Source organism: Salmo salar, unplaced genomic scaffold (assembly GCF_905237065.1).
Source record: "Salmo salar unplaced genomic scaffold, Ssal_v3.1, whole genome shotgun sequence".
NCBI classification, from domain to species: Eukaryota; Metazoa; Chordata; class Actinopteri; order Salmoniformes; family Salmonidae; genus Salmo; species Salmo salar.
In genome coordinates this window covers 261577-405755 of record NW_025548723.1, presented here as the reverse complement: position 1 = coordinate 405755, position 144179 = coordinate 261577, and positions in this window count along the sequence as shown.

Below are 144179 nucleotides of genomic sequence, written 5' to 3'. Positions count from 1 at the left end.
TAAGGATATTTCATATTTTCAAGTTCAGAACCCATCACCTGCTATGTAAAAGAGAGAAGAATGCACAATGGTCAATGCTATCTGGGATCCTTGGGACATCCCTATCCTAAACCCTAACCTTAACCCCTACCTTAACCATTTTAAATGTCAACTTCAATGGGCTATGGACGTCCCAAGGATGTATCTCTACCTGAAAATACATGATCTAAGTGATTGATAGTTGGTATTCAGCAGTCATAAAGCCTTATTTACTTTAATGAACTACTAAAATAGTGATTTTGTTAGACAGCAGCTCTACACTTTATTGACTGACTGATCCATTCATCCTTCCATCCCTCCTCAGCCTTCCTCTCCTCTGAAGACCCAGTGAGGGTGGAGCTCAGTCAGAGAGCTGTTGAGGGACTGGTTAGGAAGACCACTTCTACAGCCAGAGAGGTGAGAGGTCAGACATGGTTTAGATGGTAAATATTTATGTCCCCTTAGCGGTTCATCACGTCAGCAAAAGGGAATATGTTCCATCATCCATGTTTATTTACATTAGTGCAAATTGTTCACTGATATTGGTGTAATTTCTCACCCCTTTTGGCTGTATGAAGTTAATTTCCCCTCAGACACACATTTGTTCTTTGATATTATGAAGGTCATTTGTGTATAATGTACTTTTCCCAACATCTCTTTACATTGCTGATGCATATTCAGTGGCCTGACTGCGTCCAGACTATGTCAAAGGCCCATCCTGGTAGATCTGAACCTAATGCAGCTTGGAGTGATCAGATGACAGAAGTCACATGTAGGTGCCAGGTGTAACTGAGGCCATAGATGCTCCATATCCATTACTTTGAGTGTTTTATATAATATGACTAAATGTGTTTCTGTGTTGCAGGGGCAGTCAGAAATGGAACAGCAAGGCCACAGAACATGACATAAGCAGAGCTGTGGGAGACCACCTCAAGCCCCTGGTAGAGCCGGGGGTGGTGTTTACCACTCCACCACGCCTTCAGCAGGCTGGAAACGTGGGATTGATACAGTTTTTCATACTAAGGTGGACCAATAGTTTGTTGATTGGTCAGTCATTGGGTTCATTAGTTTTGCAATATGTTCAAATCAAATCAAGCTTTATTTATACAGCACATTTCAGACATGGATGCAACACAATGGCTTCACAGGAAAAAAAATAAAACAATGAAAATAAACAGAAATATTTACCACAACAAACATAACATTAACAACTGAAAGACAGATTAGCATTCTAAGGAAAATCCATTGATTAAAATATTAATTGGATGCAACATCCAACCCAAAATATAAGCTTGTTTTTTAGGAGGGGCTCTGAAAGACACTATGGGGGTGTCCACTGGAAGTTGACTAGTAACAACAACTGGGACCTAAAAGACACCCACCATGAGAACCACTAAATCTGCCCAAGAAGAGGCAAACAAAAGACATATCCACATCGAACTTAAAGACAGGAAGCAAACCAAAAAGGTGGAACAACTAAAGGTGTTGACTCTCCACATGTATCAAGACAACTGGAGCACTGGGCCAGACACTCTTAAATAGAACCTGGACCAGCTCAGGTGAAACACCTTCCCACTAACGAGATGGACAAGCCAGCACAGGTGTAACACATACTGACTAACGAGGTGACACCAATCAGTGCGTCCTACGTGCTAACGAGCTAGACGGGCTAACGAGCTAGACGTGCTAACGAGCTAGACGTGCTAAAGTCCAACCTCAAAACATAAATGGAAAAACCAAAGCCTGTAACACCTTAAGACAACAAATATATCCTATATTTTTGTTGGAAAAGTTTGCTCACCACCAACAGAAAAAAACTTCCATTTCACATTTTAATCAACTACAATGCTTCACCTTCTACAATATAAACATGGTGTCTACTGGCTGTCAACAATTAAAATCAAGAAAAAAACACGTATTTCTAAATACTAATATACAATAGGATTATTTGTTTCTCCTTTTTCTTTCTATAGAATCCTAAAACTCACTAGCTTCTAGAACTCTCGTCTTCCTAAAACTCACTAGCTTCTAGAACTCTCGTCTTCCTAAAACTCACTAGCTTCTAGAACTCTCGTCTTCCTAAAACTCACTAGCTTCTAGAACTCTCGTCTTCCTAAATCCCACTAGCTTCTAGAACTCTCGTCTTCCTAAATCCCACTAGCTTCTAGAACTCTCGTCTTCCTAAAACTCACTAGCTTCTAGAACTCTCGTCTTCCTAAAACTCACTAGCTTCTAGAACTCTCGTCTTCCTAAAACTCACTAGCTTCTAGAACTCTCGTCTTCCTAAAACTCACTAGCTTCTAGAACTCTCGTCTTCCTAAAACTCACTAGCTTCTAGAACTCTCGTCTTCCTAAAACTCACTAGCTTCTAGAACTCTCGTCTTCCTAAAACTCACTAGCTTCTAGAACTCTCGTCTTCCTAAAACTCACTAGCTTCTAGAACTCTCGTCTTCCTAAAACTCACTAGCTTCTAGAACTCTCGTCTTCCTAAATCCCACTAGCTTCTAGAACTCTCGTCTTCCTAAAACTCACTAGCTTCTAGAACTCTCGTCTTCCTAAAACTCACTAGCTTCTAGAACTCTCGTCTTCCTAAAACTCACTAGCTTCTAGAACTCTCGTCTTCCTAAAACTCACTAGCTTCTAGAACTCTCGTCTTCCTAAAACTCACTAGCTTCTAGAACTCTCGTCTTCCTAAAACTCACTAGCTTCTAGAACTCTCGTCTTCCTAAAACTCACTAGCTTCTAGAACTCTCGTCCCCTTGGAACGAGCCCAAACAAAACTCATCTCCAATACGGAAAAACGTGCAGTCAAAATACATTGTGATCCATGGCAACGCACTAGCTAAACACAAAACTTTTTAACTGCCCACCCTTGAGACAATCAGCAACCAAGTTGTCCTCACCACAGACATGTCTGATTTCAAGAGGAAACTCCTTAATATCCGTAGTAACTTTCCACCTCATTGCAGAGCTTCTCTCTCTTTTCAGTGTTCACTAGATAGGCATGTTGTTGGATCGGGGCCCAGTCCCCAATGTCATGTTCTAGTACATTTGGGTTGGCACATCTGAGAATGAACCCTGATATTTTAAAAGCAGGGCAACAATGTCAATATAATTGTACCAAAAATTGTCAGTTGGTTGCATGAATAAATATCATCAATAAATCGATTACTAAATCTGATCATGAAATGTAAATATGAAATATTTGTTTGCATAGTCATATTTTCAACGTCTTATCAATGACATGTTGCTAGGTGGGATATCCCCAATGTCAAAACACAGTTTTAACGTGTCCTAATCAATAACCAATAAGCAGAAACAGTTGGGATATATTGAAAACCTAAACATAACATGTGCTATATACACAAACATCTGCCACAATAATCATATTACTTAAACAAGCACCTTATAAACTGCACAAGCACCAAAAACACAGTTGTTTTGACAAGTAGCAATAAATCACTGATATCGATTAGGGGGGAAATCAGGTTGTTCGTGCTGTTGAAACTAACACAACTAAAAAAACACATGGAAATGGGAGATATATTTTACCTCACTGGTTAGAGGACAACCTGCAGAAGACAGTCAGCTACATTTTGGAGTGATGCATTTAAATGTAGGGGTCGCTAAACAAAGGAACACAACACTTATTTGTCATAACTCATCGATATCATGTTAAAATCATTTGTGTGACAGGAGGGCGATGAAGTTGCACGTCCTGTTAAAACGAACAGCTCAAAAAGCACACGGAATCTGGGAATAATGTGTACATCCCTGGTTAGAGGACAACTTGTAGAAAGCAGCTAGCTACATTTTGAAGTGTTGCATTTTGATTCAAGTGCGTCACCAACGTGGTAAGTGTAACACAGCTCTTTTTTGTTAGTCACTTTTTGTTAAATCACATAAATAGTACTCTTCCATTTCAGAGTCTGGATTTTCCCCCTGAAACTAAAATCAATAGAACAAATATAATATAATATTTAGGCAAATATTTAGGGTTCTACATTGTGACATCATTAAAATACTCCTACTACAATGTTAAAACATTCTACATTGTGACATAATTTCATTGATATCATGAAACAACTCCTTCATGTATTTTCTGATGTTTAATCAGAGATCTGTTATCAGAGTATCTCTTCCCACATTGATCACAGCTAGGAGATTTCTCTCCTGTGTGTGTTCTCTGATGTGATACTAGGCTGGTTAGCCAAGAAAATCTTGTCCCACATTGACTACAGCTATATTGTTTCTCTCCTGTGTGTGTTCTCTGGTGTATAGTGAGATAGCTAGACGTAGAAAAACTCTTCCCACATTGAGTACAGCTATAAGGTTTCTCTCCTGTGTGTGTTCTCTGGTGTATAGTGAGATAGCTAGACGTAGAAAAACTCTTCCCACATTGAGTACAGCTATATGGTTTCTCTCCTGTATGAGTTCTCTGGTGTTTAGTGAGATAGCTAGACGTAGAAAAACTCTTCCCACATTGAGTACAGCTATATGGTTTCTCTCCTGTGTGTGTTCTCTGGTGTATAGTGAGATCGCTAGACGTAGAAAAACTCTTCCCACATTGAGTACAGCTATATGGTTTCTCTCCTGTGTGTGTTCTCTGGTGTATAGTGAGATCGCTAGACGTAGAAAAACTCTTCCCACATTGAGTACAGCTATAAGGTTTCTCTCCTGTGTGTGTTCTCTGGTGTATAGTGAGATAGCTAGACGTAGAAAAACTCTTCCCACATTGAGTACAGCTATATGGTTTCTCTCCTGTATGAGTTCTCTGGTGTTTAGTGAGATAGCTAGACGTAGAAAAACTCTTCCCACATTGAGTACAGCTATATGGTTTCTCTCCTGTGTGTGTTCTCTGGTGTATAGTGAGATCGCTAGACGTAGAAAAACTCTTCCCACATTGAGTACAGCTATAAGATTTCTCTCCTGTGTGTGTTCTCTGGTGTAATATCAGGCTGTCTGACCGAGTAAAACTATTCCCACATTGATTACAGCTATAAGGTTTCTCTCCTGTGTGTGTTTTCTGGTGCTTCTTCATATTGTGTGAAGTTGAGAATATTTTTCCACAATCTGAACAGTGGAAAGATTTCTCTCCTGTGTGTGTTTTCTGGTGTAGAGTCAGAGAGCCAGATGCAGCAAAACTCTTCCCACATTGGTTACAGCTATAAGGTTTCTCTCCTGTGTGTGTTCTCTGGTGTAATATCAGGCCGTCTGACCGAGTAAAACTCTTCCCACATTGATTACAGCTATAAGGTTTCTCTCCTGTGTGTACTTGCTGGTGTTTAGTCAGATGGCAAGATGAAATATAAGTCTTCCCACATTGATCACAGCTATAAGGTTTCTCTCCTGTGTGTGTTCTCTGGTGTATTATCAGGCTGTCTGGCCGAGTAAAACTCTTCCCACATTGATTACAGCTATAAGGTTTCTCTCCTGTGTGTACTCGCTGGTGTCTACTCAGATGGCAAGATGAAATATAAGTCTTCCCACATTGATCACAGCTATAAGGTTTCTCTCCTGTGTGTGTTCTCTGGTGTGATAACAGGTTGCTTGACTGAGTAAAACTCTTACCACATTGATCACAGCTGTACGGTTTCTCTCCAGTGTGAATTCTCAGGTTTACTTTTAGTGCTTTTAAACTTGAGTAACTCTTCCCACAATCAAAACAGTGGTGAGATTTCTCTCCTGTGTGTGTTCGCTGGTGTATTTTAAGTTCTGATGAAGATTTGCAATGTTTTCCACAGTCAGAGCAGCAGATAGATTTCTTCCCTGTGGGTCTCTGCTGGTGTTTCTTGAGGTGATAGAATCTGGACAGACTCTTCTCTGACTCGTTAGCATCATGATGTTGAGGCTCCCCAGAGGATCCATGATAGTCACGTCTCTCTCCTGTGTGAACAAGTCAGACAGATAGTTAAAGGCTCACAACAGCAGAAATCCACTGAAAAAGGTGATGCCAACAGCGTAGCCATGATACTGTACAACAATTGACGTCTGTAATGAATGTTAAAATGACTTGACAATTGTCTTAAGACAGTCAAGTGAGCAACAATAGTCATATTTAGTCTTGTTTTCACATTAGTAGTAACTAGAAATAAGTAAAAGGTGTTGAACTCCTAAGCAGTGTGCCAGGTGACTTTTGTTCTCAAATATAGGCACCTTTCTGTGTTTGCTAAAATTGCGACAAGGGCGATGCACACACAATTTGATTGCAGAAACACCTCCCTGCTAATGCAGAAACCGGTAGTTATGGATGTAGTATATCTGCCTGGAGCAAAAATGGTGAGCAAGTGGCCTAAGCTGTGCCATTAGGCTCTCGACCTTCGCCTCTCCAGAGTCCGTATGGGAGTTGCAGCAATGAGACAAGACTATGTACCAATTGGGGAGAAAAAAGGGGTGAAAAAAAATATATATTTAACAAATGGTGAGCAAAGATTAGTTTTCACAATGTATTCTGAATATTACAGCACTAGATCAGGAGTGTTACTCAAGGAAACTCACATTAAGCTCTGTGTCTATTCACTAATTCACCACCGTGGGGGAAACTCAGGGGAGTTCTCATAGGCTGACAGCAAATAAAGCCTCCATTTCCAGGTTGATTATGATTATTATTATCATTTGACACTACTTTGGATTATAATTGTAAGGCTCGTTTGAATGTCCTGATTTAATATAATATTTGTGTTATTGTCAAATGTACTACTTTATATTTAAAAACGACTTCAACCAGTAAAATGCTCATTGGCTAGTTTTCCATCAGCCTGACATCAGCCTGACAATGAGGTTTTGTCCACTAAGTGTATGCCAAAATGGTCTATAATCTCACCTAACAATAACATAGACCTACTGTAGGACCCATAACTTCACCTAACAACAACATAGACCTACTGTAGGACCCATAACTTCACCTAACAACAACATAGACCTACTGCAGGACCCATAACTTCACCTAACAACAACAGACCTACTGTAGGACCCATAACTTCACCTAACAACAACATAGACCTAGGACTATAAATCATTTAATATTTTAGGTGAAACAAGGAGACTAAAATGTCTTTGTCATGACAATTCACAACCTGATCACCAGATAATTTTGTGAATAATCCCACTAGGCTACTCTGTAATGTGTTGTCATTCTAAATGTCCTGAATAAAGGAAAATATCTCTGTGTGTTGTACAATAGCCTATCCATCAAGGAACAGTTCTCTACACATTATGAGCTAAGTATCTCTGTGTGCAAACAGACTAATGAGACCCTACTGTAAATCAACCAGACAATAACACATTATAAATATCGATTTGTTTGGGATGATGGATCCAACGTGGAGCACGGCATAACTGTCTTTACCGGTGTAATGAATGAAGAACTACAATTGACTGGCATGCAGAAAATGATTTCCTGGATCAGCTGATAATAGTTGAACATGTGACTAACTAAACAGCTACAGTATTAATTATTATGAGTAATTATTTAAGAACCGCATTAATGACAGTATCCATTTGGGAGTTGTCAATAAACTTAAGGTGACTCTCGGTTAGAACCATTGGATTTAGTAAACTGAAATGATTTAGGATTTCTGTGCCCATGAAAACTGTTTTCCCAGCGTAATATAAGGAGACACTAAATGTTACGTAGGTAGAGAGCATTTCAGAGATCTGAATACAAAAAAACTGTCCGACAGCAAGATCCAGTATTTAAGTTAAAGTTCATCATATGACAAGCTTAACGTTATGACTATAACTACTGTTCCCTGAAGGAGGGAAACTAGGTACAACATACTATTAAATCCACACTTCGCTGGAAGCCCCGCATTCCACAGGTGATGAGCGTGAGACTCGGATATATTCCTTAAATGATTTAATCCTTACATTTAATACCTCACTTCACCGACCCAGGAAGTGGCGGAGCCAAACAGGTGTTGTAACTCGTTCATAACTGGCACGCAGATCGGTAGAAATGGTCAGATAAATTGGCACTTCAAACGGAAATGGAAAAAGTTTGCCTATTTTACCGTAAACTTCAGGAGCATAACGTCAGAATTAACGAAGGCCAGCAGCAGGTGGGGAATTGGTTATTTTCTTCTGGTTATATTGACCTCTGGCTTCCTCAAGTCATTTGTGTGTGTTAATTATTTAATCAAACGCTTGAAGCATCAGTTCAGTTCAAGTTCTGCACATACAGTTGATTTTATTAAACACATGGGGTGTGTCCATATGGAATAATACACGTCATAACATTTCAACCAATCAATTGGTAGAAAGAAAATACTATTTTTTTTAAATCTGCCCTACAACATACAACATACATGCATTCAGACCCCTTCCCTTTTTACACATTTGGTTATTATAAAAATGAATTTTTTTTCAATTATCAATTTTCAGATAATACCTCATAAAGACATCACAATACCCCATAAAAGTGAGAAAAAAAGTTTAGAAATGCTTGTGTATATATATATATATATATCTAGGTCATGCCAGTAGGCTACAGCAGGTTGTATCTCTCTAGATCATGCCAGGAGGTTACAGCAGGTTGTAACTCTCTAGGTCATGCCAGTAGGTTACAGTACGTTGTATCTCTCTAGGTCATGGCAGTAGGTTGTATCTCTCTAGGTCATGCCAGTAGGTTACAGTAGGTTGTATCTCTCTAGGTCATGCCAGTAGGTTACAGTAGGTTGTATCTCTCTAGGTCATGCCAGTAGGTTACAGTAGGTTGTATCTCTCTAGGTCATGCCAGTAAGCTACAGTAGGTTGTAACTCTCTAGGTCATGCCAGTAAGCTACAGTAGGTTGTATCTCTCTAGGTCATGCCAGTAGGTTACAGTAGGTTGTATCTCTCTAGGTCATGCCATTAGGTTACAGTAGGTTGTATCTCTCTAGGTCATGCCAGTAGGTTACAGTAGGTTGTATCTCTCTAGGTCATGCCAGTAGGTTACAGTAGGTTGTAACTCTCTAGGCCATGCCAGTAGGCTACAGTAGGTTGTATCTCTCTAGGTCATGCCAGTAGGTTACAGTAGGTTGTAACTCTCTAGGTCATGCCAGTAGACAACAGTAGGTTGTAACTCTCTAGGTCATGCCAGTAGGTTACAGTAGGTTGTAACTTTCTAGGTCATGCCAGTAGGTTGTATCTCTCTAGGCCATGCCAGTAGGCTACAGTAGGTTGTATCTCTCTAGGTCATGCCAGTAGGCTACAGTAGGTTGTATCTCTCTAGGTCATGCCAGTAGGTTACAGTAGGTTGTATCCAAGTGGAAACAATTATCAACCCAATGTGGAAAGTGTTGAATTTGGTCAACAACAAAATGAATGGCTTATTTGCTACGTGAGGTTTACTTGATCTAACAGAAGTTTCGTAATGATTAAGTTGTTACGTGGACACGTGACATACCGACAACTTTGATAAAAACACTATAGGAGTTGTCTCCAGATTGCTATGCATATTCATGCTAGTAGCTTAGCATCTCTCTCCATTGAATACAGGCGGTTGACGACAACAACCCTCATAGAATATAAACAATAGATTACAATAATAAGATGTATCCACCAATCCAAAGACAGGATAGGTGGGAGATAGACAACCCACAGTGCAGCTTTGTGGACAACGACTCCCCTTGTCAGGACGGAGAGACATCTTGTCAGTATATCCATAATCTTTGGTGTAGCCAACCCAACTCTCACATGGCTCTATTGGGGGTCACGATGTGTAGTAAAACATCACTACATTAAAATCACTACATGCCGTGGCCCCCCAGTCTGCGGTCAGCAGATAGACCCTCCTCAAATATATATGTTAAGTCACTTTTTGGAAACGGAACGGAGAAAACAATACTGATACATTAAAGCTTTGATTTCACACACAGAAAATAACAGATACTGATACTGATACATTAAAGCTTTGATTTCACACACAGAAAATAACAGACATACAAACGCAACGCATAGCTCTGACACAGTCAATGCATTGCTTGGGGGCTTGTCTCTACGCCGTCTGATTCTAGACATATCAGTCATCAACACAGGACCCTCCGTTGAAGAGGTATTGACGAGCCAACTCCGAATATCCAAAGTTAAAAACTAATTGAAGGCGGTACTTACTGGTGTTAATCAGATCTCCTTTCTCCTCCTCTTCATCTTCCAATGTGACAGTAATCTCTCCTTCCTTCTTCACTCCAAAAACAGCATCATCCTCTTCTTCCTCTTGTTTAACTGAAACGTCTTTCTCTTCTTCTTTCACTGTAACATCCTCACCCTCTACTTCTTGTTTTACTGTAACATCCTCCTCTTCCTCCTCCTCTTCTTTTACTGTAACGTCTTTCTCTTCTTCTTTCACGGTAACAGCTTCACCCTCTACTTGTTTTTGTATTGAAACAGCCTCCTCTTCCTCCTCCTCTTTGACGAGAGCTTCTTTCTCCGTCCAGCAGACCTCTTCTTTAACAGGAGGAGAGTAGCTCAGTGACCGCATGGTTGTGAATGTTAGCTAGCTAGGCTAATGCTAACTCAACCAGCCCGCTAGCTGAATAATAACAACAACACCGTAAATATGAAATTAAAGCGGATAACTAACTAGACGACAGAAGTGGGTTTAAAACACAGTGCCTAATATACACTAAAGCATCTAAAGAGCTTTATTGTTCGGCTATTTTGTCTAGCAAGCTACCGAGGTGGCTGATTAACTGTTGTTGCTGTTGAAAGAAGAGTTCCGTCCAATACATTATACGTCACACCAACAGCATTACCTTAAATTCCCAGACCCCCATCTGCTGACTGAAGTGGGTAACGCAGTTGAGTAAAATGTTTATTTTATTGTCAGACAAAAAGTTAAAGTGTAGGAAGCATGAGTTTTTACTCACCAGCGTAACAACACAGTGTGGTTAAAGACCTAGTAAGCTAGTTGTAGTCACGATATGGTTACCTATAAGTACAAACAGTTATGTTTTTGCATTATTACAAATGTATTAACTTATTTCGGGAAATCTTCTAAACTACCCACAATGCACTATTTCCCAACGTCATATGTATTATGAACTCTATGCTACCGAGTTTGTATGCCAGTGTAACGGTGTAATGAAGTTACATTTAAAAAATGTATTTAACCATTATTTAACCAGGCAAGCCAGCTAAGAACAAATTATTATTTACAATGACCGACCTACCCCTGCCAAACCCTAACCAAGACGATGCTGGGCCACTGTGCGCTGCCCTATGGGACTCCCTATCACGGCCTGTTATGATACAGCCTAGTTATGAACCAGGGTCTGTAGTGACGCCTCTAGCACTGAGATGCAGGACCTTAGACTGCTGCTCGTGTCTTTACATTACAGTCAGTGATAAAGGATGTGATTCTGGGTAACCCAATGTGATTCTGGGTAACCCAAAGCAGATTTCTGGAGAAATTGGAAATTGAGTGGTCCTGGGATACAAATGTATAAAGTTGACATTACATCATAAAATCCACCTTTTACATCATAAATTAGCAATTTATGTTTTAGTAACTTCTGTTGTTGGTTTGGCCTCTCTTTATATGTTATTTGCCGAATCTCAGTTTTCCATGTGGGTTTTATGCTGAAGTTCCCTCTTTCAAGTTGGTAGCAAACTGGAAAATGCATCTTCTTTAGGAGTGCTATTTATATCCTGATCATTCATCCACACTGCATCTTCTTTAGGAGTGCTATTTATATCCTGATCATTCATCCTCACTGCATCTTCTTTAGGAGTGCTATTTATATCCTGTCACTACTGATCATTCATCCACACCGCATCTTCTTTAGGAGTGCTATTTATATCCTGATCATTCATCCACACTGCATCTTCTTTAGGAGTGCTATTTATATCCTGTCACTACTGATCATTCATCCACACTGCATCTTCTTCAGGAGTGCTATTTATATCCTGATCATTCATCCTCACTGCATCTTCTTTAGGAGTGCTATTTATATCCTGATCATTCATCCACACTGCATCTTCTTTAGGAGTGCTATTTATATCCTGATCATTCATCCAGACTGCATCTTCTTTAGGAGTGCTATTTATATCGTGATCATTCATCCACACTGCATCTTCTTTAGGAGTGCTATTTATATCCTGATCATTCATCCACACTGCATCTTCTTTAGGAGTGCTATTTATATCCTGATCATTCATCCACACTGCATCTTCTTTAGGAGTGCTATTTATATCCTGATCATTCATCCACACTGCATCTTCTTTAGGAGTGCTATTTATATCCTGATCATTCATCCAGACTGCATCTTCTTTAGGAGTGCTATTTATATCCTGATCATTCATCCACACTGCATCTTCTTTAGGAGTGCTATTTATATCCTGATCATTCATCCACACTGCATCTTCTTTAGGAGTGCTATTTATATCCTGATCATTCATCCACACTGCATCTTCTTTAGGAGTGCTATTTATATCCTGATCATTCATCCACACTGCATCTTCTATAGGAGTGCTATTTAAATCCTGATCATTCATCCTCACTGCATCTTCTTTAGGAGTGCTATTTATATCCTGATCATTCATCCACACTGCATCTTCTTTAGGAGTGCTATTTATATCCTGATCATTCATCCACACTGCATCTTCTTTAGCAGTGCTATTTATATCCTGATAATTCATCCACACTGCATCTTCTTTAGGAGTGCTATTTATATCCTGTCACTACTGATCATTCATCCTCACTGCATCTTCTTTAGGAGTGCTATTTATATCCTGATCATTCATCCACACTGCATCTTCTTTAGGAGTGCTATTTCTATCCTGATCATTCATCCACACTGCATCTTCTTTAGGAGTGCTATTTATATCCTGATCATTCATCCACACTGCATCTTCTTTAGGAGTGCTATTTATATCCTGTCACTACTGATCATTCATCCTCACTGCATCTTCTTTAGGAGTGCTATTTATATCCTGATCATTCATCCACACTGCATCTTCTTTAGGAGTGCTATTTCTATCCTGATCATTCATCCACACTGCATCTTCTTTAGGAGTGCTATTTATATCCTGATCATTCATCCACACTGCATTTTCTTTAGGAGTGCTATTTATATCCTGATCATTCATCCACACTGCATCTTCTTTAGGAGTGCTATTTATATCCTGATCATTCATCCACACTGCATCTTCTTTAGGAGTGCTATTTATATCCTGATCATTCATCCACACTGCATCTTCTTTAGGAGTGCTATTTATATCCTGATCATTCATCCACACTGCATCTTCTATAGGAGTGCTATTTATATCCTGATCATTCATCCTCACTGCATCTTCTTTAGGAGTGCTATTTATATCCTGATCATTCATCCACACTGCATCTTCTTTAGGAGTGCTATTTATATCCTGATCATTCATCCACACTGCATCTTCTTTAGCAGTGCTATTTATATCCTGATCATTCATCCACACTGCATCTTCTTTAGGAGTGCTATTTATATCCTGTCACTACTGATCATTCATCCTCACTGCATCTTCTTTAGGAGTGCTATTTATATCCTGATCATTCATCCACACTGCATCTTCTTTAGGAGTGCTATTTATATCCTGATCATTCATCCACACTGCATCTTCTTTAGGAGTGCTATTTATATCCTGATCATTCATCCACACTGCATCTTCTTTAGGAGTGCTATTTATATCCTGATCATTCATCCACACTGCATCTTCTTTAGGAGTGCTATTTATATCCTGATCATTCATCCACACTGCATCTTCTTTAGCAGTGCTATTTATATCCTGATCATTCATCCACACTGCATCTTCTTTAGGAGTGCTATTTATATCCTGTCACTACTGATCATTCATCCTCACTGCATCTTCTTTAGGAGTGCTATTTATATCCTGATCATTCATCCACACTGCATCTTCTTTAGGAGTGCTATTTATATCCTGATCATTCATCCACACTGCATCTTCTTTAGGAGTGCTATTTATATCCTGATCATTCATCCACACTGCATCTTCTATAGGAGTGCTATTTATATCCTGATCATTCATCCTCACTGCATCTTCTTTAGGAGTGCTATTTATATCCTGATCATTCATCCACACTGCATCTTCTTTAGGAGTGCTATTTATATCCTGATCATTCATCCACACTGCATCTTCTTTAGCAGTGCTATTTATATCCTGATCATTCATCCACACTGCATCTTCTTTAGGAGTGCTATTTATATCCTGTCACTACTGATCATTCATCCTCACTGCATCTTCTTTAGGAGTGCTATTTATATCCTGATCATTCATCCACACTGCATCTTCTTTAGGAGTGCTATTTATATCCTGATCATTCATCCACACTGCATCTTCTTTAGGAGTGCTATTTATATCCTGATCATTCATCCACACTGCATCTTCTTTAGGAGTGCTATTTATATCCTGATCATTCATCCACACTGCATCTTCTTTAGGAGTGCTATTTATATCCTGATCATTCATCCACACTGCATCTTCTATAGGAGTGCTATTTATATCCTGATCATTCATCCTCACTGCATCTTCTTTAGGAGTGCTATTTATATCCTGATCATTCATCCACACTGCATCTTCTTTAGGAGTGCTATTTATATCCTGATCATTCATCAACACTGCATCTTCTTTAGCAGTGCTATTTATATCCTGATCATTCATCCACACTGCATCTTCTTTAGGAGTGCTATTTATATCCTGTCACTACTGATCATTCATCCTCACTGCATCTTCTTTAGGAGTGCTATTTATATCCTGATCATTCATCCACACTGCATCTTCTTTAGGAGTGCTATTTCTATCCTGATCATTCATCCACACTGCATCTTCTTTAGGAGTGCTATTTATATCCTGATCATTCATCCACACTGCATCTTCTTTAGGAGTGCTATTTATATCCTGATCATTCATCCACACTGCATCTTCTTTAGGAGTGCTATTTATATCCTGATCATTCATCCACACTGCATTTTCTTTAGGAGTGCTATTTATATCCTGATCATTCATCCACACTGCATCTTCTTTAGGAGTGCTATTTATATCCTGATCATTCATCCACACTGCATCTTCTTTAGGAGTGCTATTTATATCCTGATCATTCATCCACACTGCATCTTCTTTAGGAGTGCTATTTATATCCTGATCATTCATCCACACTGCATCTTCTATAGGAGTGCTATTTATATCCTGATCATTCATCCTCACTGCATCTTCTTTAGGAGTGCTATTTATATCCTGATCATTCATCCACACTGCATCTTCTTTAGGAGTGCTATTTATATCCTGATCATTCATCCACACTGCATCTTCTTTAGCAGTGCTATTTATATCCTGATCATTCATCCACACTGCATCTTCTTTAGGAGTGCTATTTATATCCTGTCACTACTGATCATTCATCCTCACTGCATCTTCTTTAGGAGTGCTATTTATATCCTGATCATTCATCCACACTGCATCTTCTTTAGGAGTGCTATTTATATCCTGATCATTCATCCACACTGCATCTTCTTTAGGAGTGCTATTTATATCCTGATCATTCATCCACACTGCATCTTCTTTAGGAGTGCTATTTATATCCTGATCATTCATCCACACTGCATCTTCTTTAGGAGTGCTATTTATATCCTGATCATTCATCCACACTGCATTTTCTTTAGGAGTGCTATTTATATCCTGATCATTCATCCACACTGCATCTTCTTTAGGAGTGCTATTTATATCCTGATCATTCATCCACACTGCATCTTCTTTAGGAGTGCTATTTATATCCTGATCATTCATCCACACTGCATCTTCTTTAGCAGTGCTATTTATATCCTGATCATTCATCCACACTGCATCTTCTTTAGGAGTGCTATTTATATCCTGTCACTACTGATCATTCATCCTCACTGCATCTTCTTTAGGAGTGCTATTTATATCCTGATCATTCATCCACACTGCATCTTCTTTAGGAGTGCTATTTCTATCCTGATCATTCATCCACACTGCATCTTCTTTAGGAGTGCTATTTATATCCTGATCATTCATCCACACTGCATCTTCTTTAGGAGTGCTATTTATATCCTGATCATTCATCCACACTGCATCTTCTTTAGGAGTGCTATTTATATCCTGATCATTCATCCACACTGCATTTTCTTTAGGAGTGCTATTTATATCCTGATCATTCATCCACACTGCATCTTCTTTAGGAGTGCTATTTATATCCTGATCATTCATCCACACTGCATCTTCTTTAGGAGTGCTATTTATATCCTGATCATTCATCCACACTGCATCTTCTTTAGGAGTGCTATTTATATCCTGATCATTCATCCACACTGCATCTTCTATAGGAGTGCTATTTATATCCTGATCATTCATCCTCACTGCATCTTCTTTAGGAGTGCTATTTATATCCTGATCATTCATCCACACTGCATCTTCTTTAGGAGTGCTATTTATATCCTGATCATTCATCCACACTGCATCTTCTTTAGCAGTGCTATTTATATCCTGATCATTCATCCACACTGCATCTTCTTTAGGAGTGCTATTTATATCCTGTCACTACTGATCATTCATCCTCACTGCATCTTCTTTAGGAGTGCTATTTATATCCTGATCATTCATCCACACTGCATCTTCTTTAGGAGTGCTATTTATATCCTGATCATTCATCCACACTGCATCTTCTTTAGGAGTGCTATTTATATCCTGATCATTCATCCACACTGCATCTTCTTTAGGAGTGCTATTTATATCCTGATCATTCATCCACACTGCATCTTCTTTAGGAGTGCTATTTATATCCTGATCATTCATCCACACTGCATTTTCTTTAGGAGTGCTATTTATATCCTGATCATTCATCCACACTGCATCTTCTTTAGGAGTGCTATTTATATCCTGATCATTCATCCACACTGCATCTTCTTTAGGAGTGCTATTTATATCCTGATCATTCATCCACACTGCATCTTCTTTAGGTGTGCTATTTATATCCTGATCATTCATCCACACTGCATCTTCTATAGGAGTGCTATTTATATCCTGATCATTCATCCACACTGCATCTTCTATAGGAGTGCTATTTATATCCTGATCATTCATCCTCACTGCATCTTCTTTAGGAGTGCTATTTATATCCTGATCATTCATCCTCACTGCATCTTCTTTAGGAGTGCTATTTATATCCTGATCATTCATCCACACTGCATCTTCTTTAGGAGTGCTATTTATATCCTGATCATTCATCCACACTGCATCTTCTTTAGGAGTGCTATTTATATCCTGATCATTCATCCACACTGCATCTTCTTTAGGAGTGCTATTTATATCCTGTCACTACTGATCATTCATCCACACTGCATCTTCTTTAGGAGTGCTATTTATATCCTGATCATTCATCCACACTGCATCTTCTTTAGGAGTGCTATTTATATCCTGATCATTCATCCACACTGTATCTTCTATAGGAGTGCTATTTATATCCTGATCATTCATCCTCACTGCATCTTCTTTAGGAGTGCTATTTATATCCTGATCATTCATCCACACTGCATCTTCTTTAGGAGTGCTATTTATATCCTGATCATTCATCCACACTGCATCTTCTTTAGGAGTGCTATTTATATCCTGATCATTCATCCACACTGCATCTTCTTTAGGAGTGCTATTTATATCCTGATCATTCATCCACACTGCATCTTCTTTAGGAGTGCTATTTATATCCTGATTATTCATCCACACTGCATTTTCTTTAGGAGTGCTATTTATATCCTGATCATTCATCCACACTGCATCTTCTTTAGGAGTGCTATTTATATCCTGATCATTCATCCACACTGCATCTTCTTTAGGAGTGCTATTTATATCCTGATCATTCATCCACACTGCATCTTCTTTAGGAGTGCTATTTATATCCTGATCATTCATCCACACTGCATCTTCTATAGGAGTGCTATTTATATCCTGATCATTCATCCTCACTGCATCTTCTTTAGGAGTGCTATTTATATCCTGATCATTCATCCTCACTGCATCTTCTTTAGGAATGCTATTTATATCCTGATCATTCATCCACACTGCATCTTCTTTAGGAGTGCTATTTATATCCTGATCATTCATCCACACTGCATCTTCTTTAGGAGTGCTATTTATATCCTGATGATTCATCCACACTGCATTTTCTTTAGGAATGCTATTTATATCCTGATCATTCATCCACACTGCATCTTCTTTAGGAGTGCTATTTATATCCTGATCATTCATCCACACTGCATCTTCTTTAGGAGTGCTATTTATATCCTGATCATTCATCCACACTGCATCTTCTTTAGGAGTGCTATTTATATCCTGATCATTCATCCACACTGCATCTTCTTTAGGAGTGCTATTTATATCCTGATCATTCATCCACACTGCATCTTCTTTAGGAGTGCTATTTATATCCTGTCACTACTGATCATTCATCCACACTGCATCTTCTTTAGGAGTGCTATTTATATCCTGATCATTCATCCACACTGCATCTTCTTTAGGAGTGCTATTTATATCCTGATCATTCATCCACACTGCATCTTCTTTAGGAGTGCTATTTATATCCTGATCATTCATCCACACTGCATCTTCTTTAGGAGTGCTATTTATATCCTGATCATTCATCCACACTGCATCTTCTTCCGGAGAGCTATTTATATCCTGATCATTCATCCACACTGCATCTTCTTTAGGAGAGCTATTTATATCCTGATCATTCATCCACACTGCATCTTCTATAGGAGTGCTATTTATATCCTGATCATTCATCCACACTGCATCTTCTTTAGGAGTGCTATTTATATCCTGTCGACTACTGATCATTCATCCACACTGTGTGTCTCATCAATGCAGGTAATTTATGACATGTATAAAGTATGTGTTTTATAAACTCATGAACACCAGCCAGTTTATCAGCCGGTTCTGTTAGTTTAGGTGGATTATACTTCTTCACCACCAGAGGGGGACATTGAGTAATATTTCAGGTTAATTTGATACATTTTGATACTAAAATGGATGATAGTTTATTCTGATGTTGTGAATATGAGATTACACATGGAAACAATGTATTTATTTTATTATAGTAAATTAGGAATTATTAGGAATTGTTAAATCCACTATATGATCATAATAACTTTGACAGACATCTTGATAGTTTTTTGTTAGTATATTATAGGGCAGATTTATGGAGAATTGCTGTGGGAGTGCTATTTATATCCCGTGACTACTGATCATTCATCCATACTGTGTGTGTCCCTTCATTGCAGCTTTGGAAATAAATGAACTATCCATTCATTGCTCCTTCCTGTGTTGACTCACTGACTTGAGGGACCAGGAAGGTCACACTAGGTTGATATCTAGCTCAAGCTTGCAAACGTTAGTCACACCTCATGCTTTTCATGAACTGTGTGGTTGTGTTATCTAGAGGGAACCCGTTAGCACAGTAGCTCTGGTGCCTCTTGCCGTGGGATATCAACCTGCTTGCTCGTTTTTTTGGTTTTTTTGTTGACACAACAGGCTGAAAAGCGTCAATGCTTCAGGAAGCTTTGTTTCCCCATCACTACTTTTCAGCATATTCTCTGTGAAGTCGACTACGGGAGTTTTGTCACTTTTTCCACCTTGGCTTACTGCTAGCGCACTAGCTGACTGACTTCTGGAATCTATCTATTTTGGATGTTGAGGATTTTCCCAGCCATCATTCTCTATGTCTCTGCTCTTTTGATCTGCAGTTATGTTTTAGTTGGGTTTTGTTAATCGGGTTCTAACTGGTCTCTTGTAGTTGGGCTCCAGCTCGCTGACCATAACTAGTTGGCTAAATAGCTAATGTTAGCTGGCTGGCTAAGATAACTGCATATAGCTAACATTCTTTGATATTTGGTTAGATAGCGTTATGTATTTCCAAAACGTTGGTTTAAACGATTGGTTTAATTTGAAGTTCTTTCTGTTGTTGTTTACATCACAGGGAATAGACCGGTCTTCCATATTACATCACACCTGCCTTTATCATTCTTCTGAATTCTGATTGGTTTTATGTAATAACTCCAAAAATAGAACAGTGAGGTGTAACTTTGCATTGGGACTTAAAACAATTTTTGGGAAAAATATTTTATTTGATCTTTTATAAACTTTACCATAACCTAACCATTTTATTTCTCTCCGTCTCACCCACTTTACATGTGTAGATAATAAAGCATTTGACCTTTCCACTGCGTTAACAATGGAGGATTGGTTGATTTCCAGTTTAAGTATTTAAGATGATTAACGAGAAAAGTATTGTCCAACCATCGGGTAACTTGTTTCATGCTTATCAAAGGTGAGGGTGAATTTCAGATGTTTACTGCTTGTATTGATGAATGAGTGGAATCGATGAAGTTCCTCTGCTCTCCCCTGGAATAGATTGAACACGTCATCAATGAAGACTTTTTCAGAGCCTGGTTAGGTGCTAGAATGGATTGTTAGGGCTGACAATCACATTCTTCTCTAACAACCCCACATACAGATTGGCATAATTTAGGGTGACCAAATTTTAGTTTTCCAAAAAGAGGACATGTCCGGGAAAAAGAGGACGTATGGTCACCCTACTGTAAATGCAATATATTTGGAAAAAATCCCATTATTTTCCAGTGTTTCTTTGATGTATTGCGCGATCGTATCAGCTGTCTCATTTGGAGTGTTTTTAACTTCGACTAATTTACTTTGCACGCCACCATTCTTCCAATCAAAATACTGAATAAGCAGAGGGAATATTTCCACAGCACCGTGATTGCTCCCATCAGTAGAAACACCACAGTAAGGTATGTCTTCTAGTGCTTTCTGAGCTATGTCGACAGAATGTGGTGCTATCACAGCGTTAACAATTGTTTCGGTCTTAGTACGAGCGCTTGAAAAAGGTCAAAGCAATGCAAAACCCCCAAAACGCACACAATGAATGGAGACTGTAGGAAGCAAAAGCCGAATCCCGGACATTTTAGGCGATTTAGAAATCCCGGCCGGAGGCATTTTTTTTGGTCCAAAAGAGGACATGTCCGGGAAAAAGAGGACCTATGGTCACCCTACATAATTAGATGCTATTTTTAAACTACAATGACCATAATGCACTGCGTGCCTACTTGTCTTGTCTGTGTTTATTTTACACCTGCTATGTAAAAGAGACAGAATAATGCACGATGGTCAATGCTATCTGGGATCCTTGGGACATCCCTACCCTAAACCCTAACCTTAACCCCTACCTTAACCATTTTAAATGTCAACTTCAACGGGCTAGGGACGTCCCAAGGATGTATCTCTACCTGAAAATACATGATCTAAGTGATTGATAGTTGGTATTCAGCAGTCATAAAGCCTTATTTACTTTAATGAACTACTAAATTAGTGATTTTGTCAGACAGCAGCTCTACACTTTATTGACTGACTGATCCATTCATCCTTCCATCCCTCCTCAGCCTTCCTCTCCTCTGAAGACCCAGTGAGGGTGGAGCTCAGTCAGAGAGCTGTTGAGGGACTGGTTAGGAAGAACACTTCTACAGCCAGAGAGGTGAGAGGTCACACATGGTTTAGATGGTAAATATTTATGTCCCCTTAGTGGTTCATCACGTCAGCAAAAGGGAATATGTTCCATCTATGTTCATTTACATTAGTGCAAATTGTCCACTGATATTGGTGTAATTTCTCACCCCTTTTGGCTGTATGAAAGTTAATTTCCCCTCAGACACACACATTATGAAGGTCATTTGTGTATAATGTACTTTTCCCAACATCTCTTTACATTGCTTATGCATAATCAGTGGCCTGACTATGTCCAGACTTTGTCAAAGGCCCATCCTGGTAGATCTGAACCGAATGCAGCTTGGAGTGATCAGATGACAGAAGTCACATTTAGGCCATAGAAGCTCCATATCCATTACTTTGAGTGTTTCATATATGACTAAATGTGTTTCTTTCTGTGTTACAGGGACAGTCAAGAAATGGAACAGCAAGGCCACAGAACATGACATAAGCAGAGCTGTTTGATAATTTTGTTTGTTTTTTAATAGTTGAATCCTTTGACGTATTGTTGATTTAAAAAAAAGGGATACTAAATATCATACATTTTGACAGTGGAAGATATGAATTTATACTGTTTTTCATACTAAGATGGACCAAGATATGTGTTGCTTTTGTACATATCTGTTAATTGGTTTCCCAAGAGTGTTGATTGGTCAGTCATTGGGTTCATTTGTTTTACAATATGTTCAAATCAAATCAAGCTTTATTTATACAGCACATTTCAGACATGGATGCAACACAAAGGCTCCACAGGAAAAAAACAAATATTTAGTACACAACAAACAGAATAATAACAACTGAAAGACTAATGAGCATTCTGATGAAATTGATTAAAAATCCTAAAATAGAAGAGGGGAACAAACAAAGAGTCACTGACAACAACCACAACTAAACAGGTGGGGTTTTAGGAGGGGCTCTGAAAGACACTATGGGGGTGTCCACTGAAAGTTGACTAGTAACAACAACTATGACCTAAAAGACACCCACCATGAGACCCACTAAATCTGCCCAAGAAGAGGCAAACAAAAGAAAAACCCACACCAAACTTAAAGACAGGAAGCAAACCAAAAAGGTGGAGCAACTAAAGGTGTTGACTCTCCACATGTATCAAGACAACTGGAGCACTGGGCCAGACACTCTTAAATAGAACCTGGACCAGCTCAGGTGAAACACCTTCCCACTAACGAGATGGACAAGCCAGCACAGGTGTAACACATACTGACTAACGAGGTGACACCAATCAGTGCGTCCTACGTGCTAACGAGCTAGACGGGCTAACGAGCTAGACGGGCTAGACGTGCTAACGAGCTAGACGTGCTAACGAGCTAGACGTGCTAACGAGCTAGACGTGCTAACGAGCTAGACGTGCTAACGAGCTAGACGTGCTAACGAGCTAGACGTGCTAAAGTCCAACCTCAAAACATAAATGGAAAAACCAAAGCCTGTAACACCTTCCCCCTTAAGACAACAAATATATCCTATATTTTTGTTGGACAAGTTTGCTCACCACCAACAGAAAACAACTTCCATTTCACATTATAATCAACTACAATGCTTCACCTTCTAGAATATAAATATGGTGTCTACTGGCTGTCAACAATTAAAAACAAGAAAAAAACACGTATTTCTAAATAATAATATACAATAATATTCTTTTTTTCGCCTTTTTCTTTCTATAGAATCCTAAAACTCACTAGCTTCTAGAACTCTCCTCTTCCTAAAACTCACTAGCTTCTAGAACTCTCGTCTTCCTAAAACTAACTAGCTTCTAGAACTCTCGTCTTCCTAAAACTCACTAGCTTCTAGAACACTCGTCTTCCTAAAACTCACTAGCTTCTAGAACTAGCTCCTTAATATCCATAGTAACTTTCCACCTCACTGCGGAGCTTCTCTCTCTTCTCAGGGTTCACTAGATAGGCATGTTGTTGGATCAGGGCCCAGTCCCCAATGTCATGCTCTAGTACATTTGGGTTGGCACATCTGAGAATGAACCCTGATATTCTAAAAGCAGGGTAACAATGTCAATATAATTGTACCCCAAAAATTGTCAGTTGGTTGCATAAATAATCATTGATTACTAAATGTTACATGAATATTAAACATGAAATATAAAAACCAAATGTACACCCGTTTGTTAATATGTATTAGCAATAATTCACTTAATGGTGAGGCATAAAATGTATCTTTTGTCAGGCTGAATGTTTGAGTCCTGCTTCTTCAGCAGTGGAATAAAGACAATTAGTACTTGAATGTTGTAAATAAATACTGGAGTGATGTAGGATTGTTCATATAATTGATTATTGTACTGTGACTATGTGTATAGGCTGTAAGTATGTTGAAATTAAATTGTTTTCTTTTCAACTTTCACTTTCAACTAAAACCAAACTTATATTGTATGTCGGGCAAAGTCTTATTTTCAACGACATTTTGCTAGGTGAGATATCCCCAATGTCACAGTTTAAACGTGTCCAAATCAATAGTCCAAATGCAGAAACAGTTTGTGATAAATTGAAAACCTAAACATAAAATGTAATACATACACAAACATCTGCCACAATAATCATATTACTTGTATTATTTAAAACAAGCACCTTATAAAACTGTACAAGCACCAAAAACGCTGTTGTTTTGACAAGTAGCAATAAATCACTGATATCGATTAGGGGGGAAATCAGGTTGTACATGCTGTTGAAACTAACACAACTAAAAAATAAACATATGGAAATGGGAGATATATTTTACCTCACTAGAGGACAACCTGAAGAAGACAGTCAGCTACATTTTGGAGTGATGCATTTAAATGTAGGGGTTGCTAAACAAAGGAACGCAACACTTATTTGTCATAACTCATCGATGTCATGTTGAAATCAATTGTGCCGAGAGGAGGTTGCGCGTCCTGTTAAAACTAACAGCTCAAAAATCACACGGAATCTGGGAATAATGTGTACATCCCTGGTTAGAGGACAATTTATAGAAAACAGCTAGCTACATTTTGAAGTGTTTTATTTTGATTCCAGTGGGTCACCAACATGGTAAGTGTAACACAACTCTTTTTTTGTTAGTACTTTTTGTTAAATCACATAAATAGTAACTCTTCCATTTCAGAGCCTGGATTTTCCCCCTGAGGCTAATATCCATATCATGTTGAAATCAATAGAACAGGGGACAAACGTTTAGGGTTCTACATTGTGACATCACTAAAATACTCCTTCTACAATGTTAAAACATTCCACATTGTGAGATTTCATTTCATTGATATCATGAAACAATTCCTTCATGTATTTTCTGATGTTTGATCAGAGATCTTTTACTAGAGTATCTCTGGTCACAGCTATAAGATTTCTCTCCTGTGTGTGTTCTCTGGTGTAAAGTCAGCTGGCCAGATGAAACAAAACTCTTCCCACATTGATCACAGCTATAAGATTTCTCTCCTGTGTGTGTTCTCTGATGTAGAGTCAGATTGCTAGATGTAGTAAAACTCTTGCCACATTGACCACAGCTGTAAGGTTTCTCTCCTGTGTGTGTTCTCTTGTGTAGAGTCAGAGAGCCAGATGTAGTAAAACTCTTCCCACATTGATCACAGCTAGAAGATTTCTCTCCTGAGTGTATTCTCTGGTGCACTGTCAGCACTCCAGATCCACCAAAAGTCTTCCCACATTGATCACAGTTATAAGGTTTCTCTCCTGTGTGTGTTCTCTGGTGTACAGTCAGAGAGCTAGATCTAGTAAAAATCTTCCCACATTGATCACAGCTATAAGGTTTCTCTCCTGTGTGTGTTCTCTGGTGTGATACCAGATGGCAAGATTGACCAAAACTCTTCCCACATTGATCACAGCTGTAAGGTTTCTCTCCTGTGTGTGTTCTCTGATGCATTTTAATGCCTGATGAGGTGAGTCTCTTCCCACAGTCAGAGAGGTTAATTATCTTCCCTGTGGGTCTCTGCAGGTGTTTCTTGAGGTGTTCTAATCTGGAGAGACTCTTCTCTGCCTCTTCAGCATCACGAGGTTGTTGAGGCTCCCCAGAGGATCCACGATAGTTAAGTATCTCTCCTGTGTGAACAACAAAGTCAGACAGATGGTTAAAGGCCCACAACAGCGGTAATCCACTGTAAAAGGTGATGCCAACAGCGCAGCCATGATGTTGGACAACAATTGACGTCTGTAATGAATGTTAAAATGATTTGACAATTGTCTTAAAATGAGCAAGAATAGTCATATTTTGTCTTGTTTTCACATTAGTAGTGACATAGATTATTGGAGGCTAGAAATAAGTTATTCATGTTGTTGAAACTCTAAGCAGTGTGCCAGGCGACTTTTGGTCTCCAATATAGGCCCCTTTCTGTGTTTGCTAAAATTGCGGCACGAGGGCAATTTGATTGCAGAAACTCCTCTTTGCTAATGAGGAAACCACTAGTTATGGATGTACGATATCTGCCTGGAGCAAAATGGTGAGCAAAGATTTTAGTTTTTCACAATGTATTCTGAATGTGAATGGGGGAGACTCAGGGGAGTAACCTCCATTTCTAGGTTGATGATGAGTTCATTTCACACTACTTTGGATTATAATTGTAAGGCTCGTTTGAATGTCCTGTTTAATATAATGTTTGCTACAGTATTATGAATTATGTGTAATTATTGAAGAACGGCGTTAATGACAGTATCCATTTGGGTGTTGTCAATAAAGTTAAGATTCAATTTTTTATTTTTTTATTTCACCTTTATTTAACCAGGTAGGCCAGTTGAGAACAAGTCCTTTATTTAACCAGGTAGGCCAGTTGAGAACAAGTCCTTTATTTAACCAGGTGGGCCAGTTGAGAACAAGTCCTTTATTTAACCAGGTAGGCTAGTTGAGAACAAGTCCTTTATTTAACCAGGTAGGCCAGTTGAGAACAAGTCCTTTATTTAACCAGGTAGGCTAGTTGAGAACAAGTCCTTTATTTAACCAGGTAGGCCAGTTGAGAACAAGTCCTTTATTTAACCAGGTGGGCCAGTTGAGAACAAGTCCTTTATTTAACCAGGTAGGCTAGTTGAGAACAAGTCCTTTATTTAACCAGGTAGGCCAGTTGAGAACAAGTCCTTTATTTAACCAGGTAGGCCAGTTGAGAACAAGTCCTTTATTTAACCAGGTAGGCTAGTAGAGAACAAGTCCTTTATTTAACCAGGTAGGCCAGTTGAGAACAAGTCCTTTATTTAACCAGGTAGGCCAGTTGAGAACAAGTCCTTTATTTAACCAGGTAGGCCAGTTGAGAACAAGTCCTTTATTTAACCAGGTAGGCCAGTTGAGAACAAGTCCTTTATTTAACCAGGTGGGCTAGTTGAGAACAAGTCCTTTATTTAACCAGGTGGGCCAGTTGAGAACAAGTTGAGAACATCACTGCTCTCGGTGATGCATTTTCTTCTTTGACGCACCTCATGTCTAAACTTCTTTACAGTGAAATGATTTTGATTCTCAACTGGTGTTGGTTAATGCCGGTGTCTGATGATTTAAAAATGTTTTGTAATTCTATGAATCTTACCCAGTTGATTAACTCACCCACTCACCCTAATCTAAAATGCCCAGATAAATCTACCCTGATTGATTTGATATTGACAAATGTTTCACATAAATATTCTGCGGTTGGTGTTTTTTGTAATGATTTAAGTGACCATTGTGCTGTTGTTGCTATTAGAAATACTAAGATTTCTAAGTCTAACCCGCGTTTTATTCGTAAGAGAAATCTGAAGTGTTTCATTGAGCAGGCTTTCTTTCATGATTGGTTTTATTTTGACTGGAACAAGATTGAGCTTATCCCTGATGTGGAAACTGCCTGGAAATTCTTTCATGATGGTTTTCTCCAAATAGTAAACAGACATGCTCCAATCTTTAATCTAACCCTGGAATGTAATGAAATTCCAAAGATCTGGAAATCAGCATTTGTCCTACCACATTTAAAGGGGGGAGATCCAACTCTTTTAAATAATTATAGGCCAATCTCAAAGCTGTCACCCCTGGTGAAAATACTTGAAACCCTTGTGAGTGACCAGCTAAAAGAGTTTTTATATACTAACTCTATTTTATCAATGTACCAATCGGGTTTCAGGAAGAAGCATAGCACAATTACAGCAGCCATGATGGTTTTAAATGATATCACTGAAGCTCTTGACAAAAAACAGCATTGTGTCTCACTTTTTATTGATCTCTCTAAGGCTTTTGATACAGTTGATCATGCTATACTAAGGCAGAGATTGTTGAGTGTAGGTCTTTCAGAGCATGCAGTTGCATGGTTTGTTAACTATCTGTCTGATAGAACTCAGTGCACTCAATTTGATGGGCTTAGGTCTGTTAAATTGTCTGTCTTGAATGGTGTGCCCCAAGGCTCTGTACTTGGTCCTCTCTTATTCACTATTTATATAAATAATTTAGACAAAAATGTCCAAAATGCACAACTTCATTTTTATGCTGATGATACTGTTATTTACTGTTGTGCTTCATCTCTCACAAAAGCTTTCCAGAACTTGCAAACTGCTTTTAATACTGTTCAACATACCTTGTCTCGATTGAAGCTTATCCTCAATACTGACAAAACTAAACTACTGGTGTTTTCTAAAGCCAGAAATAGACCTCTGAACCTTTCACCTATTACTACCTGTCAGGGCAAGGAGATTGAGGTTGTAACCTCATATAAATATCTTGGAATTTTGATTGATGATGGCCTCTCTTTTAAAATGCATATTCAACAACTTACAAAAAAATTGAAGCTGAAATTAGGATTTTATTTTAGGAATAAGGCTTGTTTTTCTTTTGAAGCCAGAAGGAGGCTAGTATCAGCTACATTTATGCCTTTACTAGACTATGGGGATATTTTATATATGAATGCTTCCGCTCAGTGTTTGAGATCAATTGACACCCTTTACCATGGCACTTTGAGATTTATTTTAAACTGCAAAACCCTTACGCACCACTGCACTTTATATACCAGGGTTGGCTGGCCTTCTCTAGTCACTCGTAGGCTCAGTCACTGGTATACTTTTATTTACAAAGCCATTTTGGGTTTACTACCTTTTTATTTGGGCATTTTTATTGTTCAGAAATGTGGTGGGTACTCTCTTCGTTCGCTGGACTTTATCCTGCTAACTGTTCCAAATGTCCGAACTGAATTTGGTAAAAGGGCTTTTATGTACTCTGCACCATCGTCTTGGAACGTCTTACAAAATACTTTTAAACTGGAAGAACTGGTCCTGATTGGTGTTTTTAAATCACTGATGAATGATCTGGAGACTGATTCCCTGACATGTCAATGTTTTTAATTTGCTGTTTTTGATTTTGTTATACTCTTGTGAATTCTATGGTTTTTACTAGATTACTTGTAGTTTTTCATGTTTGTCTGTAATTTTTGTAATGACTTGGCGCTGCCTATCTTGGCCAGGACGCTCTTGAATTTTAAATCTCAATGAGCCCTTCCTGGTTAAATAAAGGTTAAATAAATAAATAAATAAAACTGCATCTGGCATCAATGTCCTCCATGAAGATGAGATTGATGTTCTGGCCTCTCATCTCCTCCTTCATCTCTCAGCAGGTTCACTGCATCTGGCATCAATGTCCTCCATGAAGATGAGATTGATGTTCTGGCCTCTCATCCCCTTCATCTCTCAGCAGGTTCACTGCATCTGGCATCAATGTCCTCCATGAAGATGAGGTTGATGTTCTGTTCTCTCATCCCCTCCTTCATCTCTCAGCAGGTTCACTGCATCTGGCATCAATGTCCTCCATGAAGATGAGATTGATGTTCTGGCCTCTCATCCCCTCCATCTCTCAGCAGGTTCACTGCATCTGGCATCAATGTCCTCCATGAAGATGAGGTTGATGTTCTGGCCTCTCATCCCCTCCATCTCTCAGCAGGTTCACTGCATCTGGCATCAATGTCCTCCATGAAGATGAGACTGATGTTCTGGCCTCTCATCCCCTCCTTCATCTCTCAGCAGGTTCACTGCATCTGGCATCAATGTCCTCCATGAAGATGAGGTTGATGTTCTGGCCTCTCATCCCCTCCTTCATCTCTCAGCAGGTTCACTGCATTTGACAAACCACAGAAGAAGTACATCATTATCTGCACTAAATAACTAAATACAATTTACTAAATTAACTAAATTAATCAAGACTGAAATAAAATACTGAAAAAGAAACTGAAAAAAACTCCCTATTACTGCATCCCACCTTTCACCCTTTTTCATGTTCAGGAAGTGAAGCGGGTGGTCATGCTGGCAGGAAACCCCAACACGCCTGTCTCCTACAATTTCCTTGTTTTGGGTTTGGACCTGATGGCATTGCCTGCTTGAAATCCATGGGAACCCTAAAATATCTATAATAATATAAAGCACAATACAAGTATTATGTACTGAAATGCTTCCTTGCAGGTTAACCTCTTGACAATGCAACAACAATAGAACAAGTCAGTAGCTAAGTTAATAAAAAGAGTACTACAATAGTAATAAACCCTTCATTCATCAGTATCCTGAACATAGCTGGGTGTTTCTGGGATAGAGGGTTGATATTAAAGTCAGTACTACAATAGTAATAAACCCTTCATTCATCAGTACCCTGAACATAGCTGGGTGTTTCTGGGATAGAGGGTTGATATTAAAGTCAGTACTACAATAGTAATAAACCCTTCATTCATCAGTACCCTGAACATAGCTGGGTGTTTCTGGGATAGAGGGTTGATATTAAAGTCAGTACTACAATAGTAATAAACCCTTCATTCATCAGTATCCTGAACATAGCTGGGTGTTTCTGGGATAGAGGGTTGATATTAAAGTCAGTACTACAATAGTAATAAACCCTTCATTCATCAGTACCCTGAACATAGCTGAGTGTTTCTGGGATAGAGGGTTGATATTAAAGTCAGTACTACAATAGTAATAAACCCTTCATTCACCAGTATCCTGAACATAGCTGGGTGTTTCTGGGATAGAGGGTTGATATTAAAGTCAGTACTACAATAGTAATAAACCATTCATTCATCAGTACCCTGAACATAGCTGGGTGTTTCTGGGATAGAGGGTTGATATTAAAGTCAGTACTACAATAGTAATAAACCCTTCATTCATCAGTATCCTGAACATAGCTGGGTGTTTCTGGGATAGAGGGTTGATATTAAAGTCGGTACTACAATAGTAATAAACCCTTCATTCATCAGTACCCTGAACATAGCTGGGTGTTTCTGGGATAGAGGGTTGATATTAAAGTCAGTACTACAATAGTAATTAACCCTTCATTCATCAGTATCCTGAACATAGCTGGGTGTTTCTGGGATAGAGGGTTGATATAAAAGTCTATATATTCAGCAATAAAAGTCTATATATTCAGCAATACAGTAAGATTCTGAGACACAATCACTTCCTATTGGTCAGCTGCAGGGAACCGCCCACGTCTCTGAGACACAATCACTTCCTATTGGTCAGCCGCAGGGAACCGCCCACGTCTCTGAGACACAATCACTTCCTATTGGTCAGCCGCAGGGAACCGCCCACGTCTCTGAGACACAATCACTTACTATTGGTCAGCCGCAGGGAACCGTAAACGTCTCTGAGACACAATCACTTCCTATTGGTCAGCTGCAGGGAACCGCCCACGTCTCTGGAGATATGTATTTTAGGCAGTAAGTACAACTGCCTAGGCCTTGGAGAATCTGTCCCAAAAAGACAGACCATCTGTTTATCTGTAATGTACTTATCCTCATACAGTTTATCTCCTGGATTCATCTTTGTGTTTTCCGGTTGTGTTGAGTGGGACAATGGAACATAGTGTTTAACATGATCCTATTGTGTATTGGCTTCAAGAAGATATTCACTTTATCCATTACAACAATCTGAGCCCCTTATCTGCTGGTTTAATCACTATATTTCTAGAGCTTGATTTTTAACCATTTGTAAGGTTAAGCTGATAAAAAAAGGTCTGGTTCTGAATTGTGAAAAGGAAGTCACATCCCTACGTATCAGAGTCTGTATAGTTTCTGACTCCAACTGAGGTTCCCAATGTGAGGGGTTTGGAAATAGTATCTGAGGAAAATCTGTTTCATATTCACAATGATCTGATAACTTCAATCTTCTATGATAGACGTGTAGATCCCCTCCGGAGCTCCTCCCAGTCCACCTGTTTAGGAGTTGGTATGAAAGTCAGTCCACCTGTTTAGGAGTTGGTATGAAAGTCAGTCCACCTGTTTAGGAGTTGGTATGAAAGTCAGTCCACCTGTTTAGGAGTTGGTATGAAAGTCAGTCCACCTGTTTAGGAGTTGATATGAAAGTCAGTCCACCTGTTTAGGAGTTGGTATGAAAGTCAGTCCACCTGTTTAGGAGTTGGTATGAAAGTCAGCCCACCTGTTTAGGAGCTGATATGAAAGTCAGCCCACCTGTTTAGGAGCTGATATGAAAGTCAGTCCACCTGTTTAGGAGTTGGTATGAAAGTCAGTCCACCTGTTTAGGAGTTGGTATGAAAGTCAGCCCACCTGTTTAGGAGTTGGTATGAAAGTCAGTCCACCTGTTTAGGAGTTGGTATGAAAGCCAGTCCACCTGTTTAGGAGTTGGTATGAAAGTCAGGCCACCTGTTTAGGAGTTGGTATGAAAGTCAGTCCACCTGTTTAGGAGTTGGTATGAAAGTCAGTCCACCTGTATAGGAGTTGGTATGAAAGTCAGGCCACCTGTTTAGGAGTTGGTATGAAAGTCAGTCCACCTGTTTAGGAGTTGGTATGAAAGTAAGTCCTCTTTCTAGAACCTCACTCTCGGCTTGGTTGAGCCCAATGGGACATTGCTGGTCAAGACCTGAAATGGGTTGTGAAGTAGTATGGACATATTGATGGAACAAGGTCACTAAACTGGTGGATAGACAGGGTAGATCCAAGAGCCTCTGCTGTCATCTAGAGGGGGTTTCTCTGTACTGCTTGACACATGGAGACTCAATGGAGGCCCAGTGCAAGTGCTCAAAGTAAGGTCCAGACAATTGTTTGTCAGGCTGGGATCTATAAAGCAGTATGTTCTTCAATTAGATGCCAACTAATATTCATACAGGGACAATAGGTGGGACAGGAGGAAGAATGGTGGTCCTGATTCATACAGGGACAATAGGTGGGGCAGGAGGAAGAATGGTGGTCCTGATTCATACAGGGACAATAGGTGGACAGGAGGAAGAATGGTGGTCCTGATTCACACAGGGACAATAGGTGGACAGGAGGAAGAATGGTGGTCCTGATTCATACAGGGACAATAGGTGGACAGGAGGAAGAATGGTGGTCCTGATTCATACAGGGACAATAGGTGGACAGGAGGAAGAATGGTGGTCCTAATTCATACAGGGACAATAGGTGGACAGGAGGAAGAATGGTGTTCCTGATTCATACAGGGACAATAGGTGGACAGGAGGAAGAATGGTGGTCCTGATTCATACAGGGACAATAGGTGGACAGGAGGAAGAATGGTGTTCCTGATTCATACAGGGACAATAGGTGGACAGGAGGAAGAATGGTGGTCCTTATTCATACAGGGACAATAGGTGGACAGGAGGAAGAATGGTGGTCCTGATTCATACATGGACAATAGGTGGACAGGAGGAAGAATGGTGGTCCTGATTCATACAGGGACAATAGGTGGGCAGGAGGAAGAATGGTGTTCCTGATTCATACAGGGACAATAGGTGGACAGGAGGAAGAATGGTGGTCCTGATTCATACAGGGACAATAGGTGGGCAGGAGGAAGAATGGTGTTCCTGATTCATACAGGGACAATAGGTGGACAGGAGGAAGAATGGTGGTCCTGATTCATACAGGGACAATAGGTGGGCAGGAGGAAGAATGGTGTTCCTGATTCATACAGGGACAATAGGTGGACAGGAGGAAGAATGGTGGTCCTGATTCATACAGGGACAATAGGTGGGCAGGAGGAAGAATGGTGGTCCTGATTCATACAGGGACAATAGGTGGACAGGAGGAAGAATGGTGGTCCTGATTCATACAGGGACAATAGGTGGACAGGAGGAAGAATGGTGTTCCTGATTTCCACAATTCCTATTTTTTCTTTAGAGCTTCAGATTGAGATTGTTGTTATTCTCCAATATGTTTTTCTTCAGTGTTGCACTCTGGGTTCTCCAAGGGGAATACTCCCCCTGTTCTCCTCTTGACAGTTGTAGCTCCATGCTTTTGCTGTGAATTGTCCACTGTTGGTATCAATTTATTTGGTCCCAAAAATACAAGTTTTAGCTGAATCCCCAGTTAGAATCCATGTGGGTCATTTAAACGTTTCTAAAACGATTAAAAGTACATTTAAAAAAATGTGTTCCTGACATTTCACCACAATAGGCAATGGATAAAAAGTAGCCAAACAAAGCATAATGATGAATCAAAAGCGATGAGCAGCAGCAGCATCATCAAACCCGCGAGGCTGCCGGCAAGCCCAACAGTGATGATGCTGCCGAGCTCCAGTTAGCTCCGTGTCCAGAGTCTACCCACCCTTCCACAAGCCCAACAGCGATGATGCTGCCGAGCTCCAGTTAGCTCCGTGTCCAGAGTCTACCCAGCCTTCCACAAGCCCAACACCGATGATGCTGCCGAGCTCCAGTTAGCTCCGTGTCCAGAGTCTACCCACCCTTCCACAAGCGCTGTCAGCATAATGTCTCCACAGCCCCCTCCACCCCGACTGTTCCTGAATATCTAGGAACAGAGGAACCAGCCCAGATTAGACTAGAATCCTACCGTAGACACAGGTTTTCTGTCCACAAACCTTCATTTAATAACAACTGGTTCATATGAAGAGAGTGTCTGGAATACTTGGTTACTGAAGATGTGGCATTGCTGGAAGTTCTGTGTGGGGTCCATCTATTGTTCAACCCCATTAAAATGACCATAAAGTCTATATACAACCTTTAAGTTAACACCTCACAGATCTGTTCATGGCAAAGCAGTTCAATGAATGATACTAATTGATTCTTAAAGAATATAACTTATAAATCATCTCAAGGAGTCACCTGTGACAGTATTCATAAAGAGTAGGAGAGCTGATCTAGGATCAGTTTAGCCTTTTAGATCATAATGAATCAGATTACACGGAGAGGAGGGACCTGATCCCAGATCATAATGAATCAGATTACATGGAGAGGGGGGACCTGATCCTAGATCATAATGAATCAGATTACATGGAGAGGAGGGACCTGATCCTATATCATAATGAATCAGATTACATGGAGAGGAGGACCTGATCCTAGATCATAATGAATCAGATTACATGGAGAGGAGGGACCTGATCCTATATCATAATGAATCAGATTACATGGAGAGGAGGACCTGATCCTAGATCATAATGAATCAGATTACATGGAGAGGAGGGACCTGATCCTATATCATAATGAATCAGATTACATGGAGAGGAGGACCTGATCCTAGATCATAATGAATCAGATTACATGGAGAGGAGGGACGTGATCCTATATCATAATGAATCAGATTACATGGAGAGGAGGACCTGATCCTAGATCATAATGAATCAGATTACATGGAGAGGGGGACCTGATCCTAGATCATAATGAATCAGATTACATGGAGAGGGGGGGACCTGATCCTAGATCATAATGAATCAGATTACATGGAGAGGAGGGACCTGATCCTAGATCATAATGAATCAGATTACATGGAGAGGGGGACCTGATCCTAGATCATAATGAATCAGATTACATGGAGAGGAGGGACCTCATCCTAGATCATAATGAATCAGATTACATGGAGAGGGGGGACCTGATCCTAGATCATAATGAATCAGATTACATGGAGAGGGGGGACCTGATCCTAGATCATAATGAATCAGATTACATGGAGAGGGGGGACCTGATCCTAGATCATAATGAATCAGATTACATGGAGAGGAGGGACCTGATCCTAGATCATAATGAATCAGATTACATGGAGAGGGGGGACCTGATCCTAGATCATAATGAATCAGATTACATGGAGAGGAGGACCTGATCCTAGATCATAATGAATCAGATTACATGGAGAGGGGGGACCTGATCCTAGATCATAATGAATCAGATTACATGGAGAGGGGGGACCTGATCCTAGATCATAATGAATCAGATTACATGGAGAGGAGGACCTGATCCTAGATCACAATGAATCAGATTACATGGAGAGGAGGGACCTGATCCTAGATCACAATGAATCAGATTACATAGACAGGGGGACCTGATCCTGATTCAGCACTCCTCCTTTGAGACACTGCCTTTATGAATAAGGAATGCTGTTGTAAAGTGTAGTTACAGCAGGTGTTTACTGCCATCTAGTGGAAGATTCCAATAAAACACTCTATTATCAGGGTGGGGAGACGGCTGAGTGCAGGATCCATGGTGAGATGACAAAAGAGGAAAACACACTATATGGAGAGAAGTACAAATAAAGTATTTCTGAACAATAAAGGACAGAGTAAGATAATGAATACCTGGAATTACATATTATTACTAGTAAGTAGATCTCTTCTGTCATCATTATTTAACCATACACCAGTGACGTGCGAATTGACGTGTTTCCTCATATGAAAATGAAAGTAACTGTGGTTACAAAATGTAGCGCACATTTCTCTGCAACATCAGAAGCAGGATAAATGTGTTGATTTGAAGGACAGACGGACAGACTCTGGTAAGTCTTGGCTACATATAACTATTATAAAGTTAGGTCGTAGTCAGACATTCAATAGACAGAGTAACCTTGAGATATGATTCTTTATCATGCTGACCAACCTGGGCCCGGTTTCTGCGATAGAATTTAGACTTAACGCTGGAAACGCATAAGAAGTGGTAAACGATAATTAACAAAATACAGTGTTGAGTAAACGCTATTTTACAAATAAAAAGGTGTGTAAGTGCGTTTACGTGTGTTTACCCTCCACCACATCCCCGTTGAGGTGGTGTGCAGCGTAGAGTGCATAGTCATTCAGTCTCTATGGGCCAGATGGTGAGGGCCACAGCATAGTCCTTTAGTCTCTATGGGCCAGATGGTGGGGGCCACAGCATAGTCCTTTAGTCTCTATGGGCCAGATGAACAGATGGTGAGGGCCACAGCATAGTCCTTCAGTCTCTATGGGCCAGATGGTGGGGGCCACAGCATAGTCCTTTAGTCTCTATGGGGAAAGAAACTGTTCAGATGGGGTCTATAACATCCAATCACATACTCCTCAAGATGAGGCTCATGATTTATAAGTTATATACCTTTTAATCTTTACATATATTGTCTTTATTTAAACCAAGGTAGTTTGAGTTAGTAGCGATGAAGTAGCAACTGTCAGCTGCTGTAAACCTGTGACAGTCTTCATAAGAGAGCTGATCTCAGATCAGTTTAGCTTATTATATCATATTGATACTGCTGTAAACCTGTGACAGTCTTCATAAGAGAGCTGATCTCAGATCAGTTTAGCTGTTTATATCATATTGATACTCCTGTAAAGTCAGGTTACAGCAGGTGTTTACTGCCATCTAGTGGAATATGTTTTATTTTTATTTCACTTTTATTTAACTAGGTAAGTCAGAACAAATTCTTATTAACAATGACGGCCTACCCCGGCCAAACCTTGACGACGCTGGGCCAATTGTGCGCTGGAACTCCCAGTCATGCAGCCTGGACTCTAACCAGGTACTGCAGTGACGCAAGAGGCGGGACTCTGCACCATTCGGGGAGGCGGCTGAGCTGAAACAGAAAGTAAATATGTTATTTTGTTCAGGATCCATTTTGAGACGACAGAGCAGAAAACACTATATGGAGACTATTGAAAAATAAAGTAAGTATTTCTGAACAACAATACATTCTAAAGGACAGAGTATGTGAATGAATACCTGGAATGAGATATTACTAGTTAGTAGAACTGCTACTTGAGCTGAGTTGCTGACAGACAGCAGTTTTCAAAGTGGAAACTAATCAGTAGGTCTACATGTTATCAGTAAAACGTCTGGTAAAGATGGTGGAGGAGCTTTTACATTATATGGTTTTATGTTTATCTCAGGGTTTCTCAATCCTTTTGTTCTGACCAGCACTTACACACCTGATTCAACTAATCATCAAATATTTAAGACAGTTTAATATTTGAAGCCAACAAATGAACATTCTCAAATTAAAACCTTTTGGGTTTGTAGGCCTGTAAACAATTATTAAAGTCCTACAGTAACTCACATTTTGGAGGAAAAAACACAGCTAAACTTGGTTACGAGTAAATTATATGTTTAGCTAAAATAATGTAAGAGAGATGTCTTGAAGAAACGCGTCTGGGTTTAGAACTCTGCGTCTCAGTGCCCTGCGACAGTGGGAAGTTCGTTTTGCATGGCCCGGTGCTACAGGTGAGTGGAGTTTTATTTTAAGGAACAATGGAATGGTCTAAAATGCGTAAACTCTGCGCACCCGGGGAGCCGGGCAATGCAAAACGAATTCACCCAGTGGCCGTTACTTTATTTCCTTATATGAAATTGAAAGTAACTTTGTAGCCCACACAGTTACAAAATGTCTGTTGAAACTGTGGCTCATATGTCTCTAGAACGTTAGAACAGTGGTGGAAAAAGTTCTCAATTCTCATACTTGAGTAAAAGTAAAGATACCTTCATAGAAAATGACTCAAGTAAAAGTGAAAGTCACCCAGTAAAATACTTCTTCAGTAAAAGTCTAAAAGTTTTTGGTTTTACATTTAATTAAGTGTCAAAAGTAAAAGTAAAGTAGCAATAATTTCCTTTTATTAAGCAAACCAGACAGCACAATTTTCTTGTTATTTTAATTTACAGATAGCCAGGTTCACACTCCAACACTCAGACATCATTTAAAAATGAAGCATGTGTTTAGTGAGTCTGCCAGATTAGAGGCAGTAGGGACGACCAGGGTTGTTCTCTTGACAAGTCTGCAAATAGGACAATTTTCTGTCCTGCTAAGCATTCAAAATGTGACGAGTGCTTTTGGGTGTCAGGGAAAATGTATGGAGTAAAAAGTACATCATTTTCTTTATGAATGTAGTGAAGTAAAGGTAAAAGTTGTTAAAAATATAGATAGTAAAGTAAAGGACAGACACCCCAAAAAACTACTTAAGTAGTACTTTAAAGTATTTTTACTGAAGTACTTTACACCACTGCATTAGAAGACAGATAAATGTGATGATTTGAAGGAAAGACGAGCAGATTCTGGTAGGTAGGCTACAAACTATTATAAAGTTAGGTCGTCGTCGTCGTCAGACATTCAACAGTCACAGTAGGTTTGAGCTACAGTATGATCACTAATCATGCCGACAAACCTGATGGTCTCGGTTGGAAATGTTGTGAAAAAGTATCTGGCCTCGGCTATAAATATCTGGCATTACTCATCTCATATGTATATACTGTATTCTATACTGTTCTACTGTATCTTAGTCTATGTATTACTCATCTCATATGTATATACTGTATTCTATCCTATTCTACTGTATCTGTCTATGTATTACTCATCTCATATGTATATACTGTATTCTATCCTATTCTACTGTATCTGTCTATGTATTACTCATCTCATATGTATATACTGTATTCTATCCTATTCTACTGTATCTTAGTCTATGTATTACTCATCTCATATGTATATACTGTATTCTATACTATTCTACTGTATCTGTCTATGTATTACTCATCTAATATGTATATACTGTATTCTATCCTATTCTACTGTATCTTAGTCTATGTATTACTCATCTCATATGTATATACTGTATTCTATCCTATTCTACTGTATCTGTCTATGTATTACTCATCTCATATGTATATACTGTATTCTATTCTACTGTATCTGTCTATGCAGCGTTGACATTGCTCATCCATATATTTATATATTCTTATTCTTATTCCATTACTTAGATTTGTGTGTATTAGGTATTTGCTGTGAAATTGTTAGATATTACTGCACTGTTGGAGCTACGAACACAAGCATTTCACTACACCCGCAACAACAACTGCTAAACACATGTGACTTCATTTCTTATTAAATTGTTTTTTCCCCACTCATTCATCTCTTTACGTTGCTTATTTATATTCAGTGGCCTGGCTGCATCCAGACTGTCAAAGGCCCATCCTGGTAGATCTGAACCTAATGCAGCTTGGAGTGATCAGATGACAGAAGTCACATTTAGGTGCCAGGTCTTCAGCAGGCTTGAAACGTGATACTGATTTTCATACTAAGAGGGACCAGGAGTCTGTTGATTGGCCAGTCATTGGGTTCATTTGTTGAAATCAAATCAAGCTTTATTTATACAGCACATTTCAGACATGGAACACAATGGCTTCATAGGAAAAAACAAAAATAAACAATTATTTACCACAACAAACATAAGTGGATAAAAACAGAAGGTTAACAACTGAAAGATGGAAATGCCATCGATTAAAATACTAAGAATTGGATGCAATATCCAACCCAAAATACCAGCTTGTTTTACTACATTGTTTGTTGTTGCGTTTCCCCACCAAGAAAAATCTCAAATGTTTCTCAAACAGAAGGGGTTCTGAAAGACACTATGGGGGTGTCCACTGAAAGTTGACTAGTAACAACAACTGGGACCTAAAAGACACCCACCATGAGACCCACTAAATCTGCCCAAGAAGAGGAAAACAAAAGAAAAACCCACACCAAACTTAAAGACAGGAAGCAAACCAAAAAGGTGGAGCAACTAAAGGTGTTGACTCTCCACATGTATCAAGACAACTGGAGCACTGGGCCAGACACTCTTAAATAGAACCTGGACCAGCTCAGGTGAAACACCTTCCCACTAACGAGATGGACAAGCCAGCACAGGTGTAACACATACTGACTAACGAGGTGACACCAATCAGTGCGTCCTACGTGCTAACGAGCTAGACGGGCTAACGAGCTAGACGTGCTAACGAGCTAGACGTGGTAACGAGCTAGACGCGCTAACGAGCTAGACGGGCTAACGAGCTAGACGTGCTAACGGGCTAGACGTGCTAACGAGCTAGAGGCGCTAACGAGCTAGACGTGCTAACGGGCTAGACGTGCTAACGGGCTAGACGTGCTAACGTGCTAACGAGCTAGAGGTGCTAACGAGCTAGACGTGCTAACGAGCTATACGTGCTAAAGTCCAACCTCAAAACATAAATGGAAAAACCAAAGCCTGTAACACCTTAAGACAACAAATATATCCTATATTTTTGTTGGAAAAGTTTGCTCACCACCAACAGAAAACAACTTCCATTTCACATTATAATCAACTACAATGCTTCACCTTCACCAATATAAACATGGTGTCTACTGGCTGTCAACAATTAAAAACAAGAAAAAACACGTATTTCTAAATAATAATATACAATCGTACTATTTTTTTCTCCTTTTTCTTACTATAGAATCCTAAAACTCACTAGCTTCTAGAACTCTCGTCTTCCTAAAACTCACTAGCTTCTAGAACTCTCGTCTTCCTAAAACTCACTAGCTTCTAGAACACTCGTCTTCCTAAAACTCACTAGCTTCTAGAACTCTCGTCTTCCTAAAACTCACTAGCTTCTAGAACACTCGTCTTCCTAAAACTCACTAGCTTCTAGAACACTCGTCTTCCTAAAACTCACTAGCTTCTAGAACACTCGTCTTCCTAAAACTCACTAGCTTCTAGAACTCTCGTCTTCCTAAAACTCACTAGCTTCTAGAACTCTCGTCTTCCTAAATCCCACTAGCTTCTAGAACACTCGTCTTCCTAAAACTCACTAGCTTCTAGAACACTCGTCTTCCTAAAACCCACTAGCTTCTAGAACTCTCATGTTCCTAAAACTCACTAGCTTCTAGAACTCTCGTCTTCCTAAAACCCACTAGCTTCTAGAACTCTCATGTTCCTAAAACTCACTAGCTTCTAGAACACTCGTCTTCCTAAAACTCACTAGCTTCTAGAACACTCGTCTTCCTAAAACTCACTAGCTTCTAGAACACTCGTCTTCCTAAAACTCACTAGCTTCTAGAACTCTCGTCTTCCTAAATCCCACTAGCTTCTAGAACACTCGTCTTCCTAGAACTCTCGTCCCCTTGGAACGAGCCCAAACAAAAATCATCTCAAATACGGAAAAACATGCCGTATAACAAAACTCAAATCAAATTGTACTGTGCCGAATACAACAGACCTAACAGTGAAATGCTGACTTACGAGCCCCTAACCAACAGTGCAGTTTCAAAAAAATACAGAAAAGAATAAGAGATAAAACTCATCTCCAACACGGAAAAACGTGTCAAAATAATATGTGATCCATGGTAACACACTGGTTAAACGCAAAACACAAATCTTTTTGACTGCCCACCCTTGAGACAATCAGCAACCAAGTTGTCCTTACCACAGACATGTCTGATTTCAAGAGGAAACTCCTGCAATATCCGTAGTAACTTTCCACCTCACTGTGGAGCTTCTCTCTCTTCTCAGGGTTCACTAGATAGGCATGTTGTTGGATCGGGGCCCAGTCCCCAATGTCATGTTCTAGTACATTTGGTTTGGCACATCTGGGAATGAACTCTGATATTCTAAAAACAGGGCAACAATGTCAATATAATTGTACCAAAAAAATTGTCAGTTGGTTGCATAAATAAATATGATTACTAAATGTTACATGAAATGAAAATATGAAATAGCCCCAATGTCAAAACACAGTTTTAACGTGTCCAAATCAATAACCAATACGCAGAAACAGTTTGGGATGAATTGAAAAACTAAACATAAAATGTGCTATATACACAAACATCTGCCACAATAATCATATTACTTGTATTTTTTTTTAAACAAGCACCTTGTTTTGACAAGTAGCAATAAATCACTGATAATCGATTAGGGGGGAAATCAGGTTGTAAGTGATGTTGAAACTAACAACTAAACAAAACACATGGAAATGGGAGATATATTTTACCTCACTGATTAGAGGACAACCTGCAGAAGACAGTCAGCTACATTTTGGAGTGATGCATTTAAATTTAGGGGTCGCTAAACAAAGGAACACAACACTTATTTGTCATAACTCATCGATATCATGCTAAAATCATTTGTGTGACAGAAGGGAGATGAGGTTGCACGTCCTGTTAAAACTAACAGCTCAAAAACCACACGGAATCTGGGAATAATGTGTACATCACTGGTTAGAGGACAACTTGTAGAAAACAGCTAGCTACATTTTGAAGTGGTGCATTTTGATTCCAGTGGGTCACCAACGTGGTAAGTGTAACAACTTTTTTGTTAGTCACTTTTAGTTAAATCACATAAATAGTAACTCTTCCATTTCAGAGCCTGGATTTTCCCCCTGAGGCTAATATCCATATCATGTTGAAATCAATAGAACAGGGGACAAACGTTTAGGGTTCTACATTGGGACATCATTAAAATACTCCTACTACAATGTTCAAAAATTCTACATTGTGACATTAGTTCATTGATATCATGAAACAACTCCTTCATGTAAGTAGTTTCTGACATTTGATCAGAGATCTTTTATCAGATTATCACTGGTCACAGCTATGAGGGTTCTCTCCTGTGTGTGTTCTCTGGTGTTTAGTCAGACGACGAGACTCAGTAAAAAACTCTTCCCATACTGATCACAGCTATTCGGTTTCTCTCCTATGTGTGTTCTCTGGTGTTTAGTCAGACCCCCAGACTCAGTAAAACTCTTCCCACACTGATCACAGCTATATGGTTTCTCTCCTGTGTGTGTTCTCTGGTGCACTGTCAGATGGCCAGATTGAACAAAACTCTTCCCACATTGACCACAGCTATAAGGTTTCTCTCCTGTGTGTGTTCTCTGGTGTAGCGTCAGAGTGCTAGATGCAGCAAAACTCTTTCCACATTGATCACAGCTATAAGGTTTATCTCCTGTGTGTGTTCTCTGGTGTAATGTCAGATGGCCAGATTGAACAAAACTCTTCCCACATTGACCACAGCCATAAGGTTTCTCTCCTGTGTGTGTTCTCTGGTGTAGAGTCAGATTGGTAGATGCAGCAAAACTCTTCCCACATTGATCACAGCTATAGGATTTCTCTCCTGTGTGTATTCTCTGGTGCACAGTCAGTTCTCCAGATCGACCAAAACTCTTCCCACATTGATCACAGCTATAAGATTTCTCTCCTGTGTGTGTTCTCTGGTGTTTAGTCAGACCCCCAGACTCAGTAAAACTCTTCTCACACTGATCACAGCTATACGGTTTCTCTCCTGTGTGTGTTCTCTGGTGTGATGTCAGATTGCCAGATTGAACAAAACTCTTCCCACATTGATCACAGCTATAAGGTTTCTCTCCTGTGTGTGTTCTCTGATGAATGTTAATGCCTGATGAGGTGAATCTCTTCCCACAGTCAGAGCAGCAGTGAGTTCTCTTCCCTGTGGGTCTCTGCTGGTGTTTCTTGAGGTGTTCTGATCTGGAGAGACTCTTCTCTGCCTCTTCAGCATCATGAGGTTGTTGAGGCTCCCCAGAGGATCCACGATAGTCACGTATCTCTCCTGTGTGAACAACAAAGTCATACAGATGGTTAAAGGCCCACAACAACAGAAATCCACTGTTCATTTGAGATAAAAGGTGATGCCCAGATCATACCCATGAAGTTGTACAACAGTTGACTTCTGTTAACTGTCTTAATGGTCAAATCATTTAACTAATGAGGAAACCGCTAGTTATGGATGTAGTATATCTGGTAATGAGGAAACCACTAGTTATGGATGTAGTATATCTGGTAATGAGGAAACCGATAGTTATGGATGTAGTATATCTGGTAATGAGGAAACCACTAGTTATGGATGTAGTATATCTGGTAATGAGGAAACCACTAGTTATGGATGTAGTATATCTGGTAATGAGGAAACCACTAGTTATGGATGTAGTATATCTGCTAATGAGGAAACCACTAGTTATGGATGTAGTATATCTGGTAATGAGGAAACCACTAGTTATGGATGTAGTATATCTGGTAATGATGAAACCACTAGTTATGGATGTAGTATATCTGGTAATGAGGAAACCACTAGTTATGGATGTAGTATATCTGGTAATGAGGAAACCACTAGTTATGGATGTAGTATATCTGCTAATGAGGAAACCACTAGTTATGGATGTAGTATATCTGGTAACGAGGAAACCACTAGTTATGGATGTAGTATATCTGGTAACGAGGAAACCACTAGTTATGGATGTAGTATATCTGGTAACGAGGAAACCACTAGTTATGGATGTAGTATATCTGGTAATGAGGAAACCACTAGTTATGGATGTAGTATATCTGGTAACGAGGAAACCACTAGTTATGGATGTAGTATATTTGGTAATGAGGAAACCACTAGTTATGGATGTAGTATATCTGCTAATGAGGAAACCACTAGTTATGGATGTAGTATATCTGGTAATGAGGAAACCACTCGTTATGGATGTAGTATATCTGCTAATGAGGAAACCACTAGTTATGGATGTAGTATATCTGGTAATGAGGAAACCACTAGTTATGGATGTAGTATATATGCCTGGAGCAAAAAATAGTGAGCAAAGATTTTAGTTTTCACAATGTATTCTGAATATTACAGCACAAGATCAGGAGTGCTACTCAAGGAAACTCACATTAAGCTCTGTGTCTATTCACTAATTCACCACCGTGGGGGAAAACTCAGGGGAGTTCTCATAGGCTGACAGCAAAAATAGCCTCCATTTACAGGTTGCTTATGAGTGCATTTCACATTAAATATGGATTATAATTGTAAGACTCGCTTGAATCACCTGCTTAATATGTTTGTGTTATTGTCGCATATCAACTGCTTTATACTTAAAAAACACTTCAACTAGTAAAATGCTCTTTGGCTTTGCCATCAGCCTGACAATGAGGGTTTGTACACTAAGTGTTTAACAAATTGGCCCATAACTTCACCTAACAATAACATAGACCAACTGTAAGACCCATAACTTCACCTAACAATAACATAGACCTAGGACTATAAATCATTTAATATTTCAGGTGAAACATGGAAACTAAAATGTTTTTGTCATGACATTTCATAACCTGATCACCAGATAATTTTGTGAATAATCCCACTAGGCTACTCTGTAATGTGTTGTCATTCTAAATGTCCTGAATATAGGAAAATAGCTCTGTGTGTTGTACAATAGCCTATCCATCAAGGAACAGTTCTCTACACATTATGAGCTAAGTATCTCCGTTTCCAAATGGACTAACGAGACCCTACTGTAAATCAAGCAGACAATAACACTTTATAAACATACATTTGTTAGGGATGTTGGATCCAACATGGAGAACGGCATAACTGTCTTTACCAGAGTAATGAATGAAGAAGCACTTTGGTTGTTGTTGCATGTCATGATGTTTGTCATGTGACTGTCATTCAGAAAATGATTTCCTGGATCAGCTGATGATAGTTGAACATGTGACTGTAACTAAACAGCTACAGTATTAAGTATTGTGTGTAATTATTGAAGAACCACGTTAATGACAGTATCCATTTGGGTGTTGTCAATAAAGTTAAGGTGACTCTCGGTTAGAACCATTGGATTTAGCAAACTCTGAAATTATTTAGGATTTCTGTGCCCATAAAAACTGTTTTGCCAGCGTAACATAAGGAGACACTAAATGTTACGTAGGTAGAGTGCATTTCAGAGATCTGAATACAGAAAACCGTCCTAACAGGACAATAACCTAAACCACAAGGCCAAATCTACACTGGAGGAGCTTACCAAGATGACATTGAATGTTCCTGAGTGGCCTAGTTACAGTTTGGACTTAAATCATCTTGAAAGTCTATAGCAAGACTTGAAAACGGCTTTCTAGCAATGATCAACAACCAACTTGACAGAACAGGAAGGATTTTAAAAAGAATAATGAATATTCACATGAAGATCAGTCTCCTATTGGATGACATCACGACTTCCCATCAAGCCAACTCCTTGAAGGCCTTACTATGACATCACTCACTCCTTCTAGTTTGCAGTTGTTAAAAAAACACTATTTTGCTCAAAACATGTATTTGTTTCCCATTAGTGTGTTTATAATTTACTGTATTTATATCACTTTTCAACAGGAAAAGTTTAAAAATCCCTGGAGGACTTCATGGACAATTCCAACAGTACAGAAACATATTCAAGTGTAGAATGTCCTTTTAAAAATCACACATTAGTTCAACAACTGCAGAGTTTGTGTCCCTGTTTTATTAGATAGTACTCACTGTATTTACTGGTGTTAATCAGATCAATGTCCCTGTTTTATTAGATAGTACTCACTGTATTTACTGGTGTTAACCAGATCAATGTCCCTGTTTTATAAGATAGTACTCACTGTATTTACTGGTGTTAATCAGATCAATGTCCCTGTTTTATAAGATAGTACTCCCTGTATTTACTGGTGTTAATCAGATCAATGTCCCTGTTTTATTAGATAGTACTCACTGTATTTACTGGTGTTAATCAGATCAATGTCCCTGTTTTATAAGATAGTGCTCACTGTATTTACTGGTGTTAATCAGATCAATGTTCCTGTTTTATTAGATAGTACTCACTGTATTTACTGGTGTTAATCAGATCAATGTCCCTGTTTTATTAGATAGTACTCACTGTATTTACTGGGGTTAATCAGATCAATGTCCCTGTTTTATTAGATAGTACTCACTGTATTTACTGGTGTTAATCAGATCAATGTCCCTGTTTTATTAGATAGTACTCACTGTATTTACTGGTGTTAATCAGATCAATGTCCCTGTTTTATTAGATAGTACTCACTGTATTTACTGGTGTTAATCAGATCAATGTCCCTGTTTTATAAGATAGTGCTCACTGTATTTACTGGTGTTAATCAGATCAATGTTCCTGTTTTATTAGATAGTACTCACTGTATTTACTGGTGTTAATCAGATCAATGTCCCTGTTTTATTAGATAGTACTCACTGTATTTACTGGTGTTAATCAGATCAATGTCCCTGTTTTATTAGATAGTACTCACTGTATTTACTGGTGTTAATCAGATCAATGTCCCTGTTTTATAAGATAGTACTCACTGTATTTACTGGTGTTAATCAGTTCTCCAGTCTTCTCTTCTTCGTCCTCCTCTAATGTGACAGTAATCTCCCCCTCTTCAGCCTTAATTCCAAAAACGACTTCATCTTCTTTCACTTCATCCTCCACTCCAAAAACTGCATCCTCCTCCTCTTTCACTCTGAACGCGTCTTCCTCTTCTTTCACTGTAACGTCTTTCTCTTCTTTTTTCACGGTAACAGCCTCACCCTCTACTTGTTTTTGTATTGTAACATCTTTCTCTTCCTCCTCCTCTTTCACCAGAGCTTCTTTCTCCGTCCAGCAGACCTCTTCTTTAACAGGATTAGAGTAGTTTAGTGAACTCATGGTCGGAGATAATAGCTAGTTAGCATTAGCGACTAGACTAGTGCTAATTTAACCAGCCAGCTAGTTGACTTACAACGTAAATATTAAATTAAATGGGGTAGCTAGTTGTTTCCACATAAGTATGTTTAAATCACAGTGGCAATTAAACCACGAAATTGTCTAAAGAACTTGAATGTTCCGACTTTGTCGGCTAGCGAGCTACCGAGGTGGCTGCAGTTGTTGAAGAAGCGTTCCGTCCACTAGATTATACGTCACACTAGAAACATCGCCTGAAAGACACATATCGCCATCTGCTGTCTGGAGGGGAGGAAACGCAGTTGAGGAGGGAAAACTATTTTTATTCTTCATTGAATTATAATATTATAAAGCAGTTTAGGGAAACGTTTTTTTTTCTCTCCATTAAATATTAATATTATATCAACACGTACAAAGAGCAACAAGTGTTGTTTGATTAGTTCATTTTTTTATGAGAATTTAAAACAAACTCTACATCTACTCCACATCTGTATTTCTGATTCAGTCAAATAACTAGATATCAAAATAAGCACCTAGTTATTGATACCCTTGAAAAAGATGAGCAAAAATTACTGTAAAAAATAAATAAATAAACTTTACCCACTACCAGGATATTTTACCCCAAAACCTGGTTACCTCTCTGCTAGGAGGCTGAGACTTGGCCATAAGAAGATCTTCCAGCAAGACACATCAACATCCACAAAGAAATGGTTAATTGGGCACAAAATCCACATTTTCAATTGCCATCTCAGTCTTCAGACTCATAAAACATTTCAGTGTCGTTATCCTCCCAAGGGGAGGGTGCTGGAGTATTGAAAACATGGGTGGCAATAATTCAGACCCCTACCTTTTGAGAATTACATGTTAAATTAAATCTATTTTTCTGAACAATTGTATTAGTTTAAAATAATATAGGACTTGCTATAGGACTAGGTCTATACTGCTCCTACATGGTGTAACAATACATCATGTAGATGTATATAATGAACAGACTAGGTCTATACTGCTCCTACATGGTGTAACAATACATCATGTAGATGTATATAATGAACAGACTAGGTCTATACTGCTCCTACATGGTGTAACAATACATAATGTAGATGTATATAATGAACAGACTAGGTCTATACTGCTCCTATATGGTGTAACAATACATCATGTAGATGTATATAATGAACGGACTAGGTCTATACTGCTCCCTACATGGTGTAACAATACATCATGTAGATGTATATAATGAACAGACTAGGTCTATACTGCTCCTACATGTACTAACAATACATCATGTAGATGTATATAATGAACAGACTAGGTCTATACTGCTCCTACATGGTGTAACAATACATCATGTAGATGTATATAATGAACAGACTAGGTCTATACTGCTCCTACATGGTGTAACAATACATCATGTAGATATATACTACCGTTCAAAAGTTTGGGGTCACTTAGAAATGTCCTTGTTTTTTAAAAAAAGCACATTTTTCATCCATTAAAATAATAATACAATTTATCAGAAATACAGTGTAGACATTGTTAATGTTGTAAAAAAATTAAGAAACAAAAAAATTAAACTAATTCACCTTTATTTAACCAGGTAGGCCAGTTGAGAACAATTTCTCATTTACATCTGCGACCTGGCCAAGATAAAGCAAAGCAGTGCGACACAAACAACAACTTGTTCTTTAACAAAGCTTTTGTAAACAGTGTTGTTGCATAACAATCAGGCAGTAGAACAACAATAATCATCACCCTCTTGACCAATCTACCCTCCCCTTAACATTGGGTTGATTCAGACCCTGTCAGTGTACCAGGTGGACATTGGGTTGATTCAGACCCTGCCAGTGTACCAGGTGGACATTGGGTTGATTCAGACCCTGTCAGTGTACCAGGTGGACATTGGGTTGATTCAGACCCTGTCAGTGTACCAGGTGGACATTGGGTTGATTCAGACCCTGTCAGTGTACCAGGTGGACATTGGGTTTGATTCAGGCCCTGCCAGTGTACCAGGTGGACATTGGGTTTGATTCAGACCCTGCCAGTGTACCAGGTGGACATTGGGTTGATTCAGACCCTGTCAGTGTACCAGGTGGACATTGGGTTGATTCAGACCCTGTCAGTGTACCAGGTGGACATTGGGTTTGATTCAGACCCTGCCAGTGTACCAGGTGGACATTGGGTTGATTCAGACCCTGTCAGTGTACCAGGTGGACATTGGGATTGATTCAGACCCTGTCAGTGTACCAGGTGGACATTGGGTTTGATTCAGGCCCTGCCAGTGTACCAGGTGGACATTGGGTTGATTCAGACCCTGTCAGTGTACCAGGTGGACATTGGGTTGATTCAGACCCTGTCAGTGTACCAGGTGGACATTGGGTTGATTCAGACCCTGTCAGTGTACCAGGTGGACATTGGGTTTGATTCAGACCCTGCCAGTGTACCAGGTGGACATTGGGTTGATTCAGACCCTGTCAGTGTACCAGGTGGACATTGGGTTTGATTCAGACCCTGCCAGTGTACCAGGTGGACATTGGGTTTGATTCAGACCCTGCCAGTGTACCAGGTGGACATTGGGTTGATTCAGACCCTGTCAGTGTACCAGGTGGACATTGGGTTGATTCAGACCCTGTCAGTGTACCAGGTGGACATTGGGTTGATTCAGACCCTGTCAGTGTACCAGGTGGACATTGGGTTTGATTCAGACCCTGCCAGTGTACCAGGTGGACATTGGGTTGATTCAGACCCTGTCAGTGTACCAGGTGGACATTGGGATTGATTCAGACCCTGTCAGTGTACCAGGTGGACATTGGGTTTGATTCAGGCCCTGCCAGTGTACCAGGTGGACATTGGGTTGATTCAGACCCTGTCAGTGTACCAGGTGGACATTGGGTTGATTCAGACCCTGTCAGTGTACCAGGTGGACATTGGGTTGATTCAGACCCTGTCAGTGTACCAGGTGGACATTGGGTTTGATTCAGACCCTGCCAGTGTACCAGGTGGACATTGGGTTGATTCAGACCCTGTCAGTGTACCAGGTGGACATTGGGATTGATTCAGACCCTGTCAGTGTACCAGGTGGACATTGGGTTTGATTCAGGCCCTGCCAGTGTACCAGGTGGACATTGGGTTTGATTCAGACCCTGCCAGTGTACCAGGTGGACATTGGGTTTGATTCAGACTCTGTCAGTGTACCAGGTGGACATTGGGTTTGATTCAGGCCCTGCCAGTGTACCAGGTGGACATTGGGTTTGATTCAGACCCTGTCAGTGTACCAGGTGGACATTGGGGTTGATTCAGACCCTGTCAGTGTACCAGGTGGACATTGGGTTTGATTCAGACCCTGCCAGCATGGCCAGAAATGTATTCCAAGGTCAGTAACTTATAACCACAGAACCACCACAGACCTTTCATGCATGACTAAAAACACCTAAGTATTAGATTTACTGCCATGGTCTAGTATGTCACTGCATCAGACACCATTCACAATGCTGGCTGAGGTACGAGTAAAACATGACATATTATTTCCTAACCATTCACAATGCTGGCTGAGGTACGAGTAAAACATGACATATTATTTCCTAACCATTCACAATGCTGGCTGAGGTACTAGTAAAACATGACATATTATTTCCTAACCATTCACAATGCTGGCTGAGGTACGAGTAAAACATGACCTATTATTTCCTAACCATTCACAATGCTGGCTGAGGTACGAGTAAAACATTAAATATTATTTCCTAATTGTAAAAAATTCCCCACTCCTTAAAAAAAATATTACAAATCATTTCAGACTCAAATATGTCATTTTAAATAGCTCAATTCAATTCAGCTGGGCCTTTTTAACACAGTCAGTTGTTCCTGCTGTAGATGTTATGCCTTTGTACAGATCTAGGATCAGTTCTCCTCCACAATGCATATACAGTACCGGTCAATTTTTTGGACACACCTCCAAATGCAATGTTTTTTCTTTATTTTATCTATTGTCTACATTGTAGAATAATAGTGGAGACATCAAAACTATGAAACAACTCACATGGAATCATGTAGTAACCAACAAAAGTGTTAAACAAATCAAAATATATTCTATATTTTATAGTCTCCAAGTTTATCATTTTAAAAGGCTAATTGATCATTAGAAAACCCTTTTGCAATTATGTTAGCACAGCTGAAAACTGTTGTTCTGATTAAAGAAGCAATACAACTGTCCTTCTTTAAACTAGTTGAGTATCTGGAGCATCAGCATTTGTGAGTTCGATTACAGGCTCAAAATGGCCAGAAACAAATAACTTTCTTCTGAAAATCATTAGTCTATTCTTTTTTCTGAGAAATGAAGGCTATTCCATGTGAGAAATTGCCAAGAAACTGAAGATCTCGTACAAAGCTATGTACTACTCACTTCACAGAACAGCGCAAACTGGCCTAACCAGAATGGAAGGAGGCCCCAGTGCACAACTGAGCAAGAGGACAAGTACATTAGTGTCTAATTTGAGAAACAGACGCCTCACAAGTTTTCAACTAGGTGCTTAATCAAATTGTACCCGCAAAACACCAGTCTAAACGTCAACAGTGAAGAGGCGACTCCGGGATGTTGGCCTTCTAGGCAGAGTTGCAAAGAAAAATCCATATCTCAGACCGTTTAAAAAAAGGAAAAGATTAAGATGGGCAAACTAACACAGACATTGGGCAGAGGAAGATTGGAAAAAAGTGTTATGGACAGACGAATCTAAGTTTGATGTGTTCGGATCACAAACAAGAACATTCGTGAGTTCCAGAAAAAATGAAAAGATGCTGGAGGAGTGCTTGACGCCTTCTGTCAAGCATGGTGGAGGCAATGTGATGGTCTGGGGGTGCTTTGGTGGTGGTAAAGTGGGAGATTTATACAGGGTAAAAGGGATCTTGAAGAAGGAAGGCTATCACTCCATTTTGCAAAGCCATGCCATACCCTGTGGACGGCGCTTAATTGGAGCCAACTTCCTCCTACACCAGGACAATGACCCAAAGCACAGCTCCATTTAGGGAAGAAGCATTCAGCTGGTATTCTGTCTATAATGGAGTGGTCACCACAGTCACCGGATCTCAACCCTATTGAGCTGTTGTGGGGGCAGCTTGACCGTATGATACGTAAGAAGTGCCCATCAATCCAATCCAATTTGTGGGAGGTGCTTCAGGAAACATGGGTTAGGGTTTGGCAGGGGTTTGGCCGTCATTGTAAATAAGAATTTGTCCTTAGCTGGCTTGCCTGTTTAAATAAAGGTTAAATAAAATTTTTTTTAAATGTAACTTCATTACACCGTTACACTGGCATACAAACTCGGTAGCATAGAGTTGATAATACATATGACGTTGGGAAATAGTGCATTGTGGGTAGTTTAGAAGATTTCCCGAAATAAGTTAATCAATTTGTAATAATGCAAAAACATAGCTGTTTGTACTTATAGGTAACCATATCGTGACTACAACTAGGCTACTAAGTCTTTAACCACACTGTGTTGTTACACTGGCGAGTAAAAACTCATGCTTCCTACACTTTAACTTTTTGTCTGACAATAAAATAATCATTTTACTCAACTGCGTTACCCACTCCAGTCAGCAGATGGCGGTGTGGGAATTTAAGGTAATGCTGTTGGTGTGACGTATAATGTAGTGGACGGAACGCTTCTTTCAACAGCAACAACAGTTAGTCAGACACCACGGTAGCTTGCTAGACAAAATAGCCGAACAATAAAGCTCTTTAGACGCGTTAGTGTATATTAGCCACTGTGTTTTAAACCCACTTCTGTCGTCTAGTTAGTTATCCGATTTAATTTCATATTTACGGTGTTGTTGTTATTAGTCAGCTAGCGGGCTGGTTAAGTTAGCATTAGCCTAGCTAGCTAACATCTCCGACCATGCGTTCACTAAGCTACTCTCCTCCTGTTAAAGAAGATGAGGCCTGCTGGACGGAGAAAGAAGCTCTCGTCAAAGAGGAGGAGGAAGAGGAGGCTGTTTCAATACAAAACCAAGTAGAGGGTGAGGCTGTTACCGTGAAAGAAGAAGAGAAAGACATTACAGTGAAAGAAGAGGAAGACGTGTTAAGAGTGAAGGAGGAGGAAGATGCAGTTTTTGGAGTGAAGAAGGAAGGAGAGATTACTGTCACATTGAAAGATGAAGATGAAGATGAAGAGGAGGAGGAGGAGATAGGAGATCTGATTAACACCAGTAAGTACCGCCTTCAATTAGTTTTTAACTTTGGATATTCGGAGTTGGCTCGTCAATACCTCTTCAACGGAGGGCCCTGGGATGATGACTGATATGTCTAGAATCAGACGACGTAGAGACAAGCTACCCCTTGTTTTCTCCGTTCCGTTTCCAAAAAGTGACTTAACATATATATTTGAGGAGGGTCTATCTGCTGACCGCAGACTGGGGGGCCACGGCATGTAGTGTTTTTAATGTAGTGATGTTTTACTACACACCGTGACCCCCAATAGAGCCATGTGAGAGTTGGGTTGTCTACACCAAACATTATGGATATACTGACAAGATGTCTCTCCGTCCTGACAAGGGGGAGTCGTTGTCCACAAAGCTGCACTGTGGGTTGTCTATCTCCCACCTATCCTGTCTTTGGATTGGTGGATACATCTTATTATTGTAATCTATTGTTTATATTCTATGAGGGTTGTTGACGTCAACCGCCTGTATTCAATGGAGAGAGATGCTAAGCTACTAGCATGAATATGCATAGCAATCTGGAGACAACTCCTATAGTGTTTTTATCAAAGTTGTCGGTATGTCACGTGTCCACGTAACAACTTAATCATTACGAAACTTCTGTTAGATCAAGTAAACCTCACGTAGCAAATAAGCCATTCATTTTGTTGTTGACCAAATTCAACACTTTCCACATTGGGTTGATAATTGTTTCCACTTGGATACAACCTACTGTAGCCTACTGGCATGACCTAGAGAGGTACAACCTACTGTAACCTACTGGCATGACCTAGAGAGTTACAACATACTGTAGCCTACTGGCATGACCTAGAGAGACCCAACCTACTGGAGCCTACTGGCATGACCTAGAGAGTTACAACCTACTGGCATGACCTAGAGAGGTACAACCTACTGTAACCTACTGGCATGACCTAGAGAGATACAACCTACTGTAACCTACTGGCATGACCTAGAGAGTTACAACCTACTGTAACCTACTGGCATGACCTAGAGAGTTACAACCTACTGTAACCTACTGGCATGACCTAGAGAGATACAACCTACTGTAGCCTACTGGCATGACCTAGAGAGATACAACCTAGTGGCATGACCTAGAGAGATACAACCTACTGTAACCTACTGGCATGACCTAGAGAGATACAACCTACTGGAGCCTACTGGCATGACCTAGAGAGTTACAACCTACTGGCATGACCTAGAGAGATACAACCTACTGTAACCTACTGGCATGACCTAGAGAGTTACAACCTACTGTAACCTACTGGCATGACCTAGAGAGATACAACCTACTGGCATGACCTAGAGAGTTACAACCTACTGTAACCTACTGGCATGACCTAGAGAGATACAACCTACTGTAACCTACTGGCATGACCTAGAGAGTTACAACCTACTGTATCCTACTGGCATGACCTAGAGAGATACAACCTACTGGCATGACCTAGAGAGATACAACCTACTGTAACCTACTGGCATGACCTAGAGAGATACAACCTACTGTAGCCTACTGGCATGACCTAGAGAGATACAACCTACTGTAGCCTACTGGCATGACCTACAGAGATACAACCTACTGTAACCTACTGGCATGACCTAGAGAGATACAACCTACTGGCATGACCTAGAGAGTTACAACCTACTGTAACCTACTGGCATGACCTAGAGAGTTACAACCTACTGTAACCTACTGGCATGACCTAGAGAGTTACAACCTACTGTAACCTACTGGCATGACCTAGAGAGTTACAACTTACTGTAGCCTACTGGCATGACCTAGAGAGATACAACCTACTGTAGCCTACTGGCATGACCTAGAGAGATACAACCTACTGTAGCCTACTGGCATGACCTAGAGAGATACAACCTACTGTAGCCTACTGGCATGATCTAGAGAGATACAACCTACTGTAACCTACTGGCATGACCTAGAGAGATACAACCTACTGACATGACCTAGAGAGATACAACCTACTGGCATGACCTACAGAGGTACAACCTACTGTAGCCTATTGGCATGACCTAGAGAGTTACAACCTACTGTAACCTACTGGCATGACCTAGAGAGATACAACCTACTGGCATGACCTAGAGAGATACAACCTACTGGCATGACCTAGACAGTTACAACCTACTGTAACCTACTGGCATGATCTAGAGAGGTACAACCTACTGTAACCTACTGGCATGATCTAGAGAGGTACAACCTACTGTAACCTACTGGCATGACCTAGAGAGGTACAACCTACTGTAACCTACTGGCATGACCTAGAGAGGTACAACCTACTGTAACCTACTGGCATGACCTAGAGAGATACAACCTACTGTAACCTACTGGCATGACCTAGAGAGATACAACCTACTGTAACCTACTGGCATGACCTAGAGAGGTTCAACCTACTGTAACCTACTGGCATGACCTAGAGAGTTACAACCTACTGTAACCTACTGGCATGACCTAGAGAGATACAACCTACTGTAACCTACTGGCATGACCTAGAGAGGTTCAACCTACTGTAACCTACTGGCATGACCTAGAGAGATACAACCTACTGTAGCCTACTGGCATGACCTAGAGAGTTACAACCTACTGTAACCTACTGGCATGACCTAGAGAGATACAACCTACTGTAGCCTACTGGCATGACCTAGAGAGTTACAACCTACTGTAACCTACTGGCATGACCTAGAGCGTTACAACCTACTGTAACCTACTGGCATGACCTAGAGAGATACAACCTACTGTAACCTACTGGCATGACCTAGAGAGATACAACCTACTGTATTCTTTCTACCAATTGATTGGTTGAAATTTTATGACGTGTATTTGTTCATATAGACACACCCCATGTGTTTAATAAAATCAACTGTATGTGCAGAACTTGAATTGAACTGATGCTTCAAGCATTTGATTAAATAATTAACACAAACAAATTACTTGAGGAAGCCAGAGGTCAATATAACCAGAAAAAAATAACCAATTCCCCACCTGCTGCTGGCCTTCGTTAATTCTGACGTTATGCTCCTGAAGTTTCCGGTAAAATAGGCAAACTTTTTCCATTTCCGTTTGAAGTGCCAATTTATCTTACCATTTCTACCGATCTGCGTGCCAGTTATGAACGAGTTACAACACCTGTTTGGCTCCTCCACTTCCTGGGTCGGTGAAGTGAGGTATTACATTTAAGGATTAAATCATTTAACCTCTATGGGCTAGGTGGGACGCTACGTAACAGCCACTGGCAGCCTGTGGCGCGATTTTCAAAACCTTAAAAATCCTATTACTTCAATTTCTCAAACATATGACTATTTTACAGCTATTTAAAGACAAGACTCTCGTTAATCTAACCACACTGTCCGATTTCAAAAAGGCTTTACAACGAAAGCAAAACATTAGATTATGTCAGCAGAGTACCAAGCCAGAAATAATCAGACACCCATTTTTCAAGCCAGCATATAATGTCACCAAAACCCAGAAGACAGCTAAATGCAGCACTCACCTTTGATGATCGTCATCAGATGACAACCCTAGGACATTATGTTATACAATACATGCATGTTTTGTTCAATCAAGTTCATATTTATATCAAAAACCAGCTTTTTACATTAGCATGTGACGTTCAGAACTAGCATACCCCCGCAAACTTCCGGGAATTCGCTAACATTTTACTAAATTACTCACGATAAACGTTCACAAAAAGCATAACAATTATTTTAATAATTATAGATACAGACCTCCTCTATGCACTCGATATGTCCGATTTTAAAATAGCTTTTTGGTGAAAGCACATTTTGCAATATTCTAAGTACATAGCCCAGGCATCACGGGCTCGCTATTTAGACACCCGGCAAGTTTAGCACTCACCATAATCATATTTACTATTATAAAAAGTTTGATTACCTTTTGTTGTCTTCGTCAGAATGCACACCCAGGACTGCTACTTCAATAACAAATGTTGGTTTGGTCCAAAATAATCCATCGTTATATCCGAATAAGCGGCGTTTTGTTCGATGCGTTCCAGACACTATCCGAAATAGTAAAGAAGTGTCGCGCGCATGGCGCAATTCGTGACAATAAAATTCTAAATATTCCATTACCGTACTTCGAAGCATGTCAACCGCTGTTTAAAATCAATTTTTACGCCATTTTTCTCGTAGAAAAGCGATAATATTCCGACAGGGAATCTCCTTTTCGGCAAACAGAGGAAAAATCCCAAAGGCGGGGGCGGTCGGGTCACGCGCATAAGCCCAGTGTCCCTTGATCGGCCACTTGAGAAAGGCGATAATGTGTTTCAGCCTGGGGCTGGAATGACGACATTCTGTTTTTTCCGGGCTCTGAGCGCCTATGGACGACGTGGGAAGTGTCACGTTAGAGCAGAGATCCTTAGTAAATGATAGAGATGGAAAAGAAGTTCAAGAAATGGTCAGACAGGCCACTTCCTGTAAAGGAATCTCTCAGGTTTTGACCTGCCATTTGAGTTCTGTTATACTCACAGACACCATTCAAACAGTTTTAGAAAATTTAGGGTGTTTTCTATCCATATGTAATAAGTATATGCATATTCTAGTTACTGGGTAGGAGTGGTAACCAGATTAAATCGGGTATGTTTTTTATCCAGCCGTGTCAATACTGCCCCCTAGCCCTAACAGGTTAAGGAATATATCCGAGTCTCACGCTCATCACCTTTGGAATGCGGGGCTTCCAGCGAGGTGTGGATTTAATAGTATGTTGTACCTAGTTTCCCTCCTTCAGGGAACAGTAATTATAGTCACAAATCAAATCAAATGTATTTCTTACATCAGCTGATATCACAAAGTGCTGTACAGAAACCCAGCCTAAAACCTCAAACAGCAAGCAATGCAGGTGTAGAAGCACGGTGGCTAGCAAAAACTCCAGAGAAAGGCCAAAACCTAGGAAGAAACCTAGAGAGGAACCAGGCTATGAGGGGTGGCCAGTCCTCTTCTGGCTGTGCCGGGTGGAGATTATAACAGCACATGGCCAAGATGTTCAAATGTTCATAAACGACCAGCATGGTCAAATAATAATAATCATAGTAGTTGTCGAGGGTGCAACAAGTCAGTAACACAAGAGTAAGTGTCAGTTGGCTTATTCATAGCCGATCTTTGAGAGTATCTCTACCGCTCCTGCTCTCTAGAGTGTTGAAAACAACAGGTCTTTGACAGGTAGCACCTCCGGTGAACAGGTCAGGGTTCCATAGCTGCAGGCAGAATAGTTTGAACTGGAGCAGCAGCACGGCCAGGTGAACTGGGGACAGCAAGGAGTCATCAAGCCAGGTAGTCCTGAGGCATGGTCCTAGGGCTCAGGTCCTCTGAGAATTAGAGAGAGCATATTTAAATTCACACAGGACACCGGAAAAGACAAGGGAAATACTCCAGATGTGACAGACTGACCCTAGCCCCCCGACACATAAACTACTGCAGCATAAATACTGGAGGCTGAGACAGGAGGGGTCAGGAGACACTGTGGCCCCATCTGATGAAACCCCCGGACAGGGCCAAACAGGTAGGATATTACCCCACCCACTTTGCCAAAGCGCAGCCTCCACACCACTGGAGGGATATCTCCAACCACCAACATACCATCCCGGGACAAGGCCGAGTATAGCCCACAAAGATCTCCGCCACGGCACAGCCCAAGGGGGGCGCCAACCCAGACAGGAAGACAACGTCAGTGACTCAACCCACTCAAGTGACGCACCCCTCCCATGGACGGCATGGAAGAACACCAGTAAGCCAGTGGATTTAATAGTATGTTGTACCTAGTTTCCCTCCTTCAGGGAACAGTAGTTATAGTCATAACGTGTGGATTTAATAGTATGTTGTACCTAGTTTCCCTCCTTCAGGGAACAGTAGTTATAGTCATAACGTTATGCTTGTCATATGATGAACTTTAACTTAAATACTGGATCTTGCTGTCGGACAGTTGTTTTGTATATTCAGATCTCCGAAATGCTCTCTAACTACGTAACATTTAGTGTCTCCTTATGTTACGCTGGGAAAACAGTTTTCATGGGCACAGAAATCCTAAATCATTTCAGTTTACTAAATCCAATGGTTCTAACCGAGAGTCACCTTAACTTTATTGACAACTCCCAAATGGATACTGTCATTAATGCGGTTCTTCAATAATTACACATAATACTTAATACTGTAGCTGTTTAGTTACAGTCACATGTTCAACTATCATCAGCTGATCCAGGAAATCATTTTCTGCATGCCAGTCAAACGTAGTTCTTCATTCATTACACCGGTAAAGACAGTTATGCCGTGCTCCACGTTGGATCCAACATCCCAAACAAATCGATATTTATAATGTGTTATTGTCTACTTGATTTACAGTAGGGTCTCGTTAGTCCGTTTGGAAACGGAGATACTTAGCTCATAATGTGTAGAGAACTGTTCCTTGATGGATAGGCTATTGTACAACACACAGAGCTATTTTCCTTTATTCAGGACATTTAGAATGACAACACATTACAGAGTAGCCTAGTGGGATTATTCACAAAATTATCTGGTGATCAGGTTATGAATTGTCATGACAAAGACATTTTAGTCTCCTTGTTTCACCTAAAATATTAAATGATTTATAGTCCTAGGTCTATGTTGTTGTTAGGTGAAGTTATGGGTCCTACAGTAGGTCTATGTTATTGTTAGGTGAGATTATAGACCATTTTGGCATACACTTAGTGGACAAAACCTCATTGTCAGGCTGATGGAAAACTAGCCAATGAGCATTTTATTGGTTGAAGTCGTTTTTAAATATAAAGTAGTACATTTGACAATAACACAAATATTATATTAAATCAGGACATTCAAACGAGCCTTACAATTATAATCCAAAGTAGTGTCAAATGATAATAATAATAATCATAATCAACCTGGAAACGGAGGCTTTATTTGCTGTCAGCCTATGAGAACTCCCCTGAGTTTTCCCCACGGTGGTGAAGTAGTGAATAGACACAGAGCTTAATGTGAGTTTCCTTGAGTAGCACTCCTGATCTAGTGCTGTAATATTCAGAATACATTGTGAAAACTAATCTTTGCTCACCATTTTTTAAATATATATATTTTTTTCACCCCTTTTTCTCCCCAATTGGTACTTACAGTCTTGTCTCATCGCTGCAACTCCCATACGGACTCTGGAGAGGCGAAGGTCGAGAGCCATGCGTCCTCCGAAACACAACCCAACCTAGCCGCGCTGCTTCTTGACACAATGCCCATCCAACCCGGAAGCCAGCAGCACCAATGTGTCGGAGGAAACACCGTACACCTGGCGACCTGGTCAGTGTGCACTGCGCCCGGCCCGCCACAGGAGTCGCTAGTGCGCGATGAGACAAGGATATCCCTGCCGGGCAAACCCTCCCCTAACCCGGACGACGGTGGGCCAATTGTGCGTCGCCCCATGGGCCTCCCGGTCGCGGCCGGCTGCAACAGAGCTTGGACTCGAACCCAGAATCTCTAATGGCACAGCTTAGGCCACTTGCTCACCATTTTTGCTCCAGGCAGATATACTACATCCATAACTAGCGGTTTCTGCATTAGCAGGGAGGTGTTTCTGCAATCAAATTGTGTGCGCATCGCCCTTGTCGCAATTTTAGCAAACACAGAAAGGTGCCTATATTTCAGAACAAAAGTCGCCTGGCACACTGCTTAGGAGTTCAACACCTTTTACTTATTTCTAGTTACTACTAATGTGAAAACAAGACTAAATATGACTATTGTTGCTCACTTGACTGTCTTAAGACAATTGTCAAGTAATTTTAACATTCATTACAGACGTCAATTGTTGTACAGTATCATGGCTACGCTGTTGGCATCACCTTTTTCAGTGGATTTCTGCTGTTGTGAGCCTTTAACTATCTGTCTGACTTGTTCACACAGGAGAGAGACGTGACTATCATGGATCCTCTGGGGAGCCTCAACATCATGATGCTGACGAGTCAGAGAAGAGTCTGTCCAGATTCTATCACCTCAAGAAACACCAGCAGAGACCCACAGGGAAGAAATATATCTGTTGCTCTGACTGTGGAAAACATTGCAAATCTTCATCAGAACTTAAAATACACCAGCGAACACACACAGGAGAGAAATCTCACCACTGTTTTGATTGTGGGAAGAGTTACTCAAGTTTAAAAGCACTAAAAGTACACCTGAGAATCCACACAGGAGAGAAACCTTATAGCTGTAATCAATGTGGGAAGACTTATATTTCATCTTGCCATCTGAGTAGACACCAGCGAGTACACACAGGAGAGAAACCTTTTAGCTGTAATCAATGTGGGAAGAGTTTTACTCGGCCAGACAGCCTGATAATACACCAGAGAACACACACAGGAGAGAAACCTTATAGCTGTGATCAATGTGGGAAGACTTATATTTCATCTTGCCATCTGACTAAACACCAGCGAGTACACACAGGAGAGAAATCTTATAGCTGTAATCAATGTGGGAAGAGTTTTACTCGGTCAGACGGCCTGATATTACACCAGAGAACAAACACAGGAGAGAAACCTTATAGCTGTACTCAATGTGGGAAGAGTTTTTCTACGTCTAGCTAGCTCACTATACACCAGAGAACACACACAGGAGAGAAATCATATAGCTGTACTCAATGTGGGAAGAGTTTTTCTACGTCTAGCCATCTCACTAAACACCAGAGAACTCATACAGGAGAGAAACCATATAGCTGTACTCAATGTGGGAAGAGTTTTTCTACGTCTAGCTATCTCACTATACACCAGAGAACACACACAGGAGAGAAACCATATAGCTGTACTCAATGTGGGAAGAGATACTCTGATAACAGATCTCTGATTAAACATCAGAAAATACATGAAGGAGTTGTTTCATGATATCAATGAATTAATGTCACAATGTAGAATGTTTTAACATTGTAGAAGGAGTATTTTAATGATGTCATAATGTAGAATGTTTTAACATTGTAGTAGGAGTATTTTAATGATGTCACAATGTAGAATGTTTTAACATTGTAGAAGGAGTATTTTAATGATGTCACAATGTAGAACCCTAAATATTTGCCTAAATATTATATTTTATTTGTTCTATTGATTTTAGTTTCAGGGGGAAAATCCAGACTCTGAAATGGAAGAGTACTATTTATGTGATTTAACAAAAAGTGACTAACAAAAAAAGAGCTGTGTTACACTTACCACGTTGGTGACGCACTTGAATCAAAATGCAACACTTCAAAATGTAGCTAGCTGCTTTCTACAAATTGTCCTCTAACCAGGGATGTACACATTATTCCCAGATTCCGTGTGGTTTTTGAGCTGTTAGTTTTAACGGGACGTGCAACCTCATCTCCCTCCTGTCACACAAATGATTTTAACATGATATCGATGAGTTATGACAAATAAGTGTTGTGTTCCTTTGTTTAGGGACCCCTACATTTAAATGCATCACTCCAAAATGTAGCTGACTGTCTTCTGCAGGTTGTCCTCTAACCAGTGAGGTAAAATATATCTCCATTTCCATGTGTTTTTTTAGTTGTGTTAGTTTCAACAGCACGTACAACCTGATTTCCCCCCTAATCGATATCAGTGATTTATTGCTACTTGTGCAGTTTATAAGGTGCTTGTTTAAGTAATATGATTATTGTGGCAGATGTTTGTGTATATAGCACATGTTATGTTTAGGTTTTCAATATATCCCAACTGTTTCTGCTTATTGGTTATTGATTAGGACACGTTAAAACTGTGTTTTGACATTGGGGATATCCCACCTAGCAACATGTCATTGATAAGACGTTGAAAATATGACTATGCAAACAAATATTTCATATTTACATTTCATGATCAGATTTAGTAATCGATTTATTGATGATATTTATTCATGCAACCAACTGACAATTTTTGGTACAATTATATTGACATTGTTGCCCTGCTTTTAAAATATCAGGGTTCATTCTCAGATGTGCCAACCCAAATGTACTAGAACATGACATTGGGGACTGGGCCCCGATCCAACAACATGCCTATCTAGTGAACCCTGAAAAGAGAGAGAAGCTCTGCAGTGAGGTGGAAAGTTACTATGGATATTGCAGGAGTTTCCTCTTGAAATCAGACATGTCTGTGGTGAGGACAACTTGGTTGCTGATTGTCTCAAGGGTGGGCAGTTAAAAAGTTTTGTGTTTAGACAATGCGTTACCATGGATCACAATGTATTTTGACTGCACGTTTTTCCGTATTGGAGATGAGTTTTGTTTGGGCTCGTTCCAAGGAGACGAGAGTTCTAGAAGCTAGTGGGTTTTAGGAAGACTAGAGTTCTAGAAGCTAGTGAGTTTTAGGAAGAGGAGAGTTCTAGAAGCTAGTGAGTTTTAGGAAGACGAGAGTTCTAGAAGCTAGTGAGTTTTAGGAAGACGAGAGTTCTAGAAGCTAGTGAGTTTTAGGAAGACGAGAGTTCTAGAATCTAGTGAGTTTTAGGAAGACGAGAGTTCTAGAAGCTAGTGAGTTTTAGGAAGACGAGTGTTCTAGAAGCTAGTGGGATTTAGGATTCTATAGAAAGAAAAAGGAGAAACAAATAATCCTATTGTATATTATTATTTAGAAATACGTGTTTTTTTCTTGTTTTTAATTGTTGACATCCAGTAGACACCATGTTTATATTGTAGAAGGTGAAGCATTGTAGTTGATTATAATGTGAAATGGAAGTTGTTTTCTGTTGGTGGTGAGCAAACTATAGGATATATTTGTTGTCTTAAGGGGGAAGGTGTTACAGGCTTTGGTTTTTCCATTTATGTTTTGAGGTTGGAATTTAGCACGTCTAGCTCGTTAGCACGTCTAGCTCCGTCAGCACGTCTAGCTCGTTAGCACGTCTAGCTCGTTAGCACGTCTAGCTCCGTCAGCCCGTCTAGCTCGTTAGCACGTCTAGCCCGTCAGCACGTCTAGCTCGTTAGCACGTCTAGCTCGTTAGCCCGTCTAGCTCGTAGCACGTCTAGCTCGTTAGCCCGTCTAGCTCGTTAGCACGTCTAGCTCGTTAGCCCGTCTAGCTCGTTAGCACGTCTAGCTCGTTAGCCCGTCTAGCCCGTTAGCCCGTCTAGCTCGTTAGCAGGTCTAGCTCGTTAGCACGTAGGACGCACTGATTGGTGTCACCTCGTTAGTCAGTATGTGTTACACCTGTGCTGGCTTGTCCATCTCGTTAGTGGGAAGGTGTTTCACCTGAGCTGGTCCAGGTTCTATTTAAGAGTGTCTGGCCCAGTGCTCCAGTTGTCTTGATACATGTGGAGAGTCAACACCTTTAGTTGCTCCACCTTTTTGGTTTGCTTCCTGTCTTTAAGTTTGGTGTGGGATTTTCTTTTGTTTGTCTCTTCTTGGGCAGATTTAGTGGGTCTCATGGTGGGTGTCTTTTAGGTCCCAGTTGTTGTTACTAGTCAACTTCCAGTGGACACCCCCATAGTGTCTTTCAGAGCCCCTCCTAAAAAACAAGTTATATTTTGGGTTGGATATTGCATCCATTTAATATTTTAATCAATGGCATTTCCTTACAATGCTTATTAGTCTTTCAGTTGTTATTATTGTTTTTTATCCTCATATTTGTGTACTAAATATTTCTCATTATTTTCATAGTTTTTTCCTGTGAAGCCATTGTGTTGCATCCATGTCTGACATGTGCTGTATAAATAAAGCTTGATTTGATTTGAACATATTGCAAAACTAATGAACCCTATGACCGACCAATCAACAGACTCTTGGTCCACCTTAGTATGAAAAACTGTATCAATCCCACGTTTCCAGCCTGCTGAAGGCGTGGTGGAGTGGTAAACACCACCCCCGGCTCTACCAGGGGCTTGAGGTGGTCTCCCACAGCTCTGCTTATGTCATGTTCTGTGGCCTTGCTGTTCCATTTATTGACTGCCCCTGCAACACAGAAACACATTTCGTCATATTATATAAAACACTCAAAGTAATGGATATGGAGCATCTATGGCCTCAGTTACACCTGGCACCTAAATGTGACTTCTGATCACTCCAAGCTGCATTAGGTTCAGATCTACCAGGATGAGCCTTTGACGCAGTCAGGCCACTGAATATGCATAAGCAATGTAAAGAGATGGGGTGAATGAGTGGGGAAAAGTACATTTGACACAAATGACCTTCATAATATCAAAGAACAAATGTGTGTCTGAGGGGAAATGAACTTTCATACAGCCAAAAGGGGTGAGAAATTACACCAATATCAGTGGACAATTTGCACTAATGTAAATAAACATAGATGATGGAACATATTCCCTTTAGCTGATGTGATGAACCACTAAGGGGACATAAATATTTACCATGTAAACCATGTGTGACCTCTCACCTCTCTGGCTGTAGAAGTGTTCTTCCTAACCAGTCCCTCAACAGCACTCTGACTGAGCTCCACCCTCACTGGGTCTTCAGAGGAGAGGAAGGCTGAGGAGGGATGGAAGGATGAATGGATCAGTCAGTCAATAAAGTGTAGAGCTGCTGTCTATGCTGTCTGACAAAATCACAATTTTAGTAGTTCGTTAAAGTAAATAACGCTTTATGACTGCTGAATACCAACTATCAATCACTTAGATCATGTATTTTCAGGTAGAGATACATCCTTGGAACGTCCCTAGCCCGTTGAAGTTGACATTTAAAATGGTTAAGGTAGGGGTTAAGGTTAGGGTTTAGGGTAGGGATGTCCCAAGGATCCCAGATAGCATTGACCATTGTGCATTCTTCTGTCTCTTTTACATAGCAGGTGATGAGTTCTGACTTCTGAACTTGAAAATATGAAATATCCTTATTATGTGAAATTGTATGAAACAATAATGTATGTTGATGCTAATATGATGTACAATATTCCATCATGTTTCTATCTGATAACAATAGAGTAATATATTTAATATGACAAATACTATTTTTTTTATAGTTTCACTAATTCATTTTAATTAACTTAATCATTATGATTCAACATCAGTTCACCGTCTCACCTCATACTGTATTGGAGCAGCAGCAGCTGACTGCCCGGTTCAACATCAGTTCACCGTCTCATCTCATACTGTATTGGAGCAGCAGCAGCTGACTGCCCAGTTCAACATCAGTTCACCGTCTCACCTCATACTGTATTGGAGCAGCAGCAGCTGACTGCCCAGTTCATCATCAGTTCACCGTCTCACCTCATACTGTATTGGAGCAGCAGCAGCTGACTGCCCAGTTCAACATCAGTTCACCGTCTCACCTCATACTGTATTGGAGCAGCAGCAGCTGACTGCCCGGTTCAACATCAGTTCACGTCTCACCTCATACTGTATTGGAGCAGCAGCAGCTGACTGCCCAGTTCAACGTCAGTTCACCGTCTCACCTCATACTGTATTGGAGCAGCAGCAGCTGACTGCCCAGTTCAACATCAGTTCACCGTCTCACCTCATACTGTATTGGAGCAGCAGCAGCTGACTTGATCGTTGATACTAATCATCATGTTTGAATCTGAGAGTAAATAGAGCCGACTACACTCTAAAAATGAAGGGTTCAACTGGAGTTGTTCTCAGATCCCCTAAGAACCGTAGGGTTCTTGGTCAATGAAAAACAGCCCCAAAAGGTTCTTCAAAGAACTTGTTAGAAGGTGGGTTCATCGAGGAACCTCCGTTGTTGCTGGACTTCTTCCGGGAACTTCGCAATTACAACTGAAAACGATGGTGACAAGTTTGGATGCGACAACAGTTAAAAAGGTTAAGTTGGGTTGATGTTTGGCTCTGAATATGTCTCGAAATAATGTATTATAATAATATAACATACTAATAATGAATAACGAAGACAATGATGGTTTTCTGTGAATATCTTCCATAACGTTACGATAGTTAATGAACGTAAATATTAGAAAGCCGGGTTTGACCGTCGGCGTTGTATGAGCTACAGTACAGTACCGTTAGCTAGCTAGCTAACGTTATGTCCTAACTAGGCACAACTAGGTTTGGATTATTCCCTCAACTATATTCTTTCCCATATATTGTATATCGTTTCCATAAAGCCAACATGGCTTTACACTCATTAACGTAAGTTTCCAATCTAGAGCAGTTCTCACTTTTGTGATAATGAACTAGCTAACGTTAGCTTCGTTAACTAACTAACTAACTAACTAACTAAGGACGGTGACCTATCCAGACCAGATGTTACAACGAACTGAATCGTCAATGGAGGTCTTCCTCTTTATATAGGCTGCTACAGCATGCAATACTCACAAGGGGGCATAACGTTACATGTACAATACTGTCCCATTTTGGAAACGTTACATGTACAATACTATCCCATTTTGGAAACGTTACATGTACAATACTATCCCATTTTGGAAACGTTACATGTACAATATTATCCCATTTTGGAAACGTTACATGGACAATACTATCCCATTTTGGAAATGTTACATGTACAATAATATTCCATTTTTGGAAACGTTACATGGACAATACTATCCCATTTTGGAAACGTTACATGTACAATACTATCCCATTTTGGAAACGTTACATGTACAATACTATCCCATTTTGGAAACGTTACATGTCCGCCCCCTTGTGGAGGGAAATTAATATCTTAGATGGTAGCTGTAGATGGGATTCAAATGCATAATGGTATTAATACAGTGTCTAGACTACCTCTTTTGTATGAATGCCCTTCAGAATCCAAACACAGTATTGCCACGCAGCAAAATGTTGCGTATAATCTTTCAAGTCAGCCTGATAAAATATTGAACAATTTGTGTACAAAGATATCTTGAAATGTGATATTAGGCCTGTATGGCAGTACTGTTACTGTATGGCAGTACTGTATTGGCTAGTGCTTTCTCCAATATGTTCTTCTATTTTACATTACATTGTATGTCGATGCCATTTATCTTTAAATATTGATGTAGTACATTTACAATTACGTAATTTAGCAGACGATCTTATCCAGAGCGACTTACAAATTACAAAGTATATATATATAGATATATATATATATATTAATGCTTGTAAGACTATTCTTTGACACATTTTCTCTTCCTTTGAAATTCTTATAGGACAGAACATGGACACAATGCAATTGGGATCAAGAAGAAGGTACAGATATGTTGTAGGACAGCTGCATTTGAAGTGTACATTTAACCTACATAGCAGTCAATACAAACTGAAATCTATTAGCGTACAAATGTGTGCAAATGATCTTTTCAGATCTTCTCAGAAATTAATTACGTCCATGGAATGGATATAGACAATAAGAGAATTCAAGGACTATCAGAGGTAGAGAGGCGAGGCAGGGGTGAGGACATCATCCTGCTATTTTGACAGTCCCTGAAGGACAATACAGAAGAGGTATCTGCTCTTATTCCTTCCCTTTCTCTAATGTATTTTGTAATAAAATGAGCAAGTGTAGTAAGATCATTGCTTTACTTTACTAGGACTGGAGACCACAGCAGCGATTCTGCTCTTGCCCTACCTCTTCAATGAGGACCCGAGTGGCCTTTATGTCCATGACAAGGTATGTCTATGCACCAATCATCTGTTTCTTCATAAACATAGGTGTGCATGCTTATATAAAACTACAGCTGAACATTTGTTATGTTCTTTGTTAATTGTTTGTGTATTAATCTTTTCTTACTTTTGTTGACACAGATTTCACCGCTCTTCACTCCTTTACTGCACATCGGTGGAAATCCATTTCACCATGAGAGTGAAATCCCGCTGGCCTTTGATGGGGAGAACATCCACACCCTCGAGGACGTCCCCCATGGGACTTGGAGCTCTGCTACGGCTGGATTTTTTATTTTCCCTTAAATTTCCCAAAAATGTCAGAAAAACACTTATGTTGTTAAGTTACTGTGTTCTGGGGATCAGAGAAGTTGGGGTGAAGTTACCAGGGCCGGTCATAAAGATGGAAAACTTCCTAACATAACTAAGTGGATATGATATACACACTAAAGCTGAAAAATCTGTATTTAGCATCAAGTCTACAATATTGTTAGTTGACCTATGATTCATTTTTAATGTTATTTTTATTGTACATCATTATTATTTATATATTTTAAATGTCATGAAAATCACTATACAAAGTAAATGTATTATTTATTAGGGTCTGACATGTCTGCAGAAATGTTGCAATTTGTTTATGTGTTTTGTAAATATGAATTCACATTTGTGGTGCCACTAAATAAACAATGAATTATTTAAATCAATATTGTCAATATTGTTATTAAAATATGTTTTTATAATGCAGGGAGGGTGGACCGAGAGTTAAAAAAATTAACCCCAAAATGTTCTTTGAGGAACTTATATATATCCCCCACAGTTTCAATGTTCAATTTGAAGAACCCCTAAACTCCAGGAACCTTTACGGGACACTTCTTCAACATCAACAGCTAGTCAGACACCTTGGTTCACTCTAACTTTATGGAAAAAGGTTTATTCAATAAATCTAGCAACTCCTCTCATACTGGGAAGAACCCTACGCCTTAAGGGCAGTTTTATTTCAATTAAGGTACCCGGACGTTTTATAGTTTCATCCTTAGGGCAACTTACCCTAAAGTGGACACACTCCCATCAGTTTCTGAGACAACTGCCCAGACTTTGTAGACAGTTTAATAATGCTTAAACCTCATCTTTATCAAATAATCCATTAAAGATTCCAACTCAAAACCTACGTTCATCTACATATGGGTTGTTTAAATTGTATCTAATTATATTCCCAGTATTACTTCATCAAATCTCTAGTAATCATTATACACACATACAATTCATCATATTTTCATATATTCACAGAATCCATATAAAACGTAAGAAATTCTCAGGTAGTCACGACAACCATTCCATTTGCTTTTTCAGGGACTCTCCATAGCAACGAAGCATCTCTCCAAACATCCTCCCAGCAGAACCAAAAATAAACTTTAGTTTCCCAGACAATGACCATGGGATCCTCAACTGTTCTCTAACCTCCCAGAGACCACGGCAAAATCAAGCCTCGCAGGAACTATAGACCTTCCGCTGCTTCCTAAAATATCATTCCCCTCTCAATACCACCCTGTGATATTCTATGATGGCAGTGAAGGAACGGAACCACAAGATAACGTTAGTTGGTAGAGCATGGTGTTTGCAACGCCAGAATGGTGTGTGCAACGCCAGGGTTGTGTGTTCGATTCCCACGGGGGGCCAGTACAAAAAAATTACAAATGTATGAAATGTATGCGTTCACTACTCTAAGTTGCTCTGGGTAAGAACATCTGCTAAATGACTAAAATGTAAAATGTCAATCATCTGATTAAGCATATTTCTATATGAAGAACTATAGATCTCTGTGAGGAACTACAGATCTCTGTTACTATCCAAACATCAGGTTAAGACTCAGTCACACAACTCTCATATCACAGTCATACAATGCTATTCTCAAACAAACCTAATCAATGAGTTGTTTTTCAACAATATTTTAACCTGCAGTAATATTTTCACATTTCTATCTCATGCTCATCTATACTCGGCTCGCTGCCTCTCAGATCAAAGGTGGGTCCATTTGTTCTGTTCCCGCAGTGTGGTCTCCCTGAGATCCCAAGTTAGAGGGATCCCTGGAGCACCATTTACCCAGGTCACCAGGAGCGGTCACCAAGTCAAGATTCACATCCCCATCGCCAAATGTGGTTGTTAATTTCTTTAAAATCAAATGAGACCAACTTATCACACAAGTCAGAGTTATTCTAAAACTAAATCTTTATTCACTTATTAATTAGGGAGCAGGTCAATACAACATACACATATAAAGTTAATCAATTGAGTGTTCTACAATAATGATGGCTGGTCGACGAATCACCCCCAGATGAAAGTACAAAGGTCTTTTATAGCCAAGATACACCCCTTTCAACCTACACAAACAACAGATGTATAGAACGGGTCACAAGGTTAAGATTTGTATGAAAAATACTTACAATTCTCAGCAGACAGTATCTGCTGTAAAAACAGTACTCTTTGTGTAGAGAGCAGGGTCTGGCCCTGGGGTCATCTCTCCCTGGTACCATATAGAACAGAAACATTAACTTATGCTCTGGAATGCAGTCTCTTTAGGTTTTATCACCCAAAAGACATTGTAAATCTCCTGTCAGTGTTTTGCGCTCAGTGTCCACTGAAAGTTGACTAGTAACAACAACTGGGACCTAAAAGACACCCACCATGAGACCCACTAAATCTGCCCAAGAAGAGACAAACAAAAGAAAAACCCACACCAAACTTAAAGACAGGAAGCAAACCAAAAAGGTGGAGCAACTAAAGATGTTGACTCTCCACATGTATCAAGACAACTGGAGCACTGGGCCAGACACTCTTAAATAGAACCTGGACCAGCTCAGGTGAAACACCTTCCCACTAACGAGATGGACAAGCCAGCACAGGTGTAACACATACTGACTAACGAGGTGACACCAATCAGTGCGTCCTACGTGCTAACGAGCTAGACGTGCTAACGGGCTAGACGTGGTAACGAGCTAGACGTGGTAACGAGCTAGACGTGCTAACGAGCTAAACGAGCTAGACGTGCTAACGAGCTAAACGTGCTAACGAGCTAGACGCGCTAACGAGCTAGACGGGCTAACGAGCTAGACGCGCTAACGAGCTAAACGAGCTAGACGTGCTAACGAGCTAAACGTGCTAACGAGCTAGACGCGCTAAAGTCCAACCTCAAAACATAAATGGAAAAACCAAAGCCTGTAACACCTTCACCCTTAAGACAACAAATATGTCCTATATTTTTGATGGACAAGTTTGCTTACCACCAACAGAAAACAACTTCCATTTCACATTATAATCAACTACAATGATTCACCTTCACCAATATAAACATGGGGTCTACTGGCTGTCAACAATTAAAAACAATTATTTAAATAATAATATACAATCGTATTATTTTATTCTCCTTTTTCTTACTATAGAATCCTAAAACTCACTAGCTTCTAGAACTCTCGTCCCCTTGGAAGGAACCCAAAAATAAACTCAAATCAAATTGTATTAGTCACGTGTGCCGAATACAACAGGTGTAGACCTGTAGACCTAACAGTGAAATGCTGACTTACGAGCCCCTAACCAACAGTGCAGTTTCAAAAACATACAGAAAATAATAAGAGATAAAACTCATCTCCAACACGGAAAAACGTGTCAAAATAAATTGTGATCCATGGCAACGCACTGGTTAAACGCAAAATACAAATCTTTTTGACTGCCCACCCTTGAGACAATCAGCAACCAAGTTGTCCTTACCACAGACATGTCTGATTTCAAGAGGAAACTCCTGCAATATCCGTAGTAACTTTCCACCTCACTGCGGAGCTTCTCTCTCTTTTCAGGGTTCACTAGATAGGCATGTTGTTGGATCGGGGCTCAGTCCCCAATGTCATGCTCTAGTACATTTGGGTTGGCACATCTGAGAATGAACCCTGATATTCTAATAGCAGGGCAACAATGTCAATATAATTGTACCCAAAAAATGTAAATTGGTTGCATTAAAAATAATCATTACTAAATGTTACATGAAATGTAAATATGAAATATTTGGTTGCATAGTCTACTTTCAACAGCTTTTCAATGACATGTTGCTAGGTGGGATATCCCCAATGTCAAAACACAGTTTTAACGTGTCCAAATCAATAACCAATATGCAGAAACAGTTTGGGATATATTGAAAACCTAAACATAACATGTGCTATATACACAAACATCTGCCACAATAAACACAACACATGGAAATGGGAGATATCTGTTACCTCACTGGTTAGAGGACAACCTGCAGAAGACAGTCAGCTACATTTTGGAGTGATGCATTTAAATGTAGGGGTCACTAAACAAAGGAACACAACACTTATTTGTCATAACTCATCGATATCATGTGGAATTTTTTATTTATTTTTTTTATTTTACCTTTATTTTACCAGGTAAATTGACTGAGAACACATTCTCATTTACAGCAACAACCTGGGGAATAGTTACAGGGGAGAGGAGGGGGATGAATGAGCCAATTGTAAGCTGGGGATGATTAGATATCCATGATGGTATGAGGGGCCAGATTGGGAATTTAGCCAGGACACCAGGGGTTAACACCCCTACTCTTACGATAAGCACCATGGGATCTTTAATGACCTCAGAGAGTCAGGACACCCGTTTAACGTCCCATCTGAAAGACGGCACCCTACACTGGGCACTGTCCCCAATCACTGCCCTGGGGAATTTGGATATTGTTTAGACCAGAGGAAAGAGCGCCTCCTACTGGCCCTCCAACACCACTTCCAGCAGCATCTGGTCTCCCATCCAGGGACTGACCAGGACCAACCCTGCTTAGCTTCAGAAGCAAGCCAGCAGTGGGATGCAGGGTGGTATGCTGCTGGCAACAATTGTACCGAGAGGAGGGAGATGAGGTTACACGTCCTGTTAAAACGAACAGCTCAAAAACCACACGGAATCTGGGAATAATGTGTACATCCCTGGTTAGAGGACAATTTGTAGAAAACAGCAAGCTACATTTTGAAGTGTTGCATTTTGATTCAAGTGGGTCACCAACGTGGTAAGTGTTACAACTCTTTTTTTGTTAGTCACTTTTAGTTAAATCACATAAATTGTAACTCTTCCATTTCAGAGCCTGGATTTTCCCCCTGAGGCTAATATCCATATCATGTTGAAATCAATAGAACAGGGGACAAACGTTTAGGGTTCTACATTGTGACATCATTAAAATACTCCTACTACAATGTTAAAACATTCTACAGTGTGACATCATTAAAATACTCCTTCTACAATGTTAAAACATTCTACATTGTGACATCATTAAAATACTCCTACTACAATGTTTAAACATTCTACATTGTGACATCATTAAAATACTCCTTCTACAATGTTTAAACATTCTACATTGTGACATTAATTCATTGATATCATGAAACAACTCCTTCATGAATTTTCTGATGTTTGATCAGAGATCTTTTATCAAAGTATCTCTTCACACATTGATCACAGCTATAAGCTTTCTCTCCTGTGTGTGTTTTCTGGTGCATCTTCAAATTCTGTGAAGTTGAGAATCTTTTTCCACAATCTGAACAGTGGAATGGTTTCTCTCCTGTGTGTACTTGCTGGTGTCGAGTCAGACTGCCAGATGCAGCAAAACTCTTTCCACATTGACAACAGCTATAAGGTTTCTCTCCTGTGTGTGTTCTCTGGTGTAATTTGAGCTGGCAAAATTGAACAAAACTCTTCCCACATTGAGTACAGCTATAAGATTTCTCTCCTATGTGTGTTCTCTGGTGCACTGTCAGATGGCCAGATTGACCAAAACTTTTCTCACATTGACCACAGCTATAAGGTTTCTCTCCTGTGTGTGTTCTCTGGTGTAATTTGAGCTGGCCAGATTGAACAAAACTCTTCCCACATTGAGTACAGCTATAAGGTTTCTCTCCTGTGTGTATTCTCTGGTGCACCGTCAGATCTCTAGATATTAAAAAACTCTTCCCACATTGACCACAGCTATACGGTTTCTCTCCTGTGTGTATTCTCTGGTGTGATATGAGGCTGGTTGACTGAGTAAAACTCACCCCACATTGAGTACAGCTAAAAGATTTATCTCCTGTCTGGATTCTCGGATGAATTTTAATGCCTGATGAGGTGAATCTCTTCCCACAGTCAGAGTAGCGGTGAGTTCTCTTCCCTGTGGGTCTCTGCAGGTGTTTATTGAGGTGTTCTGATCTGGAGAGACTCTTCTCTGCCTCTTCAGCATCATGAGGTTGTTGAGGCTCCCCAGAGGATCCACGATAGTCCCATATCTCTCCTGTGTGAACAACAAAGTCATACAGATGGTTAAATGCCCACAACAGCAGAAATCCACTGTTTATTTGAGGTAAAAGGTGATGCCCAGATCATACCCATGAACTTGTACAACAATTGACTTCTGTTAAATTATTTGACCATTAAGACAGTCAACTTAGCAACAATCATATTTTGTCTTGTTTTCAAATCAGTAGTAACTAGAAATAAGTTATTAAAGTTGTTGTAACTCTAAGCAGTGTGCCAGACAACTATTGGTCTCCAATATAGGTCCCTTTCTGTGTTTGCTAAAATTGCAGCACGACGGCAATGCGCACACAATTTGATTGCAGAAACTCCTCCCTGCTAATGAGGAAACCACTAGTTATGGATGTAGTATATCTGCTAATGAGGAAACCACTAGTTATGGATGTAGTATATCTGGTAATGAGGAAACCACTAGTTATGGATGTAGTATATCTGCTAATGAGGAAACCACTAGTTATGGATGTAGTATATCTGGTAATGAGGAAACCACTAGTTATGGATGTAGTATATCTGCTAATGAGGAAACCACTAGTTATGGATGTACTATATCTGCATGGAGCAAAATGGTGAGCAAAGATTTTAGTTTTTCACAATGTATTCTGAATGTGAATGGGGGAAACTGAGGGAAGTAACCTCCATTTACAGGTTGCTTATGAGTTCATTTCACACTACTTTGGATTATAATTGTAAGGCTCGTTTAAATGTCCTGCTTAATATAATGTTTGTGTCATCATCGCAAATCAACTGCTTTATACTTAAAAAACACTTCAAACAGTAAAATGCTCTTTGGCTTTTCCATCAGCCTGACAATGAGGGGTTGTACACTAAGTGTTTGCCAAATTGGCCCATAACTTCACCTAACAATAACATAGACCTACTGTAGTACCCAAACCTCACATATGTCGTGATGTTTGTCATTTGACTGGCATTCAGAAAATGATTTCCTGGATCAGCAAATGATAGTTGAACATGTGACTATTTACTATTTAACCAGGTGGCCAGTCGAGAACAAGTTCTCATTTACAACTGCGACCTGGCCAAGATAAAGCAAAGCAGTGCGAAACATAGTTAGAAACACATAGTTAGAAATACTGGTGTGCAAAAGAGCAAGAAAAGTAAATAAAAACATGGGGATGAGGTAGGCAGTTGGATGGGCTATTTACAGATGGGCTGTGTACAGCTGCAGCGATCGGTTAGCTGCTCAGATAGCTGATGCTTAAAGTTAGTGAGGGAGATATAAGTCTCCAACTTCAGCGATTTTGCAATTCGTTCCAGTCATTGGCAGCAGAGAACAGGAAGGAAAGGCGGCCAATGTAGGTGTTGGCTTTGGGGATGACCAGTGAGATATACCTCCTGGAGCGCGTGCTGTGTGTGGGTGTTGCTATGGTGACCAGTGAGCTGAGTTAAGGTGGCCTAGCAAAGACTTATAGATGACCTGGAGCCAGTGGGTTTGGCGACGAATATGTAGCGAGGGCCAGCCGACGAGAGCATACAGGTCGCAGTGGTGGGTGGTATATGGGGCTTTGGTGACAAAACGGATGGCACTGTGATAGACTGCATCCAGTTTGATGAGTAAAGTGTTGCAGGCTATTTTGAAAATTACATCGCCGAAGTCAAGGATCGGTAGGATAGTCAGTTTTACGAGGGTGTTTGGCAGCGTGAGTGAAGGAGGCTTTGTTGCGAAATAGGAAGCCGATTCTAGATTTAATTTTGGATTGGAAATGCTTAATATTAGTCTGGAAGGAGAGTTCAGTCTAACCAGATACCTAGGTATTTATAGTTGTCCACATATTCCAAGTCAGAACCGTCCAGAGTAGTGATGCTGGACGGGCGGGTGCGGGCAGCGATCGGTTGAAGAGCATACATTTAGTTTTACTAGCGTTTAAGAGCAGTTGGAGGCCACGGATGGAGTGTTGTATGGCATTGAAGCTCGTTTGGAGGTTTGTTAACACAGTGTCCAAAGAAGGGCCAGATGTATACAGGATTGTGTCGTCTGCATAGAAGTGGATCAAGGAATCACCCGCAGCAAGAGCAACATCTTTAGTATTTTCAGAGGTTAGAGTCAGTCCGAGAATTGAACCCTGTGGTAGCTCCACAGAGACTGCCAGAAGTCCGGACAACAGGCCCTCCGATTTGACACACTGAACTCTGTCTGAGAAGTAGTTTGTGAACCAGGCGAGTCAGTCATTTGAGAAACCAAGGCTATTGAGTCTGCCGATAAGAATACGGTGATTGACAGAGTCGAAAGCCTTGGCCAGGTTGATGAAGACGGCTGCACAGTACTGTCTTTTATCGATGGCGGTTATGATATCGTTTAGGACCTTGAGCGTGGCTGAGGTGCACCCGTGACCAGCTCGGAAACCAGATTGCACAGCGGAGAAGGTACGGTGGGATTAAAAAAATGGTCAGTGACCTGTTTGTTAACTTGACTTTCGAATACTTTAGAAAGGCAGGGCAGGATGGATATAGGTCTGTTACAGTTTGGGTCTAGAGTGTCACCCCCTTTGAAAAGGGGGATGACCGTGGAAGCGTTCCAATCTTTAGGAATCTCGGATGATACGAAAGAGGTTGAACAGACTAGTAATAGGGGTTGCCACAATGGCGGCGGATAATTTTAGAAAGAGAGGGTCCAGATTGTCAAGCCCAGCTGATTTGTACGGGTCCAGGTTTTGCAACTCTTTCAGAACATCAGCTATCTGGATTTGGGTGAAGGAGAAGCTGGGGAGGCTTGGGGGGGTGGGGAGCTGTTAGTGCAGTACGCCACAGGATATTTTTGTGCTGGTCGAGGGCAGTCAGGTCTGGAGTGAACCAAGGGCTTTATCAGTTCTTAGTTCTAAGTTTTTGAAAGGGACATGCTTATTTAAGGTGGTGAGGAAATTATAATTACAGAACAACCAGTCATCCTCTACTGACGGGATGAGGTCAATATCCTTCCAGGAGACCCGGGCCAGGTCGATTAGAAAGGCCTGCTTGCAGAAGTGTTTTAGGGAGCATTTGACAGTGATGAGGGGTGGTAGTTTGACCGCGGACCCATAACGGATGCAGGCAATGGGGCAGTGATCGCTGAGATCCTGAATGAAAACAGCAGAGGTGTATTTGGAGGGCAAGTTGGTCAGGATAATATCAGTGAGGGTGCCCATGTTTATGGATTTAGGGTTGTACCTGGTGGGTTCCTTGATAATTTGTGTGAGATTGAGGGCATCTAGCTTGGATTGTAGGACGGCCGGGGTGTTAAGCATATCCCAGTTTAGGTCACCTAACAGAACGAACTCTGAAGATAGATGGGGGGCAATCAATTCATATATGGTGTCCAGGGCACAGCTGGGAGCTGGGGGGGGGTCTGTAACAGGCGGCAATAGTGAGACTTATTTCTGGAGAGATACATTTTTTTAAATTAGAAGCTCGAACTGTTTGGGCTTAGACCTGGAAAGTATGATAGAACTTTGCAGGCCATCTCTGCAATAGATTGCGACTCTTCCCCCTTTGGCAGTTCTATCTTGACGGAAAATGTTGTAGTTGGGGATGGAAATTTCAGAATTTTTGGTGGCCTTCCAAAGCCAGGATTCAGACACGGCAAAGACATCAAGGTTGGCGGAGTGTGCTAAAGCAATGAGTTAAACAAACTTAGGGAGGAGGCTTCTGATGTTAACATGCATGGGTTAACCTCTACATCACCCGAGGAACAGAGGAGTAGGATGAGGGTACGGCTAAAGGCTATCAGAACTGGTCATCTAGTGCGTTGTGAACAGAGAATAAAAGGAGCAGATTTCTGGGGGTGGTAGGATAGATTCAAGGGATAACTTACAGACAGGGGTATGGTAGGGTGCGAGTACAGTGGAGGTAAACCTAGGCATTGAGTGATGATAAGAGAGGTTGCATCTCTGGAGGCACCAGTTATGCTAGGTGAAGTCACCGCATGTGTGGGAGGTGGGACAAAAGAGTTCTCTGAGGCATGTTGAGCGGGACTAGGGGCTCCGCAGTGAACTAAAACAATGATAACTATCCTAAACAACAGTATACAAGGCATATTGACATTAGAGAGACATAAAGCGAGGCATAAAGCAATCACAAGTGTTGATTGGGAGAGCTAGCTAAGACAACAACGGGTAAGACAACAACAGTTAATCAGCTAAGACAACAACAACTGGTAAAATGGCGATGTATGGGCAGAGAGGGTCAGTTAACTACACACAGGGCCTGAGTTCGAGGCTGGGGCCGACAGATAAACAAAACAAACAAAATGGAGTACTGTGATTAATGAACAGTCCAGCATGCATCAGCTATGTAGCCAAGTGATCATAGGGTTCAGTGAACAGCAATATATGAAACAGGAGGGAAACTAGGTACAACATACAATCAAATCCACGCCTCGCTGGAAGCCCCGCCTTCCACAGGTGATGAGAGTGAGGCTTGGATTTATTCCTTAAATGTAATACCGCTCTTCACCGACCCAGGAAGGTGTTGTACCTCGTTTCCCTCCTTCAGGGAACAGTAATTATAGTCATAAAGTTACACTCCCTTTCAGTCGGTCAACTTCGGTACAACATACTATGGGACAATACAATCATTCCCCAACTGACCCAAACAGATACTAAATGAAACGGCCCCTGGCAGACCACCCAGACCTGACCCCGCAAGATGCTTCAGTTTTGTCAATTTATTAATTGTCTTTTGTTTGAAACACTCCTGTCAATGTTGAGTAAGGACGCACACCTGAATACGCATATAGAAGTAGGACTAGTCTACCTGGTTACCCATATAGAAGTAGGACTAGTCTACCTGGTTACCCATATAGAAGTAGGACTAGTCTACCTGGTTACACATATAGAAGTAGGACTAGTCTACCTGGTTACACATATAGAAGTAGGACTAGTCTACCTAATTACACATATAGAAGTAGGACTAGTCTACCTGGTTACACATATAGAAGTAGGACTAGTCTACCTGGTTACACATATAGAAGTAGGACTAGTCTACCTGGTTACACATATAGAAGTAGGACTAGTCTACCTGGTTACACATATAGAAGTAGGGACTAGTCTACCTGGTTACCCATATAGAAGTAGGACTAGTCTACCTGGTTACACATATAGAAGTAGGACTAGTCTACCTGGTTACCCATATAGAAGTAGGACTAGTCTACCTGGTTACCCATATAGAAGTAGGACTAGTCTACCTGGTTACACATATAGAAGTAGGACTAGTCTACCTGGTTACGCATATAGAAGTAGGACTAGTCTACCTGGTTACACATATAGAAGTAGGACTAGTCTACCTGGTTACCCATATAGAAGTAGGACTAGTCTACCTGGTTACACATATAGAAGTAGGACTAGTCTACCTGGTTACACATATAGAAGTAGGACTAGTCTACCTGGTTACCCATATAGAAGTAGGACTAGTCTACCTGGTTACCCATATAGAAGTAGGACTAGTCTACCTGGTTACACATATAGAAGTAGGACTAGTCTACCTGGTTACACATATAGAAGTAGGACTAGTCTACCTGGTTACACATATAGAAGTAGGACTAGTCTACCTGGTTACCCATATAGAAGTAGGACTAGTCTACCTGGTTACCCATATAGAAGTAGGACTAGTCTACCTGGTTACACATATAGAAGTAGGACTAGTCTACCTGGTTACACATATAGAAGTAGGACTAGTCTACCTGGTTACGCATATAGAAGTAGGACTAGTCTACCTGGTTACCCATATAGAAGTAGGACTAATCTACCTGGCCTGTGTGCAAATGTAGGCCTATAAATGTGCCCATTTGGGGATGTCAGATAGTATTTCTGATTGTCTTAACGCACCACCACTAATGAGTTGGAGCTTCTCAAAGTTATTTTTTCTTCATTTCCAAACAACACATAAAGTCTAATCAAAATCATTTGCCGATGACAATAGTTCCTCAAAGTATTTTAGTAAAATATTTCCAGCTCTCGCCCTTTCGATAACCACTCAGCATAAAAAGGGAAAAATGTAATTCTCTGATCCTGTGGAAATGTCATAAAATACCTGATTACTTCTTAGCCTTTGCACAAATAGCCTACAGCTGTGTCTGTCCAGAACTCACTGGAGCAGGAAACTGAGGGTGTAGAATATTTTATACAATGTTGCAAGCTTGCTATCCGAGTTTCACTGACCCAGTTGATAGTTGATATAATGTTTCAGGTTTGTTGTAGACAGGCCATGTGCAGCCAAAGTGATTTCTAGGATATTTATTTTTATCAGGATATTTTCTGCCTGCAGAATGCAGGTCAGGTCACGTTGACGACTGACCCCCTCTAGTCAGGTTATAGTGATGACTGGCTCCCTCCCCTCTAGTCAGGTTATAGTGATGACTGGCTCCCTCCCTCTAGTCAGGTTATAGTGATGACTGGCTCCCTCCCTCTAGTCAGGTTATAGTGATGACTGGCTCCCTCCCTCTAGTCAGGTTATAGTGATGACTGGCTCCCTCCCTCTAGTCAGGTTATAGTGATGACTGGCTCCCTCCCTCTAGTCAGGTTATAGTGATGACTGGCTCCCTCTAGTCAGGTTATAGTGATGACTGGCTCCCTCCCTCTAGTCAGGTTATAGTGATGACTGGCTCCCTCCCTCTAGTCAGGTTATAGTGATGACTGGCTCCCTCCAGTCATTTGTGTGTTTAAATTATTTAATCAAACAGCGTGCTTAAAGCATCAGACAAGTTCAGTACATATAGTTGATTTTATAAAAACACATGGGCCGATTGGTAGAAAGAACAGATGACTCTTGGTTGACCAAGATGTATTTTAGTTGGGGACAGCACTAGAACATGATGTTGGGGCTCCCGAGTGGCGCAGCGGACACTGCATCTCAGTGCTTGAGGCTTCACTACAGACACCCTGGTTCAAATCCAGGCTGTATCACTACCGGCCGTGATTTGGAGTCCCATAGGGCGGCGCACAATTGGCCCAGCGGTGTCCGGGGTAGGCAGTCATTGTAAATAAGAATTTGTTCTTAACTGACTTGCCTAGTTAAATAAAGGTTACATTTAAACACATTTAAAAAATAGAGTTTCATGACAATCCATTTTTTACAAATCCGGCAAGGCACCAATTTTGAGAAGGGTTTAAAACAAAGGTTTCAAACCAATTCATGAATGTTATTGAATCTAGGTATGTCTTGCCTTTAATGTAATGGCATGAAAAACAATTGGCTGAATACTATACAATGACTTATCAACAGCTCTAATAATTTGCCTCCACAGGAAATCTACACTGGCAGTTATAGAATATACTATATATCCTAGAAACCTGGTTAAACTATCATTATGACATCATGGATGAATTCTGGAATATACTATATAGCCTAGAAACCTGGTTAAACTATCATTATGACATCATGGATGAATTCTAGAATATACTATATAGCCTAGAAACCTGGTTAAACTATCATTATGACATCATGGATGAATTCTAGAATATACTATATATCCTAGAAACCTGGTTAAACTATCATTATGACATCCTGGATGAATAAATTTGAGTGGTTACACTCCTCCTTCCCCCATCCCTCAGCTGTTTACCAAACCAAGCCTCTGGGCAGCCATTTTGTTACTGTTGAAAAAACTCACACAACCCAGCAATCTGCAGTTCATACAATAACAAAGCTGTCATTCCACCAGTTTTGGTAATAAGATGATTAGGGGGGGTGGAGAAATGTAACTACTTTCAAATTCATAGACAGACCTATGGATGCAAGGACTGACCATCCATGATATCAACATGATAGTTTTAACCATGTTGAGGCTATACAGTGTTGATTTACATTGTTTCTAGACATTGGAGTAAAAAAAGCTTATTTGGGGATCTGATTGGGTAAACTGGTGAACTAAGCTCATGAGGCATGTGTTATATTCTTCAACAATCAATGGCTATAAATTAATAATTTAAAAGTCACAATATGGATGTAGCTATTGCATATTTCCGCTTTAACACCACACATCAGTTCAACAACTGCAGAGTTTGTGCCTCTGTTTTTAAGACAGTACTTACTAGTGTTAATCAGGGAACGGTTTCTCAAAACCATCTTATGGCTAAGTTCACCGTTAGAACCATTGGACGCCTTAAGATGCGTTTGGGAAACCGGGCCCAGATGTCCAGTTTCCTCCTCTATCGATGTAACAGTCATCTCCCCCTCTTCCTCTTTCACTCCATAAACTGCATCCTCCTCTTCTTTTACTGTAACATCCTCCTCCTCTTTCACTCTGAACGCGTATTTTTCTTCTTTCACAGTAACGGCCTCACCCTCTACTTCTTGTTTTACTGTGATATTCTCTTCTTTAGCAGGAGAGTAGCTCAGTGACCGCATGGTCGGAGATGTTAGCTAGCTAGGCTAATGCTAACTTAACCAGCCCACTAGCTGAATAATTATAACAACACCGTAAATATGAAATTAAATCTGATAACTAACTAGAAGACAGTAGTGGGTTTAAAACACAATGGCTAATATACACTAACGCGTCTAAAGAGCTTTATTGGTTCGGCTATTTTGTCTAGCAAGCTACCGTGGTGTCTGACTAACTGTTGCTGATGTTGAAAGAAGAGTTCCGTCCACTACATTATACGTCACACCAACAGCATCGCCTTAAATTCCCAGACCGCCATCTGCTGACTGGAGTGGGTAATGCAGTTGAGTAAAATGTTTATTTTGTCAGACAAAAGTTAAAGGGTAGGAATAAGGGACATCGCTGGTCCTAAAATATTCATTAGCCCCCCCCCCCTAAATAAATCAATATCGGTCAATATATTTTTCTGTGATTTTTTTTTTTTTTTTCGTCAACCGTTCCATCTCATCTTAAACTCCTAGGGGGAGGCTGCTGCACCAGTGACTGTTAGACTTTCTTCAGAAATACTAGGAGAGAGGGGTACCCCTACACAGAACTGAACTGGATCAAAGATGGAGGACAGAAATACTAGGAGAGAGGGGTACCCCTACACAGAACTGAACTGGATCAAAGATGATGGACAGAAATACTAGGAGAGAGGGGTACCCCTACACAGAACTGAACTGGATCAAAGATGATGGACAGAAATACTAGGAGAGAGGGATACCCCTACACAGAACTGAACTGGATCTAAGATGGCGGACAGAAATACTAGGAGAGAGGGGTACCCCTACACAGAACTGAACTGGATCTAAGATGGCGGACAGAAATACTAGGAGAGAGGGGTACCCCTACACAGAACTGAACTGGATCAAAGATGGTGGACAGAAATACTAGGAGAGAGGGGTACCCCTACACAGAACTGATCTGGATCAAAGATGGAGGACAGAAATACTAGGAGAGAGGGGTACCCCTACACAGAACTGAACTGGATCAAAGATGGAGGACAGAAACCCTCCCTATGGGACTCCCTGTCACGGCCTGTTATGATACAGCCTAGTTTTGAACCAGGGTCTGTAGTGACGCCTCTAGCACTGAGATGCAGTACCTTAGATCGCTGCTCGTGTGTTTACATTACAGTCAGTGATAAAGGATGTTATTCTGGGTAACCCAATGTGATTCTGGGTAACCCACAGCAGATTTCTGGAGAAATTGGAAATTGAGTGGTCCTGGGATACAAATGTATAAAGTTGACATTACATCATAAAATCCACCTTTTACATCATAAATTAGCAATTTATGTTTTAGTAACTTCTTCCATGTGGGTTTTATGCTAAAGTTCCCTCTTTCAAGTTGGTAGCAAACTGGAAAATGCATCATCTTTAGGAGTGCTATTTATATCCTGATCATTCATCCACACTGCATCTTCTTTAGGAGTGCTATTTATATCCTGATCATTCATCCACACTGCATCATCTTTAGGAGTGCTATTTATATCCTGATCATTCATCCACACTGCATCTTCTTTAGGAGTGCTATTTATATCCTGATCATTCATCCACACTGCATCTTCTTTAGGAGTGCTATTTATATCCTGTCACTACTGATCATTCATCCACACTGCATCTTCTTTAGGAGTGCTATTTATATCCTGTCACTACTGATCATTCATCCACACTGCATCTTCTTTAGGAGTGCTATTTATATCCTGATCATTCATCCTCACTGCATCATCTTTAGGAGTGCTATTTATATCCTGATCATTCATCCACACTGCATCTTCTTTAGGAGTGCTATTTATATCCTGATCATTCATCCACACTGCATCTTCTTTAGGAGTGCTATTTATATCCTGATCATTCATCCACACTGCATCTTCTTTAGGAGTGCTATTTATATCCTGATCATTCATCCACACTGCATCTTCTTTAGGAGTGCTATTTATATCCTGATCATTCATCCACACTGCATCTTCTTTAGGAGTGCTATTTATATCCTGATCATTCATCCACACTGCATCTTCTTTAGGAGTGCTATTTATATCCTGATCATTCATCCACACTGCATCTTCTTTAGGAGTGCTATTTATATCCTGATCATTCATCCACACTGCATCTTCTTTAGGAGTGCTATTTATATCCTGATCATTCATCCACACTGCATCTTCTTTAGGAGTGCTATTTATATCCTGATCATTCATCCACACTGCATCTTCTTTAGGAGTGCTATTTATATCCTGATCATTCATCCACACTGCATCTTCTTTAGGAGTGCTATTTATATCCTGATCATTCATCCACACTGCATCTTCTTTAGGAGTGCTATTTATATCCTGTCGACTACTGATCATTCATCCACACTGCATCTTCTTTAGGAGTGATATTTATATCCTGTCACTACTGATCATTCATCCACACTGCATCTTCTTTAGGAGTGATATTTATATCCTGTCACTACTGATCATTCATCCACACTGCATCTTCTTTAGGAGTGCTATTTATATCCTGATCATTCATCCACACTGCATCTTCTTTAGGAATGCTATTTATATCCTGATCATTCATCCACACTGCATCTTCTTTAGGAGTGATATTTATATCCTGTCACTACTGATCATTCATCCACACTGCATCTTCTTTAGGAGTGCTATTTATATCCTGATCATTCATCCTCACTGCATCTTCTTTAGGAGTGCTATTTATATCCTGATCATTCATCCACACTGCATCTTCTTTAGGAGTGCTATTTATATCCTGTCGACTACTGATCATTCATCCACACTGCATCTTCTTTAGGAGTGCTATTTATATCCTGATCATTCATCCACACTGCATCTTCTTTAGGAGTGCTATTTATATCCTGATCATTCATCCACACTGCATCTTCTTTAGGAGTGATATTTATATCCTGTCACTACTGATCATTCATCCACACTGCATCTTCTTTAGGAGTGCTATTTATATCCTGTCACTACTGATCATTCATCCACACTGCATCTTCTTTAGGAGTGCTATTTATATCCTGTCACTACTGATCATTCATCCACACTGCATCTTCTTCAGGAGAGCTATTTATATCCTGATCATTCATCCACACTGCATCTTCTTTAGGAGTGCTATTTATATCCTGTCACTACTGATCATTCATCCACACTGCATCTTCTTTAGGAGTGCTATTTATATCCTGATCATTCATCCACACTGCATCTTCTTTAGGAGTGCTATTTATATCCTGATCATTCATCCACACTGCATCTTCTTTAGGAGTGCTATTTATATCCTGATCATTCATCCACACTGCATCTTCTTTAGGAGCGCTATTTATAACCTGTCACTACTGATCATTCATCCACACTGCATCTTCTTTAGGAGTGCTATTTATATCCTGATCATTCATCCACACTGCATCTTCTTTAGGAGTGCTATTTATATCCTGTCACTACTGATCATTCATCCACACTGCATCTTCTTTAGGAGTGCTATTTATATCCTGTCACTACTGATCATTCATCCACACTGCATCTTCTTTAGGAGTGCTATTTATATCCTGATCATTCATCCACACTGCATCTTCTTTAGGAGTGCTATTTATATCCTGATCATTCATCCTCACTGCATCTTCTTTAGGAGTGCTATTTATATCCTGTCACTACTGATCATTCATCCACACTGCATCTTCTTTAGGAGTGCTATTTATATCCTGTCACTACTGATCATTCATCCACACTGCATCTTCTTTAGGAGTGCTATTTATATCCTGATCATTCATCCACACTGCATCTTCTTTAGGAGTGCTATTTATATCCTGATCATTCATCCTCACTGCATCTTCTTTAGGAGTGCTATTTATATCCTGATCATTCATCCACACTGCATCTTCTTTAGGAGTGCTATTTATATCCTGATCATTCATCCACACTGCATCTTCTTTAGGAGTGCTATTTATATGCTGTCACTACTGATCATTCATCCACACTGCATCTTCTTTAGGAGTGCTATTTATATCCTGATCATTCATCCACACTGCATCTTCTTTAGGAGTGCTATTTATATCCTGATCATTCATCCACACTGCATCTTCTATAGGAGTGCTATTTATATCCTGATCATTCATCCACACTGCATCTTCTTTAGGAGTGCTATTTATATCCTGTCACTACTGATCATTCATCCACACTGCATCTTCTTTAGGAGTGCTATTTATATCCTGTCACTACTGATCATTCATCCACACTGCATCTTCTTTAGGAGTGCTATTTATATCCTGATCATTCATCCACACTGCATCTTCTTTAGGAGTGCTATTTATATCCTGATCATTCATCCTCACTGCATCTTCTATAGGAGTGCTATTTATATCCTGATCATTCATCCACACTGCATCTTCTTTAGGAGTGCTATATATATCCTGATCATTCATCCACACTGCATCTTCTTTAGGAGTGCTATTTATATCCTGATCATTCATCCACACTGTGTGTCTCATCAATGCAGGTAATTTATGACATGTATAAAGTATGTGTTTTATAAACTCATGAACACCAGCCAGTTTATCAGCCCGGTTCTGTTAGTTTAGGTGGATTATACTTCTTCACCACCAGAGGGGGACATTGAGTAATATTTCAGGTTAATTTGATATATTTTGATACTAAAATGGATGACAGTTTATTCTGATGTTGTGAATATGAGATTACACATGGAAACGATGTATTTATTTTATTATAGTAAATTAGGAATTATTAGGAACTGTTAAATCCACTATATGATCATAATAACTTTGACAGACATCTTGATTGTTTTTTGTTAGTATATTATAGGGCAGATTTATGGAGAATTGCTGTGGGAGTGCTATTTATATCCCGTCACTACTGATCATTCATCCATACTGTGTGTGTCCCATCATTTCAGCTTTGGAAATAAATGAACTATCCATTCATTGCTCCTTCCTGTGTTGACTCACTGACTTGAGGGATGGGAACAGGAAGGTCACACTAGGTTGATATCTAGCTCAAGCTTACAAACGTTAACCACACCTTTCCATGTACTGTGTGATTGGATTATCTAGAGGGAACCCGTTAGCACGGTAGGCTCTGGTGCCTTCTTGCTGTGGGCTCAAATCGACAGAGGAAATCAACCTGCTTGCTACTTTTTGTTTTGACAACTTTTCATTAGGGATGTTATGTTTGATACCGGAGCTACGAGGCCTGCGTCCAAATCACTAAGCAGTAAACTTCAAAGCAGTGTACCGATGCCTGTATCACTTTATCAGCAGCACGTCATCAATGACGTCTGAAGCTTCATTTGATCAAACAACCACCTGATTGGTTTGGTATTGGGCTTGTTCGACATTGCAGGCGACTGCCGACTGACTGATCTACAAATCACCTTACATCATAAATAACTACTCATTATTATTTATAAATCAGTCAGCCAGTGACCATTTACCCACAATGCAGCATGGATTTGATGCCCTCGAACACGGCCAGTGGTTTAGTAGATGACAAAAAGGCCACACTGCGCATGCGATTCGGTGCTCAAACCTGTTGAACCTACATTGCCGTTCAAAAGTTTGGGGTCAATTAGAAATGTCCTTGTTTTCCATGAAAACATTCATGAAATGAGTTGCATAATGAATAGGAAATATAGTCAAGACTTTGACAAGGTTTTAAATAATGATTTTTAATTGGAATAATAATTGTGTCCTTCAGACTTTGAATCCTCCATTTGCAGCAATTACAGCCTTGCAGATCTTTGGCATTCTAGTTGTCAATTTGTTGAGGTAATCTAAAGAGATTTCACCCCATGTTTCCTGAAGCACCTCCCACAAGTTGGATTGGATTGATGGGCACTTCTTACGTATCATACAGTCAAGCTGCTCCCACAACAGCTCAATAGGGTTGAGATCCGGTGACTGTGCTGACCACTTCATTATAGACAGAATACCAGCTGAATGCTTCTTCCCTAAATGGAGCTGTGCTTTGGGTCATTGTCCTGTTGTAGGAGGAAATTGGCTCCAATTAGTCGCCGTCCACAGGGTATGGCATGGCGTTGCAAAATGGAGTGGTAGCCTTCCTTCTTCAAGATCCCTTTTACCCTGTATAAATCTCCCACTTTACCACCACCAAAGCACCCCCAGACCATCACATTGCCTCCACCATGCTTGACAGAAGGCGTCAAGCACTCCTCCAGCATCTTTTCATTTTTTCTGGAACTCACGAATGTTCTTGTTTGTGATCCGAACACCTCAAACTTAGATTCGTCTGTCCATAACACTTTTTTCCAATCTTCCTCTGCCCAATGTCTGTGTTAGTTTGCCCATCTTAATCTTTTCCTTTTTTTAAACGGTCTGAGATATGGATTTTTCTTTGCAACTCTGCCTAGAAAGCCAACATCCCGGAGTCGCCTCTTCACTGTTGACGTTTAGACTGGTGTTTTGCGGGTACAATTTGATTAAGCACCTAGTTGAAAACTTCTGAGGCGTCTGTTTCTCAAATTAGACACTAATGTACTTGTCCTCTTGCTCAGTTATGCACTGGGGCCTCCTTCCATTCTGGTTAGGCCAGTTTGCGCTGTTCTGTGAAGGGAGTAGTACACAGCATTGTACGAGATCTTCAGTTTCTTGGCAATTTTTCGCATTGGAATAGCCTTCATTTCTCAGAAATAGAATAGACTAACAATTTTCAGAAGAAAATGATTTGTTTCTGGCCATTTTGAGCCTGTAATCGAACTCACAAATGCTGATGCTCCAGATACTCAACTAGTCTAAAGAAGGCCAGTTTTATTGCTTCATTAATCAGAACAAAAGTTTTCAGCTGTGCTAACATAATTGCAAAAGGGTTTTCTAATGATCAATTAGCCTTTTAAAATGATAAACTTGGAGAATATAAAATATAGAATATATTTTGATTTGTTTAACACTTTTTTTGGTTACTACATGATTCCATATGAGTTATTTCATAGTTTTGATGTCTCCACTATTATTCTACAATGTAGACAATAGTTAAAATAAAGAAAAAACATTGAATTTGGAGGTGTGTCCAAACAATTGACCGGTACTGAATATGCATTGTGGAGGAGAACTGATCTTAGATCTGTACAAAGGCATAACATCTACAGCAGGAACAACTGTCTGTGTTAAAAAGGCCCAGCTGGATTGAATTGAGCCATTTAAAATGACATTTAAAATGACATATTTGAATGTGAAATGATTTTCGGCTAAAATATCCTGGTTGTGGGTAAAGTTTATTTATTTTATACAGTCATTTTAGCTCATCTTTATCAAGGGTATCAATAACTAGGTGCTTATTTTGATATCTAGTTATTTGACTGAATCAGAAATACAGATGTGGAGTAGATGTAGAGTTTGTTTTAAATTCTCATAAAAAAATGAACTAATCAAACAACACTTGTTGCTCTTTGTACGTGTTGATATAATATTAATATTTAATGGAGAGAAAAAAAACGTTTCCCTAAACTGCTTTATAATATTATAATTCAATGAAGAATAAAAATAGTTTTCCCTCCTCAACTGCGTTTCCTCCCTCCAGACAGCAGATGGCGATATGTGTCTTTCAGGCGATGTTTCTAGTGTGACGTATAATCTAGTGGACGGAACGCTTCTTCAGCAACTGCAGCAACCTCGGTAGCTCGCTAGCCAACAAAGTCGGAACATTCAAGTTCTTTAGACAATTTCGTGGTTTATTTGTCACTATGATTTAAACATACTTATGTGGAAACAACTAGCTACCCATTTAATGTAATATTTACGTTGTAAGTCAACTAGCTGGCTGGTTAAGTTAGCACTAGCCTAGCTAGCTAACATCCCCGACCATGAGTTCACTAAGCTACTCTCCTCCTGCTAAAGAAGAGGAGGTCTGCTGGACGGAGAAAGAAGCTCTCGTGAAAGAGGAGGAGGAAGAGGAGGCTGTTACAATACAAAAACAAGTAGAGGGTGAGGCTGTTACCGTGAAAAAAGAAGAGAAAGACGTTTCAGTGAAAGAAGAGGAAGACGCCTTCAGAGTGAAAGAGGAGGAGGATGTTACTGTGAAAGAAAAGGAGGAAGATGCAGTTTTTGGAGTGGAGGATGAAGAGGGGGAGATTACTGTCACATTAGAGGAGGACGAAGAAGAGAAGACTGGAGAACTGATTAACACCAGTAAATACAGTGAGTACTATCTTATAAAACAGGGACATTGATCTGATTAACACCAGTAAATACAGTGAGTACTATCTAATAAAACAGGGACATTGATCTGATTAACACCAGTAAATACAGTGAGTACTATCTAATAAAACAGGGACATTGATCTGATTAACACCAGTAAATACAGTGAGTACTATCTAATAAAACAGGGACATTGATCTGATTAACACCAGTAAATACAGTGAGTACTATCTAATAAAACAGGAACATTGATCTGATTAACACCATTAAATACAGTCAGTACTATCTAATAAAACAGGGACATTGATCTGATTAACACCAGTAAATACAGTGAGTACTATCTAATAAAACAGGGACATTGATCTGATTAACACCAGTAAATACAGTGAGTACTATCTAATAAAACAGGGACATTGATCTGATTAACACCAGTAAATACAGTGAGTACTATCTAATAAAACAGGGACATTGATCTGATTAACACCAGTAAATACAGTGAGTACTATCTAATAAAACAGGGACATTGATCTGATTAACACCAGTAAATACAGTGAGTACTATCTTATAAAACAGGGACACAAACTCTGCAGTTGTTGAACTAATGTGTGATTTTTAAAAGAGCATTCTACACTTGAATATGTTTTTGTACTGTATGAATTGTCCATGACGCCCTCCAGTGATTTTGTAAAAAACTTTTCCCGTTGAAAAGTGATATAATAATAAATGAAAACAACTTAACTTTATTGACAACACCCAAATGGATACTGTCATTAACGCGGTTCTTCAACAATTACACACAATACTTAATACTGTAGCTGTTTAGTTACAGTCACATGTTCAACTATCATCAGCTGATCCAGGAAATCATTTTCTGAATGACAGTCACATGACAAACATCACGACATGCAACAACAACCAAAGTGCTTCTTCATTCATTACTCTGGTAAAGACAGTTATGCCGTGCTCCACGTTGGATCCAACATCCCTAACAAATTGATGTTTATAATGTGTTATTGTCTGCTTGATTTACAGTGGGGTCTCGTTAGTCTGTCTGGACACAGAGATACTTCGCTCATAATGTGTAGAGAACTATTCCTTGATGGATAGGCTATTGTACAACACACAGAGCTATTTTCCTTTATTCAGGACATTTAGAATGACAACACATTAAAGAGTAGCCTAGTGGGATTATTCACAAAATTATCTGGTGATCAGGTTATGAAATGTCACGACAGACATTTTAGTTTCCATGTTTCACTTGAAATATTTAATATATAGTCTTAGGTCTATGTTGTTGTTAGGTGAAGTTATGGGTCCTACAGTAGGTCTATGTTGTTGTTAGGTGATGTTATGGGTCCTACAGTAGGTCTATGTTGTTGTTAGGTGAAGTTATGGGTCCAACAGTAGGTCTATGTTGTTGTTAGGTGAAGTTATGGGTCCTACAGTAGGTCTATGTTGTTATTAGGTGATGTTATGGGTCCTACAGCAGGTCTATGTTGTTGTTAGGTGAAGCTATGGGCCAATTTGTTAAACACTTGGTGTACGAACCCTTATTGTCAGCTTGATGGCAAAGCTAGCCAAAGAGCATTTTACTAGTTGAAGTGTTTTTTTAAGTATAAAGCAGTTGATTTGCGACAATAACACAAACATATTAAGCAGGTGATTCAAGCGAGTCTTACAGTTATAATCCAAAAGTAGTGTGAAATGCACTCATAATCAACCTGTAAATGGAGGCTATATTTGCTGTCAGCCTATGAGAACTCCCCTGAGTTTCCCCCACGGTGGTGAATTAGTGAATAGACACAGAGCTTAATGTGAGTTTCCTTGAGTAGCACTCCTGATCTTGCGCTCTAATATTCAGAATGCTTTGTGAAAAACTAAAATCTTTGTTCACTATTTTTGCTCCATGCAGATATTCTACATCCATAACTAGTGGTTTCCTCATTACCAGATATACTACATCCATAACTAGTGGTTTCCTCAATTTCCAGATATACTACATCCATAACTAGTGGTTTCCTCATTACCAGATATACTACATCCATAACTAGTGGTTTCCTCATTAGCAGATATACTACATCCATAACTAGTGGTTTCCTCATTACCAGATATACTACATCCATAACTAGTGGTTTCCTCATTACCAGATATACTACATCCATAACTAGTGGTTTCCTCAATTTCCAGATATACTACATCCATAACTAGTGGTTTCCTCGTTACCAGATATACTACATCCATAACTAGTGGTTTCCTCATTACCAGATATACTACATCCATAACTAGTGGTTTCCTCATTACCAGATATACTACATCCATAACTAGTGGTTTCCTCATTACCAGATATACTACATCCATAACTAGTGGTTTCCTCATTAGCAGGGAGGAGTTTCTGTAATCAAATTGTGTGTGCTTTGCCCTCGTGCTGAAAGGACCTATATTGGAGACCAAAAGTCATCTGGCACACTGCTTAGAGTTACAACAACTTTAATAACTTATTTGTAGTTACTACTAATGTGAAAACAAGACTAAATATGACTTGTTGCTAACTTGACTGTCTTAATTGTCAAATAATTTAACAGATATGAATTGTTGTACAACTTCACGGGTATGCTCTGGGCATCACCTCAAATAAACAGTCTCAGACCTGCAGACCTGCTGTTTTCAACTCTCTAGAGACAGCAGGAGCGGTAGATATACTCTCAATGATCAGCTATGAAAAGCCAACTGACATTTACTCCTGGGGTCCTGACCTGTTGCACCCTCGACAACTACTGTGATTATTGTTATTTGACCATGCTGGTCATTTATGAACAATTTAACATCTTGGCCATATTCTGTTATAATCTCCACCCGGCACAGCCAGAAGAGGACTGGCCACCCCTCATAGCCTGGTTCCTCTCTAGGTTTCTTCCTAGGTTTTGGCCTTTCTAGGGAGTTTTTCCTAGCCACCGTGCTTCTACACCTGCATTGCTCGCTGTTTGGGGTTTTAGGCTGGGTTTCTATACAGCACTTTGTGACATCAGCTGATGTAAGAAGGGCTATATAAATACATTTGATTTGATTTCTGCTGTTGTGGGCCTTTAACCGTCTGTCTGACTTTGTCATTCACACAGGAGAGAGACGTGACTATCGGGGATCCTCCTGGGAGCCTCAACAACATCATGATGCTGAAGAGGCAGAGAAAAGTCTCTCCAGATCAGAACTCCTAAAGAAACACCAGCAGAGACCCACAGGGAAGAAATCTAACTGCTGCTCTGGCTGTGGGAAAAGATTCAACACTTCATCAGACCTTAAAATACATCAAAGAATTCACACTGGAGAGAAACCTTACAGCTGTGATCAATGTGGGAAGAGATTTACCAGATCTAGCTATCTCACTATACATCAGAGAATACACACAGGAGAGAAACCATATAGCTGTGATCAATGTGGAAAGAGTTTTGGTGCATCTGGCTGTCTGACAAAACACCAGAGAACACACACAGGAGAGAAACCTTATAGCTGTAGTCAATGTGGAAAGAGTTTCTGTATATCTGGCTCTCTGACTGAACACCAGAGAACACACACAGGAGAGAAATCTTATAGCTGTGATCAATGTGGGAAGAGTTTTTCTCGGCAATACAGCCTGATAGTACACCAGCGGACACACACAGGAGAGAAACCTTATAGCTGTGATCAATGTGGGAAGAGTTTTACTACATCTAGCTATCTAACTATACACCAGAGAACACACACAGGAGAGAAACCTTATATCTGTGACCAATGTGGGAAGAGTTTTTCTACATCTAGCAATCTAACTATACACCAGAGAACACACACAGGAGAGAAACTTTATAGCTGTAGTCAGTGTGGGAAGCGTTTTACTTGGCTAAACAACCTAATATCACACCAGAGAAGACACACAGGAGAGAAAGCTTATAGCTGTGACCAATGTGGAAAGAGTTTCGGTACATCTGGCTGTCTGACAAAACACAAGAGAACACACACAGGAGAGATACCTTATAGCTGTGGTCAATGTGGGATGAGTTTTACTCAGTCAACCAGCCTGACATCACACCAGCGGACACACACAGGAGAGAAACCTTATAGCTGTGATCAATGTGGGATGAGTTTTGCTCAGTCAACCAGCCTGACATCACATCAGAGAACACACACAGGAGAGAAATCTCATAGCTGTAATCAATGTGGGAAGAGATACTCTAATAAAAAATCTCTGACTAAACATCAGAAAATACATGGAGTTGTTTCATGATATCAATGAAATAATGTAAAATGTTTTTAATATTGTGGAAGTATTTTAGTAACGTCACAATATAGAATGTTTTAACATTGTAGTAGCAGTATTTTAAGGAATGAATGTAGAACCCTAAATGTTCAGTTGATATTAGCCTCAGTGGAAAGTAAAATCCAGGCTCTGAATTGAAAGAGTTACTATTTATGAGATGTAACAAAAAGTGACTAACAAAAATAGAGTTGTGTTACACTTACCACGTTGGTCACCCACTTGAATCAAAATGCAACACTTCAAAATGTTTAGGTTTTCAATATATCCCAAACTGTTTCTGCATATTGGTTATTGATTTGGACACGTTAAAACTGTGTTTTGACATTGCGCTATTCTCATTTAGCAAAATGTCATTCAAAAGACGTTGAAAATAAGACTATATATATGTTCGCTTGTAGTTCAAAGTGAAAGTTGAAAAGATGTATTTTCGGGTCGTTCTTTCAATGACTTGAAAACAACTTAATTTCAAGGTACTTGCAGCCTATACATAAGGACGCAGTATAATAAATTGGTCTATAATTAAAAAAATGTAACAATCTTACATCACTCCAGTATTTATTTACAACATCCAAGTGCTATATGTCTTTATTCCACTTCTGAAGAAGCAGGTCTCAAATCACCTCATATTTCAAACATTCAGCCTGACAAAAGATACGTGTTTTATTATTCCATGCCTCACCCTTAAGTTAATTATTGCCAATACATATTAACAAAGGGGTGTACATTTGCTTTTCATATTTACAATTCATGTAACTTAGAAATCATAAATATTTATGCAACCAACTGACAATTTTTGGGTACAATTATATTGACATCATTATCCTGCTTTTAGAATATCAGGGTTCATTCTCAGATGTGCCAACCCAAATGTACTAGAGCATGACATTGGGGACTGGGCCCTGATCCAACAACATGCCTATCGAGATATTGCAGGAGTTTGCTCTTGAAATCAGACATGACTAATACAATTTGATTTTTTGTTTGGGCTCGTTCCAAGGGGACGAGAGTTCTAGAAGCTAGTGAGTTTTAGGAAGACGAGAGTTCTAGAAGCTAGTGAGTTTTAGGAAGAGGAGAGTTCTAGAAGCTAGTGAGTTTTAGGAAGACGAGAGTTCTAGAAGCTAGTGAGTTTTAGGAAGACGAGAGTTCTAGAAGCTAGTGAGTTTTAGGAAGATGAGTGTTCTAGAAGCTAGTGAGTTTTAGGATTATATAGAAAGAAAAAGGAGAAAAATTATATTGTAACGACCCGGTATTGTGTTCTGTGTTTGTGGGTGTGTTATGGTTCTCATGGCTACTAGCAGGGGTTAAATATGTCAGGACAGAGGGAAAGGCTGGGGGGGTATGATGGGTAATCCCGCGGGATTTGGAAATGATAAATAGGGATTACTGTCTCATCTTCTCTCTTTTTCTGTTCGGGGCCTTGATCTGTTCCTATGGGAGTAAACATTAATTAGACTTGGTATAGTTGTGTACATTCGGCATTTAGCGGCGTGGGCTGTGGCCTGAACAATAGCCAGTTTAGGAATAAACCTGTGTTCTGACCTGCACACCTAGAGTCCGTCTCTTTTTCCTTTATGACCCAGTTGGGTCATTACAATATGATTGTATATTATTATTTAGAAATACGTTTTTTCTTGTTTTTAATTGTTGACAGCAAGTTGTTTTCTGTTGGTGGTGAGCAAACTTGTCCAACAAAAATATAGGATATATTTGTTGTCATAAGGGGGAAGGTGCTACAGGCTTTGGTTTTTCCATTTATGTTTTGAGGTTGGACTTTAGCTTGTTAGCCCGTCTAGCTCGTTAGCTCGTCTAGCTCATTAGCACGTCTAGCTCGTTAGCCCGTCTAGCTCGTCTAGCTCGTTAGCACGTCTAGCTCGTTAGCACGTCTAGTTCCGTCAGCACGTCTAGCTCGTTAGCACGTCTAGCTCGTTAGCACGTAGGACGCACTGATTGGTGTCACCTCGTTAGTCAGTATGTGTTACACCTGTGCTGGCTTGTCCATCTCGTTAGTGGGAAGGTGTTTCACCTGAGCTGGTCCAGGTTCTATTTAAGAGTGTCTGGCCCAGTGCTCCAGTTGTCTTGATACATGTGGAGAGTCAACACCTTTAGTTGCTCCACCTTTTTGGTTTACTTCCTGTCTTTAAGTTTGGTGTGGGATTTTCTTTTGTTTTCCTCTTCTTGGGCAGATTTAGTGGGTCTCATGGTGGGTGTCTTTTAGGTCCCAGTTGTTGTTACTAGTCAACTTTCAGTGGACACAGAGAGCAAAACTGCAACTTTGTTATAATACTTTTATTGCATCAAATGGTTGTTTTATGCAACAGAATAGAGGGTTCTTAGAACTATTGTGTCTGTGTGTTCTACTGAGGATGGGCCTCTGGGAGAAAACACTGACAGGAGATTTACAATGTCTTTTGGGTGATTAAACCTAAAGAGACTGCATTCCAGAACATGAGTTAATGTTTCTGTTCTATATGGTACCAGGGAGAGATGACCCCAGGGCCAGACCCTGGTCTCGACACAGAGTACTGTTTTTACAGCAGATACTGTCTGCTGAGAATTATAAGTATCTTTCATACAAATCTTAACCTTGTGACCCGTTCTATACATCTGTTGTTGGTCATGTAGGTTGAAAGGGGTGTATCTTGGCTGTAAAAGACCTTTGTACTTTTGTCTCATGGCTCTCAACGAATCATCTGGTGGTGATTCATCTCTCAACGAATCATCTGGTGGTGATTCATCTCTCAACGAATCATCTGGGGGTGATTCATCTCTCAACGAATCATCTGGTGGTGATTCATCTCTCAACGAATCATCTGGGGGTGATTCATCTCTCAACGAATCATCTGGTGGTGATTCGTCGACCAGCCATCATTATCGTAGAACACTCAATTGATTCACCCTATATTTGCGTGTTGTATTGACCTGCTCCCTTATTATTAAGTGAATAAAGATTTAGTTTAAGATTAACTCTGACTTCTATGATAAGTTTGTCTCCTCATTTGATATTAAAGAAATTAACAACAGTTGGCGACGGGGATGTGAATCTAGACTTGGTGACCGCTCCTGATGACCTGGATAAATGACCTGACTCCTGACGACCTGGGTCAATGACCTGGCTCCTGACGACCTGACTCCTGACGACCTGGGTCAATGACCTGGCTCCTGATGACCTGGGTAAATGACCTGGCTCCTGATGACCTGGGTAAATGACCTGACTCCTGATGACCTGGGTAAATGACCTGGCTCCTGACGACCTGGGTAAATGACCTGGCTCCTGACGACCTGGGTAAATGACCTGGCTCCTGACGACCTGGGTAAATGACCTGGCTCCTGATGACCTGGGTAAATGACCTGGCTCCTGATGACCTGGGTAAATGACCTGACTCCTGATGACCTGGGTAAATGACCTGACTCCTGACGACCTGGGTAAATGGTGCACCAGGGATCCCTCAAACTTGGGATCTCAGGGAGACTTCGGGAACGGAGCAAATGAACCCACCTTTGATCTGAGTGGATACCACAACTCAAACCTAGTTTAAAAAATAATGAGGTGAGCGAAACACGCAAAGTGGAGATTTTAGAAAATCCTCGTAGGCTCTGAGTGTGTATTCCTGTGTGAGGGGGGGCACCTTGGAGGTGTAAACAGGGCCCAGTCAGGAGGCTCTGAGTGTGTACTCCTGTGTGGAGGTGTAAACAGGGCCCAGTCAGGAGGCTCTGAGTGTGTACTCCTGTGTGGAGGTGTAAACAGGGCCCAGTCAGTAGGCTCTGAGTGTGTATTCCTGTGTGGAGGTGTAAACAGGGCCCAGTCAGGAGGCTCTGAGTGTGTATTCCTGTGTGGAGGTGTAAACAGGGCCCAGTCAGCTATCTTTGTGAACTGGATGAAAACTAGAATCTGTGTTTACTAGTTAAGACCATTTATGATAGTACGGTGCACCTGTAATTGTTTTAAACCTGTAATTATTTTAAACCTGGACACCATTTTAGAAGTATTGAAAGATGTAAATGTATGAGTTTCATTATCCTAGGAACTAACCATTAGATAAATGTGAAAATATTCCTGCAGGTTAAAATATTGTTGAAAAACAACTAATTGATTAGGTATGTTTGGGAATAGCATTGTGTGACTGTGATATGAGAGTTGTGTGACTGTGATATGAGAGTTGTGTGACTGTGGTATGAGCGTTGTGTGACTGTGATATGAGAGTTGTGTGACTGTGATATGAGAGTTGTGTGACTGTGATATGAGAGTTGTGTGACTGTGATATGAGAGTTGTGTGACTGTGATATGAGAGTTGTGTGACTGTGGTATGAGCGTTGTGTGACTGTGGTATGAGAGTTGTGTGACTGTGGTATGAGAGTTGTGGAAATGAGTCTTAATCTGATGTTTGGATAGTAACATATAGAAATATGCTGAATCAGATGATTGAAATGTGGATAATAAATGATGATATTTTAGAAAGCAGCGGAAGGTCTATAGTTCCTGGGAGGCTTGATTTTTGCCGTGGTCTCTGGGAGGTTAGAGAACCGTTGAGGATCCCATGGTCATTGTCATGGAAACTAAAGTTTATTTTTGGTTCTGCTGGGAGGATGTTTGGAGAGATGCTTCGTAGCTATGGAGAGTCCCTGAAAAAGCAAATGGAATGGTTGTCGTGACTACCTGAGAATTTCTTACGTTTTATATGGATTCTGTGAATATATGAAAATATGATGAATTGTATGTGTGTATAATGATTACTAGAGATTTGATGAAGTAATACTGGGAATATAATTAGATACAATTTAAACAACCCATATGTAGACGAACGTAGGCTTTGAGTTGGTATCTTTAATGGATCATTTGATAAAGATGAGGTTTAAGCATTATTAAACTGTCTACAAAGTCTGAGCAGTTGTCTCAGAAACTGATGGGAGTGTGTCCACTTTAGGGTAAGTTACCCTAACGATGTAACTATAAAACGCTTATTGGATTTTCTCCGTCCGGGTACTACATTTCAAATACATGTAAATCTACATTTGAAATGGGGGGGGGTCTCCCTGGTATGAGAGGAGTTGGGGGGAGTTTAGTTAGTTAGTTAGTTAGTTAACGAAGCTAACATTAGCTAGTTCATTATCACAAAAGTGAGAACTGCTCTAGATTGGAAACTTACGTTAATGAGTGTAAAGCCATGTTGGCTTTATGGAAACGATATACAATATATGGGAAAGAATATAGTTGAGGAAATAATCCAAACCTAGTTGTGCCTAGTTAGGACATAACGTTAGCTAGCTAGCTAACGGTACTGTACTGTAGCTCATACAACGCCCGACGGTCAAACCCGGCTTTCTAATATTTACGTTCATTAACTATAGTAACGTTATGGAAGATATTCACAGAAAACCATCATTGTCTTCGTTATTCATTATTAGTATGTTATATTATTATAATAAATTATTTCGAGACATATTCAGAGCCAAACATCAACCCAACTTAACCTTTTTAACTGTTGTTGCATCCAAACTTGTCACCATCGTTTCCAGTTGTAATTGCGAAGTTCCCGGAAGAAGTCCAGCAACAACGGAGGTTCCTCGATGAACCCACCTTCTAACAAGTTCTTTGAAGAACCTTTTGGGGCTGTTTTTCATTGACCAAGAACCCTACGGTTCTTAGGGGATCTGAGAACAACTCCAGTTGAACCCTTCATTTTTAGAGTGTAGTCGGCTCTATTTACTCTCAGATTCAAACATGATGATTAGTATCAACGATCAAGTCAGCTGCTGCTGCTCCAATACAGTATGAGGTGAGACAGTGAACTGATGTTGAACTGGGCAGTCAGCTGCTGCTGCTCCAATACAGTATGAGGTGAGACGGTGAACTGATGTTGAACTGGGCAGTCAGCTGCTGCTGCTTCAATACAGTATGAGGTGAGACGGTGAACTGATGTTGAACCGGGCAGTCAGCTGCTGCTGCTCCAATCCAGTATGAGGTGAGACGGTGAACTGACGTTGAACCGGGCAGTCAGCTGCTGCTGCTCCAATACAGTATGAGGTGAGACGGTGAACTGATGTTGAACTGGGCAGTCAGTCATTTATTCTGTACTATGAGTCTGGTCTAACATTGTGGTGGAAGTTCTAACCAATCAGGAGAGACTTTGTCATTTCTTCAAACAATCAACCTTTATTTGATAAGAATTGCAATAATGTAGCTGGACAGCCCTACACTCTGAGGTGGAAGGCCGAGAGCTCGATGACACAAGGAGTTCAGAAGCCTTATATAGTGAAACTATCTTGTGCATATAGAAAACACGTGATCTTGGTATGTGTACGTGTGTGGAGAACGAGACACAGACTAACTGTGAATTGGTCGTCTCGTTCTGTAGCAACAGCTAGTTATTCTAGTTTTCCAGTGAGGTGTTCTTACGTTCTCCCCTTGGGTGTAGCTCGTCTGAGGAGGAGACGTAAATGCCTGGGCCTAAACACACAAGGTAAACCAGATGAAAGGGGAAGAAATGTGGGGTGTAATGAGCAAAAATAACCAGAACCCAATGTTAGCCCTCAGGGGATGTTTAGTAAAGTAATTAAATAAACAATATAAAACACCCATAAAGAATCAGTAGGAAAAAAAATAAAAATAAAACACTACCAGAGAAGGTAATGTGTGGAATCGGGGTCCAATTATTGAAAATAAGCAAAAGGTCCCTCCTCTTCTACACACCTAATCCTTCCTAACACACTCTAAACCCTAACCCACTGTCCTACCTGGTTCCAAGAAAATACAAGGGTGACACCCGCCCGGCTAACCTAGTGTATAAAACAATGGGTTATCTACGTGGGAATGTACACCCATGGGCAGATCTACCTTTTCCCTTCTCCAGGACCTAGGTAGGGTGGAGCACCTCAGGAGGACAGGCTGAAACACAAACATAGAAATTAACACAAATAATCAAACAAAAAACAAGTGTCCTCTCTCTCCCCCCCTCTCTTCTTCTCTTCTCACACGGCAAACAGATATCCTCTCTGTAATCAGCTACAGCCACGCCCACCATCTTTAGCCGCAACTCGGTACACCTGTAATGCCCAGGACACAAACACACTAACAGGGGAAAATGGGGAACAAGAAAAACGTAACACGTAACACAGAGTAAAAACCAAGCCATGAGGTCAAAGGAATTGTCCATAGAGCTCTGAGACATTATTGTGTCAAGGCACAGATCTGGGGAAAGGTACCAAAAAATGTCTGCAAGAACACAGTGGCCTCCATCATTCTGAAATGGAAGAAGTTTGGAACCACCAAGACTCTTCCCAGAGCTGGCTGCCTGGCCAAACTGAGCAATCGGGGGAGAAGGGCCTTGGTCAGGGAGGTGACCAAGAATCCGATGGTCACTCTGACAGAGCTCCAGAGTTCCTCTGTGGAGATGGGAGAACCTTCCAGAAGGACCATCATCTCTGCTGCACTCCACCAATCAGGCCTTTATGGTAGAGAGGCCAGACGGAAGCCACTCCTCAGTAAAAGGCATATGACAGCCCACTTGGAGTTTGCCAAAAGGCACCTAAAGGACTCTCAGACCATGAGAAACAAGATTCTCTAGTCTGATTAAACTAAGATTGAACTCTTTGGCCTGAATGCCAAGTGTCACGTCTGGAGGAAAATGTGCACCATGAAGCATGGTGGTGGCAGCATCATGCTGTGGGGATGTGTTTCAGCAGCAGTGCGAATTGTCCACTGATATTGGTATAACTTTTCACCCCTTTTGGCTGTATGAAAGTTAATTTCCCCTCAGACACACATTTGTTCTTTGATATAATGAAGGTCATTTGTGTAGAATGTACTTTTCCCCACCTCTTTATTTTTTTCAAGAGAAAAACTGCTGATGTACATTTCTAAATGACACCTTGTCTATTCTTCTATTCTAACTCTCAACAGTAAGTTTAGACCCCGACTGATTTAAAAATATATATATATATTATTATTTATTACAAACAACACAAGGAAGGGGTAACATTAAACTTTTTCCTTTACTTTTCCCCACTCATTCACCCCACCTCTTTACATTGCTTATGCATATTCAGTGGCCTGACTGCATCCAGACTATGTCAAAGGCCCATCCTGGTAGATCTGAACCTAATGCAGCTTGGAGTGATCAGATGACAGAAGTCACATTTAGGTGCCAGGTGTAACTGAGGCCATAGATGCTCCATATACATTACTTTGAGTGTTTTATATAATATGACTAAATGTGTTTCTGTGTTGCAGGGGCAGTCAGAAATGGAACAGCAATGCCACAGAACATGACATAAGCAGAGCTGTGGGAGACCACCTCAAGCCCCTGGGGCCTGTTGCACAAAACTAGGATAAGGGATTAAGCCAGGATATCTTGGTGATCCTGGCTCAATTGATCCGTAATCCGGTTGCACTAAAGATGGATAGGGGGCAGGAGGATATGTTATGGTATAAATTACCATGGAGATTTATTCTGTGGAGCTAGCCTGCTCCAGACCAGGCTAAATTCCAGGATCTATTTAATCTCATCCCTAATGTCAGTCAGCAGTCACCACAAATGGAAACCAATAGTTATTTCACTGCTCACTATACATTGTTATCACATAACTAGACCCACTGTCATTATTTAAACGTTTGTGATCATTAATTTCAATGATTTTGGATAAAAAATAATTTTTAGATTATGTTGCTATCATTAGATAATTTACAGTTTCCCATAGACTATAAGGCTATATATAAAATGATAGAATATTAGGGCCACAGAGGGGGAAAAAAACACAAGTAATAATATTGTAACCGGTTGTTTTAAAGGAGGACAGTTGTTAAAATGACAGATGTGGGGCATTTCGTGAAATTGTACTTCAGTATGGTTTCATAAACAAAGACATGCTGATGTGCCAGAATATTAAGTATCACATTGTCATAAGTATCAAAACTGTAAAAACAATATGTAGCTTTTCTGCAGAAAGAACCAGCCTCATAAATTTATGACTTTATCCTTTTTCTTCAGTGTGGCCCTAGTACTCTGTCATATAAACAAATACACATTCCATATGAATATAAAAACACAATGTGTAACATTATGTTCCTTTATTGAATAAGGACAAAACAAAGCAGGTAAACCATCAGCTCCTTTCGAAACTGAAGTCACAGTGACTACAAGATGGAAAGCACAGAATCCAAGCATATTATACAAAATGATACATACACATTCAAAGGTCTGTATATAACACACCCTGCATGTCTGCACACTAAAATAAATGCAGGACAAATCCATACACATCAACTGAACAGACAAATGAATGGATGCAGTAGCCTCCCCTGCAGCCTTGTATTACACAGTATACCGCACAAACATCATAAGAGGCCAAATTCGTAAAAAACGAACCCAAAAAAACCCAATTCCTCTGCCACCGCAGGACATATTTAACCAAAATTGAAAGCACACATACTAACTAAAATAATTCAACACATATTGGTCCCTCAGCAGCCGACCACTGTCGTCATCAGGGAAGATTGCCGGATTGTCCCAGTCCATGGCTGGTGGCACTCTGGGGGCCCTCTCCTTCCTCAGGCAGGCCACATTGTGGAGGACAGCACAAGCCACAGTAATATCACATGCCCTAACAGGGCTGACCCTTAATTTGTGAAGGCAGTGAAAGCGTGCCTTCAGGAGGCCAAAGGTCATTTCAACTCTGGCCCTGGTCCTGGCATGGGCATGGTTGTAGGCCTGCTGTGCTTCCTGGGGGTCTGTGAAAGGTGTCAGGAGAAAAGGCTGGCAGCCATACCCCCTGTCTCCCAGCAGCACACCAGAGAATTCACCTGTCAACACAAAATCTCATCATTACTACCTCATAAACACAGTGATATTCTTGACACAGCCATGATGGTTATAAATAGGGGTTGTGTGGCTTACCTTGTGATAGGCACTGATAGATTTCAGAGGCCCGAAAGATTCTGGAGTCATGGACTGAGCCAGGCCATTTTGCCACAACATTGCTGATCACACAGTCAGCATTGCAGACCATCTGAAATCATAAGATGAGGAATATTACACCAATCAATGCACATCACTGGCAATGCAGAGTGTTCGTCAATGGACAATATCAAAAAGTTATGTTCACCTGAACATTAATGCTGTGAAAGGATTTCCTATTCACAAAATCGGCCTCATGGGCACCTGAGGGGCTTTTATCCTTATGTGTGTGCAGTCCACTGCACCAATGACATTGGGGAAACCTGTCACACAAAGTAATGAGTATCCTACTATGTGTTAACAGTTGTCCTGTAATTTGTAGATCCTCTTACCTGCAATCCTATAGAACTCCTCTTTGATGTCACAGAGTCTTCTGTGGCCAGGGAAGGAGATGAAGACATCTGCTAATGCTTTGATAGCCAGACACACACTCCTTATTGTGCGGCAAATTGTGGCCTTGTTCAGCTGTTCTGCATCCCCCACTGAGTACAGGAAGGCTCCACTAGAAAAAAGCGCAAGGCCACACAAACCATTTGCTCCACACTCAGTGCATGGCTCCGTGCAGTGCGGTGCTTAATCCTGGGACCCAGTAGTCTGCATAGATACCTGATGCCATCTGCAGAAAACCTGTATCTTTCATATAGATGGTCATCAGGGAAGGCCAGTGGGTCCAACCGGTCCCTGAAGACCCTTTCTCGCCTGAAGGCTCTCCTCAGCACAAGTGCTTCTTCATCCACCACATCTCGCACGAATGGGCATGCCATTGTCAGAGCAGAAAGGAACACACAATTTTGGGCCTTCATATAGGCTAGTGGCCACACCTGGTGCTGGGGGGTGGGCAAAAGAGGGCGATGCCTTATAACGATGACTTGGTTGTACTGATTGCTGGGAAAATAAAAAAACCTTAGAAAGATGCCACCGTCCTGTGTGCTCACAATAAGAGCTCATATGTCATGGCTCACTTGACTTTACGAGAATATACCTAATTTTTATTTTGAGCTGTGTCATCTTCTTGGAGCTGGGGAGGAAAGAAAAATAATGATTAATACATTTGTGTTACAGTTAGCATACAGTGTACATTGAAGGCATATCTCACCTCCCTCTCAAGTTTTTTTATTTCAAGGTCCAGTTTCCTAATTGTCCTCTTTTTTATTTCGGACTCCAGTGCAAGATTTTCCATCTTTTTCTTCTTGTACTGAATGTCTATGTCTGCCAGTTCTATTTGGCGCCGGAGGTGGTTGCCATACAACTTTCTGATAGCTTGTGAGCTCTGTGAACACAATACAATTAGCGCAGCTGGAATTTGGCAGGATGTGGTGTCCTTTTATTAATACGCACTATGTTGCCAGGCTGGTTTTCCCACTGTATAGCATCTGGGTCCTGTAAAAGAAATTAGATTTTTTGATTTTGATGAGGACTCCTCACCATTGTAGAGTAAATAGTACTTTCACAGTCTTAACATGATACCTCATGCCTTCTGGAATCCAGAGAGATGGTCTCCTCCTCATCATCGTCTCCATCATGTGCTGTTGCTGCTGCACTGGGGCCTTCACCCTATCACATTTAATCGGATTCATATTGAAGCTAGTAGACAAGACATGCCAGGCCTACAGTATGCCTTTGATGGAGTACTCACTGGATCAGCATCGTCTGGTGCTTGTGCTGGTGGCTCTAACAGGAACACAGTGCTGCCAGACACTGCAAGGCAATAGGTAAACCAAAGTCAGACAGTCCAAATTGATTCAATATGAATGTGGTTGTATCCCATGTAGAGATGGAAGGACATACCTTGAATGAAGCGGGTGGCATCTTGGGAGGAACCTATGCTCGTCTCTTTCCCCCAGGGATCCCCTCTAAGACGGGCCTGCCTTTATTTAGCTCCAAGGCCATGTCCTCTGCTGGGGTAAGGTCAGCCTTTGGTGACCCACCACCCGTGCCTTGTCTGTGGGTATTCTTTTTCACTGCTAAAACAGTACAGACAATGTGTGAGCAGGCACCTTCTGGGTACAATATATGCTTGTGCTTTGTTAAATATTAGTCAGGGACCATACCATTCTGCAGAATGTTCTTGTATTTGATTTTGACCTGCTGCCATGTCCGTTTTGGCCCGTTCATGTTTAATCTACACACACACACACACACACACACACACACACACACACACACACACACACATTTAATGGAGTCACACTGCAAAAAATTACTTGGTATTTTTGTCTTGTTTTCAGTAAAAATATCAAAAAATCTATCATAGCTTTATACAGTGTGATGGAGTTACTTTACACAATTTCACTCATATCTGCAGTGCATTTCAATAAAAAATTTAACCGTTTCATAATTACAGTACAACTGCATTTTTGGAGATGTGAATTAAATATTTGAATTGTAATTGTGATGTTTCAGCGGAGCGGTGACTGTGTAATTGTGCACTACTTACGCATTCAGGCGGTCTGCAATACTTTGCCACGCTTTTTCTCTTTGCTTTATCACTGTGGCGGTGTTGCCTTTCTTCTTAATTATATATTTTACCTCCTCGTATGCCTCCATGAGGATTTGTGCTTCCGACGGGGAAAAGTACGCGGCTCTAGTTGCCATGGTAAATCAGTTAATCTGTGATCTGTGGCGGGGTCTATTTGAGTGAGCCGTGAGCGCGCACCTATCCAGGATTGGTTTCACCTGGCTTAATGAATCCGTGTCTGCTCATCCTGGCTTGGTCTTTGTGCAACCAATTAAGCCTGGACGCACATGTTTTGGCTTCATTGAGCTCAGCTGAGTCATTTATCCCGGATGTCTTAATTCTACTTTTGTGCAACAGGCCCCAGGTGAAGAGCCCTGTTTATTATTTATTAATTTGATTTTTCAACTGTTCACTGAAATAGCCGCTTTCAATAAAACTACTTGAGACATGTCATATCTGGCTTTGACTTTGACTTTGAACATTTGCTCTCACTTTGCGGAAAAAATATCAGGATATATATCTTATATCGATATTCAGCCTAAATATATCACACACAGGAATACACACTCTGAGCCTGCACTTGCATGTTTTGCTCACCTCATTCTTTAAAAAAAACTAGGTTTGAGTTGTGGTATCCACTCAGATTAAAGGTGGGTTCATCTGCTCTGTTCCCCAAGTGTGGTCTCCCTCTGATCCCAAGTTAGAGGGATCCCTCGTGCACCATTTACCCAGGTCGTCAGGAGACAGGCCATTTACCCAGGTCACCAGGAGCCAGGTCATTTACCCAGGTCGTCAGGAGTCAGGTCATTTACCCAGGTCGTCAGGAGTCAGGTCATTTACCCAGGTCGTCAGGAGCCAGGTCATTTACCCAGGTCGTCAGGAGTCAGGTCATTTACCCAGGTCGTCAGGAGACAGGCCATTTACCCAGGTCACCAGGAGCCAGGTCATTTACCCAGGTCACCAGGAGCCAGGTCATTTACCCAGGTCGTCAGGAGCCAGGTCATTTACCCAGGTCATCAGGAGACAGGTCATTTACCCAGGTCACCAGGAGCCAGGTCATTTACCCAGGTCACCAGGAGCCAGGTCATTTACCCAGGTCACCAGGAGCCAGGTCATTTACCCAGGTCACCAGGAGCCAGGTCATTTACCCAGGTCGTCAGGAGCCAGGTCATTTACCCAGGTCATCAGGAGCCAGGTCATTTACCCAGGTCGTCAGGTCATTTACCCAGGTCGTCAGGAGCCAGGTCATTTACCCAGGTCGTCAGGTCATTTACCCAGGTCGTCAGGAGCCAGGTCATTTACCCAGGTCACCAGGAGCCAGGTCATTTACCCAGGTCATCAGGAGCCAGGCCATTTACCCAGGTCGTCAGGAGCCAGGTCATTTACCCAGGTCGTCAGGAGCCAGGTCATTTACCCAGGTCGTCAGGTCATTTACCCAGGTCATCAGGAGCCAGGTCATTTACCCAGGTCGTCAGGAGTCAGGTCATTTACCCAGGTCGTCAGGTCATTTACCCAGGTCATCAGGAGCCAGGTCATTTACCCAGGTCACCAGGAGCCAGGTCATTTACCCAGGTCGTCAGGGAGTCAGGTCATTTACCCAGGTCATCAGGAGCCAGGTCATTTACCCAGGTCGTCAGGTCATTTACCCAGGTCATCAGGAGTCAGGTCATTTACCCAGGTCGTCAGGAGCCAGGTCATTTACCCAGGTCATCAGGAGTCGGGTCATTTACCCAGGTCGTCAGGAGTCAGGTCATTTACCCAGGTCGTCAGGAGCCAGGTCATTTACCCAGGTCGTCAGGAGCCAGGTCATTTACCCAGGTCGTCAGGTCATTTACCCAGGTCGTCAGGAGCCAGGTCATTTACCCAGGTCGTCAGGAGCCAGGTCATTTACCCAGGTCGTCAGGAGCCAGGTCATTTACCCAGGTCGTCAGGTCATTTACCCAGGTCGTCAGGAGCCAGGTCATTTACCCAGGTCATCAGGAACCAGGTCATTTACCCAGGTCGTCAGGAGCCAGGTCATTTACCCAGGTCGTCAGGTCATTTACCCAGGTCATCAGGAGCCAGGTCATTTACCCAGGTCGTCAGGTCATTTACCCAGGTCGTCAGGAGACAGGTCATTTACCCAGGTTGTCAGGAGCCAGGTCATTTACCCAGGTCATCAGGAGCCAGGTCATTTACCCAGGTCATCAGGAGCCAGGTCGTCAGGAGTCAGGTCATTTACCCAGGTCATCAGGAGCCAGGTCATTTACCCAGGTCGTCAGGTCATTTACCCAGGTCATCAGGAGCCAGGTCATTTACCCAGGTCGTCAGGTCATTTACCCAGGTCGTCAGGAGACAGGTCATTTACCCAGGTTGTCAGGAGCCAGGTCATTTACCCAGGTCATCAGGAGCCAGGTCATTTACCCAGGTCATCAGGAGCCAGGTCATTTACCCAGGTCACCAGGAGCCAGGTCATTTACCCAGGTCATCAGGAGCCAGGTCATCAGGAGCCAGGTCATTTACCCAGGTCGTCAGGAGTCAGGTCAAGATTCACGTTCCCATCGCCAAATGTGGTTAATTTCTTTAATATCAAATGAGACAAACTTATCACACAAGTCAGAGTTATACTTAAACTAAATCTTTATTCTCTTAATAATAAGGGAGCAGGTCAATACAACATACAATTATAAAGTGAATCAATTGAGTGTTCTACGATAATGATGGCTGGTCGACGAATCACCCCCAGATGATTCATTGAGAGATGAATCACCCCCAGATGATTCATTGAGAGCCACGAGACAAAAGTACCAAGGTCTTTTATAGCCCTTTTAACCTACATGACCAACAACAGATGTATAGAACGGGTCACAAGGTTAAGATTTGTATGAAAGATACTTATAATTCTCAGCAGAGAGTATCTGCTGTAAAAACAGTACTCTTTGTGTAGAGACCAGGGTCTGGCCCTGAGGTCATCTCTCCCTGGTACCATATAGAACAGAAACATTAACTCATGTTCTGGAATGCAGTCTCTTTAGGTTTTATCACCCAAAAGACATTGTAAATCTCCTGTCAGTGTTTTCTCCCAGAGGCCCATCCTCAGTAGAACACACAGACACAATAGTTCTAAGAACCCTCTATTCTGTTGCATAAAACAACCATTTGATGCAATAAAAGTATTATAACAATGTTGCAGTTTTGCTCTCTCAGTGTCCACTGAAAGTTGACTAGTAACAACAACTGGGACCTAAAAGACACCCACCATGAGACCCACTAAATCTGCCCAAGAAGAGGAAAACAAAATAAAAACCCACACCAAACTTAAAAACAGGAAGCAAACCAAAAAGGTGGAGCAACTAAAGGTGTTGACTCTCCACATGTATCAAGACAACTGGAGCACTGGGCCAGACACTCTTAAATAGAACCTGGACCAGCTCAGGTGAAACACCTTCCCACTAACGAGATGGACAAGCCAGCACAGGTGTAACACATACTGACTAACGAGGTGACACCAATCAGTGCGTCCTACGTGCTAACGAGCTAGACGCGCTAACGAGCTAGACGGGCTAACGAGCTAGACGTGCTAACAAGCTAAAGTCCAACCTCAAAACATAAATGGAAAAACCAAAGCCTGTAACACCTTCCCCCTTAAGACAACAAATATATCCTATATTTTTGTTGGACAAGTTTGCTCACCACCAACAGAAAACAACTTCCATTTCACATTATAATCAACTAGAATGATTCACCTTCACCAATATAAACATGGTGTCTACTGGCTGTCAACAATTAAAAACAAGAAAAAACACGTATTTCTAAATAATAATATACAATCGTACTATTTTTTTCTCCTTTTTCTGTCTATAGAATCCTAAAACTCACTAGCTTCTAGAACTCTCGTCTTCCTAAAACTCACTAGCTTCTAGAACTCTCGTCTTCCTAAAACTCACTAGCTTCTAGAACACTCGTCTTCCTAAAACTCACTAGCTTCTAGAACTCTCGTCTTCCTAAAACTCACTAGCTTCTAGAACACTCGTCTTCCTAAAACCCACTAGCTTCTAGAACACTCGTCTTCCTAAAACCCACTAGCTTCTAGAACTCTCGTGTTCCTAAAACCCACTAGCTTCTAGAACTCTCATGTTCCTAAAACCCACTAGCTTCTAGAACTCTCATGTTCCTAAAACTCACTAGCTTCTAGAACACTCGTCTTCCTAAAACTCAGTAGCTTCTAGAACACTCGTCTTCCTAAAACTCACTAGCTTCTAGAACACTCGTCTTCCTAAAACTCACTAGCTTCTAGAACACTCGTCTTCCTAAAACTCACTAGCTTCTAGAACTCTCGTCCCCTTGGAACGAGCCCAAACAAAAATCATCTCAAATACGGAAAAACATGCCGTATAACAAAACTCAAATCAAATTGTACTGCGCCGAATACAACAGACCTAACAGTGAAATGCTGACTTACGAGCCCCTAACCAACAGTGCAGTTTCAAAAACATACAGAAAAGAATAAGAGATAAAACTCATCTCCAACACGGAAAAACGTGTCAAAATAATATGTGATCCATGGTAACACACTGGTTAAACGCAAAACACAAATCTTTTTGACTGCCCACCCTTGAGACAATCAGCAACCAAGTTGTCCTTACCACGGACATGTCTGATTTCAAGAGGAAACTCCTGCAATATCCGTAGTAACTTTCCACCTCACTGCGGAGCTTCTCTCTCTTTTCAGGGTTCACTAGATAGACATGTTGTTGGATCGGGGCCCAGTCCCCAATGTCATGCTCTAGTACATTTGGGTTGGCACATCTGAGAATGAACCCTGATATTATAAAAACAGGGCAACAATGTCAATATAATTGTACCAAAAAAATTGTCAGTTGGTTGGATAAATAAATATCACTACTAAATGTTACATGAAATGAAAATATGAAATAGCCCCAATGTCAAAACACAGTTTTAACGTGTCCAAATCAATAACCAATACGCAGAAACAGTTTGGGATGAATTGAAAACCTAAACATAACATGTGCTATTTACACAAACATCTGCCACAATAATCATATTACTTGTATTCTTTTAAACAAGCACCTTATAAACTGCACAAGCACCAAAACACTGTTGTTTTGACAAGTAGCAATAAATCACTGATATCCATTAGGGGGGAAATCAGGTTGTACATGATGTTGAAACTAACACAACAAAACAAAAACACATGGAAATGGGAGATATCTTTCACCTCACTGGTTAGAGGACAACCTGCAGAAGACAGTCAGCTACATTTTGGAGTGATGCATTTAAATTTAGGGTCCCTAAACAAAGGAACGCAACACTTATTTTTCATAACTCATCGATATCACGATGAGATCAATTGTGTGACAGAAGGGAGATGAGGTTGCACGTCCCGTTAAAACTAACAGCTCAAAAACCACACGGAATCTGGGAATAATGTGTACATCCCTGGTTAGAGGACAATTTGTAGAAAACAGCTCGCTACATTTTGAAGTGTTACATTTTGATTCCAGTGGGTCACCAACGTGGTAAGTGTAACACAACTCTTTTTTTGTTAATCACTTTTTGTTAAATCACATAAATAGTAACTCTTCCATTTCAGAGCCTGGATTTTCCCCCTGAGGCTAATATCCATATCATGTTGAAATCAATAGAACAGGGGACAAACGTTTAGGGTTCTACATTGTGACATTATTAAAATACTCCTTCTACAATGTTAAAACATTCTACATTGTGACATTAATTCATTGATATCATGAAACAACTCCTTCATGTATGTATTTTCTGATATTTGATCAGAGATCTTTTATCAGATTATCTCTGGTCACAGCTATGAGGTTTCTCTCCTGTGTGTGTTCTCTGGTGTTGAGTCAGAGAGCCAGAATCAGCAAAACTCTTCCCACATTGATCACAGCTATAAGATTTCTCTCCTGTGTGTCTTCTCTGGTGTAATATCAGACCCCCAGACTCAGTAAAACTCTTCCCACATTGATCACAGCTATAAGGTTTCTCTCCTGTGTGTCTTCTCTGGTGTAATATCAGACCCCCAGACTCAGTAAAACTCTTCCCACATTGATCACAGCTATAAGGTTTCTCTCCTGTGTGTCTTCTCTGGTGTAATATCAGACCCCCAGACTCAGTAAAACTCTTCCCACATTGATCACAGCTATATGTTTCTCTCCTGTGTGTGTTCTCTGGTGCACTGTCAGATGGCCAGATCGACCAAAACTCTTCCCACATTGATCACAGCTATAGGATTTCTCTCCTGTGTGTGTTCTCTGGTGTAATATCAGACCCCCAGACTCAGTAAAACTCTTCCCACATTGATCACAGCTATATGGTTTCTCTCCTGTGTGTGTTCTCTGGTGCACTGTCAGATTGCTAGATTGACCAAAACTCTTCCCACATTGATCACAGCTATAGGGATTCTCTCCTGTGTGTCTTCTCTGATGAATTTTAATGCCTGATGGGGAGGTGAATCTCTTCCCACAGTCAGAGCAGCAGTGAGTTCTCTTCCCTGTGGGTCTCTGCAGGTGTTTCTTGAGGAGTTCTGATCTGGAGAGACTCTTCTCTGCCTCGTCAGCATCATGAGGTTGTTGAGGCTCCCCAGAGGATCCACGATAGTCACGTCTCTCTCCTGCGTGAACAACAAAGTCATACAGACGGTTAAAGGCCCACAACAGCAGAAATCCATTGTTTATTTTAGGTAAAAAGGGATGACCAAATCAAATCAAATGTATTTGTCAGATCATACCCATGAGGTTGTACAACAATTGACGTCTGTTAAATTATTTGACCATTACGACAGTCAACTTAGCAACAATCATATTTTGTCTTGTTTTCACATTAGTAGTAACTAGAAATAAGTTATTCATGTTGTTGAAACTCTAAGCAGTGTGCCAGACGACTTTTGGTCTCCAATATTGGCCCCTTTCTGTGTTTGCTAAAATTGCGGCACGAGGGCAATTTGATTGCAGAAACTCCTCCCTGCTAATGAGGAAACCACTAGTTATGGATGTAGTATATCTGGTAATGAGGAAACCACTAGTTATGGATGTAGTATATCTGGTAATGAGGAAACCACTAGTTATGGATGTAGTATATCTGGTAATGAGGAAACCACTAGTTATGGACGTAGTATATCTGGTAATGAGGAAACCACTAGTTATGGATGTAGTATATCTGGTAATGAGGAAACCACTAGTTATGGACGTAGTATATCTGGTAATGAGGAAACCACTAGTTATGGATGTAGTATATCTGGTAATGAGGAAACCACTAGTTATGGATGTAGTATATCTGGTAATGAGGAAACCACTAGTTATGGATGTAGTATATCTGGTAATGAGGAAACCACTAGTTATGGATGTAGTATATCTGGTAATGAGGAAACCACTAGTTATGGATGTAGTATATCTGCTAATGAGGAAACCACTAGTTATGGATGTAGTATATCTGCTAATGAGGAAACCACTAGTTATGGATGTAGTATATCTGCTAATGAGGAAACCACTAGTTATGGATGTAGTATATCTGGTAATGAGGAAACCACTAGTTATGGATGTAGTTGTCACGTCCTGACCCTTGTAAGATGTCATTTTCTATAGTAGTGTGGGCAGAGCGTGACAGGGGGTGTTTTGGGGTGGTTTTCTATGTCTATGTTTAAGTTCTAGTTTTTCTATTTCTATGTTGTTGTTTTTGGGGTTGATCTCCAATTGAAGGCAGCTGGTTCTCGTTACCTCTAATTGGAGATCATATTTAAGTTGGGTATTTTTCTAGTGTGTTTGTGGGTAGTTGTTTTCCGTTTTGTCTGGGTTACCTGACGGAACTGTTGGTGGTCGTTTTGTTAAGTGGTTCCTTAATAAAGTAAATATGAGCACGCTGTGCCTTGGTCCCCTTTAGACATAGTATATCTGCTTGGAGCAAAAATGGTGAGAGAAGATTTTAGTTTTTCACAATGTATTCTGAATATTACAGCGCACTATTAGGACAAGATCAGGAGTGGTACTCAAGGAAACTCACATTAAGGTCTGTGTCTATTCACTAATTCACCACCGTGGGGGAAACTCAGGGGAGTTCTAATAGACTGACAGCAAATATAGCCTCCATTTACAGGTTGCTTATGAGTGCATTTCACATTAAATATGGATTATAATTGTAGGGCTCGTTTGAATCTCCTGCTTAATGTGTTTGTGTTATTGTTGCAAATCAACTGCTTTACACTTAAAAAACACTTCAACCAGTAAAATGCTCTTTGGCTAGCTTTAACATCAGCCTGACAATGAGGGTTTGTACACTAAGTGTTTAACAAATTGGCCCATTACTTCACCTAACAATAACATAGACCTACTGTAGGACCCATAACTTTATCTAACAACAACATAGACCTAGGACTATAAATCATTTAATATTTCAGGTGAAACATGGAAACTAACATGTCTTTGTCATGACATTTCATAACCTGATCACCAGATAATTTTGTGAATAATCCCACTAGGCTACTCTGTAATGTGTTGTCATTCTAAATGTCCTGAATAAAGGAAAATAGCTCTGTGTGTTGTACAATAGCCTATCCATCAAGGAACAGTTCTCTACACATTGAGCAAAGTAGGGATGTTGGATCCAACGTGGAGCGTATCTCTGTGTCCAGACAGACTAATGAGACCCTACAGTAAATGAACCAGACAATAACACATTATAAACATCGATTTGTTAGGGATGTTGGATCCAACGTGGAGCACGGCATAACTGTCTTTACCAGAGTAATGAATGAAGAAGCACTTTGGTTGTTGTTGCATGTCGTGATGTTTGTCATGTGACTGTCATTCAGAAAAGTATTTCCTGGATCTTCTGATAGTTGATCATGTGACTGTAACTAAACATCTACAGTATTAAGTATTATGTGTAATTATTGAAGAACTGCGTTAATGACAGTATCCATTTGAGTGTTGTCAATAAAGCTAAGATTTTAAAAAAAAAATGTATTTCACCTTTATTTAACCAGGTAGGCCAGTTGAGAACAAGTTCTCATTTACAACTGCAACCTGGCCAAGATAAAGCAAAGCAGTGCGACAAAAACAACAGAGTTACACGTTGGATAAACAAACGAACAGTCAATAACACAATAGAAAAATCTATATACAGTGTGTGCAAATGGAGTACGGAGGCAAGGCAATAAATAGACCATAGTAGTGAAGTAATTACAATTTAACACTGGAGTGATAGATGTTCAAGTAGAAATACTGGTGTGCAAAAGAGCAAAAAAACGTAAATAAAAACATGGGGATGAGGTAGGCAGTTGGATGGGCTATTTACAGATGGGCAATTTACAGATGGGCTGTGTACAGCTGCAGCGATCGGTAAGCTGCTCAGATAGCTGATGCTTGAAGTTAGTGAGGGAGATATATGTCTCCAACTTCAGCGATTTTTGCAATTCGTTCCAGTCACTGGCAGCAGAGAACTGGAAGGAAATGCAGCCAAAGTAGGTGTTGGCTTTGGGGATGACCAGTGAGATATACCTCCTGGAGCGCATGCTATGGGTGGGTGTTGCTATGGTGACCAGTGAGCTGAGTGAAGTCGGCCTAGCAAAGACTTATAGATGACCTGGAGCCAGTGGGTTTGGCGACGAATATGTATACCAGGTCGATTAGAAAGGCCTGCTCGCAGAAGTGATCTAGGGAGCATTTGACAGTGATGAGGGGTGGCCGTTTGACCGCAAACCCATAACGGATGCAGGCGATGAGGCAGTGATCGCTGAGATCCTGATTGAAAACAGCAGAGGTGTATTTGGAGGGCAAGTTGGTCAGGATAATATCTATGAGGGTGCCCATGTTTACAGATTTAGGGGTTGTACCTGGTGGGTTCCTTGATAATTTGTGTGAGATTGAGGGCATCTAGCTTGAATTGTAGGACGGCCGGGGTGTTAACCTCACTAGGGTAGGGGGCACTGTTTTCACCTCCGGATGAAAAGCGTGCCAAAGTAAACTTGGTAGATTTGGATAGAAAACACTCTAAAGTTTCCAAAACTGTTAAAATAATGTCTGTGAGTATAACAGAACTGATATGACAGGCGAAAACCTGAGAAAAATACATCCAGGAAGTGGGATTTGTTGTTGTTGTAGTTTTCCCATTGACTGCCTATACAGATTCCATTGACTTAGGTCTCAAATTGCACTTCCTATGGCTTCCACTAGATGTCAACAGTCTTTAGAAATAGTTTCAGGCTTGCATCCTGAAAAATGAGAGTGTAAGACCACTCTGAATGAGTGGACCATTCAGTATCTCAGAGATTTTTCATGCGCGAGACCGAGAGCGCACCTTTCTTGTTTACCTTTTATATTGACGACGTTATTGTCCGGTTGAAATGTTATATATTATTTAGGCTAAAAACAACCTGAGGATTGATTATAAACATCGTTTGACATGTTTCTACGAACTTTACTGATACTTTTCGGATTTTTCGTCTGGCTGTAGTGACTGCCTTTGAGCCTGTGGATTACTGAACAAAACGCATGAACAAAACGGAGGTTTTTGGATATAAAGAGAGACTTTATCGAACAAAACAAACATTTATTGAGTAAATGGGAGTCTTGTGAGTTGCAACGATATGAAGATCATCAAAAGTAAGTGATTCATTTTATCGCTATTTCTGACTTGTGTAACTCCTCTACTTGGCTGGTAACTGTTACTAATGATTTGTCTGCTGGGCACTGTTCTCAGATAATCGCATGGTATGCTTTCACGGTAAAGCCTTTTTGAAATCTGACACCGTGGTTTGATTAACAAGAAGTTAATCTTTAAACCGATGTATAACACTTGTATGTTTTATGAATTCTTATGAGTATTTCTGTTTTTGAATTTGGCGCTCTGCAATTTCACTGGATGTTGGCCATGTGGGACGGTAGCGTCCCACACCCCCTAGAGAGGTTAAGCATATCCCAGTTTAGGTCACCTAACAGAACAAACTCTGAAGATAGATGGGGGCCAATCAATTCACATATGGTGTCCAGGGCAGCTGGGAGCTGAGGGGGGTCTGTAACAGGCGGCAACAGTGAGAGACTTATTTCTGGAGAGATTCATTTTTTTAATTAAAAGCTCGAACTGTTTGGGCTTAGACCTGGAAAGTATGATAGAACATTGCAGGCCATCTCTGCAGTAGATTGCAACTCCTCTCATTTTGATGGAAAATGTTGTAGTTGGGGATGGAAATTTCAGAATTTTTGGTGACCTTCCAAAGCCAGGATTCAGACGGCAAGGACATCAAGGTTGGCGGAGTGTGCTAAAGCAGTGAGTAAAACAAACTTAGGGAGGAGGCTTCTGATGTTAACATGCATGAAACCAAGGCTTTTACGGTTACAGAAGTAAACAAATGAGAGCGCTTGGGGACACACAGGGCCTGGGATAACGTCTACATCACCAGAGGAGTAGGATGAGGGTACGGCTAAAGACTTTCAGAACTGGTCGGCTCCCTCCAGTCAGGTTATAGTGATGACTGGCTCCCTCCAGTCAGGTTATAGTGATGACTGGCTCCCTCCCTCTAGTCAGGTTATAGTGATGACTGGCTCCCTCCAGTCAGGTCATGTTGATGACTGGCTCCCTCCCTCTAGTCAGGTTATAGTGATGACTGGCTCCCTCCCTCTAGTCAGGTTATAGTGATGACTGGCTCCCTCTAGTCAGGTTATAGTGATGACTGGCTCCCTCCCTCCAGTCAGGTTATAGTGATGACTGGCTCCCTCCCTCCAGTCAGGTTATAGTGATGACTGGCTCCCTCCCTCCAGTCAGGTTATAGTGATGACTGGCTCCCTCCCTCCAGTCAGGTTATAGTGATGACTGGCTCCCTCCAGTCAGGTTATAGTGATGACTGGCTCCCTCCAGTCAGGTTATAGTGATGACTGGCTCCCTCCAGTCAGGTCATGTTGACGACTGGCTCCCTCTAGTCAGGTTATAGTGATGACTGGCTCCCTCCAGTCAGGTTATAGTGATGACTGGCTCCCTCCCTCTAGTCAGGTTATAGTGATGACTGGCTCCCTCCCTCTAGTCAGGTTATAGTGATGACTGGCTCCCTCTAGTCAGGTTATAGTGATGACTGGCTCCCTCCAGTCATTTGTGTGTTTTAATTATTTAATGAAATAGCATGCTTAAAGCATCAGACAAGTTCAGTACATATAGTTGATTTTATAAAAACACATGGGGTGATTTGTAGAAAGAACAGATGACTCTTGGTTGACCAAGATGTATTTTAGTTGGGGACAGCACTAGAACATGATTTTGGGGCTCCCGAGTGGCGCAGTGGACACTGCATCTCAGTGCTTGAGGCATCACTACAGACACCCTGGTTCAAATCCAGGCTGTATCACAACCGGCCGTGATTTGGAGTCCCATAGGGCGGCGCACAATTGGCCCAGCGTTGTCCGGGGTAGGCAGTCATTGTAAATAAGAATTTGTTCTTAACTGACTTGCCTAGTTAAATAAAGGTTACATTTAAATACATTTAAAAAATAGAGTTTCATGACAAACCATTTTTTACAAATCCGGCAAGGCACCAATTTTGAGAAGGGTTTAAAACAAAGGTTTCAAACCAATTCATGAATGTAATTGAATCTAGGTATGTCTTGCCTTTAATGTAATGGCATGAAAAACAATTGGCTGAATATTATACAATGACTTATAAACAGCTCTAATAATTTGCCTCCACAGGAAATCTACACTGGCAATTCTAGAATATACTATATAGCCCAGAAACCTGGTTAAACTATCATTATGACATCATGGATGAATTCTAGAATATACTATATAGCCTAGAAACCTGGTTAAACTATCATTTTGACATCATGGATGAATTCTAGAATATACTATATAGCCTAGAAACCTGGTTAAACTATCATTATGACATCATGGATGAATTCTAGAATATACTATATAGCCTAGAAACCTGGTTAAACTATCATTATGACATCATGGATGAATTCTAGAATATACTATATAGCCTAGAAACCTGGTTAAACTATCATTATGACATCATGGATGAATTCTAGAATATACTATATAGCCTAGAAACCTGGTTAAACTATCATTATGACATCATGGATGAATTCTAGAATATACTATATAGCCAAGAAACCTGGTTAAACTATCATTATGACATCATGGATGAATTCTAGAATATACTATATATCCTAGAAACCTGGTTAAACTATCATTATGACATCCTGGATGAATAAATTTGAGTGGTTACACTTCTCCTTCCCCCATCCCTCAGCTGTTTACCAAACCAAGCCTCTGGGCAGCCATTTTGTTGCTGTTTAAAAAACCCACACAATCCAGCAATCTGCAGTTCAAACAATAACAAATCTGTCATTCCACCACTGTTTTGGTTATAAGATGATTATGGGGTTGGAGAAATGTAACTACAGACAGACCTATGGATGCAAGGACTGACCATCCATGATATCAACATTATAGTTTTAACCATGTTGAGGCTATACAGTGTTGGTTTACATTTCTAAACATTGGAGTAAAAAAAAGCTTATTTGGGGTTCTGATGTGGTACAACAGTTGAACTAAGCTCACGAGGCATGTGTTATATTCTTCAAGAATCAATGGCTATAAATAAAGAATTTAAAAGTCCAAATATGGATGTAGCTATTGCTTAATTCCCCTTTAACACCACACATCAGTTCAACAACTGCAGAGTTTGTGCCTCTGTTTTTAAGACAGTACTTACTAGTGTTAATCAGGGAACGGTTTCTCAAAACCATCTTATGGCTAAGTTCACCGTTTGAACCATTGGACGCCTTAAGATGCGTATGGGAAACCGGGCCCAGATGTCCAGTTTCCTCCTCTATCGATGTAACAGTCATCTCCTCCTCCTCCTCCTCTTTCACTCCATAAACTGCATCCTCCTCTTCTTTTACTGTAACATCCTCCTCCTCTTTCACTCTGAACGCGTCTTTTTCTTCTTTCACAGTAACGGCCTCACCCTCTACTTCTTGTTTTACTGTGATATTCTCTTCTTTAGCAGGAGAGTAGCTCAGTGACCGCATGGTCGGAGATGTTAGCTAGCTAGGCTAATGCTAACTTAACCAGCCCACTAGCTGAATAATAACAACAACACCGTAAATATGAAATTAAATCGGATAACTAACTAGACGACAGTAGTGGGTTTAAAACACAGAGGCTAATATACACTAACGCGTCTAAAGAGCTTTATCGGTTCGGCTATTTTGTCTAGCAAGCTACCGTGGTGTCTGACTAACTGTTGCTGCTGTTGAAAGAAGAGTTCCGTCCACTAGATTATACGTCACACCAACAGCATCGCCTTAAATTCCCAGACCGCCATCTGCTGACTGGAGTGGGTAACGCAGTTGAGTAAAATGTTAATTTTGTCAGACAAAAGTTAAAGGGTAGGAATAAGGGACATAGCTGGTCCTAAAATATTCATTAGCCCCCCCCCCTAAATAAATCAATATCAGTCAATATATTTTTTCTGTGATTTATATTTTTTCGTCAACCGTTCCATCGCATCTTAAACTTCTTACCGGGCCGACACTAGGACCGGGGGAGGCTGCTGCTGCACTAGTGACTGTTAGACTTTCTTCAGCAATACTAGGAGAGAGGGGTACCCCTACACAGAACTGAACTGGATCAAAGATGGTGGACAGCAACACTAGGAGAGAGGGGTACCCCTACACAGAACTGAACTGGATCAAATATGACGGACAGAAATACTAGGAGAGAGGGGTACCCCTACACAGAACTGATCTGGATCAAAGATGGCGGACAGAAATACTAGGAGAGAGGGATACCCCTACACAGAACTGAACTGGATCAAAGATGGTGGACAGAAATACTAGGAGAGAGGGGTACCCCTACACAGAACTGAACTGGATCAAAGATGGCGGACAGAAATACTAGGAGAGAGGGGTACCCCTACACAGAACTGAACTGGATCAAAGATGGCGGACAGAAATACTAGGATGGAAGCAAATGTAAGGGATTATAACGTCATAACGAATCATGCAGAAACATGTACAGTTGACAGGAATGTTAGTTAATGTAGAGACAAACGATTATGCTTTTTTTTTATCATAAAGTTCATTTACGAAAATCGCGATTTAGCAAGATAGCTGACTAGCTAACATTAGCCAACTAGCTGACTAGCTAACATTAGCCAGCTTGCTGACTAGCTAACATTAGCTAACATTAGCCAGCTAGCTGACTAGCTAACATTAGCCAGCTAGCTGACTAGCTAACATTAACCAGCTAGCTGACTAGCTAACAATAGCTAGCTAGCTAACATTAGCCAGCTAGCTGACTAGCTAACTTTAGCCAGCTAGCTGACTAGCTAACATTAGCCAGCTAGCTGACTAGCTAACATTAGCCAGCTAGCTGGCTAGCTTTATGGGTGTTGTGACATGAGTATGAAATTGTCATTCTGGTTGATTTAGGGACTCCTGAAACAACCAGCAAACCAGGCTGTCGTTTTGTGAAACAGTGGATGTATATAATCTAGCTAGCTGAAGAATTTACTGAAAATTGAATGTACAATTGTGTTAACTTGCCTTGCTGATATTTGCCATGCAGATAGATGAAATAACGTAGCTAGCTATGTTCTTGCTTATTGTGCAGTGGATGATTAAAATACCTGTATGCCTATGGATGTGTAGCTAGCTATCTAGCCGATCTGTGTATGGACCCAAACGTTTGGTATACATATTAGTTCAGAACCTATGAACCTCAGCTATCATAGCCAGTTGTATCAACTTCAAAACAGCCTGAATGACATTAATGAAGCCTATGGATTGAGTAGAATATAATATCATGTTGTACCAAGGATGCAAGTCGTATATACTTGTAGTTATTACCATGCATGAGATCCCCACATTGTAGCCTGTACATTTAACATATTCACTGATGATGTACTCTACCTTGGCAAATAAAGGTGCAGTTTAGGTATGAATGTCTTCGAGATTATTTTTCAGTCATATCCAATACCAGGAGTATCAAATTCCAGTCTTTGAATGACGCTGTGTCTGCATGTATGGATTACAATTATACACTTCAACAGTGTTTACCAATCTTGGTCCTGGGACATCAATGGTTACACATTGTAACTAATAGACTAGAAACAGGATTTAACTAGTTAATTCATATATACAGAAATATAATGTTAAAAAACAGTACACTACACTTCCTATGCATCATGTAAATACTCTAACACTGGTTCATCTCAACATCTAATGCCCTTCATCTGCATTGATCTGATAAACACAGGATAGGTGGAGTATTTAATCACATTACACTTCATTTTCAACCAGTAGAGAATGTGAAATGCTTTATTGAAAAGCTCATTATCCAAGTGTTATAAATACAAGTTTAATCTGTACTTCAATGCACATCTGTTGTGCATTATAAAAACAGAGGAAGAAAGAGGAGGTGGTGAGAGAGGTGTAAAAGACAGAAAGGGAAAGAGGTAAGCACATAGGAGCAGGGAAGGCAGCACATGATTAATGAATCACAGTGCTACATAAATATTCTCTCAGTTCATCACAATCACATAATAGTGTCTCTCGTCGGCCCAAAGGTTCTTAAAAGCAGGTGAGGTGGCGATGATGGGACTGGGGGTTGGCATCCTCTCACATCAAAACATACCTGCAGACGAGAGACAGATGGAGAGAGAGAGCATGTTTAAACCTTGTGTTTTTATTTTTTATTCTAACATTGTTAGTCATCAATCAGGAGGTGAAATGCAAAACTGACCTGGGATCATTAACTCGGTGACTACTGCATCTCTGTCTGTATTTCAATGTAAAGCATCTCTTTAATAATACTTCCTGTATAATATAAACTGACCTGGGATCATTAACTCTGGGACTACTGCATCTCTATCTGTATTTCAATGTAAAGCATCTCTTTAATAATACTTCCTGTATAATATAAACTGACCTGGGATCATTAACTCTGGGACTACTGCATCTCTGTCTGTATTTCAATGTAAAGCATCTCTTTAATAATACTTCCTGTATAATATAAACTGACCTGGGATCATTAACTCTGGGACTACTGCATCTCTGTCTGTATTTCAATGTAAAGCATCTCTTTAATAATACTTCCTATATAATATAAACTGACCTTGGATCATTAACTCTGGGACTACTGCATCTCTATCTGTATTTCAATGTAAAGCATCTCTTTAATAATACTTCCTGTATAATATAAACTGACCTTGGATCATTAACTCTGGGACTACTGCATCTCTGTCTGTATTTCAATGTAAAGCATCTCTTTAATAATACTTCCTGTTGACCTGACCAAGTGACCTCTCACCTCTGATCATGCTGTGACCTCTATGTAGCCAGTTCAGATGCAGGAGGGGTTCACCGACACAGCTGATATAACCTAGAGGATTTAGGGAGAAGGGGAGAGAGGGATGAAGTGAAGGAGAGAGACTGTTATTGAGAAAATAAGGTAGTTAAAGCGACAGTGTTCAACAGGAATCTGTGTGTGGCCTCACCTGGTGTCCACACCACACTAAGTGGTTGCAGAGTACTTTATGCTGAAAAACATGAACGGACACACGAGGACAAACAATACAGCGTAGTTATAGAAATAATGAAGTGTCTTACTATTCTCCATGGTTGGCCCTCTTGCCTATTCTTTGAAGGTGGAAGGAGCCACAGTTATACACCTGAACCTGCTTACTGCACAACACAATCCATCAATCAGATTGATACATGAGTGTGTAGGTGTGGGTTATAGGGTGTCTAATTGTTCTATATTTTTTCAATATGGGTGATTTAAAATAGTCTGTTTTGTTTTTGCACAGACATCACACCCTTACCTAAACAGCACCCTCACCTGAGAAGTAGAAATCAAAGGGAGAGAAACTGTGAATTGAATAACTGCAGTTGACATAGCTCAGTAAATAGAAGAATACTCTTATTGCAATGTGAATGGCTCTTAAAAGAGCCTTTGGTTGTGCATAGTGTAGTCTAGGGTGTTGTCAGGGAACAGCACCCTCTTTGAAGAAGTAGGAGGTGAAGATCTCCTGCACACGGATTGCCTCTCTTGCTGCGTTGTTGGACCCCATCCTTGAAACTTCCTGCAGAGCAGCAGAGTCCTCCTCTGGCACACGGCGGCGAGCTGCAGATCCCCTCCTGGTCCTCGTGTCCATCCTCATGAAGTTACGCAGGACACAGGTAGCCTTCACACACCTGAATTCCTCCAGGAGGCAGTCCCAGATGACCCTGGTCACCCAACCTTGCAGTGCCCTACACGGTAACTGTAGGCAATCGTTTTGAAGGAATCTCCAGTTACAAGGTCTCTGTAGGAATATGGAAGACAATGTAATTATTAGACTGTTACATCACCAGGTCTTTGTGGATTACTAAAGTATAATATCCCTGATAACAAATCATGATAACATTGGATTGATAGATGCATGGGCACACATATGTACATGTGTAGCATGTGACAATAACAGGATCATATCAAGGATGGCATCACAAATGAATACATAAATACCACTTGAAGCTTGATGATGAGTTTGAATCATTTGAATCAGCTGTGCAGTGTGAAGGCAAAAACAAAAATGTGCCCCCCTTTGAGTCCCCAGGACTGAGAACCACTGCTCTTCATTGGGACCTCTTCATATGTAGACTGGCTTTCATAGAGCTCTTTATCTGAGGACAGAAAACCTCACAAGAAACAGACTTCATTATAGTCAAATTACACCACACTGAATATTATGTTACTATTATCTCCGTCCTCACTTCTAGGGACAGGAACTACACAAAAGTACCTGCCCTATCCAGAATAGCATCCTCTCTCACTGACAGTTGGGGCTGCTATCCTTTCACCCTCCTCCATGGCTGTTAGCTAGCTACCTACAAATGCATGTGGAGTTTGTTTTTTACAGTGATAAATAGATAGCTAGCTAATATGAAGTTAGGTAGCTGGTGATATTTAATTATATCTATACAGAATGTGATATTTAATTCTATCTAGCTATCTATCTATACAGAATGTGTAGTTGGCTAGATAGCTAGCTCATTTAGCAGCTCATTTGAGTTAGCCTGCACTGTAGCTAGTTAGCTAATAATACATCGGTTTTTTTTTACATTTTCAAAATCTATTTACTTACTTACTTGAATAGGTTCTTCCAGCCATGTGGACAACTGGAAACAGGGCAGCAAAGTTTGTCACCAGAGCGTTTTAGAGGATATTACTATTGAACTATGTACCCATTTAATAACCAGACCTTCATACAAACTTGCTCTGCTGAATTCTTGATGGAGTCACAATGGGCGGCCTAAGAGGCATCTAGTCCATCTGCTGACTGGACGCAGTTCAGTAAAATGTACATTTTATCTTCAGACAACAAGTTAAAGGGGTCAAATACTTATTTCACTCATTAAAATGCAAATCAATTTATAACATTTTTGACATGCGTTTTTCAGGATTTTTTGTTGTTGTTATTCTGTCTCTCACTGTTCAAATAAACCATTAAAATGATAGACTGATCATTTCTTTGTCAGTGAAAGTGTAAGTGGGCAAACGTACAAAATCAGCAGGGGATCAAATACTTTTTTCCCCCACTGTATCTCAGTCTATGCTGCTCTGACATTGTTTATCCATATATTTATATATTCCTAATTCCATTCCTTACCTTAGATTTGTGTGTATTAGGTATTTGTTGTGAAATTGTTAGATATTACTTGTTAGATATTACTGCACTGTGGGAACTAGAAGGACAAGCATTTCACTACACCTGCAATAACATCTGCTGAACCCCTGTATGTGACCAACAACATTTGATTTATTACGAAGGTAATTTGTGTCAAATTTACTTTTCCCCTCATTCACCCCATCTCTTTACATTGCTGATGCATATTCAGTGGCCTGACTGCATCCAGACTATGTCAAAGGCCCATCCTGGTAGATCTGAACCTAATGCAGCTTGGAGTGATCAGAAGTCACATTTAGGTGCCAGGTGTAACTGAGGCCATAGATGCTCCATATCCATTACTTGAGTGTTTTATATAATATGACTAAATGTGTTTCTGTGTTGCAGGGACAGTCAATAAATGGAACAGCAAGGCCACAGAACATGACATAAGCAGAGCTGTGGGAGACCACCTCAAGCCCCTGGTAGAGCCGGGGGTGGTGTTTACCACTCCACCACGCCTTCAGCAGGCTGGAAAAGTGGGATTGATACAGTTTTTCATACTAAGGTGGACCAATAGTCTGTTGATTGGTCAGTCATTGGGTAAATTTGTTTTACAATGTGTTCAAATCAAATCAAGCTTTATTTATACAGCACATGTCAGACATGGATGCAACACAATGGCTTCACAGGAAAAAACTATGAAAATAAACAGTTTAGTACACAAATATGAGGATAAAAAACAGAAGACTAACAACTGAAAGACTAATGAGCATTGTAAGGAAATGCCATTGATTAGAATATCAACAATATGATGCAATATCCAACCCAAAATATAACTTGTTTTTTAGGAGGGGCTCTGAAAGACACTATGGGGGTGTCCACTGGAAGTTGACTAGTAACAACAACTGGGACCTAAAAGACACCCACCATGAGACCCACTAAATCTGCCCAAGAAGAGGAAAACAAAAGAAAAACCCACACCAAACTTAAAGACAGGAAGTAAACCAAAAAGGTGGAGCAACTAAAGGTGTTGACTCTCCACATGTATCAAGACAACTGGAGCACTGGGCCAGACACTCTTAAATAGAACCTGGACCAGCTCAGGTGAAACACCTTCCCACTAACGAGATGGACAAGCCAGCACAGGTGTAACACATACTGACTAACGAGGTGACACCAATCAGTGCGTCCTACGTGCTAACGAGCTAGACGGGCTAACGGGCTACACGTGCTAACGAGCTACACGTGCTAACGAGCTAGACGTGCTAACGGAGCTAGACGTGCTAACGAGCTAGACGTGCTAACGAGCTAGACGTGCTAACGGGCTAGACGTGCTAACGGGCTAAAGTCCAACCTCAAAACATAAATGGAAAAACCAAAGCCTGTAACACCTTCCCCTTAAGACAACAAATATATCCTATATTTTTGTTGGACAAGTTTGCTCACCACCAACAGAAAACAACTTCCATTTCATATTAAAATCAACTAAAATGCTTCACCTCCTGTCAACAATTAAAAACAAGAAAAACACACTTATTTCTAAATAATAATATACAATTGAAATATTTTTTTTCTCCTTTTTCTCTTCTTTCTATAGAATCCTAAAACTCACTAGCTTCTAGAACATTCGTCTTCCTAAAACTCACTAGCTTCTAGAACTCTCGTCTTCCTAAAACTCACTAGCTTCTAGAACTCTCCTCTTCCTAAAACTCACTAGCTTCTAGAACTCTCCTCTTCCTAAAACTCACTAGCTTCTAGAACTCTCGTCTTCCTAAAACTCACTAGCTTCTAGAACTCTCATCTTCCTAAAACTCACTAGCTTCTAGAACTCTCGTCTTCCTAAAACTCACTAGCTTCTAGAACTCTCGTCCCCTTGGAACGAGCCCAAACAAAACTCATCTCCAATACGGGAAAAAGTCAAAATAAATTGTGATCAAATGTACACCCCTTGGTTAATATGTATTGGCAATAATTAACTTAATGGTGAGGCATGGAATAATAAAACGTATATTTTGTCAGGCTGAATGTTTGAAATATGAGGTGATGTGAGACATGATTCTTCAGTAGTGGAATAAAGACAATTAACGCTTGAATGTTGTGAAGAAATACTGGAGTGATGTAGGATTGTTAATAAAATTGATTACAGACCAAATGATTATACTGCGTCCATGTGTATTTATTTCTTTATTTTAACTTTCATTTAACAGTAACCGAAAGGTTGCTGGATTGAATCGCGAGCTGACAAGGTAAATCTGTCGTTCTGCACCTGAACATGGCAATTAACCCTCTGTTCCCCGGTAGGCAATAATTGTCAATAAGTCAGTTATGAACAAATTCTGATTTACAATGACGGCCCAACGCTCTAACCACTAGGCTACCTGCAACTAATTTGAAATTAAGTTGTTTTCAAGTCACTGAAAAAACGGGGCATAGTCTTCTTTTCAACGTCTTTTCAATTACATGTTGCTAGATGGGATATCCCCAATGTCAAAACAGTTTTAACGTGTCCAAATCAATAACCAATAAGCAGAAACAGTTTGGGATAAATTGAAAACCTAAACATAAAATGTGCTATATACACAAACATCTGCCACAATAATCATATTACTTGTATTTTTTAAAACAAGCAGCTTTTAAACTGCACAAGCACCAAAAACGCTGTTGTTTTGACAAGTAGCAATAAATCACTGATATCGATTAGGGGGGAAATCAGGTTGTAGGTGCTGTTGAAACTAACAACTAAACAAAACACATGGAAATAGGAGATATATTTCACCTCACTGGCTGGTTAGAGGACAACCTGAAGAAGACAGTCAGCTACATTTTGGAGTGATACATTTAAATGTAGGGGTCGCTAAACAAAGGAACTTATTTGTCATCACTCATCGATATCATGTTGAAATCAATTGTACCGAGAGGAGGGAGATGAGGTTGCATGTCCTGTTAAAACAAACAGCTCAAAAACCACATGAAATCTGGGAATAATGTGTACATCCCTGGTTAGAGGACAATTTGTAGAAAACAGCTGGCTACATTTTGAAGTGTTGCATTTTGATTCCAGTGGGTCACCAACATGGTAAGTGTAACACAACTCTTTTTTTGTTAGTCACTTTTTGTTAAATCACATAAATAGTACTCTTCCATTTCAGAGCCTGGATTTTCCCCTGAGGTTAATATCCATATCATGTTGAAATCAATAGAACAGGGGACAAACGTTTAGGGTTCTACATTGTGACATCATTAAAATACTCCTACTACAATGTTTAAACATTCTACATTGAGACATTATATCATTGATATCATGAAACAACTCCTTCATGTATTTTCTGATGTTTAATCAGAGAACGTTTTTGAGAGTATCTCTTCCCACATTGATTGCAGCTATAAGGTTTCTCTCCTGTGTGTGTTCTTTGGTGTCTGGTCCACATGCTAAAGTAAGTAAAACTCTTCCCACATTGAGCACAGCTATAAGGTTTCTCTACCGTGTGTGTTTTCTGGTGGTATATCAGGCTGCTTAGCAGAGTAAAACTCTTCCCACATTGATTACAGCCAAAAGGTTTCTCTCCTGTGTGTGTTCTCTGGTGTGCTGTCAGGCCGCCAGGTGAAGCAAAACTCTTCCCACATTCATCACAGCTACATGGTTTCTTTCCTGTGTGTGTTCTCTGGTGTGATATCAGGGCGATTAAAATAGGAAAACTCCTCCCACATTGATCACAGCTATAAGGTTTCTCTCCTGTGTGTGTTCTCTGGTGTGATATCAGGCTGGTTGACAGAGGAAAACTCTTCCCACAGTCAGAGCAGAAGTAAGGTTTCTCTTTTGTGTGATTTCTCAGGTGTATTTTGAGTTCTGATGAAGATTTAAAAAATTTCCCACAATCAGAGCAGCAGTGAGAATTATCACTTGTGTGAATTCTCCGGTGTGGTATAATGCCTGATGAGGTGCATCTTTTCCCACAGTCAAAGCAGCGGTGAGATCTTTTCCCTGTGGTTCTCCGCTGGCGTTTCTTGAGGTGTTCTGATGTGGAGAGATTCTTCTCTGCCTTGTCAGCATCATGAGGTTGTTGAGGCTCCCCAGAGGATCCACGATAGTCCCGTCTCTCTCCTGTGTGAACAACAAAGTCATACAGATGGTTAATGGCCCACAACAGCGAAAATCCACTGTAAAAGGTGATGCCAACAGCCATGATGTTGTACAACAAAAACAAATGTTTCTTCACCTCAAACAGCAACTGCACCTCAGTGACGCTCAAGGTCCTAAACGATATCTTAACCGCCATCGATAAGAAACAATACTGTGCAGCCGTATTCATTGACCTGGCCAAGGCTTTCGACTCTGTCAGTTACCACATCCTCATCGGCAGACTGAACAGCATTGGTTTCTCAAATGATTGCCTCGCCTGGTTCAACAACTACTTCTCTGATAGAGTTCAGTGTGTCAAATCGGAGGGCCTGTTGTCCGGACCTCTGGCAGTTTCTATGGGGGTGCCACAGGTTTCAATTCTTGGGCCGACTCTCTTCTCTGTATACATCAATGATGTTGCTCTTGCTGCTGGTGAGTCTCTGATCCACCTCTACGCAGACGACACCATTCTGTATATTTCTGGCCCTTCTTTGGACACTTTGTTAACAACCCTCCAGACAAGCTTCAATGCCATACAACTCTCCTTCCGTGGCCACCAACTGCTCTTAAATACAAGTAAAACTAAATGCATGGTCTTCAAACGATCGCTGCCTGCACCTGCCCGCCCGTCCAGCATCACTACTCTGGACGGTTCTGACTTAGAATATGTGGACAACTACAAATACCTAGGTGTCTGGTTAGACTGTAAACTCTCCTTCCAGACTCACTATAAGCATCTCCAATCCAAAGTTAAATCTAGAATTGGCTTCCTATTTCGCAACATAGCATCCTTCACTCATGCTGCCAAACATACCCTCATAAAACTGGCCATCCTACCGATCCTCGACTTCGGCGATGTCATTTACAAAATAGCCTCCAATACCCTACTCAATAAATTGGATGCAGTCTGTCACAGTGCCATCCGATTTGTCACCAAAGCCCCATATACTACCCACCACTGCGACCTGTACGCTCTCGTTGGCTGGCCCTCGCTTCATACTCGTCGCCAAACCCACTGGCTCCAGGTCATCTACAAGACCCTGCTAGGTAAAGTCCCCCCTTATCTCAGCTCACTGGTCACCATAGCAGCACCCACCTGTAGCACGCGCTCCAGCAGGTATATCTCTGGTCACCCCCAAAGCCAATTCCCCCTTCGGCCGCCTCTTCTTTCAGTTCTCTGCTGCCAGTGACTGGAACGAACTACAAAAATATCTAAAACTGGAAACACTTATCTCCCTCACTAGCTTTAAGCACCAGCTGTCAGAGCAGCTCACAGATCACTGCACCTGTACATAGCCCATCTATAATTTAGCCCAACTACCTCTTCCCCTACTGTATTTATTTATTTAGCTCCTTTGCACCCCATTATTTCTACTTTGCACTTTCTTCCACTGCATATCTACCATTCCAGTGTTTTACTTGCTATATTGTATTTACTTTGCCACCATGGCCTTTTTTTGCCTTTACCTCCCTTATTTCACTTCATTTGCTCACATTGTATATAGACTTATTTTTTCTACTGTGTTATTGACTGTATGTTTGTTTTACTCCATGTGTAACTCTGTGTTGTTGTATGTTGTCGAACTGCTTTGCTTTATCTTGGCCAGGTCGCAATTGTAAATGAGAACTTGTTCTCAACTTGCCTACCTGGTTAAATAAAGGTGATTTAAAAAAAAAAAATAATAAAAGATCAATGTCCCTGTTTTATTAGATAGTACTCACTGTATTTACTGGTGTTAATCAGATCAATGTCCCTGTTATATTAGATAGTACTCACTGTATTTACTGGTGTTAATCAGATCAATGTCCCTGTTTTATTAGATAGTACTCACTGTATTTACTGGTGTTAATCAGATCAATGTCCCTGTTTTATTAGATAGTACTCACTGTATTTACTGGTGTTAATCAGATCAATGTCCCTGTTTTATTAGATAGTACTCACTGTATTTACTGGTGTTAATCAGATCAATGTCCCTGTTTTATTAGATAGTACTCACTGTATTTACTGGTGTTAATCAGATCAATGTCCCTGTTTTATTAGATAGTACTCACTGTATTTACTGGTGTTAATCAGTTCTCCAGTCTTCTCTTCTTCGTCCTCCTCTAATGTGACAGTAATCTCCCCCTCTTCCTCTTTCACTCCAAAAACTGCATCTTCCTCCTCTTCTTTCACTGTAACATCCTCCTCCTCTTTCACTCTGAACGCGTCTTCTTCTTCTTTCTCTGTAACGTCTTTCTCTTCTTCTTTCACGGTAACAGCCTCATCCTCTACTTGTTTTTGTATTGTGACATCCTCCTCTTCCTCCTCTTCCTCCTCCTCTTTCACCAGAGCTTCTTTCTCCGTCCAACAGACCTCCTCTTCTTTAACAGGAGGAGAGTAGCTTAGTGAACTCATGGTCGGGGATAATAGCTAGTTAGCATTAGCGACTAGACTAGTGCTAACTTAACCAGCCAGCTAGTTGACTTACAACGTAAATATTACATAAAATGGAGTACTATGTTTAAATCACAGTGGCAATTAAACCACGAAATTGTCTTAAGAACTTGAATGTTCAGACTTTGTCGGCTAGCGAGCTACCGAGGTGGCTGCAGTTGTTGAAGAAGCGTTCCGTCCACTAGATTATACGTCACACTAGAAACATCGCCTGAAAGACACATATCGCCATCTGCTGTCTGGAGGGAGGAAACGCAGTTGAGGAGGGAAAACTATTTTTATTCTTCATTGAATTATAATATTATAAAGCAGTTTAGGGAAACGTTTTTTTCCTCTCCATTAAATATGAATATTATATCAACACGTATAAAGAGCAACAAGTGTTGTTTGATTAGTTCAGATTTTTTCTGAGAATTTAAAACAAACTCTACATCTACTCCACATCTGTATTTCTGATTCGGTCAAATAACTAGATATCAAAATAAGCACCTAGTTATTGATATCCTTGATAAAGATGAGCAAAAATTACTGTATAAAATAAATAAATAAACTTTACCCACTACCAGGATATTTTAGCCCAAAACCTGGTTACCTCTCTGCTAGGAGGCTGAAACTTGGCCATAAGTGGATCTTCCAGCAAGACACATCAACATCCACAAAGAAATGGTTAATTGGGCACAAAATCCACATTTTCAATGGCCATCTCAGTCTTCAGACTCATAAAACATTTCAGTGTCATTATCCTCCCAAGGGGAGGGTGCTGGAGTATTGAAAACATGGGTGGCAATAATTCAGACCCCTACCTTTTGAGAATTACATGTTAAATTAAATCTATTTTTCTGAACAATTGTATTAGTTTAAAATAATATAGGACTTGCTATAGGACTAGGTCTATACTGCTCCTACATGGTGTAACAATACATCATGTAGATGTATATAATGAACAGACTAGGTCTATACTGCTCCTAAATGGTGTAACAATACATCATGTAGATGTATATAATGAACAGACTAGGTCTATACTGCTCCTACATGGTGTAACAATACATCATGTAGATGTATATAATGAACAGACTAGGTCTATACTGCTCCTATATGGTGTAACAATACATCATGTAGATGTATATAATGAACAGACTAGGTCTATACTGCTCCTACATGGTGTAACAATACATCATGTAGATGTATATAATGAACAGACTAGGTCTATACTGCTCCTACATGGTGTAACAATACATCATGTAGATGTATATAATGAACAGACTAGGTCTATACTGCTCCTACATGGTGTAACAATACATCATGTAGATATATACTACCGTTCAAAAGTTTGGGGTCACTTAGAAATGTCCTTGTTTTTTAAAGAAAGCACATTTTTCATCCATTAAAATAAAATAAATAAAATTTATCAGAAATACAGTGTAGACATTGTTAATGTTGTAAAAAAATTAACAAACAAAAAAATTAAACAAATTCACCTTTATTTAACCAGGTAGGCCAGTTGAGAACAAGTTCTCATTTACATCTGCGACCTGGCCAAGATAAAGCAAAGCAGTGCGACACAAACAACAACTTGTTCTTTAACAAAGCTTTTGTAAACAGTGTTGTTGCATAACAATCAGGCAGTAGAACAACAATAATCATCACCCTCTTGACCAATCTACCCTCCCCTTAACATTGGGTTGATTCAGACCCTGTCAGTGTACCAGGTGGACATTGGGTTTGATTCAGACCCTGTCAGTGTACCAGGTGGACATTGGGTTGATTCAGACCCTGCCAGTGTACCAGGTGGACATTGGGTTGATTCAGACCCTGTCAGTGTACCAGGTGGACATTGGGTTGATTCAGACCCTGTCAGTGTACCAGGTGGACATTGGGTTGATTCAGACCCTGTCAGTGTACCAGGTGGACATTGGGTTGATTCAGACCCTGCCAGTGTACCAGGTGGACATTGGGTTGATTCAGACCCTGTCAGTGTACCAGGTGGACATTGGGTTGATTCAGACCCTGTCAGTGTACCAGGTGGACATTGGGTTGATTCAGACCCTGTCAGTGTACCAGGTGGACATTGGGTTGATTCAGACCCTGCCAGTGTACCAGGTGGACATTGGGTTGATTCAGACCCTGTCAGTGTACCAGGTGGACATTGGGTTTGATTCAGACCCTGTCAGTGTACCAGGTGGACATTGGGTTGATTCAGACCCTGCCAGTGTACCAGGTGGACATTGGGTTGATTCAGACCCTGGCAGTGTACCAGGTGGACATTGGGTTGATTCAGACCCTGTCAGTGTACCAGGTGGACATTGGGTTGATTCAGACCCTGTCAGTGTACCAGGTGGACATTGGGTTTGATTCAGACCCTGCCAGTGTACCAGGTGGACATTGGGTTTGATTCAGACCCTGCCAGTGTACCAGGTGGACATTGGGTTGATTCAGACCCTGTCAGTGTACCAGGTGGACATTGGGTTTGATTCAGACCCTGCCAGTGTACCAGGTGGACATTGGGTTTGATTCAGACCCTGCCAGTGTACCAGGTGGACATTGGGTTTGATTCAGACCCTGCCAGTGTACCAGGTGGACATTGGGTTTGATTCAGACCCTGTCAGTGTACCAGGTGGACATTGGGTTGATTCAGACCCTGCCAGTGTACCAGGTGGACATTGGGTTTGATTCAAACCCTGTCAGTGTACCAGCTGGACATTGGGTTTGATTCAGACCCTGTCAGTGTACCAGGTGGACATTGGGTTGATTCAGACCCTGTCAGTGTACCAGGTGGACATTGGGTTTGATTCAGACCCTGCCAGTGTACCAGGTGGACATTGGGTTTGATTCAGACCCTGTCAGTGTACCAGGTGGACATTGGGTTTGATTCAGACCCTGTCAGTGTACCAGGTGGACATTGGGTTGATTCAGACCCTGCCAGTGTACCAGGTGGACATTGGGTTTGATTCAGACCCTGCCAGCATGGCCAGAAATGTATTCCAAGGTCAGTAACTTATAACCACAGAACCACCCCAGACCTTTCATGGATGACTAAAAACACCTAAGTATTATATTTACTGTCATGGTCTAGTATGTCATCGCCTCAGACACCAGTCACAATGCTGGCTGAGGTACTAGTAAAACATGACATATTATTTCCTAACCATTCACAATGCTGGCTGAGGTACGAGTAAAACATGACATATTATTTCCTAACCATTCACAATGCTGGCTGAGGTACGAGTAAAACATGACATATTATTTCCTAACCATTCACAATGCTGGCTGAGGTACGAGTAAAACACGACATATTATTTCCTGACCATTCACAATGCTGGCTGAGGTACTAGTAAAACATGACATTATTTCCTAATTGTCAAAAAATCCCCACTCCTTAATCAACTGGTCTCTCTCTGTTTAACCAGAATAACATGAGTTGTGACCTTCAGACTGTTAGACTGTTAGTCCATAATCAACTAGTCTCTCACTGAGACAGCTTTGATGGCCCAATAAAAAAAACTGTAAGTTTCTGCCAGCCAATGTGATAATTCCTGTACAGTACATGTGTAGAAGGATATTTCCAGTGCAGTACATGTGTAAAGGGATATTTCCAGTGCAGTACATGTGTAGAGGGTGTAGAGGGATTATTCCAGTGCACCGGTTATTGACTGGAGACTTAAAATGCTGAAAACAGGTCCCTAGTGGAATGACAACAACATGGCTGCTTGTTAAAGAAGAGATGGAGAGAGAGACAGAGATAACCATATACATTGCACATGGACCGTAAGAAATCCTGAATGTATTGAAATGCCTGGGCTCGCAGGGGATGTGTTAATTCATAACCCATCATTTATACCTGTTAATTCATAACCCATCATTTATACCTGTTAGTTCATAACCCATCATTTATACCTGTTAATTCATAACCCATCATTTATACCTGTTAATTCATAACCCATCATTTATACCTGTTAATTCATAACCCATCATTTATACCTGTTAGTTCATAACCCATCATTTATACCTGTTAATTCATAACCCATCATTTATACCTGTTAATTCATAACCCATAATTTATACCTGTTAGTTCATAACCCATCATTTATACCTGTTAGTTCATAACCCATCATTTATACCTGTTAATTCATAACCCATCATTTATACCTGTTAATTCATAACCCATCATTTATACCTGTTAATTCATAACCCATCATTTATACCTGTTAATTCATAACCCATCATTTATACCTGTTAGTTCATAACCCATCATTTATACCTGTTAATTCATAACCCATCATTTATACCTGTTAATTCATAAACCATCATTTATACCTGTTAATTCATAACCCATCATTTATAACCCATCATTTATACCTGTTAATTCATAACCCATCATTTATACCTGTTAGTTCATAACCCATCATTTATACCTGTTAATTCATAACCCATCATTTATACCTGTTAGTTCATAACCCATCATTTATACCTGTTAGTTCATAACCCATCATTTATACCTGTTAATTCATAACCCATCATTTATACCTGTTAGTTCATAACCCATCATTTATACCTGTTAGTTCATAACCCATCATTTATACCTGTTAATTCATAACCCATCATTTATACCTGTTAATTCATTACCCATCATTTATACCTGTTAGTTCATAACCCATCATTTATACCTGTTAGTTCATAACCCATCATTTATACCTGTTAGTTCATAACCCATCATTTATACCTGTTAATTCATAACCCATCATTTATACCTGTTAATTCATAACCCATCATTTATACCTGTTAATTCATAACCCATCATTTATACCTGTTAATTCATAACCCATCATTTATACCTGTTAGTTCATAACCCATCATTTATACCTGTTAGTTCATAACCCATCATTTATACCTGTTAATTCACAACCCATCATTTATACCTGTTAGTTCATAACCCATCATTTATACCTGTTAATTCATAACCCATCATTTATAACCCATCATTTATACCTGTTAATTCATAACCCATCATTTATACCTGTTAATTCATAACCCATCATTTATACCTGTTAATTCATAACCCATCATTTATACCTGTTAATTCATAACCCATCATTTATACCTGTTAATTCATAACCCATGATTTATACCTGTTAATTCATAACCCATCATTTATACCTGTTAATTCATAACCCATCATTTATACCTGTTAGTTCATAACCCATCATTTATACCTGTTAATTCATAACCCATCATTTATACCTGTTAGTTCATAACCCATCATTTATACCTGTTAATTCATAACCCATCATTTATACCTGTTAGTTCATAACCCATCATTTATACCTGTTAGTTCATAACCCATCATTTATACCTGTTAGTTCATAACCCATCATTTATACCTGTTAATTCAGGGGCGGTTCAGGCAGGCTGGCACGCTCCCTGACCTAACTTGGCAGGAACTAATGGGAATCCATAATAAATACAAATACTTTATCAATATATTTGTGTCTCTTTACTCTTGGATTCTAAAATGCTAATTAGCATCAAAGTAGACGACATGCAAGACTACAAATCCCTGCAAGCTCCTGCATGTCATCTCTAGCCAACACCTTTCACAGAACAGGTCACTGAATTGTCCATTGAAATACATTTTGACACTTTAATCATTGCTACATTAAGGCCTGATTGCTGGAGTGCTGCAGAGATGGTTGTCCTTCTCGAAGGTTCTCCCTTCTCCAGAGAGTAACTCTGGAGCTCTGTCAGAGTGAACATCGGGTTCTTGTTCACCTCCTTGACCAAGGCCCTTCTCCCACGATTTCTCAGTTTGGCCAGGCGGCCAGCTCTAGGAAGAGTCTTGGTGGTTCCAAACTTCTTCCATTTAAGAATGATGGAGGCCACTGTGTTCTTGGGGACCTTCAATGCTGAAGAAAGTTTTTGGCTCCTTTCCCCAGATCTGTTTCTCGAAACAATCCTGTCTCAGAGCTCTATGGACAATTCCTTTGACCTCATGGCTTGGTTTTTGCTCTGACATGCACTGTAAACTGTGGGACCTTACATAGACAGGTGTGTGCCTTTCCAAATCATGTCTAATCAATTGAATTTACCGCAGGTGGACTCCAATCAAGTTGTAGAAACATCTCAAGGATAATCAATGGAAACAGGATGCATCTGAGCTCAATTCTGAGTCTCATAGCAAAGGGTCTGAATACTCAAGTAAATACATTTGAAAAAATGTTTTTTTAAAAAAACTGTTTTTGGTTTGTCATTATGGGGTATTGTGTGTAGATTGATGAGGGGAAACAGTTATTACATTTTAGAATAAGGCTGTAATGTAACAAAATGTGGAAAAGTGAAGGGGTCTGAATACTTTACGAATGCACTGTATACCACTGGTAGAGTTTTCTATCATTGGCAGTTTTGTACACAGTCATGTGATACGTGGTATAGAAAAGTCCAATCTTAGGAGAGTACATGGGAGGCACTATACTGTGTGTCTGCAGTTGTCTATCTGGTCAAAAACACTGATACAGGTGCCCCTCCACCCTCTGGTGGGATGGATCATGTCTACAGAGAAACTTAGATTCAAATACTTAGATATGTGTGTATTGGGTATATGTTGTGAAATTGTTAAATATTACTTGTTAGATATTACTGCACTGTTGGAGTTAGAAACACAAGCATTTCAATACACCCGCAATAATATCTGCTTACCAAGTGTATGTGACCAATAAAATGTGATTTTTATTTGAAATTAACATCCTATTTATCAAAGGTGCTTTTGTCTGGGGTCAAAATGACTCCAAAGGATTTGAATTTGTTAAAAGTCCATATTGATACAGAAACACTAAACCATGATTTAGATTTATTAACAACCAGTTGATTGACAAAGTCATGAAAAATTGGAAGAATTGAATAAACCACATTTTGGCTATGATAAAAGATATGCCTCGGGTCAAAATGATCCATGTCAGAAGTATGGTTCAATGAAAATATGTAGTGGGTGTAAAGTTTGTTTTAAATTCTCACTCATTAAACACGAATCAATCAACACATGCTTCTCTTTGAACGACTTAATATAATATTAAACTTTTATGAAATAAATGAAAAATAAACGTTTGGTTCCTCAACTGCGTTGCCCAGTCCAGTCAGCAGATGGCGATGTGCGTCTTTTAGGTTCAGGCGATGCTGCCAGTGTGACGTATAATCTAGTGGACGGGACGCTCCTTCAACAACAACAGCTAGTCAGACACCTCGGTAGCTTTCTAGCAAACATAGCTACAACATTCACGCTCTTTACACTGGTTTGGTGTATATTAGTCGCTGTGTATTAAACACACTTATGTTGTATGTACGTGTTGGCCCATTTAATTCTATATTTACGTTGTTTGTCAGCTAGCTGGTTTGCTAAGTTATCTTAGAACTAGGCTAGTCGCTAATGCTAACTAGCTAACATATCCGACCATGAGTTTACTAAGCTACTCTCCTCCTGCTAAAGAAGAGGAGGTCTGCTGGACGGAGGAAGAAACTCTTGTGAAAGAGGAGGAGGAAGAGAAGGATGTTACAATACAAAAACAAGTAGAGGGTGAAGCTGTTACAGTGAAAGAAGAAGAGAAAGACGTTTCAGTGAAAGAAGAGGAAGACTCGTTCAGAGTGAAAGAGGAGGAGGATGTTACAGTAAAAGAAGAGGAGGATGCTGTTTTTGGAGTGAAAGAGGAGGAGGAGGAGATCACTGTCACATCGAAAAAGGAGGAGGAAGAAGAAGAGGAGGAAACTGGACATCTGGGCCCGGTTTCCCAAACGCATCTTAAGGCGTCCAATGGTTCTAACGGTGAACTTAGCCATAAGATGGTTTTGAGAAACCGTTCCCTGATTAACACTAGTAAGTACTGTCTTAAAAACAGAGGCACAAACTCTGCAGTTGTTGAACTGATGTGTGGTGTTAAAGGGGAAATATGCAATAGCTACATCCATATTTAGACTTTATAATTATTAATTTATAGCCATTGATTCTTGAAGAATATAACACATGTCTCATGAGCTTAGTTCAACTGTTGTACCCCATCAGAACCCCAAATAAGCTTTTTTTACTCCAATGTTTAGAAATGTAAACCAACACTGTATAGCCTCAACATAGTTAAAACTATAATGTTGATATCATGGATGATCAGTCCTTGCATCCATAGGTCTGTCTATGAATTTGAAATTAGTTACATTTCTCCAGCCCCATCATCATCTTATTACCAAGACAGTGATGGAATTACAACTTTGTTATTGTTTCAACTGCATATTGGTTGATTGATTGTTGTGTGGCTTGTTTAAAGGGGCAACCTAGGTTTTAAACAGAAACAAAATGGCTGCCCAGAGTCTTGGTTTGGTAAACAGCTGAGGGATGGGGGAAGGAGGAGTGTAACCACTCTCAAATTCATAGAGAAAGCTATTGTAGCAACCGTAACCCAACACCTAGCAACCTCGTCAAGAAGTTAATTAACCTGTTAGGGCTAGGGGGCACTATTTTCACGACCGGGTGAAAATAACGTACCCGATTTAATCTGGTTACTACTCTTGCCCAGAAACTAGAATATGCATATAATTAGTATATTTGGATAGAAAACACTCTAGTTTCTAAAACTGTTTGAATGGTGTCTGTGAGTATAACATAACTCATATGACAGGCCAAAACCTGAGAAGATTCCATACAGGAAGTGGCCTGTCTGACAATTTCTGGTGCTTCTTTTGCCTATCTATCGAAAATGCAGTATCTCTGCTGTAACGTGACAATTTCTAAGGCTTCCATAGGCTCTCTGAAGGCGCCAGAAAGT